General features: G+C 38.2%; 4 protein-coding genes across 7 annotated transcripts; 2 read left to right on the top strand and 2 right to left on the bottom strand.

Moving 5' to 3' along the window:
- The first annotated feature begins 4517 nt into the window (after positions 1 to 4517).
- On the top strand, positions 4518 to 45706 carry gsap (gamma-secretase activating protein). Its single transcript, XM_083546246.1, has 31 exons — positions 4518 to 5019; positions 7757 to 7827; positions 9053 to 9109; positions 11035 to 11104; positions 15740 to 15784; positions 16835 to 16923; positions 19431 to 19500; positions 19740 to 19789; positions 21715 to 21819; positions 24190 to 24246; positions 24333 to 24379; positions 24486 to 24565; positions 26515 to 26592; positions 26668 to 26754; positions 26896 to 26988; positions 29510 to 29730; positions 30906 to 30975; positions 31077 to 31156; positions 32145 to 32225; positions 32881 to 33015; positions 33651 to 33709; positions 34021 to 34052; positions 34539 to 34600; positions 35975 to 36070; positions 39703 to 39773; positions 40186 to 40280; positions 40418 to 40537; positions 41345 to 41406; positions 42786 to 42890; positions 44582 to 44678; positions 44761 to 45706. Exons 1-31 carry the CDS (start codon positions 4932 to 4934, stop codon positions 44859 to 44861), a joined length of 2574 nt encoding a protein of 857 aa, XP_083402372.1. The 5' UTR covers positions 4518 to 4931; the 3' UTR covers positions 44862 to 45706.
- Positions 45284 to 75941, bottom strand: ccdc146 (coiled-coil domain containing 146; the record flags this gene model as incomplete). Of its 4 annotated transcripts, none has more annotated exons than XM_083546240.1 (19): positions 45284 to 46004; positions 47818 to 48042; positions 49081 to 49218; positions 49318 to 49446; positions 51017 to 51245; positions 51429 to 51653; positions 52427 to 52591; positions 55122 to 55210; positions 56332 to 56499; positions 56584 to 56676; positions 62359 to 62545; positions 63255 to 63482; positions 64417 to 64490; positions 64566 to 64742; positions 65551 to 65608; positions 66840 to 67049; positions 69239 to 69321; positions 73462 to 73632; positions 75748 to 75941. In XM_083546240.1, 18 exons carry the CDS (start codon positions 73627 to 73629, stop codon positions 45804 to 45806), a joined length of 2847 nt encoding a protein of 948 aa, XP_083402366.1. In that variant the 3' UTR covers positions 45284 to 45803. The 4 variants fall into 4 exon arrangements, with proteins under 4 accessions (XP_083402366.1, XP_083402365.1, XP_083402368.1 ...); XM_083546239.1 differs by having other exon boundaries at positions 56332 to 56502; positions 75748 to 75907; XM_083546242.1 differs by lacking the exons at positions 73462 to 73632; positions 75748 to 75941 and adding an exon at positions 70980 to 71104 and having other exon boundaries at positions 56332 to 56502.
- fgl2a (fibrinogen-like 2a) lies at positions 70099 to 71792 on the top strand (the record flags this gene model as incomplete). Its single annotated transcript, XM_083546448.1, has 2 exons — positions 70099 to 70615; positions 71004 to 71792. The coding sequence occupies 2 exons, from the start codon at positions 70099 to 70101 to the stop codon at positions 71708 to 71710; spliced, it is 1224 nt and encodes a 407-aa protein (XP_083402574.1). The 3' UTR covers positions 71711 to 71792.
- A 42039-nt stretch (positions 75942 to 117980) lies between the features above and the next one.
- On the bottom strand, positions 117981 to 140294 carry lrrc17 (leucine rich repeat containing 17; the record flags this gene model as incomplete). Its single annotated transcript, XM_083546440.1, has 3 exons — positions 117981 to 118662; positions 124972 to 125127; positions 139574 to 140294. The coding sequence occupies 3 exons, from the start codon at positions 140292 to 140294 to the stop codon at positions 118232 to 118234; spliced, it is 1308 nt and encodes a 435-aa protein (XP_083402566.1). The 3' UTR covers positions 117981 to 118231.
- Between the last annotated feature and the right edge of the window lie 3885 nt (positions 140295 to 144179).

The following is a 144179-nucleotide window of genomic DNA, read 5'->3' on the forward strand; positions in this document are numbered from 1 at the left end:
GCTTACTTATAAGTATGCCTATGCATATGGTTAGTGGGTGAATCTAACAAATAATTAGACTATGTTAATAACTAATTTACTAAGCTTGACCGATAGTGGATTTGACTGATTGAAGAGTTTTTAAAATGGTTACTGGGAAAAAAACATAACACTCCATGTAAAATAGTACTGACCTAATTATTAAAAAAACAGTACTGATTCATGAAAATGTGCTAAAAGAAATACATGTGAGTATATTCATTAATAAATATACTGTAATTATATAATGAATAAATTATAAGTAATAAATATAGTGCTCTCCTGCAGGACCAGTTGTAGTGATTTGCCTCTAGAGGCCGCTCTTGTAATGGCAGCAAAAAAGTGGAATCGGTATGGATTTTTGCGACTATCGGTGCCTCGACCCCTATTAATAACTAAGGAACATTTTAATTTAAATCAAATACAGATATGATATGAGTAAAACACATATTTTAAATGTCTCTGGCATTGTTCTGAGGGCTGTTCCAAATGTGGGGACGGGACATAGTTTGGAGACCTGTGATGTAAATAAAGCTCTATGTTATACTGAGGTGCTGTGTACAACCTTCTCCTTAAACACTGCCAAATAATGCGCCCATGTGCCCTAATCTCTCTTTTATCTGTGAGCCACACTATAATGACCTCCCAGATTTAACATTCTCAGCAATTACATCCCTGTAATTACACACGTTTTGTCTTTTTTTGAGCTCCTTTAAAAGGACTTTTGATGAGTCAAAATGATCTCTAACACAATACTCCAGGAGTCTCATTGATCTACTATGTAAGATGTGATCACTGTCCTTCTGGCAGATTCCAGTAGTCTTTATCACTATTTTCAAAGACATTTCTCCAATCTGTGATCAAGCTGCTTTGTCAAACTCAAAATAGTCACATAGACACATTCTAAAATCATCATCAGGACTATACAAGGGTGCATCCTGTTCTCTCTTCCTCTCTCCTGCCATAAATTGGTTTTGCATCAATGACCTGGATATCCATGAAATTATGGATCAACACAAGATCTTTATGGATGTATTTGGACTGCACTGAATGTCAACAGTCTACTACAATGGCTCAGGAAGTTGCATGTATTCACCTTTCACTGCACATCCCAACAACACTGAAGGATGAGATTCCCTTTTGAGTTTGGTTCCTCTCAGGGTTTCTTCCTCATGCTCATTTAAGGGATTTTTTCCTTCACCACAGCCGCCACTGGCTCACTTATTAGGGACAAACTTATACATTCTTTATTACCGCTTTATCTTTGTAGACAATATCCATTGTTAAAAGTGCTCTACAAATAAAAATAAATTGAATTGAATTGATTGGCTGGTATCTAATGGTCCAACACGAAATCATCTGGACAACCATGGCTTTGCAGACATTGCCCTGTCTGAGGAAGATGAGAAGAAACTGCAAATTGCCATGACCAACCTAGAGAAAGAAATAATTGTACTAATGTACTAACTAATGTACTAATGTAATAATTGTACTTTAAATGTGCCTTTTGTCAATCTTGTGAAATGTATGTCAATAGTTGTAATTTGCTCTGATATACTCAATAAAGATATTTAAAAGAGAAACAAAACAGAATTTTGCACAGAAAATCACATACTTGATCTACAAAAAAAGAGGTTCATAGACGGACTGCAATAAATTGGTCCAGTGGATAAATTGATAAATAAATTAATAGCTTAGATGAGGATGAGATGTTGGACCAAGTGCTGCCACTCTTAGGCCCTTGAGCAAGACCCTTAACCCTCAACTGCTCAGCTGTACGAGGTGGTATCAAATAGTTTAGAGTCTAGTTTTGTAACATGCCAACAGATGACAGCACAAGGCTGCATACACTGTCACAGGGAGCACCGACCTTCATAAGTCAGTGTGTCAAAAGACATGGTCCTGTGTACTTCAGGAGCTGTGTAACTGGTGTTGTTCTGACCACATGCGTTACCACGTCTGCTGTTCAGACCAGGCGCGCACTCTTGTCACTGACCTCTCCTCACATGTGAGTCTCTTCCCGGAAACAACATGATCTCACTTCTGCACCCACCCTACTCGCCAGATTTGGCTCATGCGGGCTTTTCCTGAAGATGAACATTTAGCTTAAAGTTCGCTGTTTACACATAATGATGTACATCCAGTGTGAATAGCAGAAGGTACTTGACAGGCTTCGAAATGAAGACTTCCAGGACACATTCAGAAGTTTCAGGAACGCTGGGAGCTGTATTGTTGTGCAAGGGGACTATTTTGTAGGTGAAGGTAAAATGTAAATAAATTAAGTACTTTATTGTAAACAGAGCAAGTCTCAAAACCTTTTGATACCACCGCATTCAACTCAGATAACAGTCAATCTGCCACATGCCATGAATCTAAATGTAAATTCCCAGACTTGGGTATTGTATTCTCCCAGAAGAGTGATGCAGATTAGGATGTCAAATACAACACTATGAAAGTGACTGCTATCCTTCAGAGAATTAACAATATCTGGTCCTCAACATCCATCACCCTGTTTACTTTCATCATGGTCCCATCAGACACCCACATCAGTGACTAAAAGGCATCAACAAGAAGACTGACATTTTCCAATGACGTGAACAAGCTCTACACCATCGTTTCTCAAAGGAGACTCTTACTGGATGGTCGCATCCTCAGAACAGAGATGCTTCGGTTTGCAAAGAGCACTAACGAACACCACATGGGACGAAGCTGAGACAGTGACTGGAAACTGACACTTCACATCATATATCTGAGACAAAATATGTCTAATCAACCTTCTGTACAAAGCATTTAAAATGATCATTATTAATATATTGAGCATTTATTTTCCTTGTTTTATTTATGTTAAAATTTTAAAACCTTCTCTTTATTACCAATATTTGATTTATTTATTCTGTATTTTAATTCAAAAACACAACTAAAAATACAGTAATTCTTATTTTAATGACAGCTAATGACAGTTTTTTTCTTCCATAAATATGATTGGGGCAGTTAAATACACACATGTAAAATTAAGGAGTATCTGGTTAGCATCTAATTAGTACCGATACACATATCACTCTGAAAATTGCCAACTTTGTGCAATCGTATCTTTGCTCCATAGGTGACGTTCATCTCCTCAGACCCAAGTCAAGTGTCCCAATACTTTTTCCAAATAGTATATTTGCTCAATTTAATTATAAATTGTATTTTGGTTTACAGTTACGTTTAACTAGTTTTAGGAATTGATAGAAAATGTAATTTGTGAAATGATAAACTGGGAGCAGAGACATTTGACTTATTTCTTATCTTACAGCGACACCTACTGTTCAAACCTTGGAATGCTTGTTTTAACATTTGGTCAACTTTCATTTTAATTCTAAAAAATACCTGTAAAGTCGTTAAAAATGGCAACACGATATAGTTTTGACTCTGCTTCTGTAAAATTTAAAAGACACAGACTCATTATTGTTAAATCTAATTTACATATAATATGTTGGAATTGAACAGGGAAGAGGACATTGATTAATATCAGCTTCTACTGATTAATCTTAATGTAACACTTTTTGTAGTTGTGTCTGTTTTTACCTTGAGGAAAAAAAGGAAGAGAGATATTTAAAGGATTACAGGGCCCTTATTTTCCCAAACTATATAAACAATGTGGGTTTTATATGCCCAGTCCAGGAAAATAATATAAATGCTTATTGTGTATTGTGTAAAAAAAAACAAAAAAACATGAAATTTAAAATTGCAATATGTTTTTTGTGTTAATTTTATTTTTGCAGCAATATTGTAGGATGATTTCCAGAATTATATCGTACAAATTGTTGAATTTCTGCTCATGTTGTTTCCTGCATTAATAATGCAATTCATTCTCTGTACAAGATTCCTGTCTGTGATGCAGAAAGCACACAATTTGCCTTCATTTCAAATCCCCCCAAAAAAGTAATGCAAAAAAAAAGAAAACTCAGAAAAACCCCCCAGAAAAATGCAAAAATCATTTTATGAGGTGAATATCGATGCTTCTGCTACAGATGATGTATGCGGGCGGTGCTGCTGTGGCTCCAGTGAAAGGAGACGTGTTGAATTGTGTTCATTGGGTTTCTTGCTTTAGTGATGACTTTTATTCTGACTGTATGAGATTCCTGTCTGTGATGCAGCACTCTGTTCTACTGTGTTTCTCTATAATACTGAGGTTTCTATAGACGTGGCGTCATAATGATGGGATTAAGAGTTGGATTGAAGGCCTGGGGTGAAATTCACTGTTCACTACTGCCCAACAACTACTGTTGTGCATTAAGTTTTGACACCCTTCTACTTAGACCCAGTACTCCATACTCTCCACATTACTCCATAAATTAGATGTACTTCTTTATTTACAGGTTCACAAAAATGCACAAAGTTTATTAGTAAATAAACTGCTACTTTAGACACGCAGTGAGATTCGGTGTGATCAGAGTCACGTTGTGTATCACATGACATCATGACTGACAGCATGAGAGCAAATAAAATACCAAAGGGGGCGGGGCTTAAACAATACGTTTCCCTGAATACTGATGGTACCTAAAACCCAGGAACTGATACAATGTGTGTGTGTGTGTGTGTGTGTGTGTATTCGTATTCGTGCGCGCGCAGATGTGTTATACCACAGTAGTGTACTGTACTGTGTTAAAAGTTGCAGGTAAACAGTGACGTAATCACTGAATGTAGGATATGAAGTCATTGTTGTTTGGGACTAAAACCCAACACCTTCGCGTAGTGTGCGGCGATTTGTATTTAGTAGGAGAAGTTTGAGATCTGATCCACACCGCCCTGATCAGCACCCTGCGGCTGATGAAGACGTGAGATCCGATCATTTCCTGAATGCAGGCGCAGGAGGGAGCGGGTTCCAGTCCGCCGTGGATTTGAGGAAACTCCCCAAAACCCCGAGAGACATGCTGCAGTTCACAACAACATTCGACATTCAGAGAGATATTGTTTCGAACATTTTAGCGAAAGAAGAGACAGTAAGAAGAAACAGGGGTGAGTGTGTGTGTGTGTGTGTGTGTGTGTGTGTGTGTGTGTGTGTGTGAGTGAGATCTGTAACCTTCTGACAGCTGAAAACAAGCTTCAGGTCTCCGGAATTTACAAAGTGTCAAAACTTTATTTTAATTAATGAAACAAACACTCCAAAACACACATGACACAAAACATCTGCTGACTTAATAATAAATAAATAAATATTTATATTATATTCAGGCTCACCCTGCTGTCAGTCATGTCTGAAAATCACTTTCATATTTATATATATATCAGTTTGATCCTTTATTCTCATCTTCTTTTACATGTTAAAGCATTATTTATGTTTACATTTCAGTATTAATAATAAAAAAGTTTGTTTACTATAAAAATGTAATTATATTTAGATGTTGGTGAACATTAACAGGTTTCTAGTAAACACTTTTCCAAGTTCATATATAAAGACTGAGAAGTTTGGAAACACCAAGTGTTTAATGGTTTTTAAGACATGTTAATTCATGTTACTTTTGTTTCTATGCAAAAAACTTGGTCATGTAACAATCTGAAGATTTTCTCTCTGATCACATCTTCTCTCCGGTTCTCCATCTTATACAAGTTCTTCTGTTAGAGACAAATATGTCCCATTTGGACTGTTTTTGCCTTTTACCAAGATTGTTGCATAGAAACAAATGAAACATGCATGTGTGTCTCAAAAGCCATTAAAGACTTAATGTTTCCACTGTAATGTTGAATAAATTCAGAACAATCTGATTGAGTAAAGTCACAATAGACAGATAGATCTAGAAGCACTGTAACACAGGGGTTCTATAAATTAAACATTAACATGAGTCTGGAATTAAATAGAGAAACTCTGCATCCTGTGTAATAGATCTGAGTATCAGTCTAATATTTTTTATGTCTACTTGAGTTCCCTGAAAAAATGTCATGAAAAAAACATTTAAAGCTCAGGAAAACCTGCAGTGCATTATTTAACTGTAGTTTCGTCCATCTATGTATACATGCCTATACTCCCTCACCTTACCTCACCTCTCTCCGCTCACTTGATCATTTATTTATTATTATTTATACTTAACCATATTACACTGTTTACATGCTGTTTTTTGCACCTCTTACCTGCTGCTTACTGCTGTTGTTTGCACTGCATTGTGTTTGTTTATATTTACTCTTGGTTATAGTTTTTATAGTTCTCTTTGCACAGTACTGTATATTCAGAGTATACAGTAGGTTTACTGGTCGGCGCTATCTTGTCTTATGTGTATTGTATTGTGTTGTCCATCTGTCTGCACTGTCTGTCTGTACTGTTTTTTGTCTGCACTGTTTGCACTAGGTTGCACTCGATGCACTTTATGTAGCTTGTGGTGTGTTGTAGCTCTATGTTGTTGTTTAGTGTAGCACCAGGGTGCCGGAGGAACGTTGTCTCGTTTTTACTGTGTACCACTGTGTCTAGTAGAAATGACAATAAAAGCCTCTTGACTTGACTCACTATATATAAAGAAAAGAAAAAAAGGTGCTTTATACTTGTCACATGTACTTTACAGCACACTGAAAACCTTTCATTGCATCTCTCAGTGATATTATGAACCTTGGGTCAGAGTGCAGCTATGAAACAGTGCCCCTTGGAGAGCAGAGGGTTAAAGGCCTTTCTCACAGGCCCTAAGAGTGGAAGCTTGGGCTTGAACCAGGCCTTGAACCCCGACCTATTGATTAGCTTTAACTAATGAGCTGCTACTTGCTTTGCAAGGCATGCTGTCCCAAATGAGCAGACGTATAGGTAAACTGGGAGACGGTATGAGATCAGGATCAGGAGTAAAAAGATTGGACTATAAGCACATGGACATGATTGGAAATAATGTTATACTGTATGCTTTGTTATAGTAGAACATCCTATTCATAAATATTTATTAATGATCAAACATTTGTATTATTATAATATTGTAATTCCTGTTTGATAATGGCCACACCCCCTTATCTTATGTTGCATTAATTAATTGACATTACTTGTACAAAACAGTTTTATCAGTAAGAAATTCAATACATTTTTATTTGTATGGCACTTTTAACATTAGATATTGTCTTTAAGCAGCGTTAAATAGATAAATCAGCAATAAAATAATGTATAGTTTTGTTGCTTCTAATTGTTTGTCCCTAATGAGTGAGGCAGTGGTGACTGTGGCAAAACTCTGTGAAATAGTATGAGATAGGAACCTTGAGAGGAACCAGACTCAGAAAGGAACCCGTCCTCATTCCCAACATCAAATGTCCATTCATTACATTTTTATCATGGTTAAGGTATGCAGTGATGGGTGCTGTTCATGCAACTGTGGTCCTGATCCACTGTAGTAGACTGTTGCTTAATTACAGTCCAAATCCATCCTCAAAGTTTTTGAGTTGCATAATAATTTAATGGAACTTTAGGCTGTTGATGTGGAAAAATTCTCACACTGAGTCGTCCCCTATTGAAGAGAACTCCATCCAGAGGTAGGGCGTTGGGATGAATCAGACCGATCCAAAAATAAAAAAAGGTACAGTTACTTTGGTCACTGGTACCTGAGGAGCATGTTTAACAAGAAAGAGAGAGGAAAAAGGGAGAGAGGGGGAAGAAGAGGGATAAGAGGAAATGATAGAAATGTTTTGACTTGCACTATTCAGGCAAGAAAACAAATGCTGCTCATACTGTTCATTTTTTACTGAATTACATGCTTTTCACTGAACGCTGATTTGTTCTTTTCATGCTACAAAGACATCGTGCTGGTCGCTGACACTCAGATCCTGAACGTTGAGAGGGATGAAGGTGTGGTGTATTCCTGGAGAGTAAGTTTAAAAAAAATCCTTTTTATTATACAGTATGAATTTAATGTTTTTCTAATAAACAGCACACAGAAATAGAAAATATATTGGTCTTGAATTTTGTGTTTTAATATTATCTGCATTCAGGAACATGGTGAACTGCCTTCAGCAATAATATTCTGCAATAACACTCTGTGTGTAGGAGTTTATATGTCTCTCATATTGTTTTGGAGAAATTTTGGCCATCGTTTTCTTTGTTTCAATACATTATTGTTTTAGGTTCACACTCAGCTTCCTTAAGATCCTCTCACATCATCTCAAGTTATAGACTATGGATTAGCCATTCCAACACACTAATTCTTGTTTAGATCTCAACCTGCTGGACAGATAAAGTATGAAGTGGACTTTAAATGACTTTCCTTTGGCTGCTAAACCATGCCAAATGACCAGCCCTTCCTCCATCATGCTTCATTAATGGTATAAAGTGTTTGTGGTGATTTTGGTGGAGAGGTGAACATCATCATGAACATTTCATGTACTTGCAGAGACTTAAGGTTACCTGAAGAAGCTCTTATATTATTTTTTTATTTTATATCTGAGCATTAAGTGATTGACCTTGAGCTGATTTTGCGATTGCATTTTTATTCACTACATTGTCTTGCCATGAAGTTGGTTCCAATTAACATCATCCAGACATAATTGCCTGTTGTTGAAATATGGATTGGTAGCCATCCTTTCACCTGGAATAACCATCTTTGCTCAAAAACAAACTGTCGACATCTTTCCTGTTCAAGATTTTTACAGAAGTTTGACTTCAGAGCCAAAGCATTTCACATTTGTACTCATCTGTACAAAGAAATTTCTTCCACTTTGTCACTGTCCAATTCCAGTTTGTTGCATAGAAACCAATGGAACATGTATCTCAAAAAACATAAAAGTGTTTCTACCTGTTTGAATTCGTTCTGGGGAAGACCTTAAAAGATCTTCATTTCTTAGCAGTCCTTCTCACTGTAGAATGGTGACCTTAAGAATGTTTGGGGAAAAAACTATTAAAATTAAATATGTTAAGGGTTTTTTTTTTTGTTTTTCATTTTGTCATGTGTGATTTTTGCTCTTTAGACCTTGATAAATAAACAGACCCAATTAAAGGATTGTGTACTTGGTTTGTCACATAACTGTTTGTTAAACAAGCCCAGACCCCAATGAAGTGTGATGATGGAATTAATAGTGTTGTGATTGCATTTCACAGGGAGTCACAGGAAACACCAGAATTGGCAAATATGACCCACATACCAAACAGAATAAGGTACGTTGGGGAAGTTTTGGACTTTTGCCTGCTGCACATGCACTTAAAGTTGACTTAAATTTTTATTAAGACTTGAGGTATCTTAGCCCTCTGGGAGTTTCTAACGATGGGTGATAGTTTACAGAAATAAAAACTGGTTTAATACGTGTAGAATCACGAGTGCAGGATTTTTTTAAGTCAGATGCAGTACATGACTTTACTGCATAACTGAGTGGTTAACATGCCTAACATACATTAGGAGGCCTAATTATCGGGGGACAGATGTAAACAGCTTGAATAAATCCTAATGAAAATGGCACTTCATGTTAAGGTCACATTGTCCAGATGAACAGTCTGTCAGCAAAATCAATGAAAGGGATCTTATAAGAAAGGGACTTTTATATTTGTCACATGTACAATAAAGCAGAGTGAAATTCTTTCGTCTTTGCCAGCGATGCTAGGAAGCTGGGGTCAGCCATGATACAGCGCCCCTGGAGCACAGGTGGGTAATTTCCCTGCTCAAGGGGCCCCAAAAGATTGGCAAAATGGCGATACCAGGACTTTACCTCGCGACCTTCTGATCAGTAACTCAGATTCTTAACCAATGGGCTTCCTTCCTAATAGAATAGGCCTGTGGTGCATAAACCCAGTTATTACAAAAACAAGTGCACATTTGAGTGTTTGGTGGTGTAGTAACAGCAAGCAGTGGTCTACAGAGGTGTCGAAATAATCACAAGATAAAACGAATCATCTTGCACCATGTCCACCACTGTGGGATGTACATGTGTTGCAAGTACATTCTTATCCTCTGCAATAAGGAACTGTGATGGTGGAAACTGTGATGGTGTGAATATTTTTCTATTTCTTTGGCTATATACTGAAGACATTTGGTTTCAACTGCGGGATGTGCTGACCAAAATTAGTTTCAACCCATTTTTCAACAAAAATATTGAAAAGTGTGAAAGGTGATTGTTGTTGCCCTATTTTATATCTAGCTATATATATATATATATATATATATATATATATATATATATATATATATATATATATATATATATATATATATATATATATATATATACACACACTGATCAGGCATAGCATTTTGACCACTGACAGGTGGAAATATAAATGAGCAAGTGAACATTTTGTCCTCAAAGTTGATGTGTTGCTCGCTGTATGAAGTTGGTTAATAAATATAACTATATAGATTTATTAATAAATATATTTATATTTATTTTCTTTAGCACATTTTCATGATTCAGTATTTTATTTATTTTTTTTTTTAAATAAAGTTTGGTATTATTTTATATGAAGTGTTACAGTATGTTTGTTTTTTATCCATTTGTCGATTATCAGCAAGTACGATCCAACTAGCAGGCTACTGGTATCAGTCAAATCCACTATCGGTCGACCTCTAGTTATGAAAGTAGCCTAATTATTTGTTAGATTCACCCACCAACCATATGCATAAGTAAATGTTTTGATTTCAATAGCAATGAATATGAAAAAATGTTGCTGATCATAAGAATGCTCTTTTAATAGGCAAAATAAAAACAAAATCATTAAAAAATCTCCACAATAATACTGGTAGTCACGTGTCATTTTCTGTTACAGATTGACCTGGTTTCATTAAAGAAAGGAAAAATCATGTGGCCCTCACAGAAAAAGTTTGGGGATCCCTGGTATAGGGCATAAATGCTTTGCCATTCCAATACTTTTGAAAGGAATCTGTGGAGTTATATTTCACAGCTCAGTCAGATGATCTATTTTGTCAATTATCTGAACCATATGAAGCCATTTTCATCATCATTAAATATGATATCCATTGATAATTCTGTATCATATGCTTTGGCCTATGCATGAACAATTATTTTTGCTTCTAAACAAAACCCTAATGTTACAGTATGTTTCTCATTCCTATTCTTTCTCCATTTTCACAGCTCCTGTACACTTTTGACAAGCAAGTGTGTATTAGCAACTGCTCTCTGAATAAAGAAGAAACGCTGCTGGGTAGGTTTCAATTGATCTGCTTAGTGGATGAAAATGGTCTCTTCTGAAACAGTAGAATGTCTGGGGTATTTACACAGTGTAGTGATTAGTAAATACAGTGTGTAATGAAATGTACCATTTTACATTCATATTTGTTTATTGGCAGACGTTCAGTATTTAAACCAAGTTTCTTCGGGGATAAAGAACAGAAATATAGTAGACATGAAAAAAGGGCTTGTTCATAAGTTTACATAACAGTATTAGCTGTTAGAAAAAAATATCTGACTTCATGTGTAGTTTCAGAAACACAACCAATAAAAAATAAAAAAACATTTAATAGGCTTTCAAACTGCTGCTTCCTCAGTCACAAACAAATGGAACTTTTTCAAGGAAAACACTCTTAAAAGTGTATGTTGCGCATGGACAAATTACATAGTAAAGCAGTACAAAAACTGGGGTGTAAGAAAATATTGATGCATATGAGTATTGCGATATTTTGTTTGTCGATACTGCATCGATTCTCAAAAATGCAATATTGATATTTAAAAAGATTCATGGCAGTTGTTTCATTTTGAGTTTTCATCCTGACCGCTAGATAGATAGCAGTCTTCTAATCTCTGAACTTAAACAGTGACAGGAAGTGCGAGCATAAGGGCACGTCACAAATGTTGATGTTAATATCCACCTGTTTCCTAAGGGCGCTGCCATAAAAACGATTATTGGTGTAACTTCCGCTAAAGCTAAAGTTAGAGTGGACTGCACGTGTGAGAGTACAGGACATGCCTATCTTTCCTCACCATTTTTTTACCTTTTTAGATTGTAGCTTTTGGATGTAAAACAGTTCAGATCATGATTCTACTACTAGCATAATGCTAATAGTAATACTAATAATATAAAACAATCATCATCATCATCATCAATACCACTTTATATTAGGTGTTTTTAATGACCATGTGAGTTACAGTGATACTAATTGTGTTCATGCATTTTTTTTATATTGACATGGAGAGAACATGGACAGAATGTACAAGCATAACATTCAGCACTAAATCATGGACCATTGAGTTATGAGGCAGCATTTATGTTAACATTTATGGCATTTAGCAGATTATGTACTGACGTGCGAAAGAGCTTTGAAGTCTCCATCAATGAATAAATCAACACTGGTTCACTGGCTGCAGACGTAAGATACCATCAGCCAAAAAACTCTGTTCTGAGGAATTATAGCACTTTTTTTATTCACATAAAACAAACAGGAAATAATAAGCGCTAATTTAATTGTTTCAGGAAGAGGTAGGTATTTACAGGTCGTTTGAAGATAGCCAGTGACTCAACTGTTTGGGCATCTAGGGGAAGTTTAGTCCACCACTTAAAAGAGTCTTGATATAGATATATATATATATATACCTACCTCTTACCCTGAAAGATACAGTGGGGGAAATAATTATTTGTGGAATTTTTATGGTAGGTTTATTTTATCAGAGAGAGCAACGTAATCCTTTAAAAACATTAAAGAAAGGTTATAAATTAATTTGTGTTTAATCGAGTGAAATAAGTGTTTGATCCCGTACCAAATTAGCAAGAAATCTGACTCCCACAGTCCCAAATTAATCCTGTCCCTTTAGGAAAGATCTCCAAATATCAACTCGTTATGTGAATAAACGACACCAGTCACAGAATCAACCTCTTCCATTGAAACCTCTCCACCACCATGGGCGAGACCAAAGAGCTAGACATCAGGGACAAGATTGAAGACCTGCACAAGGCTGGAATAAAAATTCTAAAATGTTCATTTCTTTGTAAGGGGGTAAATTTACAAAATCAGCTTGGGTTCAAATAATAATTTCCACCAATGTAAATGTGGTAGCTTAGTGGTTACGGCATTGGACTTTCGGATTCAAAGGTCATGAGGTTCAAATCCTGGCCAAACCAAGATGCCACTTCTGGGCCCCAAGCAAACCTTGTTTAGTTGTATGATAAGCTCTGGGTAAGGGCCTGTAAAAATAAATGAGAGTTGAGCAGCACTAGATGATGTCTAGTTGATGTTCAGTTGAGCAGCACTAGAATGATGTCACAGTCCTGCTCATGCATGCTACTAATATTATTCAATCCTCTGATTAAATCCATGCTAATGTCTAGCCCCTTTGAAGTTCAGGGGCACCAGTGATCTTTTGGCACAGATATCTTATTATGTAGGAATCCAAAGCTGATAAATTGTCTTAAAGCTCTCTTAGAGCTATGTTGATATCCCCTTCTGCTGGGCATTTCCCAACTGACTAATAGCCAACATCTGAGCTGGCTATGAGACTTGCAGAAGTATCTAGGAGGGAGCTGAATTTGGCCTTTATTAACCACAGAGGCCACGGCCAGGCTCCAGAGAGTCTGTGATATAAAGCTGGAACTATGGGCTTCAAAGCTTAAGATCACAGTGAATGCAAACAAGTGACTTGGACTGGCCTTGTGCATGCCAATGTTGCTCGGAGCAATGTTCCAGAGGCTCATCAGATGAAGTGCTATGTTCAGGCACACAACAGCAAAACCAGTATTGCACTTTTGAGTGGCCACAACCTGGCAGTTAAATTCTCTCAGGCTTGAATAATAAATATTTTTACATTACATTTATGGTATTTGGAAGATGCCCTAATCCAGGGGTCCCCAAACTATGGCCCATGGGCCAAATACGGACCCTACACCTCCACATTTGGAACCGGCCCTCTGAAAAATGCCATATACATATTTTGAAAATGTCATTTTTAATGTTTTACTCATATCATATTTGTATTTCATAGTTGTTGTTTTTTTTATCCAGTATCTATTTAAAAATCTATGGGTTGATTAATTGCTTATAAGCAATTACAATCCAATTTAGCTATCGGTAAAATCCTCTATTGGTCGACCTCTAATTACTAACATAGCCTAATTATTTGTTAGATTCACCCATTAACCATATGCATAAGTAAGTAAATGTCATAATGCTCTTTTAATAGGCTTTATATCTATTGAAATGTTGGTCATTTGTGTGTACAGTGCAGAACAAAATAAGAAACTAATTTAGCATTAAGAGGCAAAATAAATACATTTAAACTCATAATAAATTCTCCACAGTAATACTGGTAGTACAGTAATACTGTAACATTTTCTGTTACATACTGAAAAAGAAAAGAAAAATGATTTGGCCCCTTACAGAAAAAAAAAAAAAGGTTTAAGGTTTAAGGTTGCCTTAATCCCAAGCAACTCGCAATTACTATTACTATAAAACTAAGCGGTTAAAGGCCTTGCTCAAGGACCCAGCAGATAACAAATGGCTTAAACTTGAGGTTTTACTTCACATATAACGAATATCTAATTATTTGCTATCAATTAATCATGGGTGGTGACTAAACTGCATAAACTGATATTTGATGTTTTGGAGCCTGGTTACATTTGAGCACCATTGAGAAATCCAAAGAAAGTTATTTTTGCTGAACAGAAGGATAGATCTTTTGGTTCGAACAGTGGATTCTACTGCACATGTTTCTACAGTGGAGAGTGGTCTTTGTTGAATTTTTAAGTCTGTATATTAGGATTGTTCACATCAGTGTGTCTGGTGCTCCCTTTGTGCTCTCATTGCTCTGGAATGCTGTTTATTTTAGGCTTGCCTCTTCAATGATAGGAATTTTGAGTCTTAGTGTCGACTCTCCCTATTTTCTATACAGGACAGATTAATAGTACTAAAGTAGCCCATACAATTTATTGTCGTGTGCTACAACTTTCTTAAAGCTGTTTTTTCCTTTTAGAAATAAAGAGAAGCACAATAACAATTAGATTGTTTCGCTCTAGTTCTTCATACCATTTTTTGTTGTTATGACAGCATGATGACTGAGTGGTGGCTCAGTTATTAAGACATCAAGACTTCTGATTGATAGGCAATGAGTTCAAATCCTAGCACCACCAAGCTGCCATTGTTGGGCCCTTGAGCAAGGCTCTCAACCCTCAACTGCTCTGGTGTATGAATGAGATAATTGTAAGTCGGTCTGGATTAGAACATCTGCCATTTATCATAAATAAAAGTTACAGCTGAAGATTCTCTGTTCTACACAAAACTTCTACAAATTAGCTTACCATTAGGTAGCTTCAAAGAGATTGACCCCTTAAAATGTAAAGTGTCACCAATTCACATAGATCCAAACAGTCATGCCGAAACTCGCCATCTTTACGTCTTCACAAAGTCCAGACCATTGTAATTACATACATTTTAGTTTTGTATTACTATTTTATATGGAGTATTATGTATATTTTTACTATTGGCTAATTAATCAGTTATTGGAAACCACGATTGGATTTCCCATACACCTTTCATCGTGCAGCCCCATTAATCACAGATGAGAGAAAAGCTTTGGTTTCTTCTTGGTAAAGATGGTCCAATGTCTCAATATAAACACTCAATATAAACAATCGGTACTCCTCTGACAGCATTTCAAGGTTTAGAGAGAGAGAGAGAGAGAGATATAGATAGATAGATAGATAGATAGATAGATAGATAGATAGATAGATAGATAGATAGATAGATAGATAGATAATATATACACAATATATATCAGCATCTTTCTCTTATATTGATGTATTCTTGATAATATAATACCTTGTAATAATAAAAAATGTCTTTGTCTTCTTCAGCGGTCAGTCTGACACGGTCAGTGCAGGGAGGAGATTTAAAACCAGGTATCCAAAATTGTCACACACACACACACACACACACACACACACACACACACACACACACACACACACACACACAAGTTAAATTCAGTTTTACATAGTAGCTTTAGAAAAATCAATGGTTTACAGAATACATTTTGAATTCATAAATTAATTCCTGTAATACTAAGTGCAGCAGTAGCAATAGACTTAAACACAATTAATTTAATAAGAACAAGTGATCTTAAGAGATAAAGAGGCTTCCTCTACTTCAGTGGCTAAAGTTTTCAGTTATTTTCACTATGAATAATGCATAGATTCTGTAGTTTAGATGATGTGATAGTGGTGTCTGTATTACAGCAAGCAGAAAGCCACTGCATAATGAACTCACCTTGGCTACAAAGAAATGCCAATAGTGCTGCTATTGTGGTCGAATGTTTACCTTCTTATGTTCGGTTATTGTGTATGTAATATCCATTCGGTTCATACTACGCAATATACAAGGGACTTGTATAAAAAAAATTCAAAAAGAATAAGTTAATTATACTCTGAACTGGACTTTAGATTCACTATATGGACAAAAGTTTTTTTGACAGCTGAGCATAAGATTGGTTTTAATTACGTCTATGTTTTCCCGGGGGATGTTCCACTAGATTTTGTGGAGATTTGTGGATTCATTCAGCCACAAGGGCGTTAGTAAAGTCAGGTACTATTGTACTACGGTAAAGTCAGGTATCGAGCTCTATAGCAGAAGATCTTCCACGTACATCCAACGCATGTAAAGCAGATCTTCCTGGTGCTGACTTGGTCATGCTGGAACAGGTCTGGGTGTCCTAGTTCAAGTGAAGGGAAAATGTAATGCTAGGACATCCAAAGACGTCTGATAAAATTGCGTGCCTACATCTTTGTGCTAACTCTTTCTGGAAGAACCTCATATAACTGAAAAGGTTGGGTGTCTTAATACTATTGTCCATATATAGTATCTTTTCTCTGACAGAAGTTCCCAATAACCAATGAGTATATACATTTACCATACTACAAATCCATAACTACATTTTTCCCCCTTTTTTGTAGTTTCAAAATACCTGACTCTCCTTATAGAGATACATCCAATTAACAACACTAAGGTTATAAAAGCTGTGGATTGCAAGGTCAAAGTTCAGGTAGGCTATATTATATACATATCTAATTATTCATTATTCACTGTCACTTTACACACTCACACATTCAATGACACTTAGGTCATTTCACTCTTTTCTTTCTTTCTTTTTGAATTGTCTGTTGCACTCTGTTTTTTTATGTAGCATCATCTGTCAATATCGTATTTATTTATTTAAGTTAAAATTATTTACTTACATTCAGTTTTTTTTTTTTTACCCCACCACTACTGTTTGTAACCTACTGTTGCTGTTGTAACACAATCATTTTCCTTATGGGATCGATAAGTATGTCTAAGTCTAGGCTGCAGTCATGTTGATGAGCATATCGCAGTTAGCATGTGATAAACATTTTTAGGTGGCAAATAAAAAAAAAATAGGGAATAGAAAATGTAAGGTTTCTTCCAACAGGGGACTTTAAATTGGGTAAGTGACACAATGTCACTTTTGTGGTGGGTGGAAGATTTACCAGCTGATATTAGCAATATGCCACACACCACCTGTGGAAATCAGGGTGAATGCTTAGCTAGTGGAATAGTATACTGAGACAGTGTAATGTTTTCTTGAACTAAGGTTCCTGGCTTTAGATTATGGTGAGCCACCAGGGAACACAATCCCCAATGGCTCAACAATTGTGGTTTTTGTGGTCTGAGCGTCCTGCTTCACTTAGAATATCATAAAACGGTACTCTCTGCCAATCAGTTACCCTTATTTGGTTGAAGGTCCCGGAGAGTTTCAATTCACGTCTGCTCCAGAGGGAAGTGCACAAGGGGAATTCCCATTAAAAAAAGGAAATGAACAATCATCACAGTCATGTGCCATTGGTCAGGGAAATGCTCAGGTTCTCTGCAGTGTCAGAATTACCCACCTATGTGGGAGAAAAGAGAGACATAGGGAGGAGGAGGGATCAGGGGCCTGGATTCAGGGGACCAGTTTTGGAGTTCAAAGTTGTGAGTTCAAATCCTTGCCGCATCGAGTTGCCCCTCCTGGGCTCCTGCGTAAATTAGATTAAAAAAAATTAATAATAAGTCACTCTGGATGACGGCGTCAGCTAAATGCTGCATCTGGAGTACCCATTGGTTGGACCAGGCTCTGTTGCACGTGCCACAGAGCCTGCCACATAACCTATGCCCTCTTTATTAGAGGTGGACTGATTAATTGGTTTTGCTGATTAATCAGCATCTATAGTTGATTGCTGGAACTATCGGCTATCGGCTAAAATACATCCCAATAGTTTTTCCGGGTTGAGTTATACAGTATGAGAGCGAATCACTGAAGCCATGGTCTGTTTATTTGTAGTTTTTTTTTTCATGCTTATTTATTATATTATATTACATATGAATACATGCCTTTTATTTTCTTCAGTATTTAATAACAATATATTCATATTTATTTTATTTAGCAAATTTTCATTATGTATTACTGTTTTAAATGTTATTTTTATTACAAAGTTAACTACTATTCTAAATTTTTTTTCCTAGTTATTATTATTTTTTTTTTTTTCACACTATCGATTTTAAAAACGAACCAAAGTGTGATCCAACCTAGCTATCAGAATCGGTAAAATTGGTTGACCTCTACTCTTTGGGTGATTAAAATGGGCTTAGTTTGGATCCAGTCAAGTTCATCAGTGTAATGTAATGTAAACATTCAGGTTTACAATAAAGTTAGCGCTGTTGCTTTCCATTTGCATTTGATGTATAATCCAGTGCAGAACATTAGGGTAAACCCTATCACAGTAAAACATTTTAATGTGATAGAATAAGCATAGACATATAAAATTAGGCATCTGTTGTTATTGTTTAGAAGGCATGAACTCCATCTAAGTTGAAAGACGTTAGTTTTACAGTGTTTGTTAAAAAAGTTCAGTAGCATGTCAAATCCGAGTTAATGCTAAAAGTTTTTAACATAAGTAATAAAAGTTGTTTTGCATAAAACTATGAAATTAACTTTTTGAGTGCATCTAAAAGTAGCAGATTTGTTACTTATATTTTTCTCTTTTTTTCTGGTGGAATTTTCCACTTTTACCTGAATTCTCATTCTTAGGACTTGGCCAACCCTGCTAACAGTAACACCAAAATCCCTCTGGGTTAGTATTCCCTCGGATTGATATTTGAGGATCATTTTCATGCTCGCCAACCTATTCAATGAGCCCCCTGTCCTTTGGATGGGGACTTTTTTACTTGGAACAAACCATTCCCTGCAAGATGGGTTTCATCATAGGGTACGGACGATCAGTCAAAATAACTGTGTTGCTTGGCAGTGAGATTTCCCTCTAAGGGGAAAAGTCAAACCCTGACCATGCCAACGAAATGCTTCCAATAGCATAAACAGAGCCTGGGATTTCTTTCATTTCTCACCTCTATGTGTAATGTGTCGATGTAGACTTTATATGTAGTTTGTGAGATAAAATATATAAGTGTGAACTGTATATGTTTTTTCCTTTAACCGTATTGCAATTTAGGAAAGTGTTGATAAAGTATTTGATTAAAAGTCTTTTTTATTTTCTTCAGTTTCTGTATCCACACTTGTCACAGAACTCGGTGCAGGAAAGCCATTTGTTGGTGGCAGCAGAAGATGGCTGTATGTATCGGACCAGTGTATTTGTAAATATTCCTATTTGCTACAGTTTGTCCGTTTATTAATAGTTTTTTAGGGCTTTAGAGCTTTTAATATATTTTCAAATGAAGAAGATGCTTTTAATTATACATGATGTTTATACAAATTATGGTTCTAAGTTTACTATTGTAAAATCCTGTGTTTTTTTTTTTTTTTTTTTTTTACATACCTGTTTTAATCAATTTTTTCCCATTTTTGTCAAGATATTGACCAGTACCACATCCAGCTGGGGAGGCAGGAAGGCTGTAGAGTTGTAAGTCTATATATTGCATTTCATAAATATAAAAAAAAATGCACCATACATTATATGACAGAGTATACAGACATATGGCTATTAAACAATGGGCATTAATATAGAAAAGTTCCCCCTTTTGTTAAAAAAACAGACTTCACACTTTGGGAAGGTTTTTGATTAGATTTTGGGGCATGGCTGTGGAGATTAATAATCATTCAGCTACAAGATCGTTATTGAGATCAGGAACTATTGGATGAGGAGGTCTCTGGTTTTCAGTCTGTGTTCCAGTTCATCCACAAAGGCTGAAGAGCAGTTGAAGAGGTCAGGGCTCTCAAGTTCTTCTGCTCCAACTGTCACACACCTTATTTTTAATGGAGCTTGCTTTGTGTACAGGATCTTTGTCGTGCGGGAACAGTGTTTGTTAGTTCCAGTCCGTCCATCCATCCATCTATCTATCTATCTCTCTCTCTCTCTCTCTCTCTCTCTCTCTCTCTCTCTCTCTCTCTCTCTCTCTCTCTCTCTCTCTGGCAACATGATATTATACTGGTTCTCACCTAAACAGTCGTAACCCCAAAAAACATCTTGTCTCGTGAACCTTCAATTGGTGAGTGTACAGAGACAGAGCATTACAATAAAAAAAAAAAGACCAGAAAACGAATGAACACTAGTACAGTAAGGTAAAAGTGTGAATCCTCTTACAATCAATATCCCAAATATTTACAGTACATTTTGCGGTTGAAAGAAATTCAGCCTTGAGCATTTTTAATAATTGTAATTCAAACCTCAGTTTACATCAGGAAATACTGAAACCGTGTGCCGTCATACTGACAACATGACTAAATATTTCATTTCTGAACAATGACAAAAAGATTTCTGATGGCAATGAGATCTTCTTTCGCACTTTACCCTTCTATCACAAATCACTCCTGCTATCACTCTTCTCCACCCACTCCACCCTGCCTGCATTTTTTTCTTTACTCCTCTAACACAATCTCCATTACTTTGCACTGTTGACCCCAGGTACCTAAACTCCTCCACCTTCTCCACCTCTTCTCCCTGCAACCACACCCCTCCACTGCCCTCCCTCTAATTCACACACATGTACTCTGTCTTACTCCTACTGACTTTCATTCCCCTTCTCTCCAGCGCATACCTCCACCTCTCCAGGCTCTTCTCCACCTGCTCCCTACTCTCACCAAAAATCACAATATCATCCTCAAACATCATAGTCCACAGAGACTCCTGTCTGACCTCGTTCATCAGCATGTTCATCAAGACTGCAAACAGGGAAGGGCTCAGAGCCGATCCTTGATGCAGTCCAACTTCCTCCTTGAACCAGTCTGTCCTCCCTACTGCACATTTTACTGCTGTCACACTGTCCTCATACATGTCCTGCACCACCCTCACATACTTCTCTGACACACCAGAGTTCCTCATATAATACCAGGCAATGAGATGTTAATTGATGCAAATACTTCTTTTGAGAGATGAACTAAGGATTTTATATTGGGTTCAGAATACAAGTAAGGACTCGGTATGATTTTTGACAGGATTACGAAAATGACAATCCTGAAGGCAAGTGCTCTGGGACATAAAATGTTCTTCAGTATGACGTGTCATTACAGTTATTGGTAAATAAACTCCTATCAAGGAATGTTAGATTTGTGTCAGCTCTTCCCTAGTAATGTTTAAAAAAATACAATTCAGACAGATACATTTCACCAGCTTCTTTTAATTATTTAATTTTGTAGATTTTGCTTTCACCTCCCTCAGTATAACACACAGGCACATCAGAACTGAATGTATTAGTTTTGAATATACCACACATTCATTTTTAATGAAGGAGAAACTTCAGTTAAAATCCAGTTAAAAGATGCTTTTACTATTCCACTCAGTCTGACGTTTTATGATTCGCTGAGAGTGTTTGATTTTTCCTGTGACAGGTGATGCAGAACACAGAGCATCTGGTGAAAAACAGAGTGACGGATGATTTCTGCTGGGCTCAGTGGGACTCTGACACCCAGAGACTCTTCTTCCTCACGAGCAAGGTCCTTTTATTCCATCTCTTTTAACCATTTGGTGCTCGGTTTCTGAGACATAGTAGACAGTCAGCATCTATGCTGCTTTTATCTATGCAGCATTTATGCAAACAGATGTAAACAGATTCAAATCACACATGAGGATCGCCTGGACTGTTCAGTGTGACACACCGACAATGATGGTGATGTTGTGGATTGTTTTTTGATGGTCATCATGCACAAAATGGCGATTAGTTTCTGGGTATTGAGCTCATTAAAGATTTTCTTGATCTCTTTTCGAATTGAACAGAAATTTCACGTTTGCTCTTTGTTCTAACTTGCTGTCCATGATGACATTGCAGATTTGGTAACACATGTGGTCAGAACAGCACCAGTTGCACAGCTCTCAACGTACACATGATGATGTCTTTTGGCACACTGACATATGAAGGTCGGCGCTCACTGTGCCTTGTGCTGCCATCTGTTGGCGTGTTACAGAACTAGACTCGAAAACTTTTGATAACACCTCTATAAATCTTTTTATTGATATCCACATGAATTCAAACAACTTCCACTTCCACTTCACATTTACACACATCTTTACCAAAAATGCTGATAAATGAAGCCTGATCATTGGTAAACTAAGACTTACAGTGAGGAAAATAAGTATTTGAACACCCTGCTATTTTGCAAGTTCTCCCACTTAGAAATCATGGAGGGGTCTGAAATTGTCATCGTAGGTGCATGTCCACTGTGAGAGACATAATTTAAAAAAATTAAAATCCAGAAATCACAATATATGATTTTTAAACTATTTATTTGTATGATACAGCTGCAAATAAGTATTTGAACACCTGTCTATCAGCTAGAATTCTGACCCTCAAAGACCTGTTAGTTTGCCTTTAAAATGTCCACCTCCACTACATTTATTATCCTAAATTAGATGCACCTGTTTGAGGTCGTTAGCTGCATAAAGACACCTGTCCACCCCATACAATCAGTAAGACTCCAACTACTAACATGGCCAAGACCAAAGAGCTGTCCAAAGACACTAGAGACAAAATTGTACACCTCCACAAGGCTGGAAAGGGCTACGGGGAAATTGGCAAGCAGCTTGGTGAAAAAAGGTCCACTGTTGGAGCAATCATTAGAAAATGGAAGAAGCTAAACATGACTGTCAATCTCCCTCGGACTGGGGCTTCATGCAAGATCTCACCTCGTGGGGTCTCAATGATCCTAAGGAAGGTGAGAAATCAGCCCAGAACTACACGGGAGGAGCTGGTCAATGACCTGAAAAGAGCTGGGACCACCTTTTCCAAGGTTACTGTTGGTAATACACTAAGACGTCATAGTTTGAAATCATGCATGGCACGGAAGGTTCCCCTGTTAAAACCAGCACATGTCCAGGCACGTCTTAAGTTTGCCAATGACCATTTGGATGATCCAGAGGAGTCATGGGAGAAAGTCATGTGGTCAGATGAGACCAAAATAGAACTTTTGGGTCATAATTCCACTAAACGTGTTTGGAGGAAGAAGAATGATGAGTACCATCCCAAGAACACCATCCCTACTGTGAAGCATGGGGGTGGTAGCATCATGCTTTGGGGGTGGTTTTCTGCACATGGGACAGGGCGACTGCACTGTATTAAGGAGAGGATGACCGGGGCCATGTATTGCGAGATTTTGGGGAACAACCTGCTTTCCTCAGTTAGAGCATTGAAGATGGGTCGAGGCTGGGTCTTCCAACATGACAATGACCCGAAGCACACAGCCAGGATAACCAAGGAGTGGCTCTGTAAGAAGCATATCAAAGTTCTGGCGTGGCCTAGCCAGTCTCCAGACCTAAACCCAATAGAGAATCTTTGGAGGGAGCTCAAACTCAGCGACAGGCCAGAAACCTGACTGATCTAGAGAAGATCTATGTGGAGGAGTGGGCCAAAATCCCTCCTGCAGTGTGTGCAAACCTGGTGAAGAACTACAGGAAATGCTTGACCTCTGTAATTGCAAACAAAGGCTACTGTACCAAATATTAACATTGACTTTCTCAGGTGTTCAAATACTTATTTGCAGCTGTATCATAAATTGTTTAAAAATCATACATTGTGATTTCTGGATTTTTTCTTTTAGATTATGTCTCTCACAGTGGACATGCACCTACGATGACAATTTCAGACCCCTCCATGATTTCTAAGTGGGAGAACTTGCAAAATAGCAGGGTGTTCAAATACTTATTTTCTTCACTGTAGCTCTAAATTACTGTAATTCCAGCACCACATATCAAAGTGAAGTTTATCTTTGATCTCCCAAGTGGCTTTAAGGTCAGAACATTGCATTCATTGATGTCTTTTCTACGATCATTTAAGTGACTACATTGAAATTGTGACTCTTTTTCTGTTTCAGGAGAAGTACATGCTGAAGTGTGTACAGTTTTTCCCTGATCACAATTTTGAGATTCTGGTACTGATTCTGGTTGATTATTGTCAGTTTCTTTAGTGTTGCATTTACTGTTTGATGCTTAGTGTGATTTTAATGTCTTACGGCAGTTCATACTCCCATTGGAGTTACCCAACGGTTCTTTCACCTCTGTGAGGTAAGCAGGCCATTAGCTAGCAGTATTGCTTTTAATTATACTTAATGCTCAATATAAAACAAAAAAAGTGCATTAATCGGTCATTTGCATGTTTTGCTTTGTATAGGCTTATTAATTTTGGACACGATCACTACCAAGAGCAGGAGAACAAGGGAATGAAACTGACAGTATTTACAGACAAAACTGGCAAGTCATTTCATGCACTTTTTTCAACTTACAAATTCAATAATGGTAATAAATCATAGTACGTTGGATACTTAAGTACATTTAAAGGTAAATACCTTTATACTGAAGTAAAAGTCTAAAGTGAGCACTTTTACTTTACATGAGTAATATTTTACAGAGTGGATCTCTTCTTTAACTCAACTACATGGTTTGTATACTTTGTTCACCACTGCCTGTATAGTTACACATGATTTAACATAGTCAGTGTAGCTTTATATTCTTGACTTACTTGACTTCATCAAATGCAATTAAATTCCAAAAATGGCAACTGACTTGGATATTTAATCAAATATTTAATGTAGAACTCGCATTATGTTTTAAAACCGTAACTATCACAATGCAAAAAGTAGTGGGTGTCAGGATCTTCCAGTTTCACGGTGCACGCTTCCAGGTCTATGACCATCTTACCATTTTTCCCACCTGTTATTTAATGACACAAAAGACATTTACTTGGTGCCAGATTATCTCACCAAATATACAAGTCCTTGAGATAATTCTTGCCACCCTGTATGCTCTGGTTACTGTTACCAGTCACTCGGATGCCTGTTTTGCCCTGCCTGCCTGTCTACCGGTTTTGGACTTTGGACTGTCTTTTGGATTTTGTGTTTTTGCTCTGCACTATATTTATCAGCTTGCTGTGCTTGATTTTTTTTTTTGGACTGATTCTGATTCTGCCTCTGTCTCTGTTTCTCATTGCCCTGTTTGGCGGTATTTACATTTTTGGACCTGTGTTCAGACCCTGGACTGTTTATTGGACGGTGTTTTCTCCCATTGCTCTGTCTGTTGGCTATTTTTGAACTTGTTTTCTCTGCTTCCTCCCTTTATTAAATATTATTAAATTATACTCCAGTCTGCGTCCTGCTTTTGGGTTCTCCCAGTCTCACTCTGACAGTAAATTCTCTCCAAAATATGGACCTTGTGGATGCACCAGAAAGTTGGACTTGCCCTGCTTCAAAGAGGCAAGTCAAGGACACAACAAAGGTGGTTGAATATTTTGAAGCTCAGCCCCCAGCAGACAACAGAGTATCTTATGGCACTTTATGCCCAGTCTATGGCACGCCAATGTGTCCTTGACAACATCTTGAGACGGCTGTACCTCCAACCTATAATCCACGCTGGGGGTGTTTCCCAGCTCCAGAGCCCTGCCGGGCTTATGGTTCATGCTCAAGGCCCTACAGGGGAAGTCACCCAGCCTGGGATTTCTGCCAAGAGCTTTGCTCAGCCTTTCTGCCTGGCTGGGGGTATCGCTCAGCTCTCCTGACCTGCCAAGATCACTGCTCTGCCTGTCTGCCCTGCCGAAAACCCTCCCCAGCTCATCAGCCCTGCTACTCCAGAGTCTCACAGAGGGCGCCGCTCCACTCCCTGTTCACCACTGCACCCCAAAGCCTTGCTGACTACGTCGCTCTGCTCCTTGGTTTATCCAAGGTGTTTGCCTGGCCCCTGGCTTTCGCTAACATCATGGTCTCTGCAGAGGGCATCACTTTTCGCCTGTCAGGATCTTCTGGTTTCTTTGTGCACACTTCTGGGTTGGTGGCCATCTTGCCATTTTTCTGATGCCACCCGTTATTTAAGAACACAAAAATTTAAGGACACATTTACTTGCCAGATTATCTCACCGGTTATACAAGTCCTTGAGATTATTCTTGCGACTCTGTATGCTCTGGTTTCTGTTCCCAATCTCTGTCTCAGACTCCTGTTCTGCCCTGCCGGAGTGTTTACTGGTTTTGGACATTGGACGTTTTTTGTGTTTTTCTCTGCCCTATATTGCTCAACTTGCTCTGCTTGATCTTTGGAACGTTTCTGATTCTGATTCTGCCTCTGTTCCTCATTGTCCTGTTTGCCGGTATTTGGATTTTTATTTGAAGCTCTAGCATTTACTAAACACATATCTTTTGCTGTTTTCCCTACAGGGATCATGTGTGTGTGTTACAGCCATCCTCTACATGGCACTGAGGATTACACATACACTATTGCGCTTGTGCACAAAGGTACGAAAACGGGTAATTATTTCTAAATAAACTCACATATTTGTTCATGCGATAATGTTTTTGTTTCTTGCGCAGGTTTCAGTAAAACCTTTACAGTAGCACCTCAGGAAACCATTCTACCAGGCAGCGTGTCGAACCTCCAGCCACTTTTCATTTCTGTGGGTAAGTGCAGGAAACTGATGTTTATAAAAAAAAAAAGAAATAGAAAAAACAAGTCCAGTCACATACCTGCATCAATCATGATTTTATTGTTTATTTTTAATTTTCTTATAATGAATAATATCTAAAACTTTGAACCCACAGGTCATTATGTGGTAGTGTATGTACCTGGACACTTCCTTCATCTGATCAACTGCCGGCAGCAAGACCTGCTCTGTCATAGCCTATTCCTGTCAGGTAAGTCATGTCTATAGCCATTTTCACATTAGACATGGTCTCAAAGCGGCTTTACAGAATTGAAGAATTAAGGTGAATCATGTGTTTATCCCTGATGAAGACTGGGGTAACTGTGGCAAGGAAAAACTCCCTTAGATGTTATGTAGAAACCTTGAGAGGAACCAAACTTAAAAGTGGAAAGCATCCCCATTTGAGTGACATCACGAGTGTGATTATAAATCCTAAAGCGATACAAAACACCAGAGAATGAGAACTAGCATGAGGACCGGAGTGTAAGAATGTCCTTTCTACAGTCTTATACAGTCAGTTGATGTTTTCGAACCAGGAACTACTGAGCAACTCATAAAATAGATCAACATTTGAGATCAACATAGATCCAACACCAGCTTCTCCATGCCAGAGCCTTTAAACACTCAGGTCTAATGTCCAAACTCCACATGAAGTGGAATCCAAATGGTGCTGGTACGTCTGTAGATGGTTCGGGATGTTTGCGGCATCTACTTCTTTAAAGGTCCACAATCTTCATGAGGTGGGCCACGATTGTAGCTGGCGCAACCTCAGGATGCCTTGTAATGGGTGGAGAAAGAGAAGCAGTGGAGAGAAATTAACAAGCGCAAGATGATGATGTGCATTTAATCAGATGTACTGGAGCACAAGGTGATGATATGTGATGTGTGTTATGTGTAGAACTCGCAAAAAATATACGACTTTAATCTGCACTTAAACTGGGAGAGTGTGTCTGAGCCATGAACACTGTCAGGAAGACTATTTTAAAGTTTAGGAGCTAAATGTGAGAATGTTCTACCACCTTTAGTGGACTTTGCTATTCTAGGAATTACTAGAAGTCCAGAGGTTTGGGATCTTAAGGAACCTGACGGATTGTAGCGTGTTAGAAGACTGGATAGATACATGGGAGCCAAACCATTTAGGCTTTTGTAAGTAAGTAGCAGTAGTTTGTAGTCGATTCGAAACTTAACAGGTAGCCAGTGTAGAGGTGATAAGATTGGGGTTTATAAGGTAAAGAACTCAGCTCTATTAAATATAAGTGGTTTTTGTTTTATAATTCTTACATTCTGTCTACATATCTGATCTGTGGCTTGAAGCTTTAACCACTAAACCACCAACTACATTACAACTACACCACTGCACCACAACTACACCAACACTTTTTCACAACTACACCATATCTACACCACCAATACACCACAACTTTTAAATTTAGCAGACGCCCTTGTCCAGAGCAACGTACAAAAGTGCTTTGAGTCTCTAGCAATGAATAAATATACACTGGTATGCCAGATTACAAACTTAATATAAGTCAGACTATAACTCTTGATTTTTACAAAGCACAATTGGAAAGTGCTAATTTAAGTGTTACACAACTACACCACCACTTCACCACAACTACACCATATCTACACCACCAGTTTACCACAACTTCACCACCACTATACCACATCTATACCACCACTCCAGCTGCTCTGTCTTCAGCTTCTAAACCTTGCAGTGCAGAACTGATCACTCACAAAGGAGGTAACAGTGACTGATCATATTACAATAGGAAAATAAAAGCCCACTGTTTTAGTAAAAAGGACCATTGATTGAACACAATTTCTTAATTATAATCATCATTACAAATTTAATTCAAGTATATTTCTGTATTGCTTTTTACAATGGATATTGTATCACAGCAGGTTTACAAAATATCAGAGTTATAGAACAAAATCCATTTATATTTAATAGGACTGTTTTGCTAAGAATCTGGTGATATGATACGTATCACAATACAGGGGATGCGATTCGATACATTGCGATACTGTAAGCAAGGCAATATATATTGGGATATTTCTTATTTTAGGAATAGGATATAACTTCTTTAAATAATGATATCTGTCATTAACAACACACCACCATATGCAAACCTTAGCAAAAAATAAATACATTTAACCAGAACACAGGATCTGCATTTGCTTTAATTACATCTAAAATATATCACACCTCAGTGCCATCAAGTGTATTGCAATACATGAACACAATTGATATCACTAACTATTGATATTATAACTAAACTGGTGATTCTTTAATATTTATTTTTAAACATTTGCACATAGTTTTTAAAGACACTTTATATGAAGTGGGATTAATGATAAAAAATAAAGAGTAAAACAGACTATTATTTCTTCTATAAAGGTAGAAAATGCCAGTCCTGTTCACTCCCACGTGCACTCCACTCTAACTTTAGCTTTGTGTATATAGTGCTGTTTTTTAAGCTCTAAATTAAGCCTTGTCTGGCTATAAGTACAACCACAAGCAGCACGTGTTGTTCCTGATCTTTTTATTGCCATTGTAACATTTTCTTGCCTTAAAAAACAAACCACACGTAAACAAAACATAACACTGCTGTTACTCCTGGCAGAAGTTATACATTAAAATCTGCATTATCAAACATTTAAAATATGATTGTAACTGTTTATTGTGTATTATAATTTTTCATTAGCTCCATTATGCTTCTTGGCTGCAGGTGCTGATGCCCACGTGGATGCGCTAAAAGTCAACAGCGTTTTAGTGAACATTCCAGGTCGCAAGCTGCTGGATGGGTGGATGGGCAAGATATATTCTATCAACATCAGCCATGATTTCCTGCTTCAGCTGCTTAGCCCTAATCGGCCCGAGGCCCAGCGTCTTGCTGCGCTGCACTGCGTGCTGGTCCAGCTTGAACCTGACCGGGACTTAGAGGAGAAGGTGGGACAGAGAGAAAGATGCTTTAAATGCTTTTCAGATTCATGTGAGGACTAAAGTGAGTTTTCTAGGTTTTGTGTGAAATTCTTTTAGTGGCTAAAGGTCTAAAGGAGCTTTAATTATGTATAGTAGGTGGTGGAATCTGGACTGGAAGGTCACAAATTAAAATTCCAGCACCACCAAACTGCCACTACTGGGCCCTGGAGCACCACCATTACACCACAACTGCACAACAACTACACCTCAATTACACCACCACTACATCTCAATTACACCTCCAATGCACCACAACTACACCACCGCTACACCTCAATTACACCACTGATCACCACATCACACCTACATAACAACTACAACACAATACAGCACACCACTACTACACCATTACTACACCACAACTACACCTCAACTACACCACCCATACACCACAACTACACCACCACTTCATCACCAATACAGCACAACTACACCTCAACCACACCACACTAGACCTAAACTACACTGCAACTGCACCACTCATACACTGCCACTATACCTCAATTACACCACCAATGCACCACAACTACATAACAAATACACCACCACTACATCACAACTACACCACTATATCACAACTACACCACATCACCAATACACCACAACTACACCAAAACATCAACAATACAGCAGAACTACACCACCACTACGCCACAAATAAACCATCACTACACCACTACTACATTCCCAATACAGCACAACTACACCACAACTACACCTCCACTACACCACTACTACATCACAACTACAACTACACTACATCACCAATACAGCACAACTGCACCACTACTAAACCACACCTACACCACAGCCACACCATAACTGCACCACCACTACACCACATCATAAGGAAATCAACATTAGCGATTAAAATATCTTCCAAATTGGTTATGTGGCAAATGCAATTTTGCGAAAAACGGTGGGGCGCCTGATTCAAACCGCGGTAAAGTGGGGAATTACTGTACATTAGGGAACTTAGATGTACAAAAATGTATACAAAGACTCCACCCTTCATCTTGGCCACATTTAATGTTGCAATCTATTAGACTCTGTACCAAATGCTAGATATTGATTTTTCAGCACTAAGGCTTGCTTGCCATATGCCAATGGGAATTTTAATTTGCATTGCATTCTCTGTCCAGATCATCTACTGGATTAGCGAGAACATGATGAGCTTTAATGCTTTTGATCAGATTCAGGAGTTTATTCTGGGTAAGCAGGAATGGGTGTGTTTGTGTGGTTGTGGTGTTTGTGAATGTGTGTTTGTGTGTGGGCCTGTATATGAGATCCTAACCAACCTTCTTTTGTCTTAGGTTCCGTGTACAGAAAGTGCTATCAGCAGTCTCCCAGTCTGAATAAAGTGCTTCCTTACTCATCTGTGTTTGAGAAGAAGGTTAAGTTAAATGTCTGATAAAGCACTTCCAACACAGACTATACATGTATCCCTTAGATCAGGGGTCCCCAAACTACGGCCCAAATATTTGGAACGGCCCTCTAAACAATGCCGGAGACATTTAAAAAAATATATATTTTTAAATATATGTTTTACTCATATCATTTGATAATAAAGGTTGGCTTTCACACTGTAAATTCCCTTACTTATAAATAGAGGTTGAGGCACCCATAGTTGATCCATATTGATTGTTGTCCACTGTCATTACGAGAGCGTCCTCTAGAGGCAAAACACTGATGCCACGCCACGTGCAGCATTGAGTGTGCTATATTATATAAAGAATTTATAATTAATTATATGATGATATTTAATTTAATATATATATATATATATATATATATATATATATATATATATATATATATATATATATATATATATATATATATATATATATATATAGTCCCTTACGAGGGAAATATCAAGGTCCGTGACGTCGGAGTGAGGTGGGCATAACATGGGCATAAATCTGGTCCCCCATTAAAAAAAGAAGAAAACAAATGTTTTCCCCCTTACAGAAAAATGTTTGTGGACCCCTGATCATACTACTTTCTTCAACAAACATGTCATTTTACAGCAGTGTGTGTACACAGGGATGTGGTCCAGTCACAGCTATGATATTTGGTTTAGGATCATTCTGTACATTTCAGGCAGCACAATCTTTAGTAATTATTAACACTGAATATATTAGCAATATTATATAAGATATACGCAGTGTATACAAAGAGGAAATGGGTGTCAGTGTACCAGGCGTTTCTGTTCCTGAAACCACCAGCAATAATACCAGGGTGTGAGAGGAGAAGTGAAATAGTGGTGACATTTTAAAGATAAATGCAGAAGTGAAACTGTTGACTTGTCACTCACTGGATTTTTACTGAAGTACAATAACACGAACTCTGACTGAAGAATGAATTGTTTTCTGCTGCAGGAACTTCCTGTAGCGCTGACTGCAATCCCTGGTGTGAAGTGCACACCTGAGCTGCTCGCTCAGCCAATCATTAAAGGGAAGGTAACGGACTATTCAGATTATTTCTTTCCCCTAAATACAAAACATTAAACTGACAGAAAAAATGGTTAGGAAATAAAACATCAGTGAAGAAGTGGAGGGTTTCACGTTTTCCCTTTAGAATTAGGATTAGAAAATGCTCCAATAAATAATATAAAGTATATGACTTTCGATTCGTCTTCACTATAATACTCATTTGTGTTAAAATAAATAGCAGTATGCGAATAAAAGTGCAAATGTTTTAATAGCATTTCTGTCCATATTTTAAATGCAGTTAAAAAATTACAGATAAAAAAAAACAAATTTGATCAAGTCTGCGTAATTCTGCACAAGAAGCAAAAAAGGAATATGAATGTGTCAAAAAGAATCTCTTATAGAAGTCATTTGAGGCTGTGCATTACAATCTTTTTTCTTTTTTTAGTTTTCTCTTGATTAGTACTTAATTTTTCTGTGTATTCGGCATAAGAGCATGTTCCAGAGGTAGCCTCTTTGCAGCATCACAGATGATTGCCTTCACTTTAACTTTGATCAGGGATTTATTTAAACAAATTTCTGGAAATTTCATTTAGCACAAATCCAAATAGACTCTTATTGTGAAATGTGTTTATTCATTGCATTACTGAATTACTAGCGTTGTTTTGTCTTTTATGTGATAAAGGGCAGAAATCCGCAGGGCTACTGGAATGAGTTGCACACAATTATCGAAAGGACAAAATATTTTGAGGCTGTGCCTAACCCTCGATATAGATTCTCCCAGATCAAGAGTGACTGGACCAAACTTCAAGCTGTACTGGTGAGAAGAAAAAACACATCAGTCTCCATTCTTCCTTTCCCCCGGGGTGCTCACATTGTACATGCAAATGTTTTATTCTCTAAATATCTGTGCAGGTGAAGCTTTGTGCTACACTATATTGCAAATGTATGCAGACACGTGGTGTGCTTTTGGAAATTTGTGCTCATTGAACCACAAGGGTTTTAGTAAAGCTAGGTACTGATGTAGGTGAGGTGAGGAGGTCTGGGGTGCAGTTCATCCCAAAGGTATAAAGATCAGAGCTCTATAGAAGGCCACTCAAGATCGTTCTTTCTTAACCATGTAAACCATATATTCATGGAGATGTGTTTGTACACAGGGGCTTTGCCTTGCTGGAACAGGTTTGGGTCTCCTAGTTTAAATAAAGGGTAAAGTTAATGGCATTGCATTCAAATACAATCATATACATTTGTTTACCTCCAACTTTGTGGTTAAAGTTTGGGGAAAAAAAACACAATGTTGGTAAAATCAGGTGTCCCAATACTTTTGTCCATACAGTGATACTTCCAGGATGTTAATTTAAGGCTGCAGGATATCAGTATTTTAATTTCTGTTCTGTTTATAATAACACTATTATTCAGTTGATGTAAAAGTAATGACTCATATTATGTTTACAGAACTCAGACAAAAAGAAATCCTCAAATTACCTGCAACAACTTGAGGAAAACACCAAAAAGTAAGTGCTGTGTGTGTGAGTGTGAGTGTGAGTGTGAGTGTGAGTGTGAGTGTGTGTGTGTGTGTGTGTGTGTGTGTGTGTGTGTGTGTGTGTGTGTGTGTGTGTGTGTGTGAGAAGCCTTACCTCTTTGTTACACAGTTTATTAAATACAGAGACGGCTCTGCTTCTAATTACAGCATTCCCTAAACAACAAGTCTCTCTGTAAATGCTCTACAAACATGGAATTTAAATAGAATCCTTTATTAAATCTTTTCTAACCTACAATAAATATTTGCTGTCCTACTAAAAACTTTATTTTGTGTGTTCCCTAGAGTTTTGTCCATGGTAGATACGTGGCATTTGGGTAAGAAAAAAAAACTGCTGTGCAAAGGTGTATTGCTGTGATTATTCGATATGTACAAATAATGGCAGGTCACTTGAATACACCAAGCATATACCCATTCACACACACACACACACACACACACACACACACACACACACACACACACACACACACACACACTCATAATTTTTTATGTTCAATAACTTTGTCCAAATTTAGGGCCAAATAATTTCGACTCCTCTGGGAGCAGTTCATTTTTTGTTGTATGTAATAAAATGAACACAGAGGAAAAAAATGCATCGAGAGTTGAGGAATGATGGAGTTCGGAAACTCCTCAAATTCCCCCTTTTTTCCCATTTGTTTATTCTAATGTTACTCTATGACAGGTAAAGTTCCTGTATGAATATAAAGAGTAAGATCCTGAACATGTAGTTAATGAAAAATGTGAAAATGAACTCAGACTGAACTGCCACTGACCTCTGAGTCTCTCTGTTTGGTCGACAGATAAGAGAGTGGTTCCTCTCTTTCAGGAGGTGGACCAGCCACAGAGGGCGCTAATAGGCCTGGTAGGTTACACCTCATTCTAGAAGTTGTCCCAGAACTTTGTAACCTTCTGTTTCATTTTAACTACTGACACTTGGTTGCTAGGGGTGTGAATCCTCACTGGTTTTATGATATGATTCGATTGTGATAATAATGTCAACAGTTCAGTTGAATATAATGATTGGTTGGAGCCTTTATTAATATTGCTGCACATAGCTACATTTTTATCAATGAATACATGCAGTCAGATAAATGATCTACCTTCTTATTTGATTTGCTCCAAAATAAAATAGCAAACTTCAAAAAGTGCAGAACAGAAGCAGACAGCAGATGCATTGAGAGCTAATAAACAAAAAGTCCCAAAAAGACACCTGGTCATTTAGCATCGCATTTCACATTTATTCCCAATTTGCTCTAATAATTCCCTCCACTAATCTAGGAAGATGTTTCACTAGATATTGGAGTGTGCTTGTGGAGATTTGTGCTCATTCAGCTACCAAGGTGTTAGTAAAGTCAGGTACTGATGCAGGTGAGGTGAGGAGGCCTGGGGTGCAGTCAGTGTTTACATTCATCACAAAGGTGTTCAATAGGGTTGAGGTCAGAGCGCTATTGCAGGAGAACCTCCACTCCAACCCATTCAAATTGATCTTCATGGAGTTTGCTTTGTGTACAGTGGCATTTGTGCAGGTCTAGGTCTCCTAGTTCAAGTGAAGGGAAAATCTCATGCTACTACAAGCACATATGACTGGGATTCAGGTGTCCCAATACTTTTGTCCATATAGTTGATTTATATAGTGTAATGTACTTTTAAGAAATATTTAATGTTAACAAATGTATAAACATTAAATTATATTGGTACCCTATTAGTGTGGCTTATTGATGGCATAACCTGGGCTTTGGTGGTGCAGAGTTTATTACTCGTTTTGGTGTTTTGCATTGCCATTTTAAGCTAGCACGGCAAGTGCATATGTGACGAATGACGTCAGTGGGCTATGATCGATTATGGTCTATTACTGCATCGAGGCGGAATCGTCCACATCCATATCGCTATACATCATAGAAACGACTCATTTAAACACCACTACTAGGTGCTGATCGAATTTAGTCATCTTGGTTAGTTGTGTTGGGTTTATTGTTTAGGAGAGATCATTCTTCTCTCTCAGTGCATCATCCAATCACAAGGCACTGCAAAAAAAAAAAAAGCTAATTAGTACATTTTCCTTACTAATTTTCATTTTATAATCACGGATTATAATGATCATTCTTTATTATTCCATTTTGTTACATAATTTAGCGACCGAGCATTTTTCATAACTTTCTTATACCTGCTTGTAAAGTGGTGAAGACATTTGAATGTCAAAATGATTAATAATAGTGAATGTGTTTCTCTTGTTCAGACAGTTGAGAAGCTCCGGGAGCACCTGAACAAATTTCTGCCACAGCTGGGAAAGAAAAAGGTTGAAACGCTGGTGGTGAACTACACGGCCAAGCTGGTGTGTGCTTTTAAATCTTGCAGGACAATTTTTTACAGTAGAATTTGAAGCGAAATAAAGTCAGTGATCAATCGAAAATGGTTCAGAAAGAAAGCATGTGAACCATCAGGAGACTAAAATAGCCATGAAACAAGGGTTTGCGCACAACACCGGCTGAACAGCACAGCTGGACTAAGGATTTATTTATGAATAGATAGAAATCTTTACCTGATGGCAGTAGAGTCAGTTCTCCTCCAGAACCATAACCATAAAAGAGTGAAATTCAGGTTATTAATATCAATATAAATATCATACTGAAGTTAAATTCTTAAAGAGTTTTTTTTTTTTTTACTTTACAGCAACGTGAAATTCTTTCATCACATGTCTGGCTTTGTGGTCAGAGTGCAGGGTCCGGTGGTAAGGGGTAGCTTAATGTTAAAGCTTAATGGTAAAGATTCTGACTTCTGACCAGAAGGTCGAGAGTTCAAATTCCACAACCTCACCACTTATGTGCCCTTAAGCAAAGCCATTAACCCTCAGCTGCTTGGTTGTATCGATGAGATAAAGGTCACTCTGATTAATGTAAATGGATCAGTCATGATAAAGCACCCTGGAGCACAGAGGGTTAAGGTCCTTGCTCAAGCATCCAAGAGTGTCAGCTTAGCAATACTGGGGCTTAAACCTTTGACCTTCATATCTGTAACCCAGAGCCTTAACCACTGAGCTACCACTTCCCCAATTGGATATCCTGATTGGTTAGAAACTGTTGATTGATGTTCTATCACAACTTCTGACTCAAGCCACAGGTCTATCAGCAAATTCTCTTTTCCTTTTTGGGTTAAAGCAAAAATTTACTACTACGTTTGAAAAAGTCGTCTAAAATCGCTTTGCGTCCACACCATAGTTTTCAATCGTTTCCCAAAGTTGCTCATCCACACTGAAAAGGCTGACGTCCCTGTTCTGCACATGAGCAAAACATTGGATTCTTGCGACCTGCATTATTTTCACCTGCCTTTATTTACATGGAGGAAGTAAATAAATGTCAAGGAAAGGTGCCTTCACATGATAAAAATTCGTCATCTTTTTCAAAAGCCTCAATCTCATAGTCCACACTACAATGCAAAAAATTTTTGTTGACTAAAAACAAAGAAAAATATGTGTTTTTAAATGAAAATGTACAGTATTAGTGTGGACATGGCTTTGAAATACTCATGGCCAAAGTGCAAATGTAAGTTTAGTGCCTATAAATTTGTTCCTGTAAGTTTATCCCTAACGAGTGAGCCAGTGGCGACTGGAAAAGGAAAAAACTTTATTAGACTTCATGGTAAAAAAAAATCTTGAGAGGAAACAGATTCAAAGGGGAACCACGTCTGCATCCTCAACACCAAATGTCAATTGATTTCAGTTCCATCATTGTTGAGGTGAACTGTTCTGCGATAGATACTCAAATGCAATTTATCTCCTGTTGAAAATTTAGTTCGCTGAACAGGATAAAATGCAGGTTGTGCTTCTGAAACCACTTCCTTCTGCTTTGAGGCAACTTTATCATGGCCTGTAAATTCACAAACTGATAGAGAACTTGAAAGCGGGATTTCTTTTTTCTTTTATAAAAACAAAAAAAAGGAAAATCTAATCAAGAAGCGCTAAGATCGGATTGCCTTACTGTTATTTCAGCTGTCAATATTTCCATTAGAGTGTTTGTTTAAGATATCTTTAATAGTTTTATGGAATTATACTGATTAGATTTTTTAGGAATTAATCCAAGGTCACAGCATGGTTAAATCTCTGTATTAGGGTTAGGTGGTAGTTCTTTTTTTTTTTAAAGAAGTAATTACAAAGAGACGCTGAGAGACAGGAGGAATTTTCCTCTGAAAGTGTTGTTAGTGTCATTTGTAGATTATAAAGGGAACAGGGAACTCCATGGTCACGTAATCAGACATAAAACAGGAAACCATCACTGTGAAATTGTTCCAAGTAATTTCCAGATATCTGCTGAAACACCAAGTGTTTTTGCTGAGGAGACTTCCTGTTTTTAAGGAAATGAGAAGTTCGGCATGTTTCGCATGTACATGTGAATTATTAGTACATGCTAAAATGTGCTGAATGTGTGGAGTTTTTGTGTGGACAGGTAAATTCATTTTCCAGGGTTGGACAAAATGTTTCCTATTTGATTGTTTTAGAGTAAAATGTAGAAAATATTTAAAAAGAAGAATCAGAAGGTTTGTGAACATTTCAAATTTGATGTTGGCTTGATAGAGTTCACTAAAAATTATAAATAAATTTCATTTTGTTTTTGTGTTTTGTTATGAATAGGGTGCAAACATATTGCTAGGAGGTTGCAATACTAGCCAAGGTGGTTGCTAGGTTGTTGCTAAGACATTGTTATGCTAACCCAATTGCGTGCTATGGTGTTTTTAGGAACTTACAGTCTGATTACAGGCAGTTATTAGTTGGTCACTACTTCTTTGCTAAGGAAATGCAGCTGGTTGCTGAGGTGTACACACACACACACACACACACACACACACACACACACACACACACACACTTGCTATAAAGGGAATACAATTGTGCTCAGTTTTGTAAAAGTCAGAAATCGTGACCACTGAAAATTGTGTTTTTGAATAATAATAATAATAATAATAATAATAACAATAATAATAATAATAAGATATTATAACAATAATAATAATAAAAAGAAGAAGAAGATGAAACCCAAATCAAGAAACTTTGTATGGTAAATGTTCAGATTGGTGGCAAAGATGAAGCAGATCATAAAATATTTGCGGGATTTTTTTTAGAAGTTGTTGAAAAGATGATGTTTTGAATAGAAATAAATAAATTTTTGACTTATTAATATCATTTTATTAATAGTTTGGTGTGCTGAGAGTAACAGAGTCTTTTCACATAAACTGAGTTGATTAAGTAAAGAGTCTTGTGACAAAAATGATAATAGGAACATTATAGCCATAATAAATCTTAATTACATTTAAAGGCAAACACGTTTGTACATTTAGTGAAGTAACCGTTTTTTCTTTTACTTTAACTGAAGTAATATTTTACAGTGTGTCTCTACTTTAATACTACTGCCTCATCCACCTCTGATTATTGGCTCGAGTGAAAAGTCGAGTCATAAAAAAACTTCTGAAACGTGTTCCTAAAATGAGTTTAGAGTACTACGAGTATGAACAAAGTGCGACATAATGCTTTTATGCTCAAGGGAGGTTTTAAAAATCCACAGGACTTTCTACTGATGCTCAGTGTGTATAATGATCAAAGGTTGAAAGTATCAGGTGACATTTACTCGCATTACTGTAATTAAGTAGGTTTTTTGTGTACTTCTACTTTTCCAAGTTAGTTTTAAAATCTGTAATTTTACTTTTATTTAAGTATGTTTTGTTCAAAATATTGTACTTAACTAGCATTTTACTTAACTTTCTCTCATTATCATAAATGACATTATAACAGTTACATTTTACTTTTTACTTTTAATTTGAGTAGATTATTAGACGGGTAACTTTACTTGTATTTAGGTGAAAGCACTATTACTTGAAAATAAAATTTTATTACTCTTTTCACTTGTGATAATGTTTGTGTGTGTGTGTGTGTGTGTGTGTGTGTGTGTGTGTGTGTGTGTGTGTGTGTGTGTGTAGCTGGAGCTGCTCAGACACATGCTGGAGACTCTGTGGCTGAAGCTGAACTTGGGTCCGTCTGTGCTTTGCCTGTGAGTGGTCATGTATAAAGAGCATGATTTGGTACAGTTCTTGTTCACTTCGCGGTCCCAGGGTAGGAAGGATGTCATGTTGAACTGCATATTCCAGAGGAAATGGGCGTTTGCCCACTTGGCAGCTGTTTTCTGATAGCAAATAGCAAGTTAATGAAAATTAGCAGGGGATACGTACATTTAAATTAACACTAAATTAAAATATCTAAATCAAATATAAAATAAAATTCCTGGTTTCAGCAATTCACAAAAAGGAATCAGCATCCAAACCCCTGTTTACACATACAGCTAAGTGTGTTAAACATTTACATATTAGCATGTAAGGCATGGTAATGGTGGCAGGATAATCCAAGTAATTTCTCAGCATCACACTTCCATAAAACATAGAAAAAAATGTTTTTTTGTGCTCTAGTAAACAGCAAGGCAGCTCGGAGGAGTGGACAATGTTTCATGCCATGTGTCGGATTCTGGAAGCTGCTGAAGGACTTTGTCTTCCCCTCCCACCTGGTGAGAGGAAGCTCCCAGTTCTGTCATCTCACTCCCAGTTTATTTCACTCTTTTTTATGTTCTAGACAAAGGATTATTAAATGTTAAAATCGAGATCAAAGCTGATATGTGATACCGTATGATTTGACCATTTTTAGGTTATTCAACACTTTTGAGTGTGCTGGGGGTTCGGTGTCTACCTCGCCACACTTTCTTCCTGTATGTGGACCAGGGCTTTCTGCACCTTACTGAGCCTTTTGTGTCCCGCCTTTTGACAGGTGATGGTTGCTCACACATGCACAATGAATGCATATACATACATCATGGGAACACGGCATAAAGGTGGTGGTGGTTAAGACTTCAGGTAACTAATCAGAAAGTTTGTGGTTCAAGCCCCAGCATTGACAAGTTCCACTCTTGGGCCCTTAAGCAAGGCACTTAAACCCACTCTGCTCCATGGTGCGGCATATCATGGCTGATCCTTCGCTCTAACCGCAGCTTCCTGACATGGGAAATGGTAGCTCAGTGGTTAAGACTCTTAGTTACTGATCAGAAGGTTGGGGGTTCTGTATTATGGTTGACCGTGTGCTCTGATCCCAACTTCCTAACATCACTGGGATATGTGAGGAAAGAATGCAACAAGTATAAAGCACCTTTGCAAGTTGTATCCTGTTTATAACTATGTTTGTTATAAATACAAATCTAATTAAAAAAAACATAAATGCAAAGGTTTTGGTGTAGAATTGTATGTTTCCCACTGGGAATCTCTGCTTTAAGAAAGAAATACTGAAAGGGGCTTTTTTCTTGTCACATATGCATTACAACACAGTGAAATTCTTTTTTGGCTCTTCACATATCCCAGGAAGCTAGCGTCAGAGCGCACCATTAGACATGATATGCCATCTTTTTAGTAGAGTAGGTTAAGGGCCTTGCTTAAGGGCCCCAAGAGTGGCAGCTTGGCAATACTGGGGTTTGAAGCCCCAACCACCCGATTAATAATTTAAGTGTTGAGCCTTCACTAGTACCTTATATTTTGCTCCATCACCATCGTTATAGCTCAACTTGTTCTTCATTTTCTTTTGCAGATTTAGATAACAGTAATCACAATGAAGAACTGAAGTTCAGTGTCCTGAAAAGACTCCCAGAGGTGACGTTTTCCTGCCCAAAATTCTTTGTGATGCTCAATCTAATTATATCCAATGTCTGTAATTGTGCAATGGTTTGTTCTTGCTGTTACTACAGTAGAGGATTTTACAGAATGTACACATCATTCTGAGACAGCTGAGCATGCTTGTTTGAGATCGAATTCTTTTTTTCAGAGCGAAAATATAGTTATTTGGTAATGTTATGTCTGAAACTTCACTTTTTATTACTTATTTATAAACCTGTATAAAAGTAATAGTGCACTCATAATCACATAACTACTGAATGTAGATCCTGACCAGATTGAGAGTTGAAAAATTTGGAGGCAACACTGAACATTGTCTTGTTCCTCATCGTTCTTCAATTCCATCTTGACATGGTGCATTTTGGTGCCATCTATTCTCCGCCCAAGTAACACACACACACTGGCTGCCCACATGATGTATAACATAAAGTGAGGCCGCCTCCTTCTGTTGCTTCATAGTTCAGTTGAGTTGCTCAAGTATCCATTGTAAGATCTGTGGGTGGTGTACAGGGTTCAATCTGACAGCTCTGCATCTTCGTACTTAGCAAGTGTGTGGTGACTCCTTTCTATGAGGTAATTTGTGCTACAGTACAGTGTTTGTGCAACAGTCTGTCTGAACGGACCACGGGATCGCTTTCTCTCCACATGTGCATTAATGAAACTTGGAAGCCCATAATGCTTTCAACAGTTGTCCTTTTTAAGACCATTTCTGATATGTATTAACCACCATATACCCCACTTAGTCATCGAGCCAGCATGATATTCGATACTCACAAGTCACCAGATTTTCTTACTTGCCCAGTTCGATCCCCGGTCAGGGAACCAACCCCAGCCATTAGGGTTGCACAAGCCAGGTCACTCTTAGTGCCGGTCCCAAGCCTGGATAAATGGGGAGGGTTGCTTCAGGAAGGGCATCCAGCGTAAAAACATGTGCCAAATCAAATATGCTGATCATGAATACGGCTGATCCACTGTGGCGCCCCCTAATGGGAGAAGCCGAAAGAAAGTTTAAGCAAACTTGAAAGACTCAACAATTAATGGTGGAGTCTTGACTTTTCCACTTCAGATACAAACGTTAGAATATTATAAAGCTTGCCTTATGTTTTAAAGTAATGGGTGTAGATGATGATTCTCAATGTGCAGTCACTATAATAATTGTCCTACCAGTCTCAAAGAAATGTTACTTTTTCACACACTTTTTAAATCTACTAGATAACATTTTCTTCGCTTGCATACAAAATGGCACGTGTATGTGTATATTTATTTACCTAATAAGCTAAAAGTGTAGTCATTTGTCAGAGGTCTGTATTTTATTTTATGAAGATTTTGACAGGAATGATGGATTGGTGTTGTTTCAGGGTCTGGCTCAGAAAGTGTGTCAGCTTTGGGATCATCCAGTCAGCTCAGCCTGCATCACCACGCAGTGTGTGAGGAGACTATTGGAGAAATACAACAAGACCAAGGTGGGAGCTACTACTCAGAAAACCAAATCACTTTTCATCTAAAAATAAAAAACATGTTAGATCCAGCGATGATGCAACCCCAAATAAAAACAGAATCCAATGATTTGCAAATCTCGTAAATCCATAATAAATTAATTAAAATAAATGTGTTCATACTGAGAATACACACCATTTTAAGGAAAAAATAAGGTCATTTTAAATTTGAAGGCTGCAATTTGGGACAGGGCCGTGTTTACCAATCGGTAGCATCATGTCTTCTGTCTGGGAACTGAGGAGACCAGTTGCTGAGGTTTTGGGAGAATAATGTAAGTAATGCAGACTTTTAGCTGCGCAACAGTTCTGGGTTTCCTTCGTGTCCAGATCTGGGTGTCCAGTTCAGTACCCAGACTCTTCTACTACAAAGTCATGCTATTGTAATAGATGCAGTAGGCAGTAACTGTAGCATTGTCTTTCTCAAGTATACAAGGCCTTCCCTGAAAAAGATGTTTTCTGGATGGACGTTTTTGTTGCTCTAAAAACTGTATATACCGTTCACATTGATGAAGCCTTTCCAAATGTGCAAGCTGCCCGTTCCACAGGCACTAATGCACTCCCATATACAACCAGAGATGCAGCTTTTTGAACTGAGCTTTGGCCCAGAGAGGATGGTGGCATTTCTGGATCATGTTCACACATGGCTTCTTCTTTGCATGATGGAGATTTAACCTGCTTTTGTGGATGACATAACAAACATTGTTCACACTAATGATGTGTAAATGAGCCCATGCAGTGATTTTAATTACAGAACATGACTGGTTTAAATGCAGTGCTGCCTGAGGGCCCAAAGATCCCGACCATCCGATATCGATTTTTGATGATGATATTATGTATTGTAAATGATTAGATATTTAGCAATTTGATGTTGAGGAACATTATTATGAATTATCACAGACAATGATTAGACAATCATTTACAGTTTGCTCTTTTAAAGCTCCGGCAATCTTTACTTCTCAGAGACTCTGCCTCTCTAAGAGACACTATTTATACCTAATCATCTTACTGACCTGTTTACATTGAACCTCATTAGTTGCAAAATTTCATTTTATGAACACTTACATTTTCCAGACTTCTCTTGCTAGAATTTTTTTCAAGACGTGCTGCAGCCATCAAATTCAAAACGACTTTTTCTATGCTCTATTGTAAAGAAAATACAGGTTTATGAGATTTGCTAATCATTGCATTTTTTATTTGTTTATTTTTTTACATTTTACACTTTTTTTTAAATTGGAGTTGTATTTAAACATATATAGTTTATAGAACTAGATTTTAGCTGATCTACTGAAAACTATATTTCTCTGTGTGTGTGTGTGTGTGTGTGTGTGTGTGTGTGTGTGTGTGTGTGTGTGTGTGTGTGTGTGTGTGTGTGTGTGTGTGTGTGTGTCTGTGTATGTGTGTGTGTGTGTGTGTGTGTGTGTGTGTGTGTGTGTGTGTGTGTGTGTGTGTGTGTGTGTGTGTGTGTGTGTGTGTGTGTGTGTGTGTCTGTGTATGTGTGTGTGTGTGTGTGTGTGTGTGTGTGCCTTTATATGGCAAATGTCTATAAAAACGACCACATCACAAAGACATTGTTAAGAGCTTTGTTACTGTATATCACGTGCTCTGGAATTGTGACTGGTTACGAGATTGTAGAGCTGAGATCATTGTTTGCTTCACAGGCATCAGTGCAGTTGGATAGAGACAAATTGTCACCTCGTCCTGAGTTTCTGCCTCTCGACTACCTTGTTGCTATTCTCTCAGACATGGAGCAGAAAGGTATTTTCTTTGGAGAGATTTGGTGTAATGTGGAGATTGTGGATTCTGAGTGGAATAAATATGTATGTTTGTTGTGTTTTAGCTACAAACCCCTTTGTGGAAGAGGAGCATGTGGATGCCAGGTTTGTGGAGGAAACTGCACTAAAACAAACCCTGATCAAGCTGGGGTTTGAGAGTATGTGAACAAAAGGAGCAGACTGTATAACTGAAGTACATGAGAGAACCCTATTGAGATGTGTCACACTGCAAATCAACGCTGTGTTCAGCACTTATGCTGCACGATGATTACATGCTGTTTAAGATACTTGACATTCGTCTAAAAATCAGTAACTTTCACCCAGCACACACGTACACACTCATTTTCCTTTCCCATTTTAATTTCCTTTTCCAACACTGCCTGCTGACTTTGATCAAAGAGTTTATCCAGGACAAAACTAAACCCTAAAGGGATCTCTATGTTCTGTATATATAACAGTTGAATCGAATTAAAAGTAGGTTTCAGTTTGTGATTGTTTTCATGTCTTGCCATAATGATATTGCAAATAGGAAAATGTGAGTGAGCTTTGTTTTGTTTTTTCTATATCAGATTACAAAAAGCTCTTCTATTTGACATTTCTTGTATTTTTTTATTATTTCTAATCGAACAGGAGATACAAATATTTATGCAGACATCCAGGAAAGTTAGAAATAGACTGGAGTTTAAAAAAAAAAAAAGTTTACTTTTTTTTCTCATTGTGATAATGGTTGACCATGTTGTGCAAAGTAAAGAACCTCCCTATTAGGACGCTACAATAGTAAGAAATGGTACTGATCATCAATCGAAGCACACACATCCACATTGGAATCTTGGATCTTGAAATCTATGTTAAGGGTGTGAGTGTGAACGTTTCCAAGTATTTCTCTGGGGTTGCCTAAAACTGACTGTTGCAGTCCAGTGTTTTCTGCCAGAAAGTCTCTGAATTCCCCACATGAATGCTCAATTTCCAGTGAAACCTAGCTTTCCCCAATAAACATGAGGTAACCAAAAACAGGTGCTATGTTTTGTTCTTTGGAAAAATAAACTTTCATTTTCACATTGTATCTGGTTTTGTATATCTGCAGTAAATATGAATGTAATGTGGGTCTCTAGATCTCGAGGGGCTTAGGCTGGGGCTTGCGGATGTGGCGCATATTGGCTCCAGGCTCACTCGGTTTGAAAGGTGCCAGGGCCCCATAGGGTTTGGGGAGAGGCAGAGAGTCTTCAGCTGGGATGTAGGAATCGGGCCGCAAATCTGCTGTGGTATAAACCCCGTTTGAAAGCTGATACCATTCTTCCTCCTCAGTAACCTAGAGATAGACATGATAGAAGATAAAAATGCACACACAAACCCACAATTTTGAGAACACAAAATCGACAGCAATGTTTCTTAGTTTAGTTCTAAAAGATGCTATATACAGTATTACACATTTTTCCATTTCTGCAATTTTTTTTTCCTTATTTGGTCCCCAGCATCCAGGTTTTCCCTCTTATATAACAGCTACTCCTCTCTTGCTTTCTCAAAGAAAAACAAAGCTGGCCACTGCATCTCTCTCTTTTTTTGCCTTTCTGTTCATGCTTCACGACTCGATAGAGAGTTGAGAGAAAGAAAATGCCACATAGAGAGCACAGATAAATTAGATCAATTGGCTCCTAATAACTGGTAGTTTTAACCAATGTCTACTGATTTTCTTAATCTATAGGATACACTTTCTAAGGAGATGAAGTGGAAGTTCCATTGACAGACATTAAAAAAAGCAGGGGGTAAAATCTGATTAGGAAAAATAAACAAGAAAGTTAAGCAGTGACAATAAACAGCATCAACAGAACATTCTGTGGCAAACTTCTACAATGCAATGATTTTTAAACCAATATTTTATTCAAAATTGAGCATAGAAAACATGTTTACACTAAGGAAATATTCAGTTTTTTAAGGAAGAAATAAAGTTATTTTGAATTTAACGGCTGCAGCACATCTCCAAAAAGTTGGCACAGGGCAACAAAGTCTGAAAAGTTGTATTAAAGTTAAATTGCTGGAAAAAAACATTTTGCAGCTAATGAGGTTAACTGAGAACAGGTCAGTAAAATGATTAGATATAAATAGTGTATCCTTAAGAGGCAAAGTCTCTCAGAAGTAAAAAATAGGCAGAGCTCCAACAATCTATAAAGGCTGTGTCTACAAATTGTGGAATGATATCAGACTAATGTTCCTCAACATTGCGTTTTCTAATTAAATACCTTAACATTTACAGTAAATAAAATCAACAAAATTCTCAAACATCAATACTGCATAGGTTCATTAACACCTCCACAAATCATAGTTTGTGAACACAGTTTGCCATGTCACACACATAATAGCATGACTTTATAGTAGAAGAGCCTGGGTGCTGAACTGGCCTGCCTGCAGTCTAGACCTTTCACCTTTTGAAAACATTTGGCACATCGTAAAACAAAAAATACAACAAAGGACACCCAGAACTGTTAAGCAGATAGAATCTGGTTTTAGACACATATGGGACAAGATTTCTCTCCCAAAACTTCAGCAACTGGTCTCCTCAGTTTTCAAATGTATACACAGTGGGAAACATGGAAATATGGAAAAAACATTTTTGAGATGTGTTGCAGCCATCAAATTAAAGATGACCTCATTTTTTCTCTTAAAATTATATATATATATATATATATATATATATATATATATATATATATATATATATATATATATATATATATATATATATATTCTCAGTTTAAACATTTAAAATATTTTTTTTTGTTTTATTGTGAATAGAATATGGGTTTATCAGAAGTTGCAAATCATTGCATTCTGTATTTATTTATTTATATTTTACACAGTGTCCCAATTTGTTTTTTATTGGTTTTATAAGCTTCATTATCTTCAGAAAAAAAAAATCATACGGGACTGATTTTATTATGTCGATATGAGAATGTTTTTTATATTCAACCTTTTACTGGATAAAAAATATTTCTTCCATTTAAATTCATATCTAATTTGGAAACACAGTATAATGTGTATATAAAATTAAAGCCGGTATTTGAGGTTCATATTTGAGTTACAAAACTAATGGTCATTTTGACTCATGCTCTCTCCTGGCCTTGTACCTTGCGTTTCTGCTGGACTCGCAATTGTCGCATCCACTCCTGCTCGATGGTGTCTGAAGGTGCGAGCCCCATCTCCAGTCTTTTCTGGCAAAAGTCAAGTTCAAACTCTTTCTCGCGAAGCTCCTGCTGGAGACACAGAGCCTGTGTCTGACGCATGGCCAACTCTGACACTACAGCCATCATCTTCTTAGTACAATCCTTAATGCGGCTGTGGAACTCATTCACCTGTATAGACACACAAACCCAGGCAGCACCACTGAAAAACTACACAGCTGTAGGAATTAGGAACAAGTCTGCTGCAGTTTAGTTTTTACACTAGCAATGATTTTCCAGCTGATCTAAACCTGATCTTCTGATTCAGCTTATTCAAGCAATAATCTATAACACTTAATATACATTCACCAGCCAGTTAAATAGGAACACATTGATGTCATTAATGCAATATTCAAATTAACCAAACGTGTAGCAGCACAATTCATAACATCGTACAGATCCTACAGGGGTTAAGGGCCATGCTCAGGGGCCCTGGAGTGGCAGCTTAGTTTGGCTGGGATTTCAACTTACAACCTTTAGATTCAAGGTTCAATGCGTTAAAAACTACCAACATCAGACTTGAGAAAAATTTAACTTCTTGTTGTTTCAGAAACTCTGGTTTGAACATTTCAAAAGCTGCTAATCTTCTACATCTCGACTTTCTCTTGCTTCATGACACCGTTTCAAATGCACTCTATTTCTTAAATGAGCAGGCAATCCTCACTTTTATTAGTTCTATAATCTTGCCAGATTATTAAACTAATAAAAGTGAGGATCGCCGAGACTGTTCCATATGACACACCGACAATGGTAGCAATGTTGTGAATTATTCTCAGATGATCATCATGCACGAATTGCCGAAGGGTTTTGAGCTTGTTGAAGGTCTTTGTGATCTCTTGTCATCTTTTAGTCACGTGTGCCTGCCACTCAAAACACCTCGAATGACTCTTTGCAGCAAAATACAGTGCTGTGAAAAAGTATTTGCCTGATTTTTTTTATTTGTTTTCATATTTGTTCCACTTGAATGATTCAGATCATCAAGCAAAGATACAGAAAGATTACCGGATTCCAGGTACCTCATGTTATTTTTCTGTAATATTAAAATCATCTGAATCTTTTAAGTGGGACAAATATGCTAAAATATAAAACTCAGTTAGAAGGCAAATACTGTATTGTTTGTGTGTGTGTGTGTGTGTGTTTGTGTGTGTGTGTGTGTGTGTGTACACTTACCTTCTTGGCCATTTTCAGCGTGTCCTCTTTACCGTTTTCTGCCTTTATCTGAACGTCCTGAGACAGTTTAGTCACCTGCTCATAGATCAGTTCTTTCTCCAGCAGCTGCGCCTCTTTCTCTGCCAGCTGCATCTCCAGCTACATTCAGCACAATCAGTTGCGCACACATACACACAATGAATTATTATTATGCAACTCTCAACATGAATTATTTTTTAGAGCAAATGGTTACATTACCTGGTTTATCTTCTTGATGAGCTCAGGGGGAGATGGATCTTTACCACTCAGTTTACGCAATTTCCTCTCTGTAACTTGGTTCTCAAGAGACTTCTCCAGGGATAAGTTTTGTTTCTTATATTCAGACAGCTAGCCCACAGAACACACACCATTAAAACATGCATGAACTTCTTAGTGGTACAGCAATTATTAAGAACATTTTATATGAATTACTCCAATACTCGCAATGCTGTACTGGTTTACTCAAAATATTCACTACTGATGTGTTTTATTTGCCACCTGTCCTTAAATTGCTTTGTGAGCAGAGAGAAAAATAAACAAAGACTTCATTTCAATTAAATGCTAACAGTCTTCTGGACTTTGAGCTCTTAGAATTTTACATTTACATCTTTTGGCTGATGCCTCATCCAGGAACTCTTGCATAACTGTGCAATTAAAGGTTAAGGACTTTAGTCAGGGACCCAGCAGTGATGGTTGCAATTGGTGTTGATGGGATTTGCACTCATGGCCTTCCAATCTAAAGTTCAACACCTTAACCAGTAAAGCTACCACTTCCCATCTTCTTACCAAACAATTAAGCTGCAAGACCCATTTATCTGTGCTTATTAGTTTTTTGTTGCAAATTTGCACACCAGTACCAGAAGAATGACACCGATCAGGCATAATTTTATGACCACCTGCCTAATATTGTGTTGGTAATTGGCTGCCTAATAAATAAATCCACCCACTAACAGGTGCCATGATGATCAGTGGCGGGCCGTGCATTTGGTACCTGGGCCTTCTGTGGGGACTTACCTGACTTAATCCACCTCTTAATACCATCATTATCATGTCACCATTATAGAAACCATCAATTCATTCATCATCCTTTCATTCATTTTCTCCCACTTATCCGTAATCCGGGTCGCGGGGGCAGCAGTCTAAGCCTTCGACTGCTGCCCAATCCTCATAGCACTGTCCCTTACGGTCCCTCCTGCAGGTGGTGAGCCCACGGGAAGGCGGCCCCACGTCACTCCGACGTCACGGACCTTGATATTTCCCTCGTAAGGGACCCCCGGAGCATAGAGGGTAAAGGGCCTTGCTTAAGGGCCCAAGAGTGGCAGCTTGACGATACCGGGGCTCGAACCCCCGACCTTCCGATCGGCAACCCAGCGCCTTAACTGCTGGAGCCACCAATGATGATGGAGAAACCATCAATACTATACAAAAACGCACCTATATTTTATAATATAACTTGTTATGCCTGATTGGTATAAACTACTGTATAACCACTAATATTTTCTTTTAGAGATTTTTAGGAGTAAAAAAACTGCTCTACTGATTGCTCCCTAAAAAAGTAGAACCTCATTTAACTTCCAAGAAGTGGATGTGACTCAGCAGCTTGCAGAAGCCAGAGGGAACTCATTAAGGACAGCTATAAAAAACAATGATTATGGGATGTTAAATGTGGGCATTTCTTAATTAAGTCAGAACTGCATCTGCCCTAAAATACCAAAGTTAGGCCTACCAACTCTAAGAAGACAAGCCCTAAGAAGGGTCCTAAGGACTGACATCAACATATCATACTAAAAACCTAAAAGTTTCATTAATATTTGATATTCATGATTGTGTGATTATGATTTGGACTGCTACAGATGTGACACCTCATTTTAACATTTGCCTTAAGACACTTACATAACGAGAAGGAAATTTTGAGTACCTGCTTCTGCAGTGAAGTGCACTCATCTTTCAGGGGTTTCTTGCAAGGCAGCAGTTTTTTGCTCAAGTTGATTTGTCTCTGCTCCTCATTAATTAACCTTTTTAGAGAGCAGATCTCCTCTTCCAGAGCCTGTATCTGTAGTGTGCCCTCACAAATCAGACTCTCCTGCATGTTGACCTTTGCATAAAAGACACACATCTCCTCCTCTCTCTCAAGGAGTTGCACCCCCCTATCAACCACACATGCATGTAGAAAGTCAAGAGGCAAATCAAGCAGAAAAGCATAGCAGAACATCCCCCGACCAGCAATGTACGTACAGAAAGATCTTAAGATATCTCAAGATGTTAATTCTATTTAAAGATCATCTCTAGACCAAGAACCAAGAACCCATTAGATACAGTTTCATGCTCACCGTTCATTGCGGCTCTGGACACAAGCATTGTGTCTTTTATGTAAGTGCAGCAGGTCTTGTTCCTGACCACTGATCACTTGCCCAAGTTTAATGATATTGAGTCTTTGTTCTTCATTCTTATGCTGCATCTCATGAAGCATCCAGGTCACCTTGGATATGTCATTCTTCAAGCTATCCCTGATTGTGCGGCTGTGTACATGCATCAGACGAGACTTCTGCAGCAGCCTGTAGCAGATACAGCGGATATATGACCTTTAACAATGAACGCATTTAAAATGTTAAGTTACAGTGACTGTGATCTTCCTCTCCAAACCATGAAAAGCAGATGTTCATGGAGCTCACTTTGTGCACAGGGGCATTGCCATGCGGGAAAGGTTTGGGTTTTCAAGTTCAAGTAAATGCAAAATTGTATTATATCGCATCCAAAGACGTCCTGAACAACTGTGTGCCTCCAACTTTGTGGTAACGTTTTGGAGAAGAACCACATATGGTAGGAAAGGTTAAGTGCCCAATACTTTTGTTCATACAGGCTATTTTTCCAAGCCTGTGACCCATGCTTTTTTCCTAACTAATGCCTAAGGGTTCTGTGGTGATTCCTGACTGTCCCTTCAGAACAGGACTGTTCCTGTCCCTTCAGACCATGAACAGAAACAGCCTTTTCACCATGTCCCAACACTACTGTCCCTCTGAACCTTTAATCTGCATTTTCTCCAGTCTCCGGTCTCCTCTTCTTTCTCAACTAGTATATGAAAAATTACCCTTCTATATATTTTCTCTTGGAAAAGATAAAAGTACAGTTAATAATAAACTGTATTAAAACCATTAACAACTTTATGCTTGTGAGGCACAAATATCCAAAGAGAGGATACATTTTTACACTGAAACACTGAAGATTACAACATTGAAAAGGACCAATTGTATTTAAATCTCTCAAACCAACTTAGCCAAAAAAACCTGTATGAATTAGTTGTTTAAAAATGCTGGTTTTCTATACAGACCTGTCTTTTTTTATCGTTTCGGTGTGCAGGATCTCAGTCTCGTTTTTCAGAATTTTGAACTTCTCCCACATCTTGCTTGAGCCCTCGGTTGCCATCTGTAGCAGGTTTACACATTTATTTCGTTCTCCCTTGGTGGTATCATACAGCTTGGTGAAGACACAGAGTCTGGCAAAAGATAAGACAGATAACAATTACTTTCAAAGCTTTAAGTTAATGACAGACTTTGGCAATGTTTAAAAGAACGGACAAATGTGATTGTATGAAATTCCCACTTACACACAATGATTGAAATTCTCTACTCCCAGTTCCTTCAACAAAACAGTTTATTTCTATAGTGCTTTTCACAACAGACATTGTCTCAAAGCAGCTTTACAGAATTTTAAAGTTAAGGTGAGCTCCATCTCGGAGCATGACGTGAGGAGGGCATTCAAGAGAGTGAATACCAGGAAGGCAGCAGGACCAGATGGCATCACAGGTCGGGTTCTGACAGCCTGCGCTGACCAACTAGCACTGTTGTTCACTGAGATATTCAGTACCTTTAACTGGAACAGTCTGTTGTCCCCTCATGCTTTAAACAGTCCACCATTGTTCCTGTCTCAAAGAAACCCCAGCCCACCTGCCTCAATGACTATCGCCCTGTAGCCTTGACCTCAGTAGTGATGAAGTGCTTTGAGAGACTGGTCAGAGACTTCATCACTGCTTTACTACCAGACACACTGGATCCTCTACAGTTCGCGTACTGCCAGAACCGTACTACCGAGGACGCCATTGCTTATCTCCTCCACACCACGATGAGCCACATGGACTACAAAAAAAGGGAATCACACAAAGATGCTGTTTGTGGACTACAGTTCAGCATTTAACACCATAATCCCCTCCACACTCACCTCTAAGTTGGAGGTCCTGGGCCTTCCGCTGTGCCAATAGATATCTAACTTCCTGACAGACAGACCACAAGCCGTATGGGTGGGAAAACACACCTCATCCACCCTCACCCTCACCATCATCAAGTTTGCTGATGACACTGTTGTGGTGGGCTTGATCTCCAACAATGACGAGGCGGCCTTCCTACAGGAGGTTAAAAACCTGGAGAGATGGTGCCAGGAGAACAACCTTTTCCTGAACGTCAGCAAGACTAAGGAGTTGATAGTGGACTTCAGCACAAAGCAGGAGCAGTCATACCCGCCGCTAAACATCAACGGGACCCCAGTGGAGAGAGTGGACAATTTCCGGTACCTAGGTGTTCACATTACACAGAAGGCGTCTGTACCATTAAGACGCTTAAGGGACTTTAAACTTCCCTCTCAGGTGCTAAAGACTTTTTACACTTGTACCATTGAGAGCGTTCTAAAGGGTAACATCACTTCATGGTTCGGAAACTGCACCATGCAGGACAGGCGAGCCCTCCAGAGGGTGGTGCGTTCAGCTGAGCTCCCTAACCTGCAAGGATATCTACAGCACCCGGTGCTGGACCAGAGCCAGGAAGATTATGAAGAACAACAATGGACAATGGACTCTTTTCTTTGTTGCGTTCCGCTCTCTGAAAGCGAACACAGAGAGAATGAGGAGGAGCTTCTTCCCGCAGGCCATTCGGAGTTTAAACCAGGAAACACCCAGGATCTAAAAGTTGGTCCACTCTCTCTATCATCACACTTTTCTGCAAATGTTTTTCTTTTTACACTATGACACTTTAATCTCTGGACTGTCACTTTAACTGTGGACTCGCACAGCACAGTGCACTTTATACCACACCAAACCGCACACGGTCACTTTATACCACACCACACCGCACACGGTCACTTTAAAAAAGACAATCACATCAACTACCTTATGTGATTACGGTTTACTGTACATAAGCATATCTTGTATCCATAAGCATACCTTGTATATACACCTATATACTGTATATCTTTATATCTTTATATATTCCCTCATGCCGCCGGACAGTCGTATAAAAGCATACGTACGTGTATGTGACAAATAAAATTTGATTTGATTTGATTTTTTAGCAATGTGTATTTATCCCTAATGAGCAGCCATGGCAACTCTGGATGGAAAGACTGTGTAAAAATAAACCGCAACAAAATGAAGTTGTTTCATAGGAACAACATTTCTGTGTAAAATTGGTAGGAAAACACCAATACATTTTGCACCAGAGGTTCTTTTAAGTACCAGGATATTTTTAATCCAGAACCTTGTTTTCTCTGTCGCTATATCAGGTTTAAATTTTTACAATAATATAATAATGGTTCCAACACAAAATACACGAGGTTCAAGCATTTCAAGATACCTAAACGTTGTAACAGTTTAAAATAACTCTTAACAGTTTGTTATTTGCTCATGGGAAAGTTTCATTAGATATTAAGTGCAAATCATTCTGAAAGCACAGTTCTGTAGATGAACTCTGTAGAAAACACAATTTTAGAAAAAATTAAAACCTTGTGTAAACATTAAATATGTTTAATATATGATTCTAAAATGTCTGCAGTTTCTGTGATCTTCAATAATAATGCATAGAATTATTTTGATTAATAAAACTTTATCAAATATTAACCAGAAAACTGGCCAATATGTTCATGCTCTCTAATACAAGGCCATATATTTGATTACCTTTTGCAATTCTTTATCTATGTATAGCAGAAATAGCAATAAACATTTATTTCTTTTTACTTTCATAAATAGAGAGTTCTTTTACCTTGATTGGATCTCCTGATGTTGTTTCTTGTGCTCCAGAATCTGGAGCTGTTTTCCTCGAAAGTCTTGTTTGATTTGGTTGCATCTCATCTGTAAAGGTGTCTTTAGTTAGCACTTGTATGACATATGAAAAGGATTCATAAAGAATATTTTTAAAGTTGCAAGATATTCATATAATAATGCAATATATTCAAAATATCAAAGCAGCCTAAGGGATACAGTGTGACATGCACTGATTTTCCTACTGAAGCATTTAATGTTAAAGAAGTGTTGAATTGTCAATTCGATACATGTTGATTATCTTCTATAACAGTTCCAACCAGAGGAGGATGAAGTACACAAACCATGTAGTAGAGAGACACTCTGTAAAATATTACTCCAGTTAAAGTAAATGCTCCCTTGAGTAAAAGTAAAAAATAATTTGCCTTCAAATGTACTTAAGAATGCAAAGTACTACGATTTATTACGGCTATAATGTTCCTATATTTTTGTCTATGACAAAATGAAAATGAACACTCCGCCACAAGATTTTTTTCTTAATCAACTCAGTTGATGTGAATTCACCAGTTATGTTTTTATTCATTCATTAATAAAAAGGAACGACTGATTTCACAAAATGTAGTTGAGTAAAAAGTAAGATATTTGACTTTTGAAATATAATGAAGTAAGAGTAAAAGTACAAATGGAAATACAGATACACAAAAAACCTACTTAAGTACAGTAACAAACTACATCTACTTCCTGTTCACCAATGATTCCAAATGTAACGAAAAAATTTTGAGATGTGAAAGGGGACTGATTGTAGCTGTTATAATGTGAATGAACTCAAGAGCCCTGACCTCCTCAGCACCACTGAACACTTTTGAGATGAAGTGGAATACTGACTCATCCCCAGACCTCATCACCCAACATTACCTGATTTTGTTATAGCTGAATTGTCACTAATCCCCACAATCATGCCCCAAAAAGTGGAAATCAATGGAAAAACTTTGGAGAAGATTAAAGCTTATTATAACAGTAATTAAAGATTCTATATTAGTGTATTGGAATGGGATGTTCAGTAGTGAGGTAAGGGATGGTGCTATGAGGATCGGGCAGCAGTCGGAGGCGGGGGCCTGCTTAGACTGCTGCCCCCGCGACCCGAATTACGGATAAGCGGGAGAAAATGAATGAATGAATGAATGAAAAAAGTAAATCCTTGGACACTGTACCTGAGCGTTGAGCAGCCCTCGGCTCTTCTGATCCCTCTCCTCTGCTTTAATGCGCGTCAGGGCATAAAGGTGTTGCAACTCCTTATGGTGGCGATTGCACTCCTGCAACAGATCTTGTTTCTGCTCTATACACTGCTCAACCTTCTGGGCCTCAACACCAGTAACCGACTGCTGGTCAGACAATTCAAACAATAACACAAACATACATACTAACTTCTATCCACTATAAGATTCTCTGGGCCAAAAGATTACCTTATGAACCAATTTCAGTTTCAAGTTGTCTACTTCAATTTGCAGATCTCGGATTTTCTGTTGCAAGTCATCATCCTTAGGCATCATATCCCTCTGAAAGAAAACAATGGTGTTTATCTCACCAGAGGAGCCTCAGCTGCACATTATTCACAGTGTATTATTGAAACAGTGCGCTATTTAAATAAAATAATTATTTGGACAATACTGAACTATAATTACATTATGAGAAGAAACTAGACCGTTGCTCTCCGTGGTCCTGCCTTGTGGAATTACAGTAAAGGTCTAAATATATTGTATATAAGGATATACAATAGAGGATGGTATAACTATTTGGTACTTATTTTGAATCAAATTCTCATGCATTCTAGAGCTGTTATCCAACCAGAAGAACACTGTGTGCTTAATCTTGCATCAGCAGGTGTGGATCTAGAAAATTATTTATGGGGTGGCAAGGGGGTGGCATGAGAATTATGAGGGGTGGCAACACTGAAGCAAGTATCCTTGCAGGGTTTTTGTAGATTCAAGGACTGATATACATATTTGATGTATACACAAGGGCATTTTTGTATTTGTCTATAAATATGTAATAAAGATTGCGGTGTTGATTTACTTTACCTGAACCTGATATCTGGATTTAAAAGACTAATATAATAAAAGACTAATATAATAATAGACTAAATAATAAAAAAATCATAAGGTTTTTGGCTTACCCTGTCCGAAATACCGGACAGGGACAAGGTCGTGCTGCTGGATGCCCCACTCTCTCCTTCGGGCCTGTTCGGCGACACCGTTGATTTAGTAGTTGACAGGTTCCAGGAGTCCAAGAGACAATTGGCGGCGTTGCAACGGTATCTCCTATGCCGCTCTCATGGGGCTGCTCGGCGGGCGCAGCCCCAACCCCAAACCAGCACTTCGTACGGCCAAATGCAGATCCGTGGATTCGCACCTTCACGAAGTGTGTGGATCATTGCATTGTTCTTACGATGGATGCGTCCCTCACGGGATGGGGAGCGGTCATCAGGGGCCGCTCTGCACAAGGTCTATGGAACAGAGTCCATCTAAGGTGGCACATCAGTTGCCTAGAAATGCTGGCCGTGCTTCTGGCTTTGAAGCACTTCCTCCCAGATCTCAGAGGCCATCACATGTTGGTTCGTTCGAACAGGTCTCATATATCAACCACCAGGTGGTCTGCATTCATGCCCCCTGTACAGGCTGGCACGCCAGATCCTCCTATGGGCACAGGGGATGCTCTTCTCGTTCATAGCAGCTTATACTCCGGGCCGTTTGAACGAAGCAGTGGCGCCTCCACCCTTAGGTGGTGAAGCAGAATTGGGAGAAATTCAGCACAGCATAGGTAGACCTGTTAGCATCTTTAGAGACGTCTCACTGTCCCCTATGGTTCTCCCTATATCCACCAGCCCCCTTGGGCCTGGAGGCTATGGCGCAACCGTAGCCATTTTCCCCCTTTGTGCTGCTTTCCTCCATTTAAAATTCTTTTGAGGAGGGATCTTCTCTCTTAATCAGGGGGCACAATAGTTTACCCCCACCCCAAGTTGTGGAAGCTGCGGCTGTGGCCCCTGAAGGGGCACAGCTCAGAGGCTCGGGTTTCTTCACCGAGGTGGTAGAGACCATTCTCCAATCCAGAGCTCCCTCCATGAGGAGGTTGTGTGCCGCGAGATGGCGTCTGTTCACTGCATGGTGCTCTCTGCTCTGTCCACCATTAAAGTCTACGAGTCCGCCATTTTGGTCTATCACGCCCCAGTGTCCAGGGATTCCCTGGGCAGAGACCCACTCCTGATGCGTTTTCTCTGTGAAACCCAGAGGCTGAGGCCTCTGGTGCTTCCCAGAGTGCCTGGTTGCGACCTGGCCTTACTGTTGGAGGCTCTATCCCAGCCCCCATTTGAGCCTTTGGCCTAGACTTCGTGGAGGCACTTGTACATCAGAACCGCTTTCTTTCTGGGCATCTGCTATCTGAGGAGAGTAGATGATTTACAAGCCCTCTCCCTCTCTGTCCCCCTCTTCCCCCTCTTTCCAGAAGTTTACGGAAGTTTACTACATGACCAGTGACTTCCTGCACCCTAGAGTGGGTTATGTCCCCAAGGTGCCCTCGGTTGTCCCACGACCTGTTAGGCTCCAGGCATTCAACCCTCCTCCATTCCTGACCCCAGACCAGGAGAGATTAAACCGTCTGTGCCCGGTCCGAGCGCTGGACTGGTCTGTCCACCATACGAGTCCCTGGAGAAAGTCGGATAAACTTTTCATCTGCTATGGCCCTCCTAGGATAGGCCTTCCTGCTCATAAGCAGACGCTCAGCAGGTGGGTTATTGACGATATCGCATCTTCTTATGGGTCCTTTGGTCTCCCCGCTCCATTCAGGGACAGAGCTCAGTCGACCCAGAGTGTGGCACCCTCCAAGGCTTGGTCCTTGGTGAATGTGAGTGAGGGGTTTATGTAGGAGCGGGGTGGAGTGATGATAAGCTTCAGGTGTGCATCGTTAAGCCTGGAGCTTCAGAGAGAGCGGAGGCATGAGTGACAACGAGCTCCAGGTGTGCGTGGTTATTCCTGGAGCTCCATGGGGAGCGGAGGCATAGAGAGCCACCAAAGGGGGCTCCCTGACACCAACCCAGTTGATCCTCCTCTATGCATTAGTGAAAACATATTTTGCAGGTATAACACTTTTTTTTACTCATTTCGATTGGTCATATTTCAATAGTCACGATCGAATATTTCTGTGATGGATCTGATCTGGATGGAGCAGAACAACAGCTGTGCAACATTTAGAATGTGTACCGTGAGATTTTATCCCTTTAAAGTTGACGTTCACTATTTATGACACTTCATTAAAACATAAATATTCTGATTCATCCAAAGTCCAGCTGACTGAAATATTTTATCTTTAATAGGATACGAATAAATAAAGTTTTAGGAGAACAGATCGGCTTTAATGTCTGGGTCTCACATCTCAGCTTTGTTTAATGTTTCTGTGGAGCTCTTCTTCCTGCATCTTTAAGTGTGTGTGTGTGTGTGTGTGTGTGTGTGTGTGTGTGTGTGTGTGTGTGTGTGTGTGTGTGTGTGTGTGTGTGTGTGTGAGAGAGAGACAATGAAATATGTTAAAATATATGACCATTCCAATTTTTTATTTTTGCATACTGTACTACTGAGTTCAGTTTAAAAACTCACTACTTGGGAAAAAGAAAAGAAAGAAAGGTGGATTATGCTTCTTACATGTATTTATAGCACGGTTAAATTATTTCATATATCCCAGTGATGTTAGGAAGCTGGGGTCAGACATGTTACAGCACCCATGGAGCACAATGGGTTAGGGGCCTTGCTCAGGGGCCCCAAGAATAGCTGCTTAGTGATACCAGTGCTTGAACTCCAACATTCTTATCAGTAACCAAGAGCCTTAACTAATGATATCACTTTGTGTCAAACTAATGAATCAACAAAAAAAATAAAATAAATGGCAACACCTTATCAAAATTGCATTTCACACAACTTTGCTCAAACATCTCCTCAAGAACTCAAATACCATGAAATCAATATGAAAGCTTTGGTGATCATTACAGTAAAATAAGCAGTTTTTAAAAAGTAATTCTTGAATGTCATGTGAGTGAATGCAACATCCTTTACCCAAAAATTGTTTCTAATGATTTTTAAGGAAATCCAGTTTCAAAGAATTGAACTTCCTGTTCTATATCTGTACATGTCATGCATGTGTCACTTCCCTTTAATTCCTTCTGATCTACTCATTTTTATATGCCTATCATATATATATATATATATATATATATATATATATATATATATATATATATATATATATATATATATATATATATATATATACAGTGAGTAAAATAAGTATTTGAACACCCTGCTATTTTGCTAAGTTCTCCCACTTAGAAATCATGGAGGGGTCTGAAATTGTCATCGTAGGTGCATGTCCACTGTGAGAGACATAATCAAAAAAAATAAATCCAGAAATCACAATGTATGATTTTTTAACTATTTATTTGTATGATACAGCTGCAAATAAGTATTTGAACACCTGAGAAAATCAATGTTAATATTTGGTACGGTAGCCTTTGTTTGCAATTACAGAGGTCAAACGTTTCCTGTAGTTTTTCACCAGGTTTGCACACACTGCAGGAGGGATTTTGGCCCACTCCTCCACACAGATCTTCTCTAGATCAGTCAGGTTTCTGGCCTGTCGCTGAGAAACACGGAGTTTGAGCTCCCTCCAAAGATTCTCTATTGGGTTTTGGTCTGGAGACTGGCTAGGCCATGCCAGAACCATGATATGCTTCTTACAGAGCCACTCCTTGGTTATCCTGGCTGTGTGCTTCGGGTCATTGTCATGTTGGAAGACCCAGCCTCGACCCATCTTCAATGCTCTAACTGAGGGAAGGAGGTTGTTCCTCAAAATCTCGCAATACATGGCCCCGATCATCCTCTTCTTAATACAGTGCAGTCGCCCTGTCCCATGTGCAGAAAAACACCCCCAAAGCATGATGCTACCACCCCCATGTTTCACAGTAGGGATGGTGTTCTTGGGATGGTACTCATCATTCTTCTTCCTCCAAACACGTTTAGTGGAATTATGACCCAAAAGTTCTATTTTGGTCTCATCTGACCACATGACTTTCTCCAATGACTCCTCTGGATCATCCAAATGGTCATTGGCAAACTTAAGACGTGCCTGGACATGTGCTGGTTTAAGCAGGCAACCTTCCGTGCCATGCATGATTTCAAACCATGACGTCTTAGTGTATTACCAACAGTAACCTTGGAAACGGCGGTCCCAGCTCTTTTCAGGTCATTGACCAGCTCCTCCCGTGTAGTTCTGGGCTGATTTCTCACCTTCCTTAGGATCATTGAGACCCCACGAGGTGAGATCTTGCATGGAGCTCCAGTCCGAGGGAGATTAACAGTCATGTTTAGCTTCTTCCATTTTCTAATGATTGCTTCAACAGTGGACCTTTTTTCACCAAGCTGCTTGGCAATTTCCCCGTAGCCCTTTCCAGCTTTGTGGAGGTGTACAATTTTGTCTCGTGTCTTTGGACAGCTCTTTGGTCTTGGCCATGTTAGTAGTTGGATTCTTACTGATTGTATGGGGTGGACAGGTGTCTTTATGCAGCTAACATCCTCAAACAGGTGCATCTAATTTAGGATAATAAATGTAGTGGACGGGGACATTTTAAAGGCAGACTAACAGGTCTTTGAGGGTCAGAATTCTAGCTGATAGACAGGTGTTCAAATACTTATTTGCAGCTGTATCATACAAATAAATAGTTTAAAAATCATATATTGTGATTTCTGGATTTTTTTTTTTAGATTATGTCTCTCACAGTGGACATGCACCTACGATGACAATTTCAGACCCCTCCATGATTTCTAAGTGGGAGAACTTGCAAAATAGCAGGGTGTTCAAATACTTATTTTCCTCACTGTATATATATATATATATATATATATATATATATATATATATATATATATATATATATATATATATATATATATATATATATATATAAATATACAACGAAGGAGTTTTAGTTAACAATATCTCCCTGTGATTATCCAAGACCAACATTTGGATTCCAAATTTCATTAAAAAAAACATTTTTTTTTTTTAAACTAAAAGTGACATTTCTTTTGACAGTCAGTGCCCAATATAGATGTTGTTGTTTATTTAATAGCTTTTTTGTTTGCCAAACTGTCAGGAATTCCACACATCACACACACAAAAAAGTAGCAGTCCAGACTAACCTGGGTCTTGGTTTTGTTGTACAGCTCTTGAGTGTAAATCAGGGCATCTTCTGACAATTTGTGCTGCAGAAGCACGTTTTTTAACCTGCGCTGCAGCCGATCCTTCTCTCGCACGTTCTTTACAAGGCTATCATGACCATTCTTTTTCTCCTCCATGATGTGGTTCAGGCTGATTTCCAACAGGCCTCTTAAAATAAGAAAAATAAACACATCAGTATAATCAATCATAATCCATGCAATATTTATTATTTTGTAGCTTTAATTTGGGACTTCTCATTGTGTATATTATTACATTTTAACATATATACAGTATTAAACCACTCTAATTGCAAAAAGGTTGGGACACTGTGTAAAATGTAAATGAGAACAAAATGCAATGATTAGCAAAGCTCTCAAATCCATATTCTATCCACAATAGTACCCTAGAAAACAAATGTCTGATGTTTTTTTTACTACTACATTCTCTTTTTTTTATCTGTTCCTAAATGCATGGTGGAACTTCATGAGCATTATATCCTCCCTCTATTTTTTTCTTTTTAATCAAAAGATATTTCTATTTGGCAGACCATTTGACCAGAGACCCCACGCCCAGACTCTGCTTTGCATTATATATCCATTAGCATTAGCTGCCTTACTGTTATGAAGTCAAGTGATTGTCTGAGTCAAGTCTACCCCTGGCTGATCTGCATTCATTTGACAGTTAGCACATTTGACTGACACATTTCTGTGCTTCCATTCTGTACAAATCTGACAGATGTTTTGTGACACATGTTGCTGACTGCACACAGCTTCCAGGGAACACTGACACTTATCACCAAAATTCATTCACTTTGACACACAACGGCTAAACAAACAGATGAAAACATTCATATTTATTGCTATGAAATGATTTCCACCTTTGTTCGAGGAGGATTGCCTCCTCCTCCTTGGTCATATCCTGCTCTTTAAGTAGCATGCTTCTCTCTCTCTGAGCCACCTCCAGTTGAACCCTGCAGCCCTTCAGCTCCTTGATCACACTCCTGCACTCTTCATCCAGCTGCCTGCATCCCACCTGCGTCTGCTTCACCCTCTCTCCCAGCTCCAGCAGCTGCCTTTCAACTGCAGCTTTCTGCTTCTGAACATTCCTGGTTCATGCAGACACACACACACACACACACACACACACACACACACACACACACACACACACACACACACACACACACACACACACATTATGTAAGCCATCTTTAAACGCCTTTCCTTCACCAGCCACTATTAGATATGGAGATAAATGTGCTTCACATCAATTCCAATTTTTTTTTATTAAATGTGTATCACACAAGATCAAATTTGTTGTAATATGATACATTGTGGTCCATGTGTGATTTAGTTTTGTGCAAACAGAAAGTTAGTTAGAAATCATTTTAGAAATGATACAGAAATGTATAGATGTTAAAGGAAATGCATCTGTTAGTGTTTTAATTAGCGGTCAAGTGGCATCATGAATTCAGAATTTACTGATAAAATTTATGAATAGAATTTATGATCACCTCCCAGATGTAGGAAATGTAAGCGATTCACATCTAACACATTAAACATTTCATTTCTTTTTGAAATGGCAGAAATGTTATGTTAGTGACAATGTGAGCTCCATTACTAGAGGTCAACGCTTTCACATTAGCAAATCTTTTTTTTTAAGTTTATTAAAACTAAAGATAAATGGAAATGTGTTGCACGGATTATTTACATTTTAAAATACTGCAATATTAACATAAGCACTAAGTTCACTCAACAAATTGCGCCTATAAAAAGGATGCATAACAATAAATAACTAAATAAAATTCTCTGTTTAGCTCTTGCACATATAGCGATCTCTGCAGCGTGCAGTCACGTGTAAAAACAGGCACCACGTTTTGTCAATGATTCACCTCTAAAGACCGCCCTTATAATGACAGCAACTGACACATTTTGCTGATAGCCGATTTTTCCAGCAATCAACTATCGGTGCTGATTAATCAGCAAAACCGATGTACCGGTCGACCTCTATCCATAACAACCAGCAATTATATTACATACTTAATTTTGCATTGGATCCTCTCTTTTTCCTTCCCCAGTTGACCAGGAATGGAGAGCAGCTGAGCCAGTTCTGCCTGGAGATACAAAGAAGCCATCACTTGCTGTGACTGAGAGAATGACAATAAGTCTTAAGTGGTGATTGAAAGCACCTCTTGGCTCCTGATCAATTCCTGTTTGTCCTCCAGCTCCTGTTGCTCCTTCTGTAGCTGTGTATCACGTGCCTTTATGCCCTCCTTCAATGTCTCGATCTCCTGATGCCTCTGGGTGATCTCCTTCTTCATCATCTCACAGCTCTCCTTCAGAGCCATGGACCTATTCTCCTGCTCCTGGAAACACGCATCATCGAAAAAATGATGTAAGAATTCCTGATGATGGCATGCAGCACACTACACGCTTCAGATTCAGACATTACATTGCAGATTATAGCAATTATCAGTTATCATTACCCAGAATTACAGCATTTCTGATTCCTACTCCATTTCCCAAAAGTTTCTCAAAATACAAGCCAAAACATACAACAAACAATTCAACAGATGTCACTCAACCTTTTCAAGTCTCAAGTCTCACTCCAAGCATTGTTCTAGCTCTTGTTTCTCATTCTTGTTTTTGCTTTTGATTGCGGTTTCTTTGTTGACAATTCTGTTGGCCTTGTTTAACCTTGTTTAGGTCTGTTCGACAATTGCCTGATCTTTGAATTTTATTTGACTACAATTTTGAAAATACACTTTGGATTGCTTGCTTGGTACTTGGAGAAGGAATTTATTGGAACAAAACTTAATCAAAATACCTCCATCTTAAATTTCATCCACTTTACATCCATTTCTGTGTTCACTTACTGAATAAAGAACCTGTTAGAGGAGGCACCATCAAGCATTCTTCTCCTGATCTTAGTATATACACTATGCTGGGTTCATATGAATACAGAATCATAATTTATTGTTTCTTATGATAGGTTTTTTGTCTTATAATAAGTTATTTGTCACAGTGTCTTGCACATAAGTAAAAATAGTAATAACGTGTAAAGTCTCACAGCAGTACACAGGATAATCTGTGTACCACTCAAAAAGTGTGTTATGACACTTTTCTAAACCGTTACACTATAGAAATTTGTCAGTAGGTCTGTGGTGTACTTACAATAGACTCCATCTCGCTTTTGCCCTCTTTCTGAAGACAGAGCTTCAGCTCCTGAAGACTGAAAATAATTGATTAAAACAATAATTGTAAAATATTTGTGTTTTTTTGGACTACAACAGACTGGTGTGGAGATAATAGAGTAGCGAGAGTAAAAAGAATTATAGAATATAAAGTGAGCTTGACTAACGAATATACCTCATACACACACACACACACACACACACACACACACACACATGCAAATAAAAAATAAAAAAACAGACAAATTCAGCAGAACCCACTCAAACAATTCTACAATATTAACTCTTTAAACTAAAAACGTACAATATGTGAGTTACCACGTCTGTGATTTTATCAAACATGAAATTCTGTGTGAAAGTGGGCAAATCTGAAACAGAGACATTTGACATGATTCTGCAAGTTTACGGTGAGGCTGTAATATGTCCTTCAAGGTGTTTTGAGTGGCACATGCTTTAATAGCGGAAGAACATCACAGCTCAGTTTTCTGGTCTTCGCGATCAGAAAGACTATTCGGTTTCCATGTCAAACCATGTCAAATCATTCATGCACATACTCGTGCATGATGATCGTCAGAGAACAATCCATTACGTTGCTGCCATTGTCAGTGTGTCATTCTGAACAGTCCAGGCGATCCTCATGTGTGATTTGAACGAGCGCCGTGTTGCTGCCAAGTTCATCCCCAGGCTGCTGACCCAGGAGCCAAAGGAACACCCTGTCGAAGTTTGCCAAGTTTGAGCAAGACTGGTTAAAGTGGTAAATGACCTACCACCGGATGAGAGACATCATCTTAACAAGTTGAGGAGTGCCGTGGATGACTCGCCCTTCATGTTGAGGATGATGAAACTTGGGTGTATGGGTATGACCCTGAAAGGAAGCAACAGTCTTTACAGTGGAAGAGCTCGAGGCAGGGCCGCAGCTCGACCAAGTGCATGCTCATCGTCTTTTTTCGATATTAGTGGCAGATTGCATTGAGTATTTGTCCCCAGAAGACAAAATGAGTCAAAAACGAGTTCTACTGCTAGGTTTCAAGGCATCTGAGGAAGAACAGTCAGCGAAAGTGACCAGATCTATGGTGAGCTAGGGCCGTCTTCTCCACTGTTTTTGTGAAATCCCAATATTAGTAAACCATGGTTGGTGGTGGCTTCATGAACAGAGTTACTCTTGGTGTACTTCATTCAAATAAATATGTGATTGCATCAGAAGATCAGAAATACAAGAAATGAACAGATTTAAACAAATAAAGTGGTACTCAAAAAATTATTTCCCACCAATCGAGGTTGTACTGCATCTGGTGCTCTCTCTCTTCAGCCTCTCGGAGCTTGTTGTGAAACTGTAAGAGCTGATGTCTCATGGAGCTTCCATCTGTGTGCTGGTCCTCTTTGAACAGCTCAGCCTTCTCTAACACTTGCTGCTGTTGCTTCAGCTCAGCATGCAAACGCTTCACCTCCTGCATCAGTTTCAGCTCAGACTCTTGAGTGCTATACAGAAAAGAAACCTATTAAAACTGATACATGATTTGTATTTTCCGAGTTCTTATTTGTATAGTGATGGTAACTGGATAAGTTAAAGCCATTGATTCTAAGCCTAACCCAGAAGGTTTGTTTCAGTAACTTAAATAACATTAAATTAAATAAGAATGCTGAATATTACATCTCTTATGTCAAAAGCGCTGATTATAAATTAAATTATTTCTGATCAGAAGTTCAATTGTGAGTTTAACAGAAACATTTATTAAATCGAATGAATATCTAGCATTAAATGAAGCTAGTCCTCCTGGGTATAGTTATATACACCAGCCCTGTTTAACTGGCTGTTATTGTTCATAATAATCTAAGCTTTACACAAAAAACATGAACGTGTGTTCTAGATCCTTTTCCTACTTGCTTCTTCAGACAGATAAGTCCAGATGTACTTAAACCTGTTCTAAAAATAATAAATTCTTTCATTAGCACTGGTTATATGCCTAAACCTTTCAAGATGGCATCTTAAAACTTGGACATTGACCTCTGTCACTTGTCCAACTATTCTGTAGGCCAATATCCAACCTCCCCATTATCTCCAAGATCCTAGAAAAGCAAAGCAGTTATGCTCACACCTACATAGGATAAAATTCATGAAATGTATCAGTCAGTATTTAGGCCTCATCATAGCACTGAGACAGCACTGGATAAAGTGGTAAATGACCTACCACCGGATGAGAGACATCATCTTAACAATGTTGAGGAGTGTAATAGATGCGGATGCTTGTTTACTTCCTTCTGCTTAATTCTGATAACACTGAACCACATGCAGCTAGAAGTAAACTTTCTGCTAATGTAGCATCTCTGGATGGTCTTTCTGTCTCAGTGTGTACAGCAGTCAAACACCTTCATATGATTGTTGGCTCTAGTCTTTTATTTGAGACATATGTCGATAACATTACTTATTTTACCTTGGAAATATAGATTTAAAAAAAATGAGTTTATGAGTTTGTTATAACTCTCCAGAAGTTCTATTAAATAAGCTTTAGTTAGTTCAGACTGCAGCAGCAAGAGTACTTATCAGAACCAGCAAATATGACCACATCATCCCTATTTAATCAGTCCACAGTGGATCCAATGAAATCTCACATTCATTACAAAATACTACTAAAGTACTGACATATAAAGCACTCAATGGTCTTACACCACAGTATCTGTGAACTTCTGTTCCATTATGATCCACCAGGTGTAATTAGATCAAAAGGTGCAGGCTATTTGTTGGTACCTCAAATAATGAAGACTAAAGCAGGGTCCCTACTTATAGTCCCTTTCTTCTTTTCAGAATAAACAGTCTACAACAGTGGCATAGGACTGCAATTTGCATGAACAGTTCTGCATTTAGGGATTCATCACTGAACAGCACACCTTAAGAACCATTCTATGATCGATGGCCACCTAGAAGAGGTTGGGTTCCTCTAAATGTTTCTTTCTTATGCCATCTCAGGGAGGGTGTCTTTGCAAATGAAAGGAACATTTAACATAAACATTTTAGAAACTATAAACTCTGTGGGGCAATGTCTATACATCAACCTATTTGATGGACTTCAGCAGGTCTTAATCAACCACACAACAACCTTATTTCCTTAGGATAATCCTCACCAAGCTGCAAACAAAAAGTGATAGATATTTTGGCTTTCTGAAACTTTGTCATATTGAAAGTGTAACTTAAATTTTCATAAACAATTTCATTTGATTTAGATTTAGAAATGCAGATATGTGCATAGATTTAGATCCCTAATGAGTAGGCGAGATGTGGCAAAAAAACCCAAAAAACTCTAAGATGATATAAGGAAGAAACCAGACTGAAAAGGGAAGCCATCCTTTTCTGGCTGAAAATAATTAATGCTATGAGTCACTATTCTTTCACAAATGCATACGATACAGTAATATATCCGGCCAGAACTTCAGCATAAGCATAATCATGAGTCATGAGTAATAATAATATTTTTTATTAGTTAACATATTAAAAAAAAAAATTATTATTATTTGTTAATGTTTCATTAAATAATAAAATAAAAACCATTTTGCCTAAGTTAAAACTTTGGGCACATTTTATTTGATGAAAAACAAATTAAATAGAACATTCTAGCAATGTTACAATAATAACGTATAATTTGTGAGGAAAAGATGTTACACACACTTCTTACCTTTTTAAGGTGTCATGCAGCGAAAAGAGGCTGGCCTTTAGCCGGGCCATTTTCTCTCCACTGATCAAGTCCACTTCGAAAAGCTAAGACATTAAAAAACAAAACAAAACAAAGATTATAAAATACAAATATAAACAAATACATTTGAGGAAAATCACCCCTGACTGCAAACAGAAAATGCAAAGGCAAAGTAAAAGCAAACTCCATTTTTGAATGTATGAATGCGATGTAACCGACTGTCATTGTTTCTATCTACTACATTTAACATTTACTTCATTAACATTTAACATGTACGGTTTGCTGTACATGTATCCACCTATATATTACATGCTGTACATATATTTGCATATTTATCTGCACTTGCTATTTGCACAATTGTGCAATTTGCAATACTGGTAGATGCTTAACTCTATTTACTAAGTAAACGTGACCAAAGTATATAAAAAATATGAAGAATTGAAGTGTGTACAGTGTATATGAAGTGCCCGATATGTATCATATCTTATTATGGAGTTCAAAAGGTCAACACATAGATTGCCTGCTTTTACTAAAAGCAAAAGCAAACAGGAAGCAGTTAATCTCTACCTGGGGGCCATTATAGGACACTATAATGCTGTAATGCATATTGAAGGTGAACAACTAAATATATATTATTCTGTCCTCTGTACTGAATCTGTGTAGTGAGGAAAAGGAGGCGTTTTTAAAACTAGTGTTTTTTTTTTTCCATTATTTTTCTGGTTCTTGTGCAATTGTACTGCTCCACCCACCATCTTCCCCACTGCTGCTGTATATATTTCACTGCTGACAAAATTAGAGACAGATTTCACTCTCCAACAGAGCTCGCTTTTATTGCCTGCAAAATGCTTCTGTGTGTGTATCTCCTGCTTATAGCTGCACATGACGCTGTGGTCAGTGGTTCTTCTGGTGGAGTGAAGAAGACATCAACCCTTGAGAGCTGCTCCCAGGTGAAGCTGAAACCTGCTGGCCAGTGTGGAAATGAAGAGGAATGCCCCTATCAGATCACCATTCCTCCTCTCACCATCCAGCTGCCCAAGCAGTTCCAGTTACTGAAGAAGGCCATGACAGAGCTCCAGACCTTGAAGGAGACGGTGAAGCAACTGAAAAGTGCCTGCCTAAGCTGCAGCCTCCAAAGGGATGATGTAGGAGCAGAACACAGAGGAGATGGGGGGATAACAGCACCCAGAAATGAGAGTGCAAGCAATTCTATCAAGGAGATGCAAATCAAGATGAACAAGATGTCCAACAGCCTGAAGAATGCTCACACTCAGATTAAAGACATGAAAGAAAATGTTAAGCAGCTCAGTGAAAACTGCAATGGCTGCAAGACTGCGTGTCCTCAGGTCAATGCACCATTACGTAAGTCTCGAACTTTTTTACTAAGCAAAACACAAATGCATTTATGCCATCTCGGGGAGTTTTTCCTTGCCACAGTCGCCAGTCGCCACCGGCTTGCTCATCAGGGACAAACTTACTCATAAAGAACATATTCCTTTTTAATCACCGCATTATCTGTGTAAAGCTGCTTTGAGACAATGTTCATTGTTAAAAGTGCTATACAAATAAAAATGAATTGAATTGAATTGAAATGGCATAAAAACATAAAGTCTTAAAATTCAAAAACAAAGTTTCTAAAAACTAAATTGAATGATCAATTACACAATAACGTGCTGTAACAATAACTGGCGAAAAATAAGAGCTATGTTTTGATTTCCAATCTCACTTCGTCGTCGTTCTCTTGTTTTAGACATCTTAGCGCCTAAAGACTGTTCAGACCTCAGTGTCTTGAAGCAGATGAAGAATGGAGTATATAACATCACCCCTGACATCAGAAACAAGAGCTTCGAGGTTTTCTGTGACATGGAGTCCAACGGTGGCGGGTGGACTGTTGTGCAGCAGCGAATCAATGGCGGTGTGAACTTCAACCGCACATGGAATGAGTATAAGAATGGTTTTGGGGACCTGCGTGGGGAGTTTTGGCTCGGAAATGATCGTCTCCACCTGCTCACCAAGATAAGAGACGTGGTCCTACGGGTCGAGCTGGAGGACTTCTGGGGTGTCATAGAGTATGCGAAGTATGACCTGTTTTATGTATCAAACGAATTCCTTAAATACCGCGTGTCCGTAAGCACATACTCAGGCACAGCTGGTAATGCTCTGCTTATCGACACAGACTACAAACATGATCAGATGTTTTTCACTACATGGGACAGGGACAACGATTTGTACCCGACAGGAAACTGCGGTGCTTACTATGGATCCGGCTGGTGGTTCAATGCATGTCTGTCAGCTAACCTTAATGGGAAATACTACAACAAGGAGTACACAGGGAAGCAAGATGGCATAATATGGAGCACATGGCAAAACAAGCCCAAGGGGCAATTCCTGACCAGCAAGAGACATGCATTCAAAACTGTCAGGATGATGATTAGGCCAAAGAACTATGCCCCATAAGCTATTATGTGCATTACTACAGTCAGATAATGAAATATGTTATGTTTCAAACCCAAATTCAGGATAATATATATATATTTTTTTTAAAAGAAAAGAGATGCTCAAATGCTACAAAATCCATTTAAGTCCTCTGTATAATACTGCCATCTAGGTGTCTTGCAATGCAGGTTAATAAATATCACCCTAACAGAACCTTGTATCACTGTAGGTGTAACATGTCTTGATGATATTTTCAATTTAGCAGATACATGTTCTATTACGTTTCAGTCCAATATTACACCTCTATGTCACATTAAATGATAATAACAATAGGTACTTTTTCTTTTCTAATAATGCACTAATGCATAAAGCATAAAATAGTCATGAAAGGCAACATTTCCATTAGAATGTTTGTAAAAGTCTTTTGTATGCTTCAATAAAAATACAATCATAAAAACAACAGCTAACAGAAACAAAAACTGATCATTTTAAATACATAAAAAAAAGATATGTAAAAACTAAAAATGTTTATTTCAAATTATAATCGAATATTTGCTTTCCTTTGTTTTCCAAAAGAAATAAAACAGAAAAACAGATATCACGATTTTGCAACCTGCAGCTGTTTGTACGCTGCGACACAACAGGAGGAAACAAAATGACCGCAAATACACATCATCATATGTTTCCTCTGAGATACATAAAAACCAGCCACAACATTTTATCTAACAGCTGCTTGTCATATTTCACAAAGTAGCTGAATGCGCTTCATTAAAGAGCTCACAGACACCCAGATGTTTCCCTCTTCACTCTGACTGGCATTAGAGCCAATAAAGACGTCCCTCATTCAGTTCAAATTTGGAACAATATCTTTAAATGTACATTTAATGTGTTAAAATTCACTGATTTTATTTTATTACTTTCCATGTAGACGGAGGGGTGGAGAAATGTACAGTCAAAAGTATGCGGACACCTGTCCATCACATTCATAAATGATTGTTAGACATCCCATTCCTGATGAAATCCCATGTGCTGGTATAATAAGCTCCACTTTTCAGGGAATGCTTTCTGCTAGGAGTTGCGATGTGGCTGTGGCAATTTGTGATCGTTCAGCTACAAGATTCTATACAATTCCAAATTTGTGAATGCAGTTCAGGAAAGTTGCGGTTGCATTTGGGTGTCCACATACTTCTGGGCATATAGTGTGTCAGCATTTACTGTATGCACCGTGTTGAATAATACAGATTTTAGCCTGTGTATCATGGAAACCAAAAGTCATACCACATGGTTTGCATATTTGCATGATATGATAACCTACATTTGCAAACTAGAAAATATTTGGTCTGTGTTTTTAACTTTGTTGTGAACTTCAGCTATTATCAAAGCAGATTTTGTAAACAAAAGCCACATGGCAATAAATTCTATGGTGGCGGAAACTAATTTACTCAAACAGCTGTGGCTCATTATTGATTAAAGGCATGAGAAAGATGAAAACAGCATGACCACACTGTATACCGGCTCTATAGGCGAGGTTCTGATAAAGTCTACTGTATGTCCCATTGAACAGTAATTTGGTATTCGGAATGTTAATCTATTTAATTAGATTTTCCATTTATACAGCATTTTTAACAACGAACATTATCGAAAAAGCCAAGTTGCAAAAATCTGGACATAAATGTAACATTCAGTGTATATAATTACTATTATTTCATTAGTCTTAATAAAGTGGGCGTATCCTGTGTCCAGTGTTAGATGCGACTGGAAAAGATCTTTACCTCCTCCAGGCACTGTAGGCCCTCACTGGTTGTAACGGAGCTGGTTGTATAAACTTCCTGTAAATCGTCCTCGGCATCTGACGCATAGCTGTTATTCTGTGGCTGAACGTGACTCTCACTTTCCTCACCTCCTGATGGAGGAGTGCTGCTCCCTTCTGACTGACTCATGATCTACATGCAGAAACAAGTAACAGTGTTGATTTTGTTTGAATTGTTTTGTTGTTATCGACTTCATGTTTTAGATTTATCAGTATTATGACTAGTATTTGCCTAAAGACCATTGTCTTTTTCATAGTTTCCCTGACATGTCATTCTCTTCATCTTCTGTTTATCTCATTATACTTTTCATTTGAATGAGACATATTACATGTGTGTAATCCTTTAAAACAACTGTTATAATTAAGTCACAATGTCACATTATACAGTACAACACTCATCAACTTTGTTAATATGACTAATACTGTGTACATGAAATAGGGGAAATTATTAACTCATTTTGTATGTAATATAAAAAGGATATAAACAATGCAAAACTGTGCATACAGCCATTCACACTTAGGATCAAACTGGAGATGTGAAGCAGTGAAGTGATTCTGTTCAATGCACTTTTGTGCAGTTACACGCCTTAAATTAGGCCTGTGACTTACACAGGAAAAAGCATGTCAGTGCACAGTTTTGCATAAAATCTTTTTACTTAAAAACTTGTTTTCTCTAACACTTTAATGCATTATTACACATTTGAATGGAAACAGTTCAAGAGGTGGAAAATCTTCTGCAGCACAGTTGTTGTAAATACTTTATTATAAATTATAAAATAAAATGGATTAATAAAAGTTGGTGTTGTTGGTATTGTCCTATAACATTAAAGCAAATCAGAATATATGGCAAAAGTTTTTTATTTTGATGCACTGAAAATGCATTCACTTGAAGGAGATGATGAAAATTAATGTTATGTTTTAAATACAAATATTCAATAGGGAAATTGGACACTAAAAAGACGTCATGTCACAAAAATGACAGTAAGGTTTAAATTGTTGTTGGAGACTGAAAACAATGTGATACCGTGGAAAAGGTGGACAGTTTAGATGAAATCACAGAGAGCAATATGTTTCTTGTAAAGGAAAACTTTGAAAATGGAATTTTTTAAAATTAATTTAATTTAGTTGAATTAAATTAGGTTCAATTAAAGTTGTATTTATTTATTAGTTTTTTAAAATGTAAAATAAGCTTGTAGCTTTTTTTATGTTGTTTGTTAAAAAAAATGTAAATGTACATACCTTGCGTTGTCTTTGAGATTATTTTCCTTTCTTTTCAAGTAATATTTAAAAACTACAGTAAGAAATATTACAGTACAGAAAGGTATTGTTCCTCAGGGGTGAGGATGTACCCATGTGCCACTTTGAAAATACATGGTCTGCTATAAAACAAAGTAAAGTACAATATCTGTATGTGTATACATGGATTATTTATATTTACAGTAGATGTGGGTTAAGCACCAAGTCATTCACAAAATATGTTGATCAGCTTTGGAGAACTGTGACCTTATATAAAGCATATAAAGCTATAAGGCTACAGAATTACATCTGAAATTAAAAGAGGTCTTGAAAATACACAATTAATTTAATTAGAACATGAAAATGAAAGCTGCAAAAATATTAATACTGAAGAAGGAAAAAGCTGTTCCATGTTTCCATGTTCTTTTTTGGTTACTGTGATTTTCAAACAGATTCTAAGAAACCCAATTATATTCCAAATTAATAGCTGTAAAATTTTTCCTTAAGAGACATGTGTCCATCATACAGAGAACATTCCAATATCTAGTTCTCTAAAACAGGCCAAAGATGAATCTCGTGAACCTTCAATTGGTGACAGACAACAAAGCAGAGAATTACAATTTCTGAAAACAACTAGGAAATAAAAGAACAGTAAAGTACAGTAAAAGTGTGAATCCTGTTCGGTCTCTTGCGATCGATATAAATCAAATATGCAATCAAATAAATAAAGTTGTGCTGCTGAAATTCATAGATGCCAAACAGAAGAAATTCAGCCTTGTGCATTTTTAATCATCTTAATCCAAACAGTAGTTTATATCAAATAACAATGACAAAAGGACGTGTTATTCTGATGGCAGTAAGATGTCTATTGACACAAATACTTACTTAGGATTTTGAGAAAAGTACAGACTTTTGCAAAAAATAATCCAATGTGTTGTGCTGTTTCTACAAATTGTTTTGAGGAATGCAAAACAGGTTTGCAAATAGCTGTAGATAAATGGAGTTTACTTACCAAATAGTTACTGTGTTATCAAAATCGAACTAATATATAATTAACAAACTGCAAAAATGCACATTTGAGTGAACTTTCATTTTAATCGACTATTTTTCAAACGACTAACCAACAACGCTGAAATCTCAGCCTCTGTAGTGTTTAATGGTGTTTCCTTAACAACCGTCCAAACAGACTCCAGTCACTGTAGAGACACTTGTAGACCAGTAGAGGTCACTAGAGGACGCCCTCTCTCTAGTCTTTACTCTAGTCTTTATCATGCCGTCATTATCTGTGCTGTATAGTTACAAAAATTTAACCAGGGGTATGAAGAGTACCCGAAAATCATACTTGAGGAAAAGTATAGATACCTCACTGCAAAACTGACTCTATTGCAAGTTAAAATTCTAATTTGACTTAAGGAACAGTATCTGATTTAAACATTACTTGAGTTTTTTGCTCATATTTAACGTAGGCTCATAGATGCAGCGGTCCTCAAAGACAAGTGCCATTTAAAAGCCAAAAAACTGTTTATTTGTGAGGTTTTATTTACTAAAATAAAATATACCTTACTGCATTAACCATCCACACAAAAGCCTCTTCAACATGCCAGAAAGAAACAAAGAGCAAAACAAGTCGGTCAAAAAAAAAAAAGGCTATGTAGTAAAGTGATCTTTCAAAAAGGGATTGTCAATTCACAAATAACATTACAGCGTCACATCACCATCACTATTTAATGGACAAATCAAATGAAAGTAAATAATTTTAGATAAATTAAAGAAGGAAATGTGCTTTATACTTGTTACATGTACTTTACAGCACAGTGGAATTTTTTCTTTTCGTATCCCAGTGATGTTAGGAAGCTGTGGACAGAGCACAGGGCCTTGTTTAAGGGCCCCAAGAGTGGCAGCTTGGTTATACCAAGGCTTGAACCCCCAACCTTCCGATCAGTACCCCAGAGCCGTAACCACTGAGCTCCCCCTTAAAACCAAATATGCTTACTGTGATTTGATGCACCTTTAGGGACAGGCGATAATTTTCTTTAAATTCAACAAAAGCTGGTTCTCCAAGTTTCTGGAATTTATGGGATGTGAGAAGTTCTTGATGATGTTGTGAGCTCCGTGCAGACATCTGCTGTGGTGAAGGTGTTTAATTGGTTGCCAGTGATGCGATTTAACCAGCCTTTGCAGGACTTTATGTTCACACACAGCCTCCAAAACATACAGTGATTCCTAACCAGGGTTAAAGTGTTCTGGTGCCAGGACAGAGCTTTAGAGATGTGAACTCCCAAGAACTTAAAGCTGGAGAAATTCTCTACCTCAGTTCCATTGATGTAGAATTGGAAGTATCTCCTACTGTTAGATTTTGAAAGTTCAAAGTGAGCTCTTTAAGAAATGTGATATATTACTAATATACTTAATTTGCGCCAGTGTGGTATATTACAAATACATAACTAACACATATATTTGTGGTATTATTAAATGCCCTATGCACAAAAAAAAAAAAAAAAAAAGCTTTGTGCTATGACAGAACATAAACACATAAAGAAAATAGTTAGTATGGCTGCATAATTTATTCATGCAGCAAAGCATGCTGGGAGTTTTGTGTTCTTTTGGCACCCAGCATGCATTGTGGCAGTGTTGGTTAACAGTCACCATTGTTTAGATTCATGTGCTGATTTTTGATGTCTGTGTGTCCAAATAGTGCTGTAGCTCTAAAACATGTGACTATCCCAAAAACTTTTTTGGACTTTTATGGATAGTCACATGTCTAATGATGCAAAGTTAATTAGAAACCCATAATATAAAAATCCTAGATTAAATATTGAGATCTATTAATAAGATCTGATGATAATAATTAGCTCAAGATTCAACCAAAAGCACTTAATTATGAGCTCTCTGGAAGTTTCTTATCATCAAAAATATGCTTTAAAAACAAAGTTACAACAGGCAGAGAACATTAAATGGTCAAGGGTCACGAGCCTAACTAAAGCAACCACTAATCTCCAAAACGTAAAGTTTAAATGAAACATTTGTAATCAAATTTAAACCTCTGTTAAGTCTCAAAGAATGTTTTGTAGACATATGATAAATAAAGTCAAACTGTAATAAGTGAAGCTTGTAATGTTTTTGGAGTTGTTTAATCATCCTTTGTTTTAGTTCAGTTGGTTTTGTTTAAGGCTGTGACTGTGTGTCACTTGTGGTTTTGTTTCTTGTTCTTTCCTTCAGTGATTCTGCTTGTTAACAGCAGATGTTCATCAGTGTCTGAATTCACTCATTTATTTTCATTCACTCTGTCAAGTGGACTATACTAGTAATCTAATATAGGGAATAGTGAATGAGGGTGTAGGGTGTGATTTCAGACACAGTCTCTGAGTGTCGACTCTGAATGCTGTTCATTCACAGTATGCTGCTGTAGGCTACTTTCCAGAAAACCACAACATTTTTTGGACTTTTAAAATTAAGAATGGTTTTAGAGCTACAGCGCTATTTGGACACACAGACATCAAAAATCAGCACATGAATCTAAACAATGGTGACTGTTAACCAACACTGCCACAATGCATGCTGGGTGCCAAAAGAACACAAAACTCCCAGCATGCATTGCTGCATGAATAAATTATGCAGCCATACTAACTATTTTCTTTATGTGTTTATGTTCTGTCATAGTGCTAAGCTTTTTCTTTTTCTTTTTTTTTTTTTTTTTTTTTTTTTTTTTTTTTTTTGTGCATGGGGCATTTAATAATACCACAAATATATGTGTTAGTTATGTATTTGTAATATACCACACTGGCGCAAATTAAGTATATTAGTAATATATCACACTTCTTAAAGCGCTCACTTTGGACTTTCAAAATCTAACAGTAGGAGATACTTCCAATTCTACATCAATGGAACTGAGGTAGCGAATGTCTCCAGCTTTAAGTTCTTGGGAGTTCACATCTCTAAAGCTCTGTCCTGGCACCAAAACACTTTAACCCTGGTTAGGAATCACTGTATGTTTTGGAGGCTGTGTGTGAATATAAAGTCCTGCAAAGGCTGGTTAAATCGCATCACTGGCAACCAATTAAACACCTTCACCACAGCAGATGTCTGCACGGAGCTCACAACATCATCAAGAACTTATCACATCCCAGTCACAAACTGTTTAACTTCCTTTCATCAAGAAGGAGAAACAGGAACATACGCAACAGAACATATTTCTGTCTGTCTATCTATCTATCTATCTATCTATCTATCTATCTATCTATCTATCTATCTATCTATCTATCTATCTATCTATCTATCTATCTATCTATCTAATAACAAGAGATTAAATCAGAATTAGAAAAGCTTTATTACTAATTATGTTTACACACAACACAAGGAATTTGACTTGGCGACATGAGCTTGATGAGCATGATGCTGTTATATCAAAATATATTTTTTCAACCCCCAAAACATCTCAGCATCAGTTCATTGTATAAGTCATTGAATGCAAAATGGTTAACCAGTTGTCAGAATCTGTCATCTAACATTTCCATTGAACTTTTATTTGTAAATGTGACTTGAATTGATGAATTGTGCAGATGAATTTCAGGAGTTTGACAGAGGGGTTTTTAGAGGTGCAGTTATTTGTGTACATGGAGAAGAGCAGTGGGGAGAGAATCCAACCCTGGGGAGCACCAGTGCTGATAGTGAGAGACCTGGATATGAGTTTGCCCAGCCTCACTTTCTGCTGTCTGTCTGTCAGGAAGCTGGTGATCCACAGACAGATTGGGGTGGGCACGGAGAGCTGGGTCAGTTTGACACAGAAAGTCAGGAATGATGGTATTAACGACTGAACTGAAGTCTACAAAAAAGATCCTTGCGTAGGTCCTAGGTCTATCAAGATGTTGCAGTATACACTCACCGGCCACTTTATTAGGTACAACTGTCCAACTACTCGTTAACGCAAATTTCTAATCAGCCAATCACATGGCAGCAACTCAATGCATTTAGTCATGTAGACATGGTCAAGATGATCTGCTGCAGTTCAAACGAAGCGTTAGAATGGGGAAGAAAGGTGATTTGTGACTGAACGTGGCATGGTTGTTGGTGCCAGACGGGCTGGTCTGAGAATTTCAGAAACTGCTGATCTACTGGGATTTTCACGCACAACCATCTCTAGGGTTTACAGAGAATGGCCCGAAAAAGAGAAAATATCCAGTGAGCAGCAGTTTTGTGGGCGCAAATGCCTTGTTGATGCCAGAGGTCAAAGGAGAATGGCCAGACTGGTTCGAGCTGATAGAAAGGCAACAGTAACTAAAATAACCACTCGTTACAACCGAGGTATGCAGAAGAGCATCTCTGAGCGCACAACACGTCGAACCTTGAGGAGGATGGGCTACAGCAGCAGAAGACCACACTGGGTGCTAAGAACAGGAAACTGAGGCTACAATTCGCACAGGCTCACCAAAATTTAACAATAGAAGATTGGAAACATGTTGCCTGATCTAGTGAGTCTCGATTTCTGCTGCGATATTCGGATGGTAGGGTCAGAATTTGGCGTCAACAACATGAAAGCATGGATCCATCCTGCCTTGTATGAACGGTTCAGGCTAGTGGTGGTGGTGTAATGGTGTGGGGGATATTTTCTTGGTAACGCGCCACGTCATAAAGCGCAAATTATCTCAGACTGGTTTCTTGAACATAACAATGAGTTCACTGTACTCAAATGGCCTCCACAGTCACCAGATCTCAATCCAATAGAGCACCTTTGGGATGTGGTGGAACGGGAGATTCGCATCATGGATGTGCAGCCGACAAATCTGCAGCAACTGCGTGATGCCATAATGTCAATATGGACCAAAATCTCTGAGGAATGTTTCCAGTACCTTGTTGAATCTATGCCACGAAGGATTAAGGCAGTTCTGAAGGCAAAAGGGGGTCCAACCCGGTACTTGTAAGGTGTACCTAATAAAGTGGCCGGTGAGTGTATAATGCAGTCCCATTTTGACTGCATCATCTGCAGACCTGTTTGCTCTGTAGACAAACTGAAGAGAATCCAGCAAAGTGGAGTGAAGATGGTTGCACATATCCTCACAGAAACTGACGTAAAATTACAGTCTCCGTGAGCTCGTCCAGATCAGTGGCTGCAGCTTCAGCTTCAAACACTCTATATCAGTACAATTAAAGCAGACTTGGAAATATTACTCTGCTATCTATTAGTCTATCTTTTATATATATATATATATATATATATATATATATATATATATATATATATATCTTTATATTTTTTTCTATTGAGTGAGAACATTGAATTAGATGAGCTCATGATGGATTTTACATTACACACAGTCCACTGCATCCAATCTTACCTTCTTTGTTTGTTTTTTTTGCTACGAAAACTGTGCTTTTAAACACAACTTTAATTCTCCTCTAATGAGATCATGAGGGATTTAATGTGTATTCTTTTCAGTTGATTTTATCTTTGGCTTTGACTGTAAGTTGTGTTTCTCTGCTCTTGTTTTTCTTTTCTTTTGTTCATGTGTTCATCAATAACACTCAATCTCTCATAATTTCAGCAGAGGATGATTAAACACCCCCCAAAACAGCATTACCAGCTTCAGTTATTACTAACCAGTGTGGCTTTATTTCTGTCATATGGGAACAAAAGCTCTGATTGAGATTGTAGGTGTTGTACGTTCATTTGAAGTCACCATGATGGAGATCAGTGTTTGCTTTAGTTGGGCTCTTGAACCGTAACTTTAAAGAAGTAGTTTTCTTTGGTTGGTATAATTTGTTGTTTTTTCACTACAGGCTTTATTACAAAAAATAAAACTTGGATCTGATGTAATTAACCATGTTCTTACTCAACATTTAATCGTTCTCTGAATGTGTGGTGTGTTGCTAATGTGTTTAAATTGCAGCACTGATACTGAAACACTGAAACAGTCCTAAGTGCACAAATTAAATCTTTGAAATCTTTGGCAGAATGTAAACACATGCACACATGCATAACTTATTCATGCTGCAATGCATGCTGTGTGGTTTGTGCTTTTCTGGGACAATGTTGATAATAGTCGCCATTGTTTTATGTGCTGATTCTGGCACATACAAGACACAAAAGTATATTTTTATCAAACAAGAGATACAAACAAGAAGGTACAAAAATGTACCAATGTTCAGAGGTGCATTGCTGTAACCTGCTAGGGTACAGTGCTGATTATACATAGTGATTATACATACTGCATCAACATCAGTGAAATGCTATTGAAAAATATCCCAATGTGATTTTAAACCATACCAGGACACAAATGTATACTTTGAATGAAGGAAAACAAATAAGTGAATTCAGCACTGATGAACACCTGCTGAAAATAAGCAGAATCACTGAAGGACAGGACAAGAAACAAAACTACATATAGCCACAGTCTTAGATCAAATCAGCTGAATTACAACAGAGGATGATTAAACAACTCCAAACACATTACCAGCTTCACTATTACAGTTTGACTTTATTTGTCATATAGCTACAAAACATTCTTTGAGACTTAACAGAGGTTTATATTTGATTGAAAATGGTTTGTTTGACCTCACTGTTTAGGAGATCAGTGGTTGCTTTAGTTGGGCTCGTGACCCTTAACCATTTATTGTTAGTTTTTCCTCTATCTTTTGTAAGTGTGGTTAAAAAGCATGAGTTTGACAAAAAAAAAAACTTGATTCAAATATTAAAGTGGTTGGCTTTTGATCTGAGCTCTCATCTACTGATCTTTAAGACTGATCACAATAATTGTTTATCTTTTTTTGGATTGGTGTCTGATTTATATCATTAAAATATGAATATAACTCTTCAAGAAAACTTCAAGGACTTTTATAATTATTAAACATTTTTAAAATTAGAAACACTTGATGCACAAAACCTTTAAAGCAGTGGTCCCTAACCCCTGGGCCCTGAACCGGCACAGGTCTGTGGGTCAACTGGTACCGGGCTGCACAGAAAGAATACATAACTTACATTATTTCTGTTTTATTTATTATCTGATTCTGAACTATTTTTTATTTTGGAAAATTACCAGATTCTCTCCTTCACATCTGTCTATGACTCACTCTTGCTGCATGTCATGATGCCTTAGTCACATGACTTACCTCCATCCGCTACCATCTTAAATTCAAACCCCCAAGCGAGCAAAATGAACAAAAAACAACACAGTTTATTATTAGATTTAGAAAATACCAGTGTTTATTTCTGTTGTATCATTTTATTTTGTTGTATTTATCTGCCACTCCTTAAAGGCCGGTCCGTGAAAATATTGTCTGACATTAAACAATAAGTTCAATAAGTTTCTGCCAGGAAACTTTTTTCCATGGCGGAAAAAAGTTTGGGGACCGCTGCTTTAAAGCACAAATTAAACACAAGACATCAAGAATCAGCACATGAAGCTAAACAATGGTGACTGTTAACAAACTTTCATGCAGCTGTACATATTATTTTCTTTATTTGCTTTTATTTTAGTGGTGTTTGGTTTCTTGTGACTTTTCAGTAGTTTTGTGATGTTTATAGTTGATCTGATTTTGATTTTCCGTTTTCAATTCCAAGAACAAAAATACATAACTTACAGTCAAAGCCAAAATAAACTGAAAATAAAACGTTAAATATCTATGATCTCAGAAGAGGATGATTAAATAACCCCAAAATCAGCATTACCAGCTTCACTTATTACTTACCAGTGTGGATTTATTTCTGTCATATGAGTACAAAAGCTCTGATTGAGATTTTAGGTCTTGTACATTCATTTGAAGTCACCATGATGGAGATTAATGTTTTCTGGGCGTTTTTAAGGTAATTTTGTGATTAGTTGTGTCTATTAAGCACAGCTTTTATAACAGAAAAAGGTCTGATGCAGTTTGTTTGGTCATTTTGTGCTAAATTGCACTACAGGTGTTACAGCAGTCCCATGAAATAGTCCTAAATGCACAAGTTAAAGTTCTGATCTATGATAGAACGTAACACACGGAGACATCAACAATCAGACAATCCAAAATGATGTTGTTGAGTTTCATTTGCTGAGTCTTGATGTCTGTGTGATCCTTCTCAATAGTTTTAAAAGTCCTAAAAACAGTAGTTACTTTAGTTGGGCTCATGACCCTTGACTCCTTAATGTTAGTTTTCTTCTTCTATAATTGTAGCTGTGTTTGTAAACTGCATTTATTAACAAGAAAATCCAAAAGAATGGTTATCTGGTTATCATTTGATGATTATCTGATCATTATCTAATTATGAAATCTCACTGATTTAATCCAGTGACTAGTCTTTGATTTTATGGCTGATTTTCAGTTGGTGCATTTATAAACTTTAAAAAGGATTTAAAAATATTTTTAAGTACCAAAACTTTAGAGTTATATTATCCCTGGTTACTAGAAAACACAGAGCTGAGGACTAGTAAATGTCCTCGCCACATAAAGTGCATCGTGTGCAACCTGGTGCGAACAGTGCAAGACAGACAGTGCAAAGACACAAGACAGTGTAGAACAAATACACAAAACAGAAAACCAACTGTATATTACACAGTGCAGTGTGTACGAGAAAACTGAGTACAGGAGTGAACCTGAAATTAAACAAAATGTAAACAAAAGGATGTGCAAAAACAGCATGTAAACTAAATGTAAAACAGTTTGTAGTAATGAAGTGATGTAATATGAGTGTGCTGAATCCAGGTTGTACAGATCAGTCACACAGTTTGAGTGTGAGTTTAAATTCAGTTCTGTGTGTTGAGGAACCTGATAGCTTGAGGAAAGAAACTGTTGCACAGTCCGGATGTGAGGCCCGAATGCTTCAGAACCGCTTCCCTGATGGTAGGAGAGTGAAGAGTGGGTCTGAGGGATGTTTTGGGTTGTCCATAATGCTGTTGGCTTTGCGGATGCAGAATGTGGTGTAAACGTCCATAATAGAGGGGAGAGAGACTCCAATGATCTTCTTAGCGGTCCTCACTATCCTCTGTAGGGTCTTGCGATCCGAGACGGTGCAATTCCCAAACCAGGCAGTGATGCAGCTGCTCAGTATGCTCTCAATTGTCCCTCTGTAAAACATGGTCAGGATGGGGGGCCTTGGATGGGGCCAAGGATTCCTCATCCTTGTCAGGAAGTAGAGATGCTCCTGGGCTTTCTTGGTGATGAAGCTGGTGTTTAGCGACCAAGTAGAGTTCTCCACCAGATGACCACCAAGGAATTTGGTCCTCTTGATGATCTCCATCAAGGATCCATCAATGATCAGTGGAGAGTGGTCGCTCTGTGCTCAGTAAGGGTGGAAGCTGAGCCTTGATGTGCTCTCAAAGCACTTCATCACAAAGTTGGTCGTCTTGAGGCACATAGGAACAACAGCGCTGCTCAGGGAGATGTTGAATATGTCAGAAAAGATTATTATTATTATTAAGATAATTATTGCAATGCATTCTGGGGGATAGTGGTCAAAACTCCCAGCATGCATTGCAGCATGAATAAATTATACAGCTAAATGTTCTTACAATTTTCTTTGTTTGCTTAACACATACACAGGCTCATCTACCCATAGCTTTTTGCCACTTTTTTTATGTAATAGAATCTGTGCTTAATTAACAAAACTATTAAAATTTTTACAGTGACAAGAGAAGCAGACTGTCCAACACGAAAAAAAAACTTACAACTGGGACTGGGTCGAGGCTGGGTCTTCCAACATGACAATGACCCGAAGCACACAGCCAGGATAACCAAGGAGTGGCTCTTTAAGAAGCATATTAAGGTTATGGCATGGCCTAGCCAGTCTCCAGACCTAAACCCAATAAAGAATCTTTGGAGGGAGCTCAAACTCCGTGTTTCTCAGTGACAGGCCAGAAACCTGACTGATCTAGAGAAGATCTGTGTGGAGGAGTGGGCCAAAATCCCTCCTGCAGTGTGTGCAAACCTGGTGAAAAACTACAGGAAACGTTTGACCTCTGTAATTGCAAACAAAGGCTACCGTACCAAATATTAACATTGACTTTCTCAGGTGTTCAAATACTTATTTGCAGCTGTTTCATACAAATAAATAGTTTAAAAATCATACATTGTGATTTCTGGATTATTTTTTTTAGATTATGTCTCTCACAGTGGACATGCACCTACGATGACAATTTCAGACCCCTCCATGATTTCTAAGTGGGAGAACTTGCAAAATAGCAGGGTGTTCAAATACAAGGGTATTTCCTCACTGTACATCTAATTACTGTGCAGGACTTGTATCTATCACTCCAAAGACAAACTGGTGCGTAAGTGGAAGGTCTTTGTTTTGGTCTTTGATCTCTAATTTTGGTTCTATGCCATTTTGCCCCATTTATCTTTACCACTATAGTGAACGGAAAGCAAATTAAACATATGGTCAATTTAGTCATTCATTACACTAAATTAATTTCAATGGTTTCTATCTTTTATTACTTATTTGTTTGTTTGTTTGTTTGTTTGTTTGTTTGTTTGTTTGTATTATTCACAAACTGTAGAGTAGAAGAATTTTCAGTATTAATTTTGTTTCATTTAATGAATTAAACCATTTAAATGGTTTCTTTTTTCTTGTTTATTTATTTATTTATTTACAGAGTAAATTTTTCAAGTATCATGTTGTCTTTTGCCATTTGTTAACAAAAACTATAATTTGTAGAAGTAGGCCTCAACGTTTTACTTGTTAAGTGTTAAGCTTATATGGTTGTTTTGCTGGGAATTTTTATGTTTATGGGTACTTAGAGGTCGGTTACAGAGTAGTTTTGTAGAACAACCTGCTGCCCATCTACTTAGATTCATGAACTAGTCCAGAAGAATGTTCAGTATTCATCTGTTTCCTTTAGTATTTAAGAATTAAAGAGCAGCTAAAATAAAGCAAATTATAAGCAAACTTATATGGTTAATCTAGATATTATATTATCAACCACTCTTAAACTGGGTCTAGAGGGTTACAGGAGTGTGTCTGGAGTCATTTTATTTTGCTAATATCATGTAATAACCTGGCCACTGTTCTGTAAGAAGAATGGCTAAAAGTGTTTGTCATAATTGTGTTGGTTTTTTGTGTTGAAGTAAAGTGAAAGCAAATAAAGACTTTCAGCTCACAGGAAGTGTAACATCTGCTCTTGGTGTTTAATACATTCTACTTTTCTCACCTGCTGATGTTTTCCTCTGTCACATGATCAGACATTATGCAGGATTAGGCATTTGTTCATTTATATGTCTATTTAGATGTAGGATTAGTTTAGCCTTAAATAAATGTGGCACAGCCTGCTGCCCCAATCCTGTTTTCACCACCAAAATTCCAAAATACATCTGTTTCATTTAATCATTGGTTGTATCAAGGAATTTATAATGTATTTGTTTGTTTGTGTGTATAGGTATTGTTTCTCAGTTGAACCAAACAACTCTGTTGAACCAAAACAACACTTTTTTCTGCTGAAGCTTGAGTAATTAATGTCAATGAAGAGAAGCTAATGCTCTTTTTTAAGTGCTGCACTACCATAGTATTTCCCAGGCCCAATATAGGACTAGATGGGATCACTTATAGCATAAGTGACAAAAGGTTTGGCTACAGCGACTGCTGTATCCATGACATCTTAACTTTTAGAGCTCCCAATGAAACATTTTGGTGAAAACAGGAGAGGCAAGATGCATATTTAAATTTTTGTTGTTGTTGTAAACCAAAACTAGCCTGTGTTAAAGGCTAAACTAATCCTACATCTAACTGAACATAAAAATTAATCAATTCCCAGTTCTACATAATGTGTCCCTTGCACACAGAGATTTTTACAGATTTTTTATTATCTTTGAATGATGTTTAGAGTTTTCACAATTTGACGTTTAGGAACATTATTCTGAAATTGTTCCAAAATTACACATTGTTACTTCTAAGAGTTTGTTTCTAAGAAATTGTGCTAACTGATCTGTTGTAAATGAACCTAATTAGTCTGAAATTGTTTTTCCAGCTGTTTGTTTTTGAGTAATTCTTACCTTTTGAGCATGTTGTTGCCTCATCCCAAATTTTTAAAGACACGTTGTAGCCATCAAATTCCAAATAACCTCATATATTCTTTAAAATTTTAAAGTTCCTCAGGATAAATTTGAGGTTGTCTGTGATATAGTAAATAAAACATGTTTATGAGATCTGCAAAACATTGTAGTTTTTATTTATATTTTCACAGTCCCAACTTTTCTAGAATTAGGGCTGTAGCAAGAAAGTAAAAAAAAATCTGAATCATCACACTTACATTTAGCTTTAAATGTAAGTGTGAATCATCACACTTACATTTAAAGCTAAATAATACTTATAACCTCAAAGTAGGCCTACCTCTATCTACAAGTGATTGAGAACTAGTAAATTAAATCAGGAAAAAAGTTGACAGGGCCACAGTGTAGTTGAATAAATACATACATAAATAAATGCTTAATACACCAAATGACTAAATAGATATATGTTTTTTTTGGTCTAGTTGATGAAAACAAGAATTAGGCAGCAGGTTTTTCCACAAAACTAGCCTGTTATTGAAAGTGCCTCATCTTTGTCTGGTCATGTGACAACATGACACAACATCAGGTGAGGAACGTTAACACCCATTAAACACCCAGGAGCAGATGTTTGGCTTTCTATAACATCACTGTAACACACAGGTGTTTTAAACATCTTGGTGGGAACAACAGTGTTTGGCTGCCGCAATACCATCAACATTTTTATGTTTTATCTGTTTGAGTAATCAGATGCTTCTCTCAAACTGTTTCTTTTCAGTACAATAGCTCAGCAATTAGATGTGGGTTATCCTTCATGTTACGTTCATTATTACCCCATATATCTTTCCTTATTAAATATGTAATAGATAACCTGTAAACAAATAAAAAATAAATGTATGAATAAGTAGAAAACAAATAAATATATTACAATTTCTTAATACAACTTGTAACTAGATGAAACAAATACATTTTGGAGATTTTTTGCTCCCACTCCTCTAAAATACATAAGATTGGTTCAAAGAATGGTGATCATTTAAGCCAAGAAATACAGTCAGCTTCACGTTCAAATTTGTTAAACTACTCTTTAATCAAGCTTAAAGAGCTTTTTATTAATTGGTGTATTATCACCCTGACACACCCATCTAGCACAAGTAGTATGTAAGTAGTAAATATTATTGAATTACTTAGGAAACATTTTCTGCCAGTTACATTAAATAATGGTCTTCCCACTGTTCTGCCTGAGGAATGTTTCAAAATCCACTCAAAAGCCACCAGGCATTCTCAAGGCAAATTAATGTTGAATAGGATGCAAAAAAAACAAAAAAAAACTGAAAGCATATTACGCCTTTTGGCTAACAGGATTGTGCCTTTACTAGTTTTTGTGTTTATTTAGATGTAGGATGAGTTTAGGCTTAAATGCAGGTTAGTCTTGTGAAACTACCTACCTAGAATAAAAATGTGTTTAACATTTACATGTTTAGTCACAAGATGCATTAAGCTATTTCAAATATTTGCTGTCTTTCCAAAATGCAAGAAAAACAGACTGAGTGATAAAGACACCTACCACTGCTACTGTTGTGCATCCAGAGTGAAACACACGGGTGGATCAGTGATTGTTAGGGCTGCATTATGGCAATGTTTAGGCCAATGGGTTACTGATAAAAGACTATTCTGGAGCTCTTTGGTTCAAACATTGTACCCTTGAGGCGGTACCATGTATTAAGAGGACAATGCACTAATACACACAGCAAGATGGGTAATAGAGTAGTTAGATGAATGTGAAAGTAAAGTTAACTTTCTCCCATGGTCTGCACACTCACCATATCTAAATATCATTGAGTGAGGGTTGGGTATATTAAAGGGAGAAAAAAACTAAAAAAAAAAACAAACAACAACAACAACACTTTTCTCCACCCCCATCATGTCATGACTGACTATCATTCCATTATCAAATTAATTACAGGGACACAAACATGCTGTAGTGGATGCAAAAGAAGGTACTACACCATTTACACTTACAATTGTGGTATTTGGCAGACGCCCTTATACACACTTGCAGATACCCTTCTATCACAAATCACCCCTGCTATCACTCTTCTCCACCCACTCCACCCTGCCTGCAATCTTCTCTAACACACTCTCTATTACTTTGCACTGTTGACCCCAGGTACTTAAACTCCTCCACCTTCTCACCTCTTTGCCCTGCAACTGCACCACTAAACAGCCCTCCCTCTTATTCAAACACATGTACTCTGTCTTACTCTTACTGACTTTCATTCCCCTTCTCTCCAGCATGTACCTCCACCTCTCCAGGCTCTTCTCAACCTGCTCACTACTCTCACCACTAATCACAATAACATCTGCAAACATCATAGTCCATGAAAACTACTGTCAACCAGTCCATCACCACTGCACACAGGAAAGGGCTCAGAGCCGATCCTTGATGTAGATGAACCTCCACCTTAAACCAGTCTGTCATTGCTACTGCATACTTCACTGCTGTCACACTGTACTCATACATGTCCTGCACCACCCTCACATACTTCTCCGACACAACTGACTTCCCCATACAATACCACAACTCCTCTCTCTGCACCCTCTTGTTTGCTTTCTCTAGATACACAAACACACAAAGCAACTCCTACTGACCTTCTCTTTGCTTCATCAATATTATCAAAGCAAATAATGCATCTGTGGTGCTCTTCCTCTGCATGAAACCATACTGTTGCTCACAGATGGTCACCTCTTCTATCAGCCTAGCTTCCACTACTCTTTCCCATAACTTCATATGACTGATCAACTTTATTCCCCCGTAGTTACTGCAGGTCTGCACATCTTCCTTATTCTTAAAGTTCGTTAACAGCAAACTCCTTCTCCATACCACACAGGCATCCTCTCACCTTCCAAAATCTTCCAAAAAACCCACATCCTGCTTCACCACCTCCACATCATCCAACCTTCTCTCTCGCTCTCTCTCTCTCTCATTTTCCTCATTCATCAGATGCTCAAAATGCTCACTCCATCTTCTCAACACACTCTCCTCACTAGTCAACACATTTTTTATCTCCATCCTTTATTGCTCTAACTTGCAGCACATCCTTCCCAGCTCGGTCCCTCTGTCTGGCCAATCAGTACAAATCCTTTTCTCCTTCCTTAGTGTCCAACGTCTCTTACAGCATCTCATATGCCTTTTCCTTAGCTTTTGCCACATCCCTCCTTACCTGCTGCCTTTCTAGCTGTCTCCCTTATGACTCCTGCAGTAGTTGCCCAATCATCCAGGACCTCTTCACCACCACCGAGCCCCTGTCTGAACTCTTCTCTGAACCTCACACTACAGTCTTCCTCCTTCAGTTTCCACCATTTTTTATTCTTCTCTTAGTCCTCACTCTCCTTCTCTTCTTCATCACCTCCAAAACTATCCTACAGACCACCATCTGATGCTGTCTAGCAACACTGTCCCCTGCCAACACCTTACAGTCTCCAAACTCCTCAGTTTCCACTATTCTCATTCTTCTTTCAGTCCTCCTATTTTGCTAAACAGATGGTGGCCAATAGTGAATATGTATTTTAAGAAAAAGGAGGAGCATAAGAGTGGAGGAAGGTGGTCTAAGACCATACCTATTCATCACCTTCTCATCACCTCTGTTCCCGTCATCAGCATGGCCATTAAAGTCTGCCCCGATCACCAGTCATTCTTTCCTAGGTACACCTTCAACCACTTCATCTAACTCACTCGAAATTGTTTCCTTCCCCTTCATCTCACAACCCACTTGTGGAGCATAAGCACTGATGACATTTATCATAACCCCTTTAACTTCCAGCTTCATGTTTATCACCCTATCAGAAACTCTCTTCACCTCCACTACACTCTTACTGTACTCTTCCTTCAGAATCCCCCCTACACCATTTCTCTTTCCATTCACACCATGATAGAACAGTTTAAACTCCCCTCCAATGTTCCTGGTCTTACTTAAAATGATGACTACAGCAGGGGGCAGATCTTTCTCTTATAATACCCCACAGTTATGAAAGGAGAGCCTCCCGAGTTATAGAAAATCTTTTAGTTCTGCTAGATTCAGCATATTTATCCACCCTGACAAAAATAACAAGCATAATCCTAAAATTTTGAACAAGGTTTTGTCTCTTTACTTGTTTTGCTCAACCTTAGTGCACCTTTGACACCATTGATCACACTATACTGCTTGCTAGACTTGAGAACGTTGTTGGAATAAAGGGATCACTATCAGTTTGTTGATATAAATGGTGAGTTCTCCACACTTTCTGAGGTAAGTTTGGTGTTCCTCAAGGATCTGTCTTAGGCCCACTGCTTTTCTCTCTATATATGCTGCCTCTGGGTGAAATTATACATAAACATGCTTCCATTGCTATGCTGATGATACACAGTTGTATATTTCAGCAAAGCCAGATGAGAGAGATCAAGTTAAAAATGTTGAGGAGTGTGTAAAGGACATTAGACAGTGGATGCTTGATAACTTCCTTCTCTCAACTCGGATAAGACTGAAGTACTTTTACTAGGACCACATGCAGCTAAAAGCAAACTTTCTGATTATGTAGCATCTCTGGATGGTGTTTCTGTTTGTGTGTACAATAGTCAAAGACCTTGGTGTTATTATTGACCCTAGTCTTTCCTTTGAGGCTCACGTGAATAAAATCACCAGGATCGCCTTCTTTCACCTTAGAAATATTGCTAAACTTAAAAAATATGATGTCGTTACAGGATGCAGAAAAACTAGTTCATGCTTTTGTTACATCTAGATTAGACTACTGTAACGCTTTACTGCCTGGGTGTTGGAGTAAGTGCATAAATAAGCTTCAGTTAGTTCAGAATGCAGCAGCAAGAGTCCTCACGAGATCTAGAAAATATGACAACATCACCCCTGTTTTAATCAGTCTACACTGGCTCCCAATTAAATCTCACAATGATTATAAAATACTACTACTGACGTATAAAGCACTTAATTTTCTTGCGCCACAATATCTGAGTGAACTTCTGTACCAGTATGATCCTCCACGCCTACTGAGATCAAAAGGTGCAGGCTATTTGTTGGTACCTCGAAGGCTAAAGCAGGGGGCAGATCTTTCTCTATAAAGCCCCACAGTTATGAAAGGATGGTGATTATTCAAAAAACTTTGCCAAAACAGTACAAAACTCCCAACAGGCGTTGCAGTATGAATAAATTATACATCTGAATTTCTTATTATTTTTTTTCATACCGTTAATTTGCAGGTTGCTTGATTTTTATAACTTTTCATAAGATTGTTCTCTGTAATCAGAGATCACTTAATCATTATTATTTATTTTTTTTATTAATGTTTTAAAACTTAAAGGGTTAAGAGCAACACTAAAGCAACAACTAATCTCCATTATGGTCAAGTCAAGTCCAGTCAAGTTTATTTGTATAGCGCTTTTCACAACAGACATTGTCTCAAAGCAGCTTTACAGAAATGAACAGTCAAGGTGAATGGTGTGCATTTATCCCTGATGAGCAGCCGTGGAGACTGTGGCAAGGAAAAACTCCCTTAGATGTTATGAGGAAGAAACCTTGAGAGGAACTAGACTCAAAAGAGGAACCCATCCTCATTATGGTAACTTTAAGCGAACATACACCTAAAATCTTTAAAAAAAAAAACATTTTGTCGGTTACCATTGTGTAGGAGAGTAGAGTAAGTCAATGACTGACAGCTGTCTTTATGTGATACTGTATGTGAATCTCAGTGGGAATCTCTTCACTAATTTCAATTGCACATGACTGTGCTCTGCTGTTATCTGCAAGAAGTTTAACTCAAATTGATACTTTTAATGATTTTGCATCATTAAGAAAGTTTTAGATTAAATAAAATATGTTCTCAGTACTAAAATGCTTACATTACTGACAGTATTAATTGACAGTGTTTTACTGTTAATTTCAGGGGCCGGACGCTTAGAACTGAAAAGTGTTGTGTATAAGGTGATAATCCACAATGTACATAGAAACTGGTGAAAGTAATTTAATGAACCCTTTTCAGTGATCAACATGTTTTCCCATTTTTAAATCCTATTAAACTGCTCTTCACTATTTTAGTAGAGTGGGTAAAGAAACCTTTTTTACATTCACATCATGCAGTGACCCAGTCACTGTTCTGTAGGTCAGTTTTATGGAACAAACTACTGCCCCAATTTAGTTTTTACTACCTAGAATGTTCAATATTTATCTCTTCCATTTGGTCAGTAGTTGCATTTATCCATTTGAAAGTTTTCTTTAACTTTTTCCAAATTTTTTGTGTGTTTTGGGTTCATATTTAAAGAACCATTAAAAATATTCAAACCAAAGAAAATGGCTTGGGATCATATAAAATAAAAAATAAAGAAAACTGTACAGTGCGGTTACCGCTTTAAAAGTAATTTGAAATGGATTTGTATTTATATACAGTGCGGTCAAAAAGTCCCTCCGCAGTGGCGGTGTACAGCAGGAAGTGGAGCACTTTTTAAAGCTGGCGAGAAATACACCGATTTATTTCATGGAAGACTTCAAGCAGATTTTCCGGAGAACAGGAAAACCACATCACAATACTGTGCAAGATTTAATAACTAAACACAAGTGAGAATTATAATTAGTTTCATTATAGGGACTTTTCTCTCTGCAATTTCAGCAATAAAAATATACATTTTTCTTAAAAGAAAAACAAATCAGTGATGTTATAGAAATTGTATTTATCTGCTAGTTGGTGTTAAAGACATTCTACTTTTACTCACCTGATGTTGTGTTCCACTCAGTCAAATGACCAGACATTAGGCACTTTTAACAGACTAGTTTTGTGGTTAAACCTGGTTTTTAAATTCCCATTTTATTAGTTTGCTTGTATAGTCCACTTGACAGAGTGATTGAAAACAAATGAGTGAATTCAGACACTAATGAACATCTGCTGTTAACAAGCAGGATCACTGAAAAAAAAAAGAATAACAAGAAACAATACTACAACTGACCTACAGCTACAGCCTTAAACAAAATCAAGTGAACTGAAACAGAGGATGATTAAACAACTCCAAAAACATTACCAGCTTCACCTTATTACAGTTTGACTTTACGTCTGTCAGATATCTATAAAAAATTCTATCAGACTCTATCAGAGGTGTAAATTTGATAAAAAAAAAATTAGTTTTACTCCGCCGTTTTGGAGACCAGTGGTTGCTTTAGTTGGGCTCATGAACCTTATGCTGTAACACAACTTTGGTTCTGGTTGTTTTAATTGTGTGTGTGTAAAGTGCATTTATTTATATCTTTTTTTTGACAAAATAACTATTTTATAAAACATTTAATGCACAAAATCTTTAGTGCTGTAGGACCAGTTAGTCGCATGTAGATATCAAGGATCTGCACAGGAAACTCAAGAATGGTGACTGCTAACAACCATTCATGCTGGGTGCCAGCATAGTACAAAACTCCCAACATGCATTGCAGCATAAATAATTTATCCAGCTGAATGTCTTACTTTTTTCCTTATTAAGAGCATAAGTGCTCTTTTTAAAAACTGAGTATTTTGCTGTGGGATTAAATGTGTGAAATGAAAAAACACACTGAAATGTATTTTAACAGTATTATACTCTAAATGTAATTTATTGAAGCCGACTGTACAAGAAAACAACAAAAAAAACACAGTAGATTACTGGCAGCCCTGCTGCCAGTATTTTATCATAAATTCAAGAAAAAAAAACAGCAAAATACAGTAAACACTAATAGTCAAATGTTTGTGTGTTTTGTAGTTATTGATGCAGTGCACTAATTTCAATCGCACATGAACGTGTGCTGCTGTTATCTACAATAAATTTGCTTTGAACTGATACTTTTAATGATTTAGTGTAATTCTGGAAGCTTCTCATTATTGACTTAAGTAAAATACATTCTCAGTACTAATATGCTCACATTGCTTAAATATTGGTTTATAAACAATTGACTGTTGGCCAGTTTAAGTGCAGTCAGTTTCTGTAAATAAAATGAGTTAAGCTGAGCTGCCAGAATTTAACCATTCATTTATAGGACAATCCTTTTACACTGTAAAGTGTATACTATATACAAACTATATTTTTAATAAACATTTCTGACAGCCATAGTTTTTTGCTGTAAATTTGACAGGATATTTTTTTTTTTTCTTTTTCCAAACACTTTTCTCTGAGAAAAATGACTAGCACCCGGTCAGTGGTAAGAGGTAGTGTTGTTCACTCTGAGTGAAACATGGGGGTGATCAGTTGGGGCAATCTCATGGCATTACATGGGTCTATTATTTATTATTATTATAGGTCTATGGGTCTACTATTTGCACCAGATGGGTGTGCTATTTAAAAGGATTTAATAAACTTTTTAGAAGTAATCCACTGGTTTAAACATTCTATCCTGAAGGTGGTGCCATGGATCTGAATGATAATGTGTTACTTTGACCAACTTCCATGGTCTGCACAGTCACCATATCTAAATAATATTGAGCCTCTATTCTCCAACAGGAGTTACTAAAAATCTTGAAAGACACTATGTAGGACCTCTTGGTTAGCAGCTTCAGTAGTAAAGTATCTGCTTTTGTGTTTAATACATTCTACTGTTCTCTCCTGGTGATGTCACAGTAAAGTGTTTTCCTCTTATTTAAATGATCAGACACATTACTTGGAAGGGGCATTTGTTTATTTTCATGTTTAGTTAGATGGATTAGTTTAGCATTTTATACAGGCTAGTTTTGTGAAACAAACCACTGCCCGTGTTTGCCACCAACTTCTTCTTCTTCTTCTTTCGGCTGCTCCCATTAGGGGTCGCCACAGCGGATCATCCGTCTCCATACCACCCTGTCCTCTACATCTGCCTCTTTCACACCAACTACCTGCATGTCTTTCCTCACCACATCCATGAACCTCCTCCTTGGCCTTCCTCTTTTCCTCCTTCCTGGTGGCTTCATCCTCAGCATTCTTCTACCAATATAATTCATGTCCCTCCTTTGCACATGTCCAAACCATCTCAATCTCGCCTCCCTCACCTTGTCACCAAAACATCCTACATGCGCTGTCCCTCAAATAAACTCATTTCTTATCTTGTCCATCCTCGTCACTCCCAACGAAAACCTTAACATCTTCAGCTCTGCTACCTCCAGCTCCACCTCCTGTCTTTTACTCAATGCCACTGTTTCTAATCCATACAACATCGCAGGTCTCACCACAGACCTATAAACTTTCCCTTGCATTCTTGCAGAATCCCTACTATCACAAATCACTCCTGTCACTCTTCTCCACCCACTCCACCCTGCCTGCACTCTTTTCTTTACTTCTCTAACACACTCTCCATTACTTTGCACTGTTGACCCCAGGTACCTGAACTCCTCCACCTTTTCCAGCTCTTCTCCCTGCAACCGCATCACTCCACTGCCCTCCCTCTCATTCACACACATGTACTCTGTCTTACTCCTACTGACTCTCATCCCCCTTCTCTCCAATGCATATCTCCACCTCTCCAGGCTCTTCTCAACCTGCTCCCTACTCTCACCACAAATGACAATATCATCCGCAAACATCATAGTCCAGGGAGACTCCTCTCTGACCTCGTCCGTCAACCTGTCCATCACCACTGCAAACAGGAAAGGGCTCAGGGCCGATCCTTGATGCAGTCCAACCTTCACCCCGAACCAGTGTGTCGTACCTACTGCACACTTCACTGCCGTCACACTGTCCTCATACATGTCCTGCACCACCCTCACATACTTCTCTGACACACCTGATTTCCTTATACAATACCACAACTCCTCTCTCTGCACCCTGTCATACGCTTTCTCTAAATCCACAAATACACAATGCAATTCCTTCTGTCCTTCTCTATACTTCTCCATCAACATCCTCAAAGCAAATAAGGCATCTGTGGTGCCCTTCCTCGGCATGAAACCATACTGTTGCTCACAGATTGTCACCTCTTCTCTCAGCCTGGCTTCCACTACTCTTTCCCATAACTTCATGGTGTGACTGATCAACTTAATTCCCCTGTAGTTACTGCAAGACTGCACATCTCCTTTATGCTTGAAGATCGGTACCAGCACACTTCTTCTCCATTCCTCAGGCATCTTCTCACCTTCCAAAATCCTGTTAAACAACCTGGTCAAAAACTCCACTGCCATCTGCCAACTCCACTGCCATCTCTCCTAAACATCTCCACGCTTCTAACGGTATGTCATCAGCTGCTCAAAATACTCCCTCCACCTTCTCAACACACTCTCCTCACTAGTCAAGACATTTCCCTCTCCATCCTTTACTGCTCTAACTTGCAGTACATCCTTCCCAGCTCGGTCCCTCTGCCTGGCCAATCGGTACAAATCCTTTTCTCCTTCCTTAGTGTCCAACCTCTCATACAGCTCCTCATATGCTTTTTCCTTGGCTTTCGCCACATCCCTCTTAACCTGCTGGCGCATCTCCTTGTACTCCTGCCTACTTTTCTCATCACTCTGTCTATCCCACTTTTGTTTTGCCAACCTCTTTCTCCTTATGCTCTCCTGCACTTCCTCATTCCACCACCACGTCTCCTTATCTTGCTTTCTATTTCCAGATGTCACACCAAGTACTTTTCTAGCTGCCTCCCTCATCACTCTGCAGTAGTTGCCCAATCATTCAACACCTCTTCAACACCACCGAGCCTCTGTCTGACCTCTTCCCTGAACCTCACACTACACTCTTCCTCCTTAAGTTTCCACCATCTTATTCTTCTTTCAGTCCTCACTCTCCTCCTCTTCTTCTTCGCCTCCAAAACCATCCTACAGACCACCATCCGATGCTGTCTAGCTACACTGTCCCCTGCCAACACCTTACAGTCTCCAATCTCCTTCAGGTTGCATCTCCTGCATAGCACATAGTCCACCTGTGTGCACCTTCCTCCACTCGTATACGTCACCCTATGATCCTCCTTCTTTTCAAAATAGTGAAACTCCTTCACCTAAATGCCCATTAAAGTCTGCCCCAATCACCAATCGTTCTTTCCTAGGTACACCATCTACCACTTCATCTAATTCACTCCAGAATTTTTCCTTCTCCTCCTATCTCACAGCCAACTTGTGGAGCATAGGCACTGATGACATTTATCATCATCCCTTCAACTTCCACCTTCACGATCATCACCCTATCAGAAACTGTTTCCCACCAACTAAAATAGAAAAAGATTTATATATTTATCTGGTCCTTTGAGTCATTCATTATATTATACCATTTTGAATGGTTTATTTTAATGTTTTTGTTTGTATGTTTGTTTGTTTATTGATTTGATTGTTTGTTTGTTTGTTTGTTTGTTTTGAGTATTCTGTGTTTTTTGCCCGTTTTTAACAAACGCTAGAGAATGTTTTAGGAGTGTGGCTATATGATTACACCACTTTTCCCTGAGTAAAATGACTAGTTCCCAGTCACTTCTAGAGGTAGACATGAATTTCTCACTTGTTAAGTGTTAAGCTTTAGGGGTTAGGGGTTAAATTATTTATTATATTTAATGGTTTTAATGGTTGCTGTAGGATTAGTTTAACCATTAGTGCAGAGTAGTTTCTGCTTCTTTTTCTCTTGGTATCATGATCTAGCGCAAATTAATTGTCAGTATTAATTTCTTCCAGTTAGCGATTGGTTATATTTAACCAACTGAATGGGTTCTTCTTTTTTTCATTGTTCATTTATTTATTTATGGACCGTAGCTATTTTTTTAACAAATGCCAGAAAATGTATTGAGGGTGTGGCTACTCACTCAAATTACCCTTCCCTGAGTGAAATTACTAGTCATATGTAAAGGTGGGCCTGGATTTCTTAGTTGGATAATGCTAAGTTTCAGGTAATGCTGAATATATTGGATATATATTTGGAGAAATTGCGGCTTTTTTTGTGTTGTATGAGGTACCACAATATCTGTGGTAGTAGTGGCTATAGCTGTAAATATAATGTTGTAATCCAGGTAACATGACCTGCTAAACTTCAGAATTCAAAAGAGAACAAACAAACTGTATGTGTCTCACCTGATTGTGTTCCTGTGGTGAGGTGGGCATTTAGTGATAGTGTTTGCAGCACCTAAACCAATTCTCTCCATAACTAATATTTTAGATCCATAACTAAAATTGGATTTTTTTTTTTTTATGTATGCATAATTTATGCAACTCAGCAAAAGCTTCCTCATACTTATGCAGATATTTATACACAATGGACAATAAGGATGACATAAGCAGCACACACCACCAATAGCACAATTCGAGTAATTAGTTAATACCCACATAGCAATTTTTCTCTGGCCCAGCTCCGGCCTACACAACCAGCTTTTGCTTGGCCCACATACCGCAATGAATTACGGTCCTAGTGTGGACCAGGTCTGGATTCCAGACAAGGGCCACACATGGGCCATAACCCAAGTCTCAGCCAAGTTAAATACCCATAACTGGTCCTGAATTGGGCCAGGTCAAAATATGACATTGGAACCAAAATACAACCATAAGTAAACCATATCAACAGCAGAAAGCCCAAAACTTAGCCACACCTGAGCATAATCCATAGGTTAACTAAACCTGGCAGCCAAAATATGGGCCATAAAAGGGCCATGACAGAGCCATAGCTCACCCACCTGAATGACCATAGCTGGCTCTATTGTGGTCCTATACACTGGACCAGATAGGTTCCACATGTCAGCCTTAAAAAAAACATAACCAGGCCACTTGATACACACCCTCCCAAATGAATAGTCACCACAACGACAGTATTCTGAACAAATATTTTATTATATTTAACATCAAAACATTGAAACCTGACATATACACTTTTACAAACAACTCTATAAAATATCACCCCATCAGTTCAGCAATTAAAATAAAAGCAAAAATAAAACAAGTAGAAGTTTCGCTATGTTTTTGTTCATGAAGTTGAATGTAACACTTGATCATCCCTGTTTCTGGTCAGGAACAATATTTACTGTACCTTTAATACTTGAATATCCATGTTTCTGCTCATTAACAAGTTTCACACTATGTATAACACTTGAAAGTCCATGTTTCTGGTCAGGAACAAGATTTACTCGAACTATGGTGCTTAAATGTCCATGTTTCTGCTCCGTCTGGAACTGCTCCTATCATTGTACTTTTTGAAACCTTTTCCATACTGTGTCTTTACTGAAGCCTTTTGTTCTTCCTCCAAAAAAGAAAATACAGATTATTAAAAAGTTTTAATAGACTATAATGAAAATGAAATACCAGAAAAAGATAAGCTTTTTTCAGCCTCTGTTTGCTTCTGAAAAAGCAAAAAAGCTTGATGATTAATTAAAACCACTAATTAAAAACCATTAATTATAATTAAAACATGTCACGTGCTATCGAAAGCTTTAGAGACCCTGAAACAATGAGTGCATTTTTCAGGAGTAGTGGATGTTATTTTATTGTATTTACACGTAATAGTTAAATTCGATTAAAACTGCGTTCACGTGCTACTGAAACAAGGGCACTCGTTTAAGTGCATGCTGGTTTACTTTTTTTGCCGTCGTCCGTTTATTCAGACACGTACGGGTGTATTTTTTTATACACCAATTTATAGGTGATATACTGATAGGCCAATGTCGCATTTCCAGGTTTTTAAAATCATGATTGGTGCACGCTGGGTAAAAGTTATTCCGGTAAAAAAAAAAACATCGACCTATTTTTTGTTTTATAAAAGTCTACACCTACCCCAACCCTTCACAGTATTTTTAAATTTTTTTTTTGCTGAAAACAAGAACATACAAATCAGTACAAAATACAAAATATCAACAGTAGTGATACTTGAAAGACAACAACAAACATACAACAGTAAAAAAACAAACAAACAAAAAAAAACAATACAAAAAAAATCAATAAATAAAATAAATCAATAAAATAAAAAAGGGCCATTGTTTTACATAAAATTCCTTACACAAAAACTTTTAGTACAGTAAAAATTTTAACAGTCTTCATAGCTTTATCAGTAGATATTGAAATCAAATTAATATAATGTTCTGTCTCTTAAAAAAGACCACAAAGACAGGTAAACTTTGCTTAAGAAAATAATTCTATTTATAACTTTCTTTCGGCTTCTCCTGTTAGGGGGCGCCACAGCGGATCCTCCGCACGTTTGATTTGGCACATGTTTTACGCTGGATGCCCTTCCTAACGCAACCCTTCCCAATTTATCCGGGCTTGGGACCGGCACTGAGAGTGGCTGGGGTTGGTTCCCTGACCGGGGATCGAACCCGGGTCGCAGTGGTGAGACCACTAGACCACCAGGGGACCTTCAAAATAATTAAATTTATAATAAAACAAATTCTCTTTTGTGGGGTCTGAGTCAAAATACCCAAATATAATGTTTCTCTTTTGTAATGAAAATTCTGGCAAAATCTTCAATTTAACAAAAACACCAATATCATACCAAAATTCCTGAATGTAATGACATGACCAAAATAAGTGTTCCACTATTTCACCTTTACTATTATTGTGACAAAATTACGGTATACTAATGTGCGCATGCCCAGTAGTTTTAGATTTATCTAAGGATTAAATATAATGAAAATGTTAAGACTTAATTGGTGGTTTATTGGTCTACAAGTTTAAATTAATCGCAAAAACCTTATCAACTAAAATCAAACAATTACAGTTGATTTTCATAATTCAGAAATATAAATCTTGTTGCCTGGATTAACTTGAAGGCATGAGACACAGAAAGATGGAAATATCTTTGTGAATTAAAACATTGGGATTTTACTCAAAGGAATTTGAAATGGATTTTAAATATGGGTTAAGATCGGCCATACGTATGTGGCCCACATATGTATACTTGACATCTGGGCCGAATACTACCGGGCCATGTTTGGCCCACATGCTGTATGCCAGTGCCGGATGAATGGGCTGTGTAAATGACCATTAAATCTTCCAATCACGTACACTTTACCTCTGTCCAATAGAGTTGATGTGTATTTCATTGGTTCATCTGTAATTATGCCATCAAGTGTAACAAAAGTATCTAGCGTAAAGAAGTTATAAGAACATGAAGGATGAACTACATCTGACAAGAGTAAACATTAAAGTAAGAAAAAAACCAGCTCCTTTTCACTCCTGTTCCAACTTAGAAGGTTAAAACACCTGGGAGGATCAGTGGTGGTAAAGAGAGTATACTTATCTGCTATTGGATGTTTAAAACAACTTTCCTCACCTGATATTGTGTTCCTCTCATTCCAGTCACATGACCAGACATTATGTAGGCACTTTTAAATACATGCTAGTTTTGTAGAAAAATTTCAGAAAGATGTTCCTCAACATCAATATCATAGACTTTAAATATTTCATTATCTACAGTACATAATATCATCAAAAGACGAATAAAAATAAACCTCTGTGTACAAGGTATACATTATGTAGAATTGGAATTTATAAACATATATGTTTGGTTAGATGTAGGATTAGTTAAGCCTTTAATCGAGGCTAGTTATGTGGTGCAACCTGCTGCCCCTTTTAATGGCTTTCATGAACTACAGTAGAAAAATTTATTATATTCATCTTAGAGCTTAAAGTGTAGTTACAGTATGTGTCTTATGTGACTAGGACAGCAAGTCTCTGTGGTGTATCAACAGCCACACGTTTTTGAAGATCATGTCTAAGTACTAACCCAGGTTTATCTGAAATACGAAAACCACAGCTGCCTAACATGTTGCCTCCCCTGTTTCCACCTAAACTGTTCACTGTTAGCTTTACAGGTTCAGTGTTTATTTACAGGCTGCTGTAGTAAACTCTTGAGTACTCTTGTCAACATTAATCACTTCAGCTGCAGAAATCTTAAACTGTAGTCATTGAGAAACATGTGTTGTTCTTTAAAAATCACTTTTGCTGTCTTTCCCATATTTAAGAAAGACTGTGCAAAAAATAATCTCCCAGTTAGATTGTTGTGTGCCCATAGTGAAGAACAAGGGTGGATCTGTGATGGTTAGACATACAATATCATTTCATTATTTAGACCCATTACCTGATTTAGATGAGCACATTACTGCCAGAGGCTTCTAAACCCCAATACTGGGGTTTCGTTCTGGAGTGTTTTAAACAACTCAAAATCCATCTGGCCACTAGGCATTCCCAAGACAGATGACCAGTCATTATGCAGGATTTGGCATTTACCAGTTTTAAACTGGTATAGTATAATAACTGGTATAGTTTTAAATACCATATATATTTTAAATACCATATATATTTATATGTAGGATTATTTTAGGCTCAAATACAGTTCAGTTTAGAGCCACCTGCTACCCCAAACATGTTTTACCACCTAGAGCAGACCTGGGCAAACTACGGCGTGAGAGGCCAATCATAAATTACAGGGATGCACTGAAAATTCGCCCACCGAAAATTTTCAGCCATCCATCCATCCATCCATCTTCTCCCGCTTATCCGATGCCGGGTTGCGGGGGCAGCAGTCTAAGCAAAGATGCCCAGACTTCCCTCTCCCTAGACACTTCTTCCAGCTCTTCCGGGGGGACACCAAGGCGTTCCCAGGCCAGCCGGGAGACATAGTCTCTCCAGCGTGTCCTAGGTCTTCCCCGGGGTCTCCTCCCAGTGGGACGCGCCCGGAACACCTTCCCAGGAAGGCGTCCAGGAGGCATCCGGAACAGATGCCCGAGCCACCTCAGCTGACCCCTCTCGATGTGGAGGAGCAGCGGATCTACTCTGAGCTCCTCCCGAGTGACTAAGCTTCTCACCCTATCTCTAAGGGATCGCCCAGCCACCCTGCGGAGGAAGCACATTTCGGCCGCCTGTATCCGGGATCTTGTCCTTTCGGTCATGACCCAGAGCTCATGACCATAGGTGAGAGTAGGAACGTAGATTGACCGGTAAATCGAAAGTTTTGCCTTGCGGCTCAGCTCCTTCTTCACCACGACAGACCGGTACATCGACCGCATTACTGCAGAAGCTGCACCGATCCGTCTGTCAATCTCCCGTTCCACCCTTCCCTCACTCGTGAACAAAACCCCAAGATACTTAAACTCCTCCACTTGCGGCAGGAACTCCCCACCAACCTGAAGTGGGCAAGCCACCCTTTTCCGACTGAGGACCATGGCCTCGGATTTGGAGGTGCTGATTCTCATCCCAGCCGCTTCACACTCGGCTGCAAACCGTCCCAGTGCATGCTGAAGGTCCTGGTCTGATGAAGCCAACACGACAACATCATCTGCAAAGAGCAAAGACGAAATCGTGTCGTCACCAAACCGGACACCCTCCGACCCCTGGCTGCGCCTAGAAATTCTGTCCATAAAAATTATGAACAGAACCGGTGACAAAGGGCAGCCCTGCCGGAGTCCAACATGCACCGGGAACAAGTCTGACTTACTGCCGGCAATGCGAACCAAGCTCCTGCTTCGGTCATACAGGGACCGGACAGCCCTTAGTAAAGGGCCCCCGACCCCATACTCCCGGAGCACCCTCCACAGGCCGCCGCGAGGGACACAGTCGAATGCCTTTTCCAAATCCACAAAGCACATGTGGACTGGTTGGGCAAACTCCCATGAACCCTCCAGCACCCTGTAGAGGGTATAGAGCTGGTCCAGTGTTCCACGGCCTGGACGAAAACCACATTGTTCCTCCTGAATCCGAGGTTCTACTATCGGCCGTATTCTCCTCTCCAGTACCCTGGCATAGACTTTCCCAGGTAGGCTGAGAAGTGTGATCCCCCTATAGTTGGAACACACCCTCCGGTCCCCCTTCTTAAAAAGAGGGACCACCACCCCGGTCTGCCATTCCAGAGGCACTGTCCCCGACCGCCACGCGATGCTGCAGAGGCGTGTCAGCCAAGACAGCCCCACAACATCCAGAGACTTGAGGTACTCAGGGCGGATCTCATCCACCCCCGGTGCCCTGCCACCGAGGAGTTTCTTTACTACCTCGGTGACTTCAGCTTGGGTGATGGACGAGTCCGCCTCTGAGCCCTCAGCCTCTGCTTCCTCAATGGAAGACGTGACGGTGGGATTGAGGAGATCCTCAAAGTATTCCTTCCACCGTCCAACGACATCCCCCGTTGAGGTCAACAGCTCCCCACCTCTACTGTAAACAGCATTGGTGGGGCACTGCTTTCCCCTCCTGAGGCGCCGGACGGTTTGCCAGAATCTCTTCGAGGCCAGCCGATAGTCCTTCTCCATGGCCTCACCGAACTCCTCCCAGGCCCGAGTTTTTGCCTCGATAACCACCCGGGCTGCAGTTCGCTTGGCCTGCCGGTACCCGTCAGCTGCCTCAGGAGTCCCACAAGCCAACCAGGCCAGGTAGGACTCCTTCTTCAGCTTGACGGCATCCCTTACTTCCGGTTTCCACCACCGGGTTCGGGGATTGCCGCCTCGACAGGCACCGGAGACCTTACTGCCACAGCTCCGAGCGGCCGCTTCGACAATGGAGGTGGAGAACATGGTCCACTCGGACTCAATATCTCCGGCCTCCCTCGGGATCTGGTCAAAGCTCCGCCGGAGGTGGGAGTTGAAGATCTCTCTGACAGGAGGCTCGGCCAAACGTTCCCAGCAGACCCTCACAGTACGCTTGGGTCTGCCGAGTCTGTCCAGCTTCCTCCCCCGCCATCGGATCCAACTCACCACCAGGTGGTGATCAGTTGACAGCTCCGCCCCTCTCTTTACCCGAGTGTCCAAGACATACGGCCGCAGGTCAGATGAAACGACCACAAAGTCGATCATCGACCTACGGCCTAGGGTGTCCTGGTGCCACGTGTACTGATGGACACCCTTATGCTTGAACATGGTGTTCGTTATGGACAAACTGTAACTAGCACAGAAGTCCAATAACTGAACACCGCTCGGGTTCAGATCAGGGGGGCCGTTCCTCCCAATCACGCCCCTCCAGGTGTCACTGTCGCTGCCCACGTGTGCATTGAAGTCTCCTAGTAGAACGACGGAGTCCCCAGTCGGAGCACTGTCCAGCACCCCTCCCAGAGACCCCAAGAAGGCCGGGTACTCTATACTGCCGTTTGGCCCGTAGGCACACACGACAGTGAGAGACCTATCCCCGACCCGTAGGCGCAGGGAAACGACCCTCTCGTTCACCGGGGTAAACTCCAACACATGGCGGCTGAGCTGGGGGGCTATAAGCAAACCCACACCAGCCCGACGCCTTTGACCATGGGCAGCTCCAGAGTTGTAAAGAGTCCATCCTCTCTCGAGGAGTGTGGTTCCAGAGCCCAGGCCGTGCGTAGAGGTGATCCCGACTATCTCTAGTCGGAACCTCTCAACCTCACGCACAATCTCAGGCTCCTTCCCCGCCAGCGAGGTGACATTCCACGTCCCTAGAGCTAGCTTCCGTGTCCAGGGATCGGGTTGTCGAGGCCTCCACCTTCGACTGCTGCCCGATCCTCTTAGCACCGGCCCCTTAGGGTCCCTCCTGCAGGTGGTGAGCCCACTGGAAGGCGGCCCCACGTCGCTCCTTCGGGCTGAGCCCGGCCGGACCCTGTGGGGGAAGGCCCGGCCACCAGGCGCTCGCATACGAGCCCCAACCCCGAAAATTTTCAGCCGAAATACCTAAATCACCGAAACAACACGGCAGAAACACAATTGTAATGACGCAATAAAAAAGGGCAGCCAGCACACGGTTATCTGGATAAGAGGCAAATGCCTGCGGTGTGGACTTATTTTAATATCTCGGAGAAAAACCCACGGATAGCGATGTGCAAAACATGCAATGATGAAATTTCAAGAGAGGTTGTATCTGCAAAGAGTTTCTCCAAATCGGGTTTAATTTATCACCTGAAATCCAAACATCCCAATTGCCATTGGGATGTTTGTTCGTTCGGCGGTCAATTATTTTCGTTTAACAGACCCGTTGCTAATAATATTCGACCGCTGTCTGTCTGTCAATACTATGAATGGTAACCAATAAATAACAATAATTTATAATAATAAATAAAAAATGTTGTAATTGATTTATTCTTTGAATTGCAATGCATTGATTTTAGTGAGGTTAGTACACACTCATAAATGCAATGGTTCTAATAATTGACAATCTTTTCTTTCGGTTTTCGGTTTTGGCCTTGGTTTCCTCATTTTTGGTTTTTGTTTTCGGCCAAGAATCCCAAGAAGAAAATATTATCGTTGGTGTGGCCCTCTGACACAATTCAGGTTTCTCATGTGGCCCCTTGTAAAAATTTATTGCCCACCCCTGACCTAGAGCAAAAATCATTTAAATACTTGCCTGTTCCATTTAGTCATCAGTTTAAACAAATTATTTGTTAGAGGATGGAGAAGAAAACAATCAACAATTAGAATGTTGTGTGCTTACATCATGAAGCATGAAGATGGATCAGTTATATTTAAGGCTACAAAATTATTTAATTCCCCAAGAACATTTCCTGTACTAGATGCACTTTGACTGGAAACCAATTTTATTTGCAATATAACATAGAAAACAGCAAATGTTAAAATTGTAGAAATGTACCATTTAACAGAAATATATAATGTAATTTTGAGTTTTTGGCTCGAACAAAGATTGGAGGAGGGAAATAAAATGTTTGTAGGGTGGGTGGTACTAAAGAAATAAACATCTGAAGGAACATTTTCCAACTAAGTAGGGTGAGTAACAAGAGCATCTTAGAGAGGCAGAGTCTCTCAGGACTAAAGATGATTTCAATATGATGTTTCTCAACATCTAAATACTGAGATATTTCCTCATCAATAGTACATTATATCAAAGGTTTCCAAGAATCTGAACACATTATGTAGGATTGGGAATTTATTTATTTTTTTATCTTCGGTTAAGATTAGTTTTGTGGTACAAACTGCTGCCCCACTTCTTGGTCTCATGAACTAGTTCAGAAGAATGTTCTAGCCTGAATTAAAGTGTTCATCTGTTCCATTTACTCATTGGTTGTATTAAACCACTGAAATGGTTTCTTTCTTTTTATGGTTTCTTTATTTGTTGATTTTTTTGTTTGTTGGCAGATTTCAAGTATCGTGGGGTCCCTTGCAATTTTTTTTTTAACAAAAGCTAGAGCATGTATTCGGAGTGAGGCTACATGTTCAAAACTGCTTTCTCTGAGTGAAATGACTAGTTCCCATTCACTTTAGAGGCAGTTCTAGATTTCTCCATGGTTAAATGTTGAGTTTCAGGTGATGGCTAATATAATTTACAGAGGTTGGATTACCTGTTGTTGAAGTGTATTAAGAGCCATGGCATCTGTGGTAATTATGCGCTTACCCACTGGCACTGCAGTCGTCCAGAGTGAAACATGAGGGTGGATCAGCAATGGTTAGGGGTGCAATATTATGGCATTCCCTAGGCCCACTACTTGATAGGTGTGTCACTGACAAATTGGTTAAGAAACTATTCTGGAGGACCATATGCACCCATTAGTTAATTGTACTCTAAAGGTGGTGCCATGTATCTGGATGATAATGTGCTAATACACAGATGGATAGTAGAGTAGTTTAATGAATGTTTAAGTGATGCTGACCATTGTCCATGGCCAACAGAGTCACCATATCTAAATATCATTGTGCCAGGGGTGGGTATGTTGGAGGCAGGAGAAACAAAAAAACATTGTCTTCCACTCACATCATGCACTGACCTGACCCGTGTTGTGCAATGGGGATGGCTAATAATCCCTTTAGCCACTGTGCAGGACTTGTATTTATCATTTCTAAGACAAAAAACTGATGCTGTATTAAATGCAAAAGAAGGTCCTACACTATATTAATAAATTATTGTTGTCTAAGACCATGTCTTTTAGTTTCATTGTCTAACTCCTGTTTCTGCAATTGTACGTGTGGATGTTCAAAAGCCTGGATCTCTGATAATATGGGGTTGCATTATAGTTGCATCCACAAGGTTTGGAAGTGTGTTAAAGGGAATTTTTGACCATTCTTCCAGACGAGAAGGCCTGGATCGCAGTCTCCACAGTAATTTATCCCAAAGGTGTTCTATCGTGTCGTGTGATGTAGCTTCCTGTTGTGCCGGGACAAACATAAGCGGAAACCGAAATTGTAATTTTTTATTTTGAAAGAGCTCTTTATATCTTGTTTAAAAGCAGTGAATAGGGGGGAGAATAAAATAGGGGGGAGAATAAAAAAATAGCACGGTGGTATAATCATCCTATGCACACCTTAAAACAGGCCAAATTAGAACGTAAATGGCATCAAACCAAATCGACAGCATTTCAAATTGCATGGAAGGAGATTCTCCTGAGTTAAAGAAAAGTTCTTAGCACTGCTACATTAGCATATTTCTCCACCTTTTATAGAAAATAACAAGCATTATCCTAGAATTTTATTCAGCACGGTAGCAAAATTCACAGGAAATAAAAGCACTGCACCAACAAGCACACCAATAAGGAGTAATGATTTCATTAAGTTTTTTAATAATAAAGTTGAAAACATCAGGCAAAAAATCCAGACGATTAATATAAATCTAAACTATTTAAAAAAATAACCCTGTAGACAGCAGTGTAATTATAACAGACAATCAATTACAAAGATTTACCCCATTCAAGAGAATGACTCAATTATTTATTTTCTCAGCAAAATCATCAACCTGCATTTTTCAATCTCTTGCCTACAAGTTTCTTTAAACAGATAATTCCAGAGGTAATTAAACCAAAGATTTTTGGTTTAAAATTTGAAATTTTAAAATTTATAAAATCTTCCATTAGCACTGTTTATGTACCTTAATCCTTCAAATTGGCAGTTATCAACCCACTAATCAAGAAACCTGACCTTTACCCTGTCAGCTGTTCAACTACAGGTCAAAATCAAACCTCCCTTTTATCTCCAAGATTCTAGAAAAGGTTGCAGCACAGCAGCTCTGCTCACACCTACTGAGAAATAACATTTAATAAATGTATCAGTCAGGATTTAGGCCTCATCATAGCACAGAGACGGCACTAGTTAAAGTGGTAAATGACCTGTTATTGGCCTCTGATCAGGGTTTTGTCTCTTTTCCTGTTTTGCTTGAACAGCTGTCTCCTGGCTTAGGTCTTACCTGACTGATCACTATCAGTTTGTTAATGTAAATAGTGAGTTATCCACACATTCTGAGGTATCTGTCTTAGGCCCACTGCTTTTCTCTTTATATATGCTGCCTGTGCGTAAAATTATACATTAACATGGTATTCGCTTCCATTGCTATGTTGGAAAATCTCTTGTATATTTCCGCAAAGCCAGATGAGAGAGATATGAGAGCTTTATAATGTTGAGGAGTGTGTAAAGGACATTAGACAGTGGATGCTTGATAACCTCATTCTTCTCAACTCAGATAAGACGGAAGTACTTTTACTAGGACCACATGTAACTAGAAGTAAACTTTCCGATTACGTAGCATCTCTGGATTGTTTTTCTATCTCGGTGTGTACAACAGTCAAAGACCTTGGTGTGATTATTGACCCGAGTCTTTCCTTTGAGGCTCACATAAATAATATCACCAGGATCGCCTTCTTTCACCTTAGAAATATTGCTAAAATTAGAAATATGATGTCGTTACAGGATGCAGAAAAACTAGTTCATGCTGTTGTAACTTCTAGATTAGACTACTGTAACGCTTTACTTTCTGGGTGTGCGAGTAGGTGCATAAATAAGCTTCAGTTAGTTCAGAATGCAGCAGCAAGAGTCCTCACTGGATCTAGAAAATATGACCACATCACCCCGGTTTTAATCAGTCTACACTGCTCCCAATCAAATCTCACACTGATTATAAAATACTACTACTGACATATAAAGCACTTAACGGTCTCATGCCACAGTATCTGAGTGAACTTCTGTACCAGTATGATCCTCCACGCCTACTTAGATCAAAAGGTGCTGGCTATCTGTTGTCAAATAATGAAGACTACAGCAGGGGACAGATCTTTCTCTTATAAAACCCCACAGTTATGGAACAACCTTCCAACCAGTTTTCAGGACTCAGACACAGTCTCAGTGTTTAAGTCAAAGCTGAAAACATATTTATTTAGTCAAGTCTTTTATCCGTAGATTTTTTTCAATTTTTTCCACACATACTCTCTCTCTCGGTCGAGTTAAACATGCTCCTGAGGTTCCCGTGACCACTGTTCCTGCCCCTCTCCCTTCCTCGGATCTGCCCACTTCGTCCTGGCTTGCCCCTCAACTAGAGGCGACTCTGTGCAGCAGGGCATGGTTTCTCATCAATGTCCAGGAGTTCCATGAAATTACAGAGTAAGAACAGGAGCTCTAAAGATTTGAATTTGTACTGTAGTTAATGTCAACAATCTGCTACACTGACTCAGGACTACATTTTGCATCTGATCACCATCACTGCACCCCTTAAAATGGTTTATCTGTAATAAATGGACACTTGGTGTCACCCAGATGAGGATGGGTTCCCTCTTGAGTCTGGTTTCTTCTTCCCTCTCAAGGTTTCTTCTTTAATCATCCTGGGGAGTTTTTCCTTGCCACAGTCGCCACCGGCTCCCTCATCAGGGACAAACTTACACATAAAGAGCATCTTATTCATTTTTTATTACCACATTATCTGTGTAAAGCTGCTTTGAGACAATGTTCATTGTTAAAAGCGCTACACAAATAAAAACCAAGAATTGAATTAAATTAAATTGAATTGAATAAGCAGCCTGCACATCTGGAAATGAACAAGCAATGCTTTTTTTATGGTTTTAGAACATTTGAACCTAGATTTCACACAAAATTCCAATGTTTTTTGGAATTGGGGTTTGTATTTAAACGCTATTGTGTTGGTCGTTGTGATGTCGTTTTGGTTCAATGCCATTTTGCCCTGTTAATTTTTACCACTACAGTAAACTAAAAACAAATAAAGAAGTGTAGTGTGTTTAATATCTAATGATGTCACAATAAAGTTTTTTGTTAAATGTAGTTTTTGTTTAGCCTTTAATACAGACTGGTTTTGTAAAACAACATGCTGTTTAATTCTTGTTTTTACCATCTCGGGCAGGACTTTTTTGTTATGATCGACTGTTCCATTTAGTCATTTATTGTATTTGATCATTTGAATGGTCTGTTTGTTTGTTTGTTTGTTTGTTTTTATTTACTTGTTGGTTGCTTGCTTATTTACTTGTAACCACAAGTCTCTCCAATGACTGCTTTATTTGATTTCAGCAGACTGCCACATGTGAGATTAGACAATACTGCATCTTTTTTTACACAGAGTCACAACTCTGTGTAAAAAAAAGTCAGTATCAGAATCAGAAGATTCAGCAAGACTGGTTTGCTTTCATTTGTACTGACAGAAATATAGCTGTGTAACGCATGTGGTGGAGGCTTGTGTGGTTTTCATTACACATCAAATGGTGAACAGACTAATAGTTTCTAGATACTGCTCATCACTGAAGAAGTTTTTTATTTACCACAGAAATTCACCACTATCATTAGAGTTGGGGTGTGAAATGAACCTCTTGAAGCCAAATGAAGCCAATGAAGCCAAATGACTTGACTTGATCTGAGTAGCAAAAGCAATACTATTGTTCAGTAGAGGAAGGTTTATATTTCTAAGTAAGTCTTCAATTTATAGCAGGGCAAATATAAAAAGACTAGACATTCAAGGAGCAGATCTGCAGGGATCATGAATATAGTGTTTTGATGAACTGGGACATTTGTATGCTTAACAGTTTGCATGAACAGTTTTGCATTTAAGCAATCACTGCACATCTCAACAATGATGGACCTGAATTGTGTAGACATTTGGTGCCAGGCCGATGAGGATGGGTTTCCTTTTGAGGCTGGTTCCTCTCAATGTCCTTATGCCATCTCAGGAAGATATTTTCTTGCTGCTGTTGCCACTGGCTCACTCATTAGAGATGCACTTACAATTATATGGAAACAAACTTATAGGCACTAAACTTATACATTCCTTTCTAGAACTCAATGACCTCTTTATCTCTGTAAAGGTGCTTCGAGACAATGTCCAATGTTAAAAGTGCTCTACAAACAAAATTTAATTGAATTTAAACTGTCTTTAATGAGGGAAAATTAGAAAAAACTGTTGAAAATTGCCTTGAAACAAGTGACTTAATTCAATGAAATGTAAAATCAGTTAGGTCTTCAGGCCCACAAGTTGTAGTTCCTTTAATATCAAGAATAAGGGTACATACTAATCCAAGGGTTTTAACAAAGCTTATTAAGTATGCATTTGGTAACCACATGGGAAATAACTAATGGTATCAGTATAGAGGTATGCAAATTAGCAAGACCATACATTGATGCCATGATAAGCTTATAGTAGTTTATAGTTAAGCACTTTTCACTTTTCAGACCAAAAATTACTGTTCTAAACGATTCAGTAGTTCAGTGGAACTACTGAATCGTTTAGAACAGTAATTTTCTGTCTGAAAAGTGCTGCTATCATATCTTAATTCATAATCTTGTGACAGGCCTAGATTTTGTTTATTCTTGGAACAGGAAACCATTGATGCCACTGAATGGCCCACAAGTTGCACTGAAACTAATAAAGAAACTCAGGGACATGATGTATCAGAGTATCCAAAGCCACCTGGTAGCACCACAGACTGTCCAATAGTTCACTTACGCCGAGATCCAGGTCTAGGAGAAGATCCCCCAGGACACTGTTTCATCAGGATCATGCCCAGATGTTTTTGGAAGTGAATACAAGGATATTGAGGCCATACACACAACTGATTTACATTATGAGCTGCTGTGATGTAATTCATGCAAGCTGGATCAGCCTGTAGTTAAATATTTTCACTTTGATTTTTAGTGAGAGTTTGAATCTAGCCCTCAGTGGGTTGATTTTGGTTTCTATTGACCATTGTCATATCAGTATATCCAGTATATCCTTTACTAGATACCAGACTATACACTATTAGAATACAGCATGTCCCAGTAATTGCAAAGTGGACATAACTTGAAATAATGACAATGTGAAAGAAGTGTGTTTCAAATTTTAAAAAAATAATCCAACTAAAATATCACATGTAGATAAGTATGCACAACCTTTGCCATGACACTAAAATTGAACTCAGGTGCATCCTGTTTCCACTGATCATCTTTGAGATGTTTCTACTTGATTGGAGTCCACTTGTGGTAAATCATTGGATATGATTTAAAAAGGCCCACACATGTCTATATAAGTTAACAGTTCATGTCAGAGCACAAACAAAGCCATGGCGTCACTATACTATACTATACTATACTATACTATACTATACTATACTATACTATACTATACTATACTATACATTCATGTGCACTATACTATACTATACTATACTATACTATACTATACATTCATATACACTATACTATACTATACTATACTATACTATACATTCATGTGCACTATACTATACTATACTATACTATACTATACTATACTATACTATACTATACTATACTATACTATACTATACATTCACATACACTATACTATACTATACTATACTATACTATACTATACATTCATGTGCCCTATACTATACTATACTATACTATACTATACTATACATTCATATACACTATACTATACTATACTATACATTCATATACACTATACTATACTATACTATACTATACATTCATATACACTATACTATACTATACTATACTATACTATACTATACTATTCTATACATTCATATGCACTACACTATACTATACTATACTATACACTATACAACAATATACTATACCTTAATGTGCACTATACTATACTATACTATACTATACACTATACAACACTACACTATACATTAATGTGCACTATACTATACTATACTATACTATACTATACTATACTATACTATACTATACTATACTATACATTCATATACACTATACTATACATTCATATGCACTACACTATACTTTACTATACACTATACAACACTATACTATACAGTCATATGCACTATACTATACTATACTATACTATACATTCATATGCACTACACTATACTTTACTATACACTATACAACACTATACTATACAGTCATATGCACTATACTATACTATACATTCATGTGCACTATACTATACTATACTATACTATACATTCATATACACTATACTATACTATACTATACTATACTATACTATACTATACTATACATTCATATGCACTACACTATACTATACACTATAACAACACAATACTATACATTCATGTGCACTATACTATACTATACTATACATTTATATATACTATACTATACTATACTATACATTCAAATGTACTACACTGTACTATACTATACTATACACTATACTATACATTCATATGCACTACACTATACTTTACTATACACTATACAACACTATACTATACATTCATATGCACTATACTATACTATACTATACTATACATTCATATACACTATACTATACATTCATATGCACTACACTATACTTTACCATACACTATACAACACAATACTATACAGTCATATGCACTATACTATACTATACATTCATGTGCACTCTACTATACTATACTATACTATACTATACTATACTATACTATACTATACTATACTATACATTCATATACACTATACTATACTATACTATACTATACTATACTATACATTCATATGCACTACACTATACTATACACTATACAACACAATACTATACATTCATGTGCACTATACTATACTATACTATACATTTATATATACTATACTATACATTCAAATGTACTACACTGTACTATACTATACTATACACTATACTATACATTCATATGCACTACACTATACTTTACTATACACTATACAACACTATACTATACATTCATATGCACTATACTATACTATACTATACTATACACTATACAACACTATACTATACATTCATATGCACTACACTCTACTATACTATACAAAACTATACTATACATTCGTATTCACTACACTATACTATACTATACACTATACAACAGAATACTATACATTCATATGCACTATACTATACTATACTATACATTCATGTGCACTATACTATACTATACTATACTATACATTTATATATACTATACTATACTATACATTCATATGTACTACACTATACTATACTATACACTATACAACACTATACTATACATTCATATGCACTACACTATACTTTACTGGAGAGAAGGGGAATAAAATTCAGTAGGAGTAAGACAGAGTACATGTGTGTGAATGAGAGGGAGGGCAGTGGTTCAGGTACCTGGGGTCAACAGTGAAAAGTAATGGAGAGTGTGTTAGAGAAGTGAAGAAAAGAGTGCAAGCAGGGTGGAGTGGGTGGAGAAGAGTGATAGCAGGAGTGATTTGTGATAGAAGAGTATCTGCAAGAGTGAAAGGGAAAGTTTATAGGACTGTGGTGAGACGTGATGTTATATGGTTTAGAGACAGTGGCATTAAGTAAAAGACAGGAGGTGGAGCTGGAGGTAGCAGAGCTCAAGATGTTGAGGTTTTCGTTGGGAATGACGACGATGGACAGGATTAGAAATGAGTTTATTAGAGGGACAGCACATGTAGGACATTTTGGAGACAAGGTGATGAAGGTGAGATTAAGATGGTTTGGACATGTGCAGAGGAGGGACATGGGGTACATCAGTAGGAGAATGTTGAGGATGGAGCCACCAGGAAGGAGGAAAAGAGGAAGACCAAAAAAGAGGTTTATGGATGTGGTGAGGGAAGACATGCAGGTGGTTGGGGTGAAAGAGGCAGATGTACAGGGGGGTATGGAGACGGATGATCTGCTGTGGCGACCCCTAATAGGAGAAGCCAAAAGAAAAAGAAAAAGAAGAACATGGAAATTGTTTCCACTGTGTGATGAAGAAAGGTTTCTCTTATCTCAATTGCACATGATCAGAATGTTGCAGAAATAAGACATGCCCCTGTTTTGTGTTATAGCGTTTGCAGTGTGGCCAGTTTTGGTGAAAACTATACAGAACTCGAAATCGAAGCTTTACATTTAAATCGGGCTAATCAAAATGACAGACTTTGCTTTTTAAACCTTTTTATGGTTTATAATTATGAGCAAGCTTCATCTGGTCAATTGAGGGGTGTGTGTGTGGGGGGGGGGGGGTGTCAGACTGAAGTGTGTTCTAGTATAATTGAGTATAATTAAGATTTTAGATGAATATTAAACTCTACTAACATCAAAGAAAACACTGTGTGCTAAACATCATCTTTCATCTGCAAGTGTTTAGAATATAGCCAGAGTAGCTTTATAATTAGGCCCTTCTGCAGGACATCAGACTTCCTTGTTAAAGACATTTATGTGGCACTTACATTAAAGGGTTCATGTGAACATGTGAATGAAGAGCATGTGTATGTTGTAAAACCAAATGAAATTTAGTGCATATTCTCTCAGTATAAAAAAAAAAGATCTTTTTTATTAAGTAAAAATCCAATAGTAGAAAAAATACATTATGATTTTTTTTTTTTACAAAATAAAAAACAGAAAGATGAAAGGCCATTATATCTGTAAAAACAATAACGAGAATCTAGCAGGTTTCTTCTCTGATCAAGTGCAGACTAAATTAAACTTGTTCTATAGGAAAATATTGCAGAACATTGCAATTTATCAGGAATGATTACTCTAGTAGTGGTGTTTTTTTAATTCAGACGGAAAATCTTAAATTCTTCCAGCTTGTGTTCCTTATTTTGTAGTGGGCTGGGTAGCAGGTCTGGATCCTCACCAATCTCTGCAATCAACTCTTGTGATGTGGTGTCTGTAGTACCAGTTCTGTGCAGGTCCACCTGCATGCCTTTGGGACACTCATCATTGTAGGTCTTGACGTAGCTTTCAACAGACCAACCTCGGAATTCCTCCGGCTCACTGCACACCAGGCCTGTGTGTTCCACTGCAGTGTGGTGCTTCAGCCAGTAGATCAGGTAGTGAATATTATAATCACAAGTCCAGGGGTTGCCAACTAGAGACAGTGTCCTGAGGTAGTAAAGGTCTTCCAGAACACCATAATTAAAGTAGTGCAGACTGTTGTTAGAGAGGTCCAACTCTCTCAAGTGCAACAGTCCAGCAAATGCAGCTGTGAAAATAGAAAGAGAGAATGGTTGGATTTGAATTCTAAATATTAAGGTTTTAAACTAAATAACAAGAATTCTAAAAATAAGGAAACTAGTTTATTTATCCAGATATTAAAGGTTAACAGTATTTAATCTTTGGGTGAGAGGCAGGGTTTAGCCTTCATAGCTTCATTTGACTTAATTCATATTAAATTTTTTCAATGATTTCTGATTGCAATTCATAGTACCAAATACAGGTAGTCCCTAAGTTACAATGATTCAACTTACGATTTTAAGATCTTATGATTGCGATAACTACAAAAACATTTAAAAAATATTAAATTTTTTTTACATGGAATTAAAATTTTCCTGTGATACTTGGGATGTTGGGATGCTGCTAGGATGTAGGTATTGCCTTACTTGATGCCTTCAAGCCTAAACTTGATGTTTCAAAGCCTAATTTCCTTCTCTCATTTTTAGCGGCATTGCCAGACACTGAAACAGAGCACGTTCGGCTCCATGTGTTCGCAGCCACATACATATATACTGTATAGTTTATACATTACAGTACTGTAAATTGCTCTGTTTTGCTCAATTATGTACTGCAATTTCTTATTTTTTAACAAATTACAGTAAACTACCCCGTACTGATCATCATTCTATAAGACTCCTGGATAGGCTAGGACATGTCTCGACTTACGATATTTTCAAGTTACTGTGGTGTCATTCTAACACATCTCCATCGTAAGTCAGGGACCACCTGGATAGCTTTTGATATAGCCTCTAGGGCTTTTTCCCATTGGTTATCCTGAACACTACCAACACTACCACAGCATGCTCATGGCTATTAAAAAAATGACCATCTATATTGTCTATAGTCTATAGTCTAGTTTTGAAAGATTCTATCAAAAATCCATTGTGATTTTGTTAATTAATTTCAAGGTATTGAACATTGTTCCATCTGTTTTTAATGCCCCTCCATGAGTACATTCATTCTATTGTGTTTGTAAGTGTTTTTACATTTAAATAATGCTCGCATTTTCAAACTTGTGAAATTAACCTTTTTAATTAACTTTTTCCTTTGAGTCATAATTATTAAAATAACATTTTTTTTAATTACATATATAAATGTCATCTATGACTACATAAAATTTATTAATTAACTTTCAGTTATTTAAACACAATTAAATGTTCATCCCATGAGATGTTTTTTTACTTTGTTTTTTGTTTTGTTTTTTGTAACAATTTTTCTTTTGGTTATGATTGGAATTCTGATTCTGCCATCCGAAATAATTAATTATTATAAATTCCTGGATTATAAATAAAACCAACTGGCAGACCCACAGTACCAATCATTTCCCACAGGAATTCCTACATGTCTGCTGGGTCTGTCCAACAGGTCTGCCAATTTGTTTAGGAAAATAAAATAACACCATGTTAGGGGCACATTTCAAAGTCTGGATCGCTTACTCTGTGTGTCAATATTTAGCTTGGATTGTGTTTCTGTGCCTGGAGACTGATTCATACATGTTGGATGTCTAAAAACAAATCCATTTCCAGAGAAATTGCCATCCCAGTTGTTTATATGACCAAGGTCTATTTTTTAAATATTGAACTAATTTAACAGCTGGGTTAACAGCATGATACAAAAAAACATCTGAGCCTCCTTCAGAAACAGTCACATGATTAATTTATTCGGAAAATAACCTGTATTTATTTACTTAAATATTTATTTTATTTAATTATGGAATCTTTATTAGCTTATGCTTACTCAGCTTTAGAGGATTATATATATATATATACAGTGAGGAAAATAAGTATTTGACACCCTGCTATTTTGCAAGTTCTCCCACTTAGAAATCATGGAGGGGTCTGAAATTGTCATCGTAGGTGCATGTCCACTGTGAGAGACATAATCTAAAAAAAAAAATCCAGAAATCACAATATATGATTTTTAAACTATTTATTTGTATGATACAGCTGCAAATAAGTATTTGAACACCTGTCTATCAGCTAGAATTCTGACCCTCAAAGACCTGTTAGTCTGCCTTTAAAATCTCCACCTCCACTACATTTATTATCCTAAATTAGATGCACCTGTTTGAGGTCGTTAGCTGCATAAAGACACCTGTCCACCCCATACAATCAGTAAGAATCCAACTACTAACATGGCCAAGACCAAAGAGCTGTCCAAAACAATAGAGACAAAATTGTACACCTCCACAAGGCTGGAAAGGGCTACGGGGAAATTGCCAAGCAGCTTGGTGAAAAAAGGTCCACTGTTGGAGCAATCATTAGAAAATGGAAGAAGCTAAACATGACTGTCAATTTCCCTCAGACTGGGGCTCCATGCAAGATCTCACCTCGTGGGGTCTCAATGATCCTAAGGAAGGTGAGAAATCAGCCCAGAACTACACGGGAGGAGCTGGTCAATGACCTGAAAAGAGCTGGGACCACCGTTTCCAAGGTTACTGTTGGTAATACACTAAGACGTCATGGTTTAAAATCATGCATGGCACGTGAGGTTCCCCTGCTTAAACCAGCACATGTCCAGGCACGTCTTAAGTTTGCCACTGACCATTTGGATGATCCAGAGGAGTCATGGGAGAAAGTCATGTGGTCAGATGAGACCAAAATAGAACTTTTGGGTCATAATTCCACTAAACGTGTTTGGAGGAAAAAGAATGATGAGAACCATCCAAAGAACACCATCCCTACTGTGAAGCATGGGGGTGATAGCATCATGCTTTTGGGGTGTTTATCTGCACATGGGACAGGGCACTGTATTAAGGAGAGGATGACCGGGCCATGTATTGCGAGATTTTGGGGAACAACCTCCTTCCCTTAGTTAGAGCATTGAAGATGGGTCGAGGCTGGGTCTTCCAACATGACAATGACCCGAAGCACACAGCCAGGATAACCAAGGAGTGGCTCTGTAAGAAGCATATCAAGGTTCTGGCATGGCCTAGCCAGTCTCCAGACATAAACCCAATAGAGAATCTTTGGAGGGAGCTCAAACTCCGTGTTTCTTAGCGACAGGCCAGAAACCTGACTGATCTAGAGAAGATCTGTGTGGAGGAGTGGGCCAAAATCCCTCCTGCAGTGTGTGCAAACCTGGTGAAAAACTACAGGAAACGTTTGACCTCTGTAATTGCAAAAAAAGGCTACTGTACCAAATATTAACATTGACTTTCTCAGGTGTTCAAATACTTATTTGCAGCTGTATCATACAAATAAATAGTTAAAAAATCATACATTGTGATTTCTGGAATTCTTTTTTTTTAGATTATGTCTCTCACAGTGGACAAGCACCTACGATGACAATTTCAGACCCCTCCATGATTTCTAAGTGGGAGAACTTGCAAAATAGCAGGGTGTTCAAATACTTATTTTCCTCACTGTATATAAATAAATGTTGGGTTAAGAATAATTTTCTAGTGTAAGTTATTTTAGTTATCCTATAGAAGTTATAGTATATAAAGTTTCTTGGAAGCTCTTAGTTGGAGGAGCAGTTCCCTAAGGAACATGGAGGAGATGCAGATGAGGGTGTGCTAGTTAAGCTAAAACAGAGGGGATTTAGAACTGCACTCCTATTAATTCACCTGGGGAATCTCCACTCATTGCCCCAAAAAAATGAACTAAAAATGAACGGACTGCTTCTTCACAATGGAACTAACAAAGACTTTTTCATTTTACTGAAACTTGGCTCAGTCACTCTATCCAGACAGTAGATTACTTCTTTTGGGCTTTACAACACCATGTATAAGCAGGCCAGGAACCTGCTGACAAAGAAAATCAGAATAGCCAAAAGAAGCGACTCTGAAAAGCTGAAAAACAGGTTTTTGGCTAACGATCCAGCATGTGTGTGGAAAGGCCTGCAAGACATCAAGACATCAACTACAGGAAACCACCCCTCCCCACTGAAGCAAAGACTTGGCTGACAACCTCAACACCTTCTACTGCAGGTTTGAGACTAATATCTTCACACCTCTCATATACTCAGACCACTGTCTGCCCAATCACACCTCTGGAAACCCCCTAACAACTCCTTCCAGCACTAAGTTTGCGCTCACGATTTGTAAAGAAGATGTGAAGCTCATTTTACCCCCTGCTATCTGTCAGTGGTTCACCAGCAGAAACAACAGGTGAGCTGGGCCTCTAGTTTTTGGACAGTCAGCACTCACGCACGCACGCACGCACGCACACACACACACACACACACACACACACACACACACACACACACACACACACACACACACACACATGCATGATACTTATTAGTTAGAAAGTGACCAATAGTTTGTAACCAGTTTTTTATATATAGATTGATTTCTCCTCACCAAACTTTTTCTCAAGTGCATTCTCTTAGCACTTAAGTAAATTAATAATTTGCTGTCTGTCTGAATAAAAAAATTAGAAGTGAACTATATGAACCAAATTTTATTTTATAGCATGATATTTTTTCATTGCATTGTACTGTATTGACTGTACTGCATGGTATTGAATCGAATTCGGATCGTACTGCATTATAATGGGGTGAATCGTATTACATTGTATCAGTAGTGTCAGAGAACCACCAGATACAGTGGTACATTGACCTACGAGTGCATTAATGTACGAGTTCTCCGAGGTACAAACGTCACTCAGTCGATTTTTTGCTTTGTTACGCAAGCAAAAACTTGAGGTACGAGCTCAAGACGCCATTGCTAGATGGCGAAGCGAAGCAAGAAAGCGAAGATTGTGACGAAAATTAAGATAAGCAAAGAAGAAAAACGAGTTTTCCCCCCTCCTCCGCTTATCTCTGCCTCTACAACCCCCCCCAACAGCGTTTTCGTTAGCTCAAGTCGTCTCATCTCCAAGGTAAATACACTGCATAAAACCTTATTATATCTTTACATACTCTTTCTATTATGTTTTTATACAAGATTTGTTATTTAGAAATGTATTTTCCTAATTTAATAACATGAAACATAAAAAACAGTGTGGCATTTTGAGGGTTGGAACGGATTAATGCCATTAAGTATTTTCAATATGGAAACTTGATTTGATGTGCGAGCAAATTGAGATACGAGCTCGTCCACGGAACGAATTAAACTCGTAGGTCAAGGTAGCACTGTACGCCTCACTCCTGCACTCAACACTCTCGTTTAGCCTCCCAATCCCACTAAACACCCACAGCTGTCCTGCTCCCACTAATCACCTACACCTGTTCCCCATTTACATTCACCTTTAAAAGGCCCCCATTTCCCCTCACTTACCGTGCAATCTACAGGTTACTCCATAGATCATTACGTACTACTGCTCTGTGTGTTTCCATGTTCCTGGCTCCGCTTTGCTGGAAGCACTCAGCTAAGTGTATCTTTGCTAATAAAAAACATTCTGTATCACTCCTGGTTTCTGACACTTGGTCTATCTGTGACAGGTAGCTTCTTCTATATATTTCTTTATATATATATATATATATATATATATATATATATATATATATATATATATATATATATATATATATATATATATATATATATATTGATTAGCTGATTAGCTAGCAGAATCTCTTGGAGGTTGTCACTTCCCTTCCCTGATTCTACAGTAAGCAACATTTTCAGGAGTGGAAAACATTCAAAACTGTTTTTCAAGTGTGCACCCAAAAAGCTTGTGCATCTCTCATTCTGGTGAGGCATTTTTCTCCCCCCTTTTTCCTCACCACTGCTCCCGAAAACAGAGAACATTTCCTAATGGAAATTACAGACAGATAGCACAGCCCAACACAGCACAAACACCTTATACCAATTGTAAAGCATGGTGGTGGAGGGATGATGAATTAGGCCCGCTTTGCAGCCACAGAACCTGGGCAACATGCAGTCACTGAGAAGAACATGAATTCCACTGTGTACAAAAGTATTTAAGAGTCAATTATAAGGCCATCTGTCTGAGAGCTGAAGCTTAGCTGAAACTGGGTCATGCAACCGAACACCAGCAAATCTACAACAGATTGGCTGAGAAAGTAAATCACAGTGTTGCAGTGGTCCAGTCAAAGTCCAGACTCTTAATGTTCTTTGTGTGCTTGTCACACCAGCAAACCTAATAGTGAAGGTGACAGAGACGTACCCCAGCTGAAGAATTATAATGGGGTATTATAATATTATAATAATGTTTATATTACACTATCATGTTTATCTGTTTGCCAATAATTCAAGCAAATTATTCTTTTACAAACTCCTAGCAATTAATTATTATGGGGGATTCCAGAACTTTACTCTGCACTAAACCATTGGCTTAAAGGGAATTCCTGACTTAAAAATCCTGGGAAAGTTCCACTGCCTCACCTGTGTCTATGCTCCTCAGACCGTTGCTGCTTAGGTTCAACAGCTTTAAGTCTTTGATGTTTACGAATTCTTTAGGTTTCAGCTCCGTTATGTTGTTAAAAGCAAGATCCATTTTCACAGTGTTTTCTGGGATATCAGGTGGCACCACCTTCAGCCCTGGGAAAGAGAGAATATGATTATTAAAAAAATTACTTTAAAAAGTGAATCTACAACAGAGAAAATGCAGCACAGAAACCCGATATATGTGCAATGGAGAGCTGATCATCATGTACATGTTGTCAAATAGTTTCAACATTTTTGAAGGTTGAGCTCGTCATCTTCCAGTAATATTCTTCCGTTCTTGAAGTGTGTGTTGCTCAAAACACCTCGAACGATTTGCTGCAGCATCACTGTATTTAATTTCAAACATCTCTGTGGCAGATTTGCCCAGTTTCACTCAGAATTAAAGTTTTGCTTTTTGTTCTAACCTGCTGTTCATGATGCGATTTAAGACATGGTAACACCATTAATAGAACCTTTAATAGAACCATTAATCTTGACACGTTTTGATTCCACCTAGTACTTATGCACCTATACCAAAATATACAATATATAAAAGGTGTGACTAAAATTAACTGCATCGGTGGCTATATTCACTTTTGTATTTATATTCAGATCTAAACCTTTCAGCATGGCTCAAACCAGGCAGTTTTATTTTATTAATTTAAATATAAGCCCTACACATATGCTATTAGAACTTCAAAAACACTGGAAATGCAGCAACGCTGTGGAAATGTCATTGGTCTGGCATTCTGGCTCTGGTGGTAATTACCCTAGTGACAACAAAACACACTTATGTACATGCATAGTCAAGTATATTTTGGGTTTGTTTTGTAAATACAGCTAAAATAATCCTTTCTATATTTTCAAAAAAAAGCAGCGGAGGGAAGTAACGAAGTACAAATACTTTTACTTCACTATTTATTTTTTGGACAACATTTTACTTTCACTCGTTACATTTTTACACAAACATTTGTACTTTCTACTTCTTACATTTTCAAAACAGGAAGTTTTAATCTATTTGGTGAAATGTCAATATTTTTTCTTCTCATTGCACCATTTTCAGCACATCAACGGACTTCCTGTCATTGCACAGCTTTTTCAATCCACTGGTGTATCATTTCCTGGCTCTCACACACCACAGATGTAGACTAGTAGATGTAGACAAAGCAAACAATCAGCAGAAGGCAACAAGAAGTATGGGGTTAATGTGGATGAGACAGAGGGAGTCAGTGATGTAAACATGACTGAGAACAGAGACATCCATGATCACATGATCATCATCATCTTTTCTCTGTTTGTGTTCTATATGGTGGCTGTTCAGCCTGGATACATTCATTAAAGAACAAAATGTTTAATTCGTTTTGTATTCATATATTAATTAAGCCTGTCAAAATGCTAATTAATTCTAACAGCACTGGTTTTTATTATTGCGTGATTAATGCAGCACACATTTCTGTTTAACCACTTTTATAAAAAAAAAATAAAAAAATAAATATAAAAGAGGTGAAATTAAAACCTTCAGTGCAACACACGTTTATTAACAATGTCCTTTTTTTTATTTAGATGAATAAACTCCACCGAACATATTTTTTTTACTGATGTGGAAAATCTCAAACCCACCATTACACACACATCTGACAATTAACCCTCTGGTGTCGACAAACGCGCCGGCGCTTTTTGTGCCATTTTTTCCTTACAATGAACTTTAATCTTTTTTAGTTGTACAGATAAGAGCAATACATCACTCGAATCTGTAAAGTGTCTACTTTTATTTGTATACACTCATAATAACAAAACTCTGTGCTTTTGAGAAATAAAGAAAATAGACAGGGTGCACTTTCTTCCATCTCTGTCATCTCTCTTCACAGACACACAAATAAAACACCCTGGATCTCATTAAATATTTGCCTTAAAGACATAAGTATATGTATAGAAAGCTCGAAACGTTACATTTTAAATAAACCAATTCACATTGAATACAAATAGGTAGTAGTAATGGTTACTTTTTATTTAAGTACATGTCAGAGCCAAAACTTCATTACTTCATTTACTAAAAAAGTGTAGTCAGTACTTTAACTTTTAGAACATTAAAATTTAAAACATGAGTACCTGTACTTCTACTTAAAAGAAGGATGTGTGTACCCTTGCCACCTCTGTCAAAAAGTGTATATTGAAGCAATGCTTTGATACTTCAGTATGCTATTAAGATTTTATAAGGAATAAATGTATGCATTACATATTAAGAGACCATACACAAAATTACTTCGTTGATGGGAAGATCAGATCATTTTAGTGACTCGGTTCTTTGAATCTTGTGTCATCAAAAATAATGAATCTTTTTTTTTTTGAGTCATTTAGTTTATTTCGTTCCTTTGATCAGAAAAAAAATTAAAAACAAAATGTGAAATTTTTAATAAGCAGATCCCAACACATCTACAAACACTTTAACTATAGTTCCAATAATGAAAATAAGACAAATTAGAGTAGCTTCACCTCTCACATCTTCTGGTCCATGTCGTTAGTTCTTTTGCCACGTGACTTCCATAATTATTATAACAATAATGTCAAGCTTTGGACTAAAAAACCCTGCTCTATTGCATTGTTTACTGTCTATGGGAGTCACATGACAAAATAACGAATGACTTGGACCAGAGGACTCTTGAGAATCAACTACTTTAATTATGTTTCCTGTTTAAATGCATTGCACAGAGTCTATGGAAGTCTCGTGGTAAAAGAAAGAACAAGTCAGGTGATAAAAAAAATGGAGATTTTGTGATGCTTTGCTCATGTGCGTCCAGTGAAAAATAAACAAATCACCCATTTGTGCTGGCCCGTTCTTTTGAGTCACATTAAAGACTCGTTTAAAATGAACAAATCATGTAAAAGACTTTTACACAATTCCATTACCAATTCCGATTGGAAGTCTGGATGAACCGAGATGGCGAGCCTAGCCCAGCAAGACTGGTAGATGATCTTTAACGGAGTGGCCAGTCGTTGATATGTCACCAAAGAAATCTTGATTTACGTCGAGCGTGCCAGTTAAGGCATTATTCACATACAGTTGTGTTACAAAAAGTGCACTTGAGGACAAGGAATTTAACGTTCACTTAAATTCACATGTTCATGGAACTCTGGATCAACATTCCACATTCACTTAAGGAACAAATTGAACATTTAAAGTGGAAATTTACTTTATGTTTATTATTTAAAAGAGCTCTTCCTTTTATTGTTTCATCATTATTGTGTCAATATTGTTTATGGCGGCATTTATTTTGCACTGTTGTAAGGAGGGAAATAAAATTGTCGGCTGTTCAACTCAACTGGAGCTTCTCTTGTGAATTAGCCTAACTTACCTCTCATTTAACCTAGGTAGATGTTAGCATCTTCTTTCTACTGCCATGGGATCAATGCCATAGGCGCTACACAAAACTTGGCGAGCCAGCCAGAAGATGATTCCTTTGTAGTAGAGCTCTTTGTTGAGTGGAAGTGCATTTTGTTACCGTGTTTTTGAATCACTCAATTTGTGAAAAGAGTTAAATAGAACATGGATACAATCGAATCCAATTTTAAAGTGCCAAATTCATTTTTAGTGAGTGGCTTGACTGCTGATAAGTTAGACAATTAAGTTTTTGAGTACTTAGCTATGTTCGGTTCTAAGTTAACTCATTCTTATTTAGCTGAATTGCAGGATATTGCTAAACAAAGAGGCACCAACTGTCAGAAAATTCTAAAAGATGAGTTAGCTGGAATAGAGGGGTCCAGTAAAAGACACTACACAACCAAACCAGATGTGACAGTAGCTAGAAAAAAGCCTAACAGCGACATAGACCCCTTGAACAACTCACCACTCCTGTTGTTCAAAAGGTAGTTGTTCAGCATGTCATCAAAAACAGTGAATTGTCTCCCTATTACTATGGCCATGGTAAACTTGAAAAAAACTGGAAAAAATCCATGCCACACATAGAATCTGATTATGACACATGGCATAGCAATGTTGAATTCCACCTTACGGATGACACCCTGTCTGCCAGACACATTGTAAGGAAAATAGTTGAAAGCCTCCTTCCACCTGCTACTAATGTTGTAAAGCATTTTGGGTCTAATGCAACCCCCAAAGATTATATAAGTCTGCTTGACTCAGCATATGGCATTGTTGATGATGGAGATGAGCTCTCTGCTAAATTCCAGAATAGCAATCAAAATACAGGTGCAGATAGTGCTAAATAAAGTAATTAGTAAAGGAGTTATTGTTGGCAGGGATTTAAAACAGCAGCTAATTAAGAAGTTTTGCAGAGGTTGCTGGGACAACAGTTTGATTACCAATCTCCAGCTTGAGCAGAATGAAGCAACACTTGGGCCCTTCTAAAAATAAAGCCCAGGCATGTTCTCTAACAATGAAGGATTATGTCACCAATGATATAGACATAGCAATTGCTGCAGATGCAACATCCTCTGCCAGTACACACAAGCTGGAAAAACAACTTACCCAGCTGCAATCTTAGGTGGCTTCTCTGAAACTCCAACCAGACCCCTGCTAAGAAAGCAAGACCTAAAGCTAACGTCTCTACTAAAGAAAACACCTTGTGCTCATATTGCTTCATCTTGCAATAATGAGCCAAACTACGATTTGGTTGAAATTAAGCGCTATGAGTTTAAACTAAAAAAAAAAAAATAGGCCTGGGAAAACAGGCCTAAAATGTTTTTTAGTTTAAACATGATTTAAACTAAAATCAGTTCCTGAGAAGGGACTTTCAGAAACTGAAATTAAGAATCAATGTCCCAAGACCAAAACACAGTTTTAAGCATCCATCAATTCTCAAAAAAGAAAGCACGAGATGACATTGCCTAAAGGGCTAGTAGTACAAAAGTGTACTGCTAATATCATTGTGTCAGGAGTCACAGTAATTTTCTCCTCGACACTGGGTCCCAAGTGACTACCATATCGTCATACTTTAATAACAGCAAATTGCAAAATCACCCCATTCAACCTATAGATGGACTAAATGTTGAACGTGCTAATAGTCAAAGGTTCCATACTTGGTATATGTTTCCCTTGTCCTTAGATTTCCACAGATCTATATCGAAATAGAGCCTGAAATTTCTACTTTGGTGTTAGTAGTTTCAGACGTGCGCAGTGACTTGCCAGTACTCATTGGAACAAATGTCTTGGATGTCTTATATGAAGAGCATTGTCAGGGCAAAAAAACAAATGACTTGTCATCTGTCTATGGTTATAGGCAAATTCTTCATACACTTAAGCTCAGAAAAAAATTGAGCTCAACCGGAAGAGTCTTGATGAAATTTTAAGAGCAAAGTGTGGCAAGTGCTACCTGCTCAAAGTAAAATCCCTCTTGACTGCTATGTCAAGGCTTGTACATTTGGCGAGTGCACAATTGTAGAACAACCAACAGCATCAGCTCTTCCTGGTGGAATCCTTGTATCGAGCTGTCTTGTGGGTTTGCCTAAGCAACAACCCCATAAATTACCAGTGTGGGTTAGAAACGAATCTGAGCATGACAAATTCCCCAGATTCCTTTAAATCCTTCAAAGTACATATATAACCATCTGTATATTATATTCATAGTACATATCTGTCACGCTGCGAGTTATGGAGGCGAAGCCGGAATCAAAGCAGGCGTGTTTATTAAACAAAACGGCAGAGCCAACACAAAAACACCAGAGAAAGCGGGATAAGCCGGCAAACGGCAGTCTTTAGGAAATATCCACGGTGATGGATGGAGAGAGCGCAGCGACGGAGAAGCGGCGGTAATCCGAGGTGCGTTGGGGAAGGAACCAGCCACCGTGGAGAGAACGAGGCATCCGGGTAGAGAAGGAGCGTAGCGGGAGACGCGGACGCGAAGAGACACACCACCATGAACCTGCACAGATGCACATGCACGTACAATAACGGACAGCGTGCGTATGTGAGTGTGGGGTTTATATAGGTGGTGTGAAGCTGAGCTCTCCTGGAGGCCCTCGGCAGAGGGGAGCTAGCCTGGAGACCCGGGAGCGAAGCTGAGCTCTCCTGGAGGCCTTCGAGCGGAGGGGAGCACTCACAGAGGTCCTGGGAAAGAGCCGAGCCCTCCCGGAGGCCCTGGGAAGGAGCGGAACCCTCACAGAGGTCCTGGGAAGGAGCGGAGCTCTCCTCATGACACTGGGGCGGAACGGAGCACTCCTCAGGACACTGGAGCGGAGCGGAGCTCACGGGCTCGCTCGGAGGCGGAGAAAAGCTCCCTGGGAGAACCTGGAGCAGAGTGAAGCTCTCTTGAGGCACCGAGAGCAGAGCTGAGCCCTCTTGAGGGAACTGGAGCGGAGCTGAGCCCTCTTGAGGGACCTGGAGCGAGGAGGGGCTCCCTTGAGGAGCCTGGAGCGGGGCGGAGCTCTCTGGAGGAGCCTGGAGCGGGGCGGAGCTCTCTGGAGGAGCTCGGAGCGAGGCTGAGCTCTCTGCGGAGACCAGGAGCGGAGCCGAGCTCTCTGCGGAGACCAGGAGCGGAGCCGAGCTCTTCGGGAGGTCCTGGGGCGGAGCCGCGCTTTCCGGGGGGTCCTGGGGCGGAGCGGACCTCCGAGCCGAGGTGCGATTCGCGCCGGGACCACGGCGTTAGTCCGATCATGTCCTTTTTCTTTCTTTTTCCCCCCTTTTTTTTTTTTTTTTTTTTTGTTGCGCCCCCCTTTTTCTGTCCTTATTCCTTTTCGAGGTCCGTTATTCTGTCACGCTGCGAGTTATGGAGGCGAAGCCGGAATCAAAGCAGGCGTGTTTATTAAACAAAACGGCAGAGCCAACACAAAAACACCAGAGAAAGCGGGATAAGCCGGCAAACGGCAGTCTTTAGGAAATATCCACGGTGATGGATGGAGAGAGCGCAGCGACGGAGAAGCGGCGGTAATCCAAGGTGCGTTGGGGAAGGAACCAGCCACCGTGGAGAGAACAAGGCGTCCGGGTAGAGAAGGTGCGTAGCGGGAGACGCGGACGCGAAGAGACACAAGGCAGAAAGGCAACATATTGCTCCGGATAGTGCTTTAACTTTACAAAACCATTTGCTGGTCAGTGGACAACGCCTGCCAATAATCTTTTGAGTTAATCATTGAAAAGCTTACTTCTGCTCCTGTGCTCGGATTTGCTAATCCAAAATGACCATATGTTCTCCGCACGGACGCCAGTAACTTAGGGTTAGGGGTTGTCCTCTATCAAGTGCAAAATGATGAAATGCATGTTATTGTATTATTATCCAGCTCACAAGCTGGAATTTCTTGCCTTGAATTGGTCTATTATATTGAACTCTATTGCAGAGAAATTTCAAGACTATCTCTATGGAAACACATTTACAGCTGTCACTGATAACAACCCGTTGACATTCCTTCTAAAGTCAGCCAAACTGGATGCTACCACTTATCGCTGGTTGGCTGCACTTTCCACATTTAATTTTAAGATCAAATACCGTTATGCTGCCCTTGCAATGCGATCTCTTGAGCAAAGCTAGACAGCCAGTGAACATTCAAAAGTCCTCCAATAAACACACAAGGCTTGACTTTTCTTGTATTTTACTGAAGCTGTTTCCTCTTGTTGTTTTGTTTTGTAAAACTGAACATTACAAAATAAGAATATAAATCAGTACACAAAACATGAACATATGCTTACATATAACTATGCAAAATTACTGTGCTTACATATTACTGCAAAATTCCTATCAAAGTGTAAAACAAGCACTGAAGCCTACTGAATACAAGAAATCTAGCCTACAGTATGAAAACACAGTTCACCTACAAGCCACAAAGCAATTAAAAAACAAAGCTAGCTACAGCTGTACTACTAGCTAACAGAGCACATGTTTTACAAAACATAAAAGCGTTTCTAACATGACATTCCTAGTCTCCAAGGCAGAAGCGTATCAGAAATAAATTCAGCAACATGAATCCAGCACTGACTTTCTTGCCTGAAAGATTTCTACTGAAGAGAGTGCTTCACTAAATTATTAACTCTGACCAGTAGACGCCAGCACACAGCATGAACTCCTGAAATTTAACCTAATGTATTTAATGTTTTAACTTTTTCAACGAATAACTTATTTAACCCATTCACTTAACTTTAAAGACAGCACAACCGTGCTGAAAAAAGCTATCAGGATGCAGATAAGAGCAGGGGTCAGGATCTCTGCTACATCACAGGCTGCCCTGATGGAGCTGGGATGTTTCACATAGCATGAGTATCCAAGTTGGTACATACCATACTTTGGTAGATTCAGGTGCATAAGGATGTGGGTGCATAAGGATGTGGATGACTACTCCGACAGCATATTGTTGAGGTTAGTACTCGGCTCACCCACCCACTAAAGTTGTGTAGGTTGAGTGCTATGTGGGGAGAGCTTTTCCAAAGCCATCAATGTCAGCTTTGTGTCAGGAACACACACACCCCAAATACTATTGCACCCATTATTATTATTAATTAAGATCCCCTTTAAAAGAATTGGGATCGACCTCATCAGGCAATTAGAATGAACGGCATGAGGCCATTTTTTTTAGTATTGTTTGGGTGGACAATGCAGTGCAATACCTTGAAACAGTGACTATGCAATATTTCAGCACAAAGTGTAGCAGAGGTACTCTGTTGTATTATCACCGAAGTGAGGATCCCAAAAGAGATACTGATTTTGCAGCTGAAACCGAAGGTGTGGCAGGGGGTATGGATAAGCACCAGTTTGTGAAAAAGAAGGTGGAGCCAGAGGAAGTAAAAAAAATTGTTTTGAGAATTACATTTCTAATCTGAGAAATGCTCCAAACAATAATAATAATAATTTTAATGGAAAATGTAATTATTTTATACAGCAAATTTATAAATGTGTCATCAAACATTTCAAGATTTTCTTGTAATTCTTGCAGGGTTTACATGTGCATTTACATACAGTCTATCATCCATTCTCGTGTATTATCCTAGACAGATATAGTCTGTGTCTTCACCTACTGTCTTGTTACATGGAGACATGAGAGTATCCTAAGCTGAGGATCAAACTGGACACCAGAAGTGAAATGCTTTCCAACAGGCTAACCATAGATGGAAAATCTTTCGCAGTAATTGCTCAAGGCTCTGGAACAGTTTGGTTGACATTGGTGGACCCTAAAAGCTTTTATATTCTAAAAATACTTTCTGTAATAGAGCTAAAAGTGTTCTGTTTTGTACAGTGTGTGTAAAGTAGAAGTGGTAGATACAAATGAGGCAAGTGATGATCATAAAATTCTCCCTTTGTTTATTTTATGAGTATTTTTGGCTTTGTGTGTCTTCAAACACAGTCTGTAAATGTCATCTTGTCCAACAAACCTGCCTAGGATTGCTAATGGCTTATTCCCTTAAATAAACTGGTACAAATTTTAGACAGCACATTTTATATTAAAACTTTAATGGTCATGTGAAACTCATCACTCATCTCGCAATCTAAGGGAAATGTCATCAGGACCTGAGCATGGGGGCAGAAGAATCAGTAACACATTAAACAGACACAGCACATGTTTTCAATCTGATCCCCCTCTTTACCAGAATGTCTGTTTTATAGCTTAAGTGGCTTCATAGTCAGTAAGAAGCTTTGCAGTCTTAATAGCTTAAAGTCAACTAAACAAATGTTTTCGGATTACTGGTAATCTTAACCAATAATCCTAAAGTTTCTCTATTCTCCTTAATCATGAATCATATGCATTTCATAGAGTGCTATGTTTAGTTTTAGTGTGTATTGTAACACCTAATGTTATTTCAGCTCAAGCAAAAAGCTGAAACTGAAAAAAAGAATACAATATTACTTTGTCTGTTACTGCATTATTCTTTCAGGAATTGATGTGGTGGATTTTATGTTTTGTGCTGAGAAATAAAATCCCAAGCCAGCCATCTATTCGATGGTTCAGGACATAATGAGATCATGGAGAGACTTTCCCCCCCTCTGCTGCAGTGTTGACTCAGCTTTTCTGAAGTAAGCAGAGAAAGCCCAGACCCTTCTGTTGTTCATTTGACAGCTCTTACTCCATAAAGACAAGCTCCTGCTGCCAAAGGTATAAGCCACCAAGTGCTGGTCTGTTGCTCTTTATGGTCATATTTCAGTACAGTAATACAGCTGGTATGAGGGACTTTGAACTTATGAGCACACACCATGTACAATGCTGCTAAAATTTACTTTTTGTAATTTAACTTACAACATTTTTTAATCAAGAAAAGCAATTTGTTTTCTGGCTAAACATTTCACAGGCTTTGAAAGTAATTTTTTTTACTGAATACTATGGTATTAAAGTAAGTCTTTAATCATGGCTTAAATATATTAGAAACAGTCCTCTTGATTTCAGTGAAACAGACACAGAAGAGACAGTGTGTGTGCTCTGTTTCAGCTTTGATACAAAACATCTCAGGGGTTGCCAATTGGATTCAGGTCTGGGGAACGTGTGGCAAAGTCAATGGCATCAATGCCTTCGTCATCCAATCTCACCCCGAGCCCCTAGTGACTTCTCACTATTCAAACCAGAGAATCCGTGACTTAGTTGTTGGCAGCATAAAGCAACAGGGAGCCACTAATTTTTGCAGCTCATTATAATCCAAAGGCATGAATGAAAACACAGTAACAGTTTTTCTCACTTGCTTTGCATTTCTCATTCTTAATCATTCTTCATAAGTGCATTTCTCAAAACAGTTTGCACAAACAGCACACCAGAATTTCCTTCAGAAGCCTGGGCTTTTCTCAAAATCCTTAGTTCTTCTCTCAAAAGAACATCCCATTGCCATCAATATAACAAGTCCTTTTGTCATTGTTTACAAACAAGATCATCAAAATGTTTCTACATGTTGTCAGTGTGATGGAGCACGGTTTCAGTATTTCCTGATCTAAACTACAGTTTGGATTACAATGACTGAAAATGTACAAGGCCGAATTACTTCTGTTCAGCATCTATGAATTTCAACAGCACAAATGTACACATTACTGTATGTGAGATATTGATTGTAAGAGAGCAAACAGGATTCACACTTTTACTGTACTGTACAAGTGTTCGTTCATTTCCTGGTTCTTCATCTAATTTCAGAAGTTGTAATTCTGTGTTTTGTTGTTTGTCACCAATTGAAGGTTTAAAAGATTCACATGATCATTGGTTGATCTGATGCCGTTCACTTGCCTTCATTAGTGACATTCAACATTCATCTGTACAATTCATCAATTCAAGACACATATAGAAAAAAGTTACACATTATGACAACTGGTTTAACCATTTTGCATTCAATGACTTATGCAATAAACTGATGCTGAGATGTTTTGGGGGTTAGAACTATTCAGGTGAAACCAGTATAATATATTTAGATCAACACAACATAAACAATTGATAATGTAGGAAACAGCAGACGCTTGTACACAAGTGACAACATGATGTAAATGGTGAGTTCTCCACACTCTATGAGGTAAAGTTTGGTGTTCCTCAAGGATCTGTCTTAGGCCCACTGCTTTTCTCTTTATATATGCTGCCTCTTGGTGAAATCATTCATAAACATGGGATTCGCTTTCATTGCTATGCTGACACACAGCTGTATATTTCAGCAAAGCCAGATGAGAGAGATCAGCTTAACACTGTTGAGGAGTGTGTAAAGGACATTAGACAGTGGATGCTTGATAACTTCCTTCTGCTCAACTCAGATAAGATGGAAGTACTTTTACTAGGACCACATGCAGCTAGAAGTAAACTTTCTGATTACGTAGCATCTCTGGATGGTGTTTCTGTTTCAGCGTGTACGGCTGTCAAAGACCTTGGTGTGATTATTGACCCGAGTCTTTCCTTTGAGGCTCACGTGAATAATATCACCAGGATCTCCTTCTTTCACCTTAGAAATATTGCTAAAATTAGAAATATGATGTCGTTACAGTATGCAGAAAAACTAGTTCATGCTTTTGTTACTTCTGGATTAGACTACTGTAACGCTTGACTGTCTGGGTGTGCGAGTAGGTGCATAAATAAGCTTCAGTTAGTTCAGAATGCAGCATCAAGAGTCCTCACTGGATCTAGAAAATATGACCACATCACCCCTGTTTTAATCAGTCTACACTGCTCCCAATTACATCTTACACTAATTATAAAATACTACTACTGACGTATAAAGCACTAAACGGTCTCGCACCGCAGTATCTGAGTGAACTTCTGTACCAGTATGATCCTCCACGCCTACTTAGATCAAAAGGTGCTGGCTATCTGTTGGTTCCTCAAATAATGAAGACTACAGCAGGGGGCAGATCTTTCTCTTATAAAGCCCCACAGTTATGGAACAGCCTTCCAACCAGTGTTCAGGACTCAGACACAGTCTCAGTGTTTAAGTCGAGGTTGAAAACGTATTTATTCAGTCAATCCTTTAATCAGTAAATTTTTTTTCTTAGGTAAAGGTTCAGATCTGGAGGGATCATGGATACAGAGTGTTTGGTGAACTGGGATATTTGTATGCTGTCGTCCCCTCACATTCACACGTTCACTCGGGTTTGTTGATGGTGGTGTGGTGGGTCGTCTCTTATCCCAGAGATCCCTCATGTCTGTGATACCTTCTGGTTCTCCCTTTTAGTTATGCTGCCATAGCGAGTCTTGCCGGAGTCCAAAGTGCACAGTGACATTAACTTTCATACACCAATAGGGACACTTAATAATCCATATCCTTCTCTTCCCGTCTCTCTCTCTCTCTCTCTCTCTCTCTCTCTCTCTCTCTCTCTCTCTCTCTCTCTCTCGTTCGCTCTCTCTCTCTCTCTCTCTCTCTCTCTCTGTCGAGTTAAACATGCTCCTGAGGCTCCAGTGACCACTGTTCCTGCCCCTCTCCCCTCCGTGGATCTTCACACTTCTGTGCAGCTTGGGACGGCACCACATTATCTGTGTAAAGCTGCTTTGAGACAATATTCATTGTTAAAAGCGCTACACAAATAAAAATGAATTGAATTGAATTGAATGTGGACGTTGAACGAGTAGTTTTGAGAATTTGCTACAAAGCAACTGAGAAAAACTGTAATGGCACGTTTTTAATGGCTGGACATGCTTATTTTTGGTGTGCAAAAGTCAGTCTGCATTTATTATCCAGATGCAGCATTTTAATCATATTCTTATGTATCCTTATGATTCATAAGTCCCAGCACAAGGACGGATAAATGTATTATTAGATCATTAGCAGTCCAGGAGTTATATATTAATATATTTCAGACCTGCAAGCAAAACTTTCACGTTAGGTGACTTATCACAGAAAAACTTGCTATAGAACCAGTTTTCTTATTTAGATGGACTATCACTAGTGGTTCGAGCGGTGCTAATGGAACCAACACGAGAATTAAAGCAGCTTGCTTTGGAGACCAAAGATCCCAAAGTCACATTATAACATACAGTCAAGTTTTCCCACATATGAAGAAAAATGTCTGCAGTCAATTTTCAGAAGTGTTTTCTGTGTAAAAGATTGTTTTCAGCCAACATACGCCTTGTGTTTTTGGTTGCTAAGCCATGTGTGTAAATTATATTAGTCAACCCTTACATTACAGAACAATAATCACCACCACCTTCCAGCCTACAACATAGTAATGTTCACAGTTTTTCTCAGTTGCAATTGTCTGCCAGTTTTCATAATGTGTGAAGCTTAAATTTCTTTTAAACTTTTATTTGTAAATGTATCTTGAATTGATGAATTGTACAGATGAATCTTGAATGTTCATTCCTTTACATCAGGAAATACTGAAACTGTGTGCTGTCATACTGACAACATGACTAAACATTTTAATGATTTTGTTTGTAAACAATGACAAAAGGACTTGTTATTCTTTTGAGAGATGAACTAAGGCTTTTGAGTAAAGTACAGACTTGTGTTGTGCTGTTTGTACAAATTGTTTTAAGGATGCACTTGTCATTTATGCACTTGTTTTAATATTTGCACTGGTATGCAAATATTAAGAATTATTTGAGAATTGCTCCAAAGCAAATAAAAAAAACTGTTAAATACTGCTTAAATACAACCATCGAAGTTAGTTGGTTGTTCTAGCGTACACAGTAGCATATAAATAAGATGCATTTTATAAACAATGAGTAACAAAATCTTCACATAAAATAAAAAAAACTGTATTTGTAAATTGGTATTTGTAGATAGATAGATAGATAGATAGATAGATAGATAGATAGATAGATAGATAGATAGATAGATAGATAGATAGATAGATAGATAGATAGATAGATAGATAGATAGATGAAGTAATTCAGTTAAAATTTCTGCCTAATGTAATAAAAAGGATAAATATTATTTTAAATATATATTTTGCTTCTCTTATTTCACTCGCTTTGGTCAAATACAGTGTTCCGAGATTCTGTTATTTCTGAATATTGGCTTCTGTTATAACTTTCCTTCTAATTTTATACTATTCTTTTAAACAGTATATTAAATAACTAGTTTGTGGTTTAAAACATGTTGACGAATCCACAACTGAATCTATAGAAATTGGATTTTTCATTTGACCAGAATTAAACCAAACCATTGGACACTAAACAAGCAAACTTTAACCCAGTTAAAACTTAAAAATAATATCATTTGTGCTGTTCTCACCTCTGCCCCTGCAGTCAACCAGTGGTTTCGGAGAATCTTGAGTGTAGCACAGCAGTGAGGTTTCAGAATGATCTCTTGGTAGAAGAAATTGCGACTGCATGCGTGGTGAGCACAGCAACCTGGGATTCATGTTCTTTAGCTTCTGCCCCCACAAATCTGTGGGTTCTTCACATTTTGCAAAGTTACCCATGTAGCGGTTGCTTGGCACCTGCAGGAAGCGGACAAGGCTGTCCAGCTGGCAGTTGCATGTCCATGGATTGTCATGAAGGCGCAGGTGTCTAAGTCGGGGCATGGGTATGAGCATGGCTTCAGAAACAAATTGGAGCTGGTTGTGCTGTAGAAGTAGGGTGGTGAGCTTACTGAGCCCACTGAAAGCACCTTCCTCAATTAGTGAAATTTCATTCAGCTGCAAATCCAAAGTAAACAGGTTATGAAAATGACTGAAGGTCTTATCTCGGAGTACATTTATTCTGTTCTGTGCCAGCAAAAGGTGGTCGATATCCTCTGGCCAACCGAGCAGGACAGCAGTCAATTGACAGTCCTGGCAGTCAAGATACTTATCCCCATTTTCTACATACTCTTTGCAGCCACCTGGAAAATGTATAACAGAGTTCAACTTGTTTCTGCGCTGAGATCTTTCTTGTCGTTGTTTCTTTCCGCTCCTTGCCCCAGCCACTAAACACACCAGAACCAACAGCGGCAAAACAGTGACGAGTCGCATAGTGAGCGTTATTCCTGGATCAGCTCAGACCTTTTGGGAACTTCACTTCTGTCCGAATGAACAGTTGCAGTCGTCGTCCCTGGCAGAAACAAAAGTCTACTTACACACAAAGAAAAAAATTGCTTTAAAAGAAATGATACTGAAAAGTAAATAACGTTAAAACATTTAAGTGTTGATATGAAATGAGAAAATAATCTTTAATGTGTTTAAAACACACACACCTTCCTCCCATTCCACAACCAGGTCAGTGTTTAATACTGACTCTCATACATGTGCTCCTTATCATTTATTTATAAATATGAATACTTGAACGAATAAATGAATGAATTTTAAATACGCTTATTAATAAAACCAATAAATTGATAAAAATGCAAATTTGTGAATTCTGATTCAAAAATTTATAGGAAAGAATTACACCTTCAAATTCACTGAAAACAGAAAACCTTCAAACATCAAGTTTATCATTTAATACAGTGACTAATAGGGGTGTAACTGTATATGTATTATTCTCGGTTCAGTACACACGTGTACCAAATGCAATCCTTTTTTTTAGATGCGGAACAGATTATACCTGGGTTCCCTCACGGACCTAGGAAGTGGCAGACCGCAAGTTTATTTAGTCTCCGCCTCGCACCTTCGCACTAAACTTGAAAACATACACAACAATGCCAGAGATATAAAAAAATAAATAAATAAACTAAAGTTAGCGCAGTGTTACTGTGGCAACTCACTCAATATAAATAAAATTAGTTTTAATGCTAAAGAATCAATAGTCCAGCTTCAAGAATTTCTATGAAAAGAAAAACCTGACAATTCCACATATCGAGGAAGTGAATGAATGAAGGATGGAAGGAATTAAGACATTCTGGAATAAGCAGAACAGTTAACTAGATCATATATTTGGAAAATAAAACTGTCTTTGGCTTCTCCCATTAGGGGGCGCCACAGCGGATCATCCGTATTAATGGTCCGCATGTTTGATTTGGCACATGTTTTTACGCTGGATGCCCTTCCTAACACAACCCTCCCCATTTATCCGGGCTTGGGACCGGCACTGAGATTTACCTGACTTGTTTAACGAATTAAAATATTAAATGTAAAACACACACACATCTGTATTACCTAAATGGGGTAATGTAAACTATTATTTAAACAATTACATTTGTGCCAATTTAATTGATTACTCAATTCACTCAATATAATAAAAAGTGTATTGCATTAATTGTTAAATTGTTTAAAAAATGTAAACTGTCTAAATGTGGATGATCACAAATTTTAATAATAATAAACTGCATTAATAAAAAATTACAAGCAATTTTATGTTTTGCATTTCTTCCCCCGAAACTGTACCGGAATTGAACTGAACCGTGACTTAAAACCAGAGATTCTTACTGAACTGTGAATTTTGTGTATCCTTACACCCCTAATGACTGATGATCTTTCCACTGTTTCCTGCTGCATGGCGTTTGTGCAGACTTTACCAATGTTTAATTACCAATTGCCCCAAATATATTTTCTGTTGTCCTTTAGATAAAATAGAAATAGTTTTAAGGTCAGATCATGATGGATAAAAACTTAACTGCTCAAACCAATTCACCAATCAGATTTCAATCAGTGTCTGTCTCATAAATATTATTGTATTAATAGATCAGTGTGCTGAGAGTCACATAAGAGTCTTTTCACATAAACTGAGATGATTAAATCAAGTGACAAAAATTATAATAGGAACATTATATTCATAATAAACCCTAGTACAGTACTTTGGATACTTTTGTACTTTTACTTAAGTGAAAGTACAAAAGGAGCATTTTTACTGGAGTGATATTTAACTGAGTGGATCTGTACTTTAACTCCACTACATGGTTTGTGTACTTTGTCCACCATGTCAAAAATCATTTTGAGGTCAAAATAACAGTAAACAATTTCTTAAATTAAATAATTTCAGCTACTAAAAGAATGATTGCTATGCTGTTCCTAATGTGTGCTATTTTGAAATGTCACCATATGTGTCACCATGTGCTGTATGACATAAAATAAGATTTTTGGTACAGATCAGGTAAAGTCATAAAGAATAAAAATGCTTCTGTACCACAAATACAAATAAGCAATAATCAATAAAGTTATAGAATTTTAAAACTTCAGGTAAGATGGTAATAGCAGCAAATACAGATGGCAATCAGTTCAGCACAGATAATTTAATTAACATACAACCAAACTGTAGCACTGGATTGTGTGTAGAACTTTCTCTTGCTACAGACTCTATGCAGCTGTTCCTCCACCACTGACGACTTGTATCGCACACTGCACATGCTTTGTGTTGGAAATGCTATAAAATTACGTCTGTAAGCCAGGCTGATGGGTGATCCAGTTGGAAATCACCATAAACTGGTGAAAATTAGCCAATTAACTGAATGAGTTCCTCTAGCTGTTTTCTTTTTGTAATAATTAATTTTCAGAGCTTTTGTTTGTATAGTTGGAGATGTGAGATTGGACCAGGGGTTTGATTCTGGGCCTTTAAAATGCCCAAGCTTTAGGGTATTTATGAAATTTGTTAAACCACTCATTAAATACACTATATGGACAGATGTTTGTGGGGGCCTGACCGTAAAACTGGTATGTGCTTCTTTTTGACACTTTTTCTTTATTTTCTGTTTTAAAAACATCTACTCTTCCAGGAAGATGTTCCACTGGATTTTGTGGAGATTTGTGCGCGATTCATTCAGCCACAAGGGTTCTGATGTAGGTGTGGAGTCCTGGACTGCAGTCAGCATTCACATCGATCCCAAAGCTGTTCAATAGGGTTGGAGCTCTACAGCTGGAGATCTTACAGTCCAACATGTATCTACATGGAGCTGGCACAGGGGTGCATTGTCATGCTGGAACAGGTTTGGGTCTCCTATTTCAAGAGCAGGGAAAATGTAATGCTACTGCATCCAAAGACCTATACAATTGTGCATGGCCGCAGGAAGTGGGGGTGCTGGGGGTGCTGCAGCACCCCCTATTGGCGAGAGAGAGATTTTTTGAAACAATGTAGGCCTATTAAAAATATTTTGCACAATTTATAAATTCCTTATGAATATTTTAGGAAATGATAAAAATATTCCATTAGTTTTTCTATATAGAAAGCTTGAATTGTCTACTTTTAAACAAAACAATTCAAAACGAAAATAAACCGACTAGCATATGCTTATTATGTATTCAGTATTAAGTGTGCATTTCTCTCTTTACGCGCGTTCACTGCGAAGATGACGAGTGAGCATCGTCAACTTCATCTTTGCAGCCCGACACTGACACACAAAAAAACCCACTTTATTAATAAACAATTCAAATGTCTCCTTGCTATATTTGACAGATTCATAATCATTACTTTTGCCGGTTCTTTGTGACAGCTGTTATGTGTGTTATTGGCAGCGTCACCCTCTGGTTACAGCACCAGAACATGGACATTTTATTTTAGAGAATAATCGCACAACAGACATTAGAACATTAGATATTCTATAATTAAATCAACTAATCGAATATTCAAAAATAGTGTCTCATCCCTGCATGGAATCTCTTTTTTCTTTTTCCATATCTTCACTCGCGTCTTCACCCATTTCCAAAGGGGATTAAATGTTTCTTCCTTTGTTCGCTTTTAGGTCGATTATTTTCGTATTCTTTACTGTGGTAAAGTAGAAAAAACGCTGTACAGAAAACTGCCTACATTTTTACTTGTAAGTCAAATTCTTTTTAATAGCCTACAGTTTGTGCTTGTTATTAATTAGACATATGATAATTGGTTCGTACCTTTTACAACAACATGAAGATATCAGAAAAAGAGATCGGTGGTCTCTTTCCTGCTCGTGTTTCACATCCCTCTCAAAGCGCAGAGCGGGGGGCTATAAC

The sequence above is a fragment of the Silurus aristotelis genome (genome assembly GCF_946808225.1).
Source record: "Silurus aristotelis genome assembly, chromosome: 7".
Classification (NCBI taxonomy): Eukaryota; Metazoa; Chordata; class Actinopteri; order Siluriformes; family Siluridae; genus Silurus; species Silurus aristotelis.

Excerpts from the sequence above, each read along its gene's own strand:
- gsap (XM_083546246.1), top strand. The coding sequence starts at position 4,932 with ATGCTGCAGTTCACAACAACATTCGACATTCAGAGAGATATTGTTTCG. Across the intron at positions 26,989-29,509 it reads TCATAGCCTATTCCTGTCAG|GTGCTGATGCCCACGTGGAT; the intron begins GTAAGTCATGTC and ends TCTTGGCTGCAG. Across the intron at positions 40,281-40,417 it reads TTGTCTTCCCCTCCCACCTG|GTTATTCAACACTTTTGAGT; the intron begins GTGAGAGGAAGC and ends GACCATTTTTAG.